The following is a 144,179-nucleotide window of genomic DNA, read 5'->3' as shown; positions in this document are numbered from 1 at the left end:
ACATTGCTGCCATGAGGCAAGTTGAAAGTCTCAGATGGCAGCAAACCGCAAGTCACCTGGGGAGGCAATAGCGCTTTCTGCAGTCGAAAGGGGTCTGCTTCCTCTATAGCTAACAAGAACCCCCCCCCTTCGCCAGCCGCTCTCTTACCTTTGGTGGGGAAGCAGAACACGTTGGCGCGGTACGGACAGTGGGTGGCGTCTGGGTGGGAAGTGGGCTGAGGCAGGAAGTAGGTGGGAGGATGGGGAATCGGAGTGTGCTGTGCCACTCTGAAGATTTTTTTGCAAGAGGGCCTGTCACAGTTACGCCACAGTTACAAATAATTTGTATTTTCATGCATATAATAAATAGAATATGTTTTTATGTATATTATGAAAGATATGGTTTCTTTTCATTCTTTATGTATTTACAAGCCTTTACATATTTAAAGGGATACTGTGATGGGAAAAAAAAAATTTTCAAAATGAATCCGTTAATAGTGCTGCTCCAGCAGAATTGTGCATTGAAATCCATTTCTCAAAAGAGCAAACAGATTTTTTTATATTCAATTTTGAAATCTGACATGGGGCTAGACATATTGTCAATTTCTCAGCTGCCCCAAGTCAGGTGACTTGTGCTCTGATAAACTTCAATCACTCTTTACTGCTGTACTGCAAGTCGGAGTGATATCACCCCCTCCCTTTCCCCCCCCAGCAGCCAAACAAAAGAACAATTGGAAGGTAACCAGATAGCAGCTCCCTAACACAAGATAACAGCTGCCTGGTAGATCTAAGAACAACACTCAATAGTAAAAACCCATGTCTCACTGAGACACATTCAGTTACATTGAAAAGGAAAAACAGAAGCCTGCCAGAAAGCATTTCTCTCCTAAAGTGCAGGCACAAGTCACATGACCAGGGGCAGCTGGGAAATTGACAAAATGTTTAGCCCCATGTCAGATTTCAAAATTGAATATAAAAAAATCTGTTTGCTCATTTGAGAAATGGATTTCAGTGCAGAATTCTGCTGCGTTTTGAAAAAAACATGTTTTCCCATGACAGTTTCCCTTTAAGGTTTATTTGTTCACATTCCATTCGGGTGTGTACAGATAACTGCAGGCCTTTGCTCTCTGTTTTGTAGAGAGTCATGAGGAATGCTCCCTAAATGGAGCTGCCTGCATTAGGCAGTGCTCAAATCAAGAGGCGCAGAAGGGGGTGGCATGTAGGTGTGTAGGCGACCCCCCCCCCCTCCACTAAACATGTGCATCATTTGCCATGCAGATAGGAAGGATAGAGCTGAGCTTGTCTATTGATTTGGCATTCTGTGCAGAGAGCAACAACCATGGGGGTCACAAGTGATAATAAATGAACAATAAGGGACATGTTCTTGCTTCCATTAGTGACCTTGCACTTGCATCCCCTAGGGTTCTATATGACTCCTTATATCTTGTTACAGAATTGGAATTCAAAAATTGTCTGGCAACACAAGTAAATACAAAAGGGGTGTTGTGGGCGCACCCGCATTGCTAAGTAAAAATATATATAAGTATAAGGGAAGTGCTACTGACATAACCAAATGAGTCAGTGCACATTCCCTGGGCCCCTAAGTAATTCAGTAGATATGCAAATGCATGTGTTAACAAAGACAGGGGTATTTAGTTGCAAAGTTATGATCATAAAGTTGAAAAGCCACCATACCACGTCAAGGTAAACCCCATATGGCGGTCCCTAACTTGTTTACCTCCGGTCATAGTATTGAGGATCCTGTGTCTCTCTGCATAATAGCATTAGTAAAAGTAGAAGTCTGCTGAACCTTGGTTTCTGACTGAGGGCTAAATCCTCCCCCGCTGCTAACTTGCAGCTTTTGAGCTTCCCTCCCCACATCATACTGCAGCACATCTGCGGTGTCTGAAATGCCAACCTCTGTGTAAATCATTATGATGCCACCCCTATGCTATTGCCTCCATTTGTCCAGGTACTGACTCTGTATGCTGTAGTCAATATGCTGTTTCATGTGTTTTATTTACTATGCTACTCTTGGGTATTGTATCAAGTTTTACCACAATGAATGTTCTGTGTATTTTATTGTGTCTGGCATCCAGGAGATATATACAGTATAGCCATGCACAAATGCCAGCTGAGTGTGTTATATTGTATAGCTAGTGTTGCCTGCGGTATCATACAGGTTCTACTACCATTACGTGTGTCTATCTGATATTTCTGTGTCCTACCATGTTTCCATCAATGTGTAGCAAGATGCATAAAGCTTCAACTTTTATCCACCATTATATGAAAATATAACTAAATTGAAAGTCACATGTTCTATATAATAGTGACCATTGTACCATAGCCAAAAATCACTATACGGGGACTTTGCTCATTTGGGTAAACAATAAATAGTTAAATAAATAAATAAAAAGACCCAAATTATGAACTAGGGAATAATTATAAATGTGTTTATACACCCTGTGGTCACTTAGGTCAGGCTCCATATACAGATTATAAAAACACGATTTAATAAAGGGGTGGTTCACCTTTACATTAACTTTTAGTATGTGCTAGAATTGCCAATTCTAAGCAACTTTTCAATTGGTCTTCATTAGTTTTTGGGGTAAACTCACGAACCTGCGGAGTTGCACTAGCGCGGACTTCGCCTCCCTTCGCCAGGGCGCCGCTAATTCACTAAAATCCAAAGCTGCGCTCAGGGAGGCGAAAGGTAGCGAAGTTGCGCTAGCATTAATATGTACAAATACATTACACTGCACAAGCTGGGAAAGCTCTATTGCACTTTCCCTGGTCTGAGGTGGCAAAGGCAAGTCTGGCGCAAGAGGTAACGTTCAGTAAAATCCACAAGTTAGTGAATTAGCGTAGTTACGTCCCTTCGCCATAGCACAACTTCGCCTGGCGTAAGGGTGCGAAGTAACGCTAGAGTAGGTCCACTTCGCTAGCGAATTTGCGCTAGCGTTAGCCGATTCGCACTTTAGTAAATTTGCCCAAATGAATTATCTGCCTTCGTCTTCTGACTCTCCCCAGCTTTGAAATGGAGGTCACTGACCCGATCTAAAAAACAAATGCTCTATAAGGCTACAAATGTATTTCTATTGCTACTTTTTATTTCTGATTTTTCTATTCAGGTCCTCTCCTGTTCATATTCCAGTTTCGAATTCAAATCAATGCATGGTTGCTAAGAAAATCTGGACCCTAGCAACCAGATTGAAATTGAAAACTGGAGAACTGCTGAATAAAAAGCTAAATAACGAAAAAAACACAAATGATGAAAAATTTAAACCAATTGCAAATTCTCGCAGAATATCACTCTCTACATCATGCCAAAAGTTAATTCAAAGGTGAACAACCCCTTTAAAATAACATATAGAACCAGGGACCTGAAGTGTACAGCATGCTGCTTCTCCAGGTTTAGCCACAGCAGGCAGTGTGGTTAGGGCCTGGAGGATGATATCAACTACCTTCCCCATGTCTGTGTTCCATGGTAACTTCCTACGATCCATTTGCAGGCAGTAACCCAATTAAGGGCCAATTTAAGCCTGCCTCTTCCAGCTACCTGAATTGTTAGCCCTTAGGCTAAGGGCACACTAGGCGATAGCGCCGCGATTTGACTCGCGGCGACTTTTCGCCGCGACTTTTAATCCGCAATCGATGGGGAAACTTTTGCGCTGGCGTCTATGGGGAATCGCGTCAAATCGCCAGCGTAAAAACACACGCGGCGATCTTTTTTCTATTGTCGCTCGAAATCGCCTAGCGAGGCGATTTCGAGCGACAATAGAAAAAAGATCGCCGCGTGTGTTTTTACGCTCGCGATTCCCCATAGACGCCAGCGCAAAAGTTTCCACAGCGATTGCGGATTAAAAGTCGCGGCGAAAAGTCGCCGCGAGTCAAATCGCGGCGCTATCGCCTAGTGTGCCCTTAGCCTTAAACTGTATGAGTTCCTACATTCCTATCCTGAATTCCTGTCCTGTAAGTTGATTGCTCTCCTTTTCTGCTGAGGTCCATGTTGTTCAGTATATTGTTCAGTATATTGAGAGGCCTGTTTATCATACTGTGTAAAACAGTGGAGAAAAACATTTCCAGTGATGTTTCCCATAGCAAAACAGTCAGATTTTTTGTTTTCTAACTTGTAGGTGGCTGTTGAAATCTAAGAAGTGTATTTGTGAAGGTCTTCTTTCTGTATACCTCTGAATGAAAAACCAGGAGGTCCAGAAAGTATATGTTATGCAGATATTAAATGGATTTAAGTAAAGATTATCAACAAATGCAGCCAACGGTTCGGGTGTACCTACACCATCAACATGTCATCAATATAATGCAACCAGAGGACTACATGATTCCCACACCCAGCCGTGAGTAGACTTCCTTTATCTCCCACCTAGCAAAGCACACCACCCCCATAGATGTACATATATGCTTACTCCTGCTTGTTAATAACTTCCTGCACCAAAACTGAATCCAGGATAATATTTTATTTTTCATGGAAGACTACAGGTGTATACCCTGCAAGCCTGATATATTGATTAGTTTGATATTATAGATTAGTTTCCCTCAATTGTCGTTCCACTTCCCAAATGTAATAATCAAGATCCATAAGCTCTACAATACCCCAGCCCCCCGTCTGAGGGTTTTATTGCTATCTGAAGTACCTGTCTCTCACCCGCAATTCATTTATCCATTTTAGACCTCTTAAATAGGGTATCATCCTCACCTAGCTTTAACAAAAGTTGTTCCACCCAAACTATTAATGATGGCTATTTTTAAGACCTATTTCTCAAAGTAGAATGCAATTGGGAATTACCCCAAAGTCTTCCAACTCTGTCAAGGCCTTATCCAATTCCCAATTACGCTCTGCCAGAAATACCTAACATTCAGGAACTCATAAGTATTTAGCTCTGTGGCATCATGAATTGTTAATGTTTGTTGTCCATGTGTATTTTGCATGCATAATCCCCATATTGTGAATAAGATCCTACTTGGAATGAATACAAAAACAAAGGTAAATTTGTCCACAGTGTTGGCGGGGGAAAACTCAACCCTTTGTCCAAGAATTGCATATGTTTTGTAAAAACACACCTGGACAAAGTTGGCAATGAAGCGTCTACCCTTGGTACCTGTGCTTCATTGTGCTAAGATCCCATAGTCAAATACCATGTAATTTGGTCCTTTTGTTGCCTCGTCTAATTTTCCTCTTCATGAAAAAAGTTTCCAGGAGCTCATACCTCGCCTTTACTGATCTACCACTGACACCTGTGTGGCGCCCTCACCATCCAATTTAGATTCCTGGGATCGTTTTTCACCTTCGCTAAGGCTATATTTCCAACCAATCCTATAATCATCACAATTTCTGAAACACGTTTTTTTCCTTGAAGGGGTGGTTCACCTTTCAGTTAACTTTTAGTATGTTATAGAATGGCCAATTCTACACAACGTTTTAATTAGTCTTCATTATTTATTATTTTTGAATAGTTTTTTTAATTATTTACATTTTACATCTGACTCTTTCCAGCTTTAAAATGGTGGTCACTGACCCCATCTAAAAAACAAATGCTCTGTAAGACAACAGTTTTATCATTGTTGCTACTTTTTATTACTCATCTTTCTATACAGGCTCTCTCCTATTCATTATTCCAGTTTCGCTCAAATCAATACATGGTTGCTAGGATAATTTGGACCCTAGCAACCAGATTTATCAATCGTCCCCAATCACTGTCCTGACAGTTTGACCTGATGCAATACTGAAGTGACCACATTGTTCACAACCCAGTTATTTCTCAGACAGTTTGTCAATTCACATAATGAGAGTGCTGGACTCTTAAGACCAAAGTATAGTATAAAAAAGAAAGTATAAGCAAATGAGTAGTTGCACCTCCTATATAATAGTGACCATTGCCCCACACTCAAGATTTGACATACTACACAACTGTCAATTAACCTTATGGTTGATAATAAGTGCACGTATGGAGAACAGTGTAGCTTCAGTGAAAATTCTGCTAAGAAGCTTTCAGTTATGTCATGCAGGCCACATCATCTGTTCAGCATCTGTTTCTCTTCTTTCTCTCTTCATGCAGCAGTAGATGTCATATATTCATGACAGTTAGGTCCGAAATATCTCAAAGGGGGGCACCTTTTGCCTAGAAGATGTAATAGAGCTCACTCTAATAAAATCACCAGACATCATGTCTTGCTACATTCAGAATTTGTGCAAAAGGCAGTTATTTGTGTAGAGTTTGTTCATAGTGGAATCAGTTATATGAATGAGCTCTAACACATCTGCTAGGAAAGGAAGTCCCCCCTATAAGATATATTGGATCTAACTGTCAATGAATATCTGACACCCAACTGCTGCATGAAGACAGAATGAAGAGCAACAGATGATGAGAGAAACTATGCAGAATATTTAATTGACTGTATTTGGAAAGTTTCTTATTTAACAGATTATTCAAGTTAGAGTTATTTCCCTGTAAATAAGAAAATGTTTGAATGTATGTGTTGAGTGCCTCTAAGAGAACTGATAAGACTGCTTGGCTTAGAGTACACATTGGAATATTTTCTTCTTTTGCTGTGACGTATTGTACTGACCAATATGTTCTGTAGGACAGGGGATCCCTGAGACTATTGGTCATCTCTGCGGCTTTGATTTAGGCCTTTGATAAAAGCAGGGCACTACTGGATGCTTAATTTACACATCTGCATACTCCTGCTTATTGATAACTTTCTGAGCCAATGCTTGCAAATGCTGAATAAAGGATAATTTTGGATTTCTCCTCGATGGATTGCAGAGAGGCAACCTGCAAGCCTGATATATTCAGTAGTGGCCCTTATTTATTGTTCCACTTCCCAAATGTACTAATCAAGATCTAAAGACACTACATTACCCCCCTTTGTAGACCCTCTAAGCATGGTTTTATCAATATAATCCGCAACAAACTGTTGTACTGCCTGAATTTCTGATGGGTATTTCGCGAGGTGGAATCAGGGCCGGAACTAGGGGTAGGCAGAAGAGGCACCTGCATAGGGCACAATGATGTCGGGGTGCTGGCATGTGCCTGTTCAAGATTCTTCTGCCTACCCCTAGTTCGGATTCGCTCCCATCTGCAGCTCTTGCCTACCCCTCACTCACCTCCCTCCCCTCTGTCCCTCCCCTTACATTTACCCTTTCTGTTGCCCTTCCTGATTTTATGGGGCAGGGGGCGGGGCTAACCGACCGGGTTGCCTAGGGCACCTGGTCAGATTCGCCTGACCCTGGGTGGAATACATTTGGGCATTACCCCCCAAGATCTTCCAACTCTGTCAAGGCCTTATCCAATGCCCAATGGGGCTCGGTTCGGATTTAGGACAATGAAGTTAGACAGGTGGTTATGGACTGGACGACAGCTAGGAGGGCCCCACCCTGCCAGATAGAAGTGTACATTCACGGCCATCTAACCACAACTGGTTAACTTCTTACAAACAATTCACTAATGGGCACAATGGTTGGGTGCTGGAAATTAGGATCCTTCCTACATTTTATAAGTGATATGAGTGGAGTTGTATGTGCCCTGCTGTGGTTGTGGAGTACACTATGTGACAAATATATTTTGACAATATGCATATACAACACATTGAACACACCATAACTGATAATAATATAGGTGAATTGGTGCTTTATTCTCTATTTACATATAGTGGTGGTGGCCTTGAAAAGGCTAAAAGAAAGTGGAGCAAAATACATGTTGCCCCACATGTACTGGCCAATGTGACCACAGCTGTTCACCTTGGTGAGAACAGTGCTGGTGGTGCTCGATTTTGTGGACAGACTAAGTGGTGATGATACCCATTGATGAGAGCAGTTATATCTATATAATATATGCAGGAGTGTTGAGAGCACAGCTGTGCATCCATACTTGATAACCACAATTAATTTATTGTTGATGAATACAATTTTAAAAATCCCATAGAAATGAATAGAAAGTGAGTGAATTTTAATGTGGTGAGCTCTAATAGGGCCACTCCTTCCATGAGGCAAGGTGAGAACCTTAGTCTATATTGTTTTCTATTTTCCGCACCTCCTAACAGATCATCATTGCCAACAATGAGTCAGAGGAATTGGATGTGCTGCAAACTCCATTATTAACACCTTTAACAGATCCTTGTTGAATGTGATTGTTGAAATCAAAGTCAGGGCACTTTATTCACTGGATGCATTTTATATTTAATCTACCAAGCATGAATCTTTGATTATTATGATTGATATATACATTTGGCACGATGAACTTGTTGTATAAAATGCATTCATGAACTTTTGGAGAGCAGTATTTCTTGTGTCTGTGCCTCAGGCGGCAGTGAGCGGCCAGTTAACAGGGGCAGCAAAAAGCTGCCTCCTGTAACTTTAAGAGCAGAATTTCCATGTTTTAAAACAGAAATTCGGCTCTGCTAGATCACTATAGTGCTCATTGCACTAGCGATGCAGACCCCTTTGACTGGCTCCGACACTGAAGTCTCAAGTGGGGGGCGGCAGCAGCTCCAGGATCGCCCCTGAGCTCTAATCTCACATTCTAATTAGTCTGCACCTTAAGCTGGCCATAGAGGCACAGATCCTATCGTACGAATCGAGGATTCGTACAATTTTCGGATCGTGTGTGGAGAGTGCCGACATCTTTCGTCCGGCGGAGATTGGTTGTGTGGTCGATCGGACAGGTTTGATTTTGACCCGACCGATCCAACCGGAGCCCATTGCGCATCGTAATCGGATCATTCGGCCATAAGGCTAAACGTTCAGATTACCCCCGATATAGCCATGCTCGTTAATGGCATATCGGGGAAAGATCCGCTCGTTTGGCGACGTTGCCAAACGAGCAGATCTTTGCGTCTATGGCCACCTTTAGTGAAGCTTTATTTAAACTCTCAGTGATTAGGGAAGATTACTAAATTAAATTAAACTAAATTAATGATGGAAAGCATGAACAGTTTAGCCAAGGATTAGGTGAATCCACTGTTTTTACAACCTAAAAATACCCTTAGAAGGGATATTGAGAAATTACATCTGAAAACTAACTAAATGAAAAACAACAAGTTATAGAGAATGTTATAGAGAATTGAATGTTAAGAAGGGCCCACAGATGATAATCAGACAAACCAAGGAAGCAGCTTCTGGAAAACGTTTTTATGAAGAGGAAAATTAAACAAGGGGGCAAAAAAATACAAATATACTTTACTGTGGGATCGCAGCACAGTGATGCAAAAGTACAAATGGTAAAGGTTTGACTGTCATCAAGTAATGGCAATGTGGTGAAAGGTGGTAAATTTGTCTAGGTGTGTTTTTATGAAAGATCACATGCCATTGTTGAAAAAGGGTTACGTTTTCTTTCCCAGCCAACACTATGTACAAATTTTGCTTTGTTAAGGATTTGCATTTATTTTAAGTAGGATCATATTTGCAGTCTCGGGATTACACAAGCAAAATACACATGAACAACAAACAGTAACAATGCTTGATGCCACTGTACTGAATACGCTTGAGTCTTGAATACGCCTGGCCACAGAATCCAACAGTGAAAAATACTAAAAAAGGTCTGACCCAGTTTCGTGAGCCTATATATTGGCCAAGAGCAGTGATAGACAATCTATTTTATATCAGAACCGTAATAGTTCAGTGGGAAACAAGCTCAGATTTATTTCCATATATAGTCAAAATTGGGGTGAGCAAGTTGGTGGCCAATTGTGATTCAGGAAGATGATGTTAGACAGGTGTTTATGGAGTGGGTTCAGGTGACACACTGGTAAGCATGGATTCACAGCCATCTAACCATTATTGGATAACTTCTTACAATGAAATGGTCCAGGAAAGTCCTCATGGGGCTACTTTGAGTTGTATATGCAGTACAATGTAGTTGTGGAGCACGCTATGTGGGCTAAACCTTGCATAGGACGGGGGTAGGAAATTTAGAATATCAGAGCAATATCAATGAACTAAAAGGTCCAGTAGCACAACACTTCAATAACTGCAATAATGGTGCCAAACGACAAATACAATAATCACTTCACCCCAAGTGCACCAGAAATTAATGTGGGCTGATTTTGAGCATTTTGTCACACATCCACTAACCTATAAATGTATTGTTTTACATAACCCTCTGAATCACCTCCTGTGCCATTGCCCCTTGTCACCAAGAGATATAAAGCTGTATAGGTACGGGATCTGTTATCTGGAAACCTGCTATGCAGAAAGCTTTGAATTATGGCCATCGCTCATAGATTCCATTTTAATCAAATAATTCTAATTTTTTTTTCTCTGTAGTAATAAACAGTACCTTTTGCTTGATCCCAACTAAGACATAATTAATCCTTATTGGATACAGAATAATCCTATTGGGTTTCCTTTCTGTTTTAATGATTGCTTATAGACTTGAAAGTATGGAGATCCAAATTACAGAAAGATCCCAGGCCCCTAGCATTCTGGATAACAGCTCCAATACCTGTATAATAAAAGTAATTTTCAAATTATCATGAGCATCCCAGACTGTAGCAGCAGCAGCAGCGAGGAGGAATCACGCGGAAAAGACCTTGCCGACTAGAGTATGCTTTATTGCGGTTATAACCTACCTAATGTAACCACTGCGTATGAAATACAGGGACTAAATCCAAATTGATTTGGTTACGGAGACACTTGCCCATAAAAACAAATGACTTGGCTAAACTTTTTGACGCTAAGCGCATTAAAAGTAATTCACAATTTGGCAATAGTGCTGTGTTAAGACCTCGTCAGGGAATAAATGAGGCTGCATTGAGGACAAAATTTAAACAATCCCCACAACAGATGAAGTATCTGCAAATTGCAACATTCTAACTTTCCCTTTTTACGCGGATCATATCCATCTAGCTGGGGAATCCTCACTTACTCAAATCACGGGACAATTTGGCTCATATCTCTTCCTCCAGAAACTTTTTTAACAGAAAATTACTGGTCCAAATTCAATTCCATCACAATTGATTTTAATTGGGTATCATATGAAGGAATTTATTTATCTACATAATTAGTTGACAATGAATTTGTAGTTAATTGTCTGAAATAATTTATTATATACGAATTGTTATAATCTTGAAATTTGTAATTGTTGTTACATATACATGAAATTGACTAATTTTTGAATAAAATTGAATGAGTTGAGTGCGAGTTGAGATTCTGTTTAAAATCCTTTTTGTAAATTAAACATGAAACCCAAATTAAAACATCCATACCTGTTATAAAGATATTTCAAGATATCAGCTGTCAGTCACATATTGTCTGCCCCACCTCTATGACTCAGGCATTCTACACTTACTAAATGTCACTACATTCCCCTCCATCCTCCCTGCCTATAATTGTGTAGCCTGTGCATGGGTATCAGTTCCCCCATTCTGACTCATAAACAAGATTTTGGGATGAATGCTTTAATAATAGTGTCCACAAAATATCTCCAGTCTGCTTGCTATAATTGTGAATTCCAATTATGAACTTCAATAGTTCCATTAATTATAACAAATTAGTAAATCATCATCATCATTTATTGATATTGTGCCGACAAGATATGCAGTGCTTACCTTAGTTATAACAAACAGGAAATAAATGGAGGATAACAAACAAGGGTTACAGAGTACAATAGGATTAGAGGGCCTTACAAATTAGAGTTTACAGTAAATGTCAGTAAAGTTTTGCTCAACTAATGTGATAAATACAAAATTAAGACTGTATGTGAAATATCAGTAATTGTACTAAATGGTAATGTTATGGTGTTTATTTATCAAATAAATTGAAAAAAAACTTCAAAATTCAAATTCAAAAAGACCAACCGAAATGAATTCGAAGTTTTTTTTTTGGTCGAATAGGTCAGTTTTTGATCGAATAGGTCCGTATTCGGCCAAATTTGAATTGCAGGAATAGGAGGAATAGCGCATAAGATCGAATTCCATTCAAAGTTTTTCAAAGTTTTCCATCAATTGACTCCAAATAGGTTTTAGGAGGTCCACCATAGGCTAAAACAGCAATTCAGCAGGTTTTAGATGGCAAATGGTCGACGTCAAATTTTTAAAGAGACAGTGCATAATAAATTTCCATATTTGAATTCTCGAATTTTTTTCAAATTTGTATCGAATTTCGACTATTCCCTAGTCGAAGTACACAAAAAATAGCTCGAAATTCAAATTATTTATTATTATTTATTTAAGTGCATCTCGACCTTTGATAAATATGCCCCAAGTGTTAGAGTTTTTTAACATGAAAATCTGAGTTTTGACCAAAAAAGAAACAAGACAAAAAAACAAATCGAACCTTAATAAATCTGCCCCTTAATGACACATATAGCATAATTTAACCCCCCCTCCCGTCTTGTAGGCAATAATGAATACTATATGGTAGTGATGTGCGGGCCCACCCAATACCCGTGCGACCTATGGGTCAGGAGGTTTGGGCTGACCTCAGCACTCCATTTGTGGGTCGCCTACGACCTTACATGGCCAGCTAATGTTGCACTCGCCCCACCCCTTTTGTGACATCATTGGCGGGCAACGCAGGCCTATAAATAGAGGGGAGGAGGCAGGTTTGGGCAAGGTGAAGGTGAGGTTGGGTACAGGGTAAAAAACCCACGACCCGCACATCACTACTATTTGGTACCAGTTTCAATCTTGCCTAAAAATGATCTGGTCTCTACCAGAAGCTAGGAGGGGGTAGTCGCTAACAGCCCTCAAGTCACAAAAGCAAATATAGGCTTCAGTTCCTGTCAGGTGAGCCAATCTATTGATTAGTTACTATCCTACAGTGCTGTGTCACTTGTTTAGCTTGGGAAAGGAGGAAGCAAGAAGTGGACAAAATGGGTGGGACTCGTAGGGTTTTTGGAGAAATTTTCAATATATCAGCCTGAAACACACTTCTTATAGCACATTCCTTCTTTAGTGAAAGAGTGTAATGCACTGCCACATTCTTGTTTTTTACACAATATGTCCCCTTTAAGGTAAATTACTACTTTTTTTTGGATATAATAGTCCCATCAACAAGAGTTATTATTATAATTAATTATGAATGGAATTTTGTTTTTAATGCACCTTAGCACCGTGTGTTTACCAGCTATATGACACGCATCTTAACAGGCTAGATGGGGGACAGTGTGTTCACTGACAGCAATGGTATTCACATTATGATCTTGGTTCTGGGTCTAACAGTATTTAAATTGATACTGACACTAAAAAATTAATTTTAGCATATGAATGTACATTAAATGTTACCTATAGGTCATAGTGATCATTTTTTGCTGAGAGGTTTGTTTTTGTATATAATTGTTAGAGATGTCGCGAACTGTTCGCCGGCGAACTTGTTCGCGCGAACATCGGGTGTTCGCGCTCGCCGGAAGTTCGCGAACGTCGCGCGACGTTCGCCATTTTGGGTTCGCCATTGTTGGCGCTTTTTTTTGCCCTCTCACCCCAGACCAGCAGGTACATGGCAGCCAATCAGGAAGCTCTCCCCTGGACCACTCCCCTTCCCTATAAAAACCGAAGCCCTGCAGCGTTTTTTCACTCTGCCTGTGTGTGCTGAAGAGATAGTGTAGGGAGAGAGCTGCTGCCTGTTAGTGATTTCAGGGACAGTTGAAAGTTTGCTGGCTAGTAATCGTTTTGATACTGCTCTGTTATTGGAGGGACAGAAGTCTGCAGGGGTTTGAGGGACATTTTAGCTTAGGTAGCTTTGCTGGCTAGTAATCTACCTTCTACTGCAGTGCTCTGTATGTAGCTGCAGTGGGCAGCTGTCCTGCTTCTGATCTCATCTGCTGACTGCTGCAATAACAGTAGTCCTTGTAAGGACTGCTTTTATTTATTTTTTTGTTGTTTTACTACTACTACTACTACTACTACTATAAGAGCCCAGTGCTATTAGTCTAGCAGTGTTGGGGAGTGGGACTGGTGTGCTAATCTGCTGCTCCTAGTAGTTCAGCAGCACCAACTTTAATTTTTTTTTTTTAATATTCATTTTTTTTTATTTTACTTTTTTTTATTTTACTACCGCTGTAGTAGTGTATAAGTTGACCTTTTAGGCATTATTTGCCCTGTAGGCATTATTTGCACACTGTTTTCTTCAACCCGCCATCGAGCTGTGTGACCTTGTTCCCATTCTGTCTAAATATCCATAATATTACCGTCTCCAGAAAAAACACCGGAGTCACTTTTTTCAAGCAGCATTCATATATTTTACGTAATCCGTATCCACCGCTGTAGTAGTGTATACGTTGGCCTTGTAGGCATTATTTGCACACTGTTTTCTTCAACCCGCCATCGAGCTGTGTGACCTTGTTCCCATTCTGTCTAAATATCCATAATATTACCGTCTCCAGAAAAAACACCGGAGTCACTTTTTTCAAGCAGCATTCATATATTTTACGTAATCCGTATCCACCGCTGTAGTAGTGTATACGTTGGCCTTGTAGGCATTATTTGCACACTGTTTTCTTCAACCCGCCATCGAGCTGTGTGACCTTGTTCCCATTCTGTCTAAATATCCATAATATTACCGTCTCCAGAAAAAACACCGGAGTCACTTTTTTCAAGCAGCCATAATATATTTTACGTAATCCGTATCCACCGCTGTAGTAGTGTATACGTTGACCTTGTAGGCATTGTTTGCCCAGTTTTTTTGGCCACAGCCACTGAAGCACAGAGGCCAGAAAAAATATGCCATATAAATGCTGAAAATAGTCATTTTTTGCCATACGTTGACTCAACGTATATGGCAAAAAATGACTATTTTCAGCATTTATGTGGCATATTTTTTCTGGCAACTGTGCTTCAGTGGCTGCAACCAAAAAAACTGGGCAAACAATGTCTACAAGGTCAACGTATGGCGAAAAATTACTATTTTCAGCATTTATATGGCATATTTTTTCTGGCAACTGTGCTTCAGTGGCTGCGTCCAAAAAAACTGGGCAAACAATGTCTACAAGGTCAACGTATGGCGAAAAATGACTATTTTCAGCATTTATATGGCATATTTTTTCTGGCAACTGTGCTTCAGTGGCTGCGTCCAAAAAAACTGGGCAAACAATGCCTACAAGGTCAACGTATGGCAGTTGTTTAAAGAGAACAGTAGATTACTAGCCAGCAAAGCTACCTAAGATAAAATGTCCCTCAAATCCCTGCAGACTTCTGTCCCTCCAATACAGAGCAGTATCAAGCAGATTACTAGCCAGCAAACTTACTATCATCTGTCCCTGAAATCACTAACAGCTCTCCCCCTACACTATCTCTTCCAAGCACACACAGGCAGATTTTTCAGATACATTTTTGCCCTTGATCCCCCTCTGGCATGCCACTGTCCAGGTCGTTGCACCCTTTAAACAACTTTAAAATCATTTTTCTGGCCAGAAATGTCTTTTCTAGATGTTAAAGTTCGCCTTCCCATTGAAGTCTATGGGGTTCGCGAACCGTTCGCGAACCGCACGCATTTTTGCGCAAGTTCGCGAATATGTTCGCGAACTTTTTTTCCGACGTTCGCTACATCCCTAATAATTGTTAGTTGAAGTTCCTAAGCCTGACTCTCTGACTCTCTGACTCTCTGACACTCTGACTTTGCCAACCTGACTGTCCCATCTCAGCCTGTTAGTTACAGTTTCTAATGCTAACGGACTCCTGCTGCACAAATATGGCAGCCCCCTCATACAGGAACATGGGGGATCAGACAGGTAATGGAAAAGCATCATGCAAATACTTTATGGCAAAGTTAGAAGTAGCTTGCAAAGCCAATATTATAATAGATGTAAAAAGGTGTTAGTATCTCTTTAAGGTGGCATGTGTCAGGTTATGGTGATTTGCAGCAATTCAGATGGTAAGAATTTGTGTACTGAGCAAACATTATAGAAATTAGCCAGATATAATAACGTGAATTTATGTCATCAAGACAAGAACAAACATCAGCTGAAGCTTAAAGCCACAACTGGCAGATGCTTTCCTTCTCATAATCCAACTGCCCTCCAACAACACAGGTGAGTACCATTTCTTGACCTATGCTCCTGTTAATATATATACTAACATGCGCTATGTGTGTGTGTGTGTATTTGTACTAGATATATTTATATTTGTATATTCAGAGATGTGTGTGTGTGTGTATATATATATATATATGTGTTTATTTATTTATGTGTGTGTGTGTGTATGTATATGTATATATATATACATATATATATATATACGGTATATATATATAATTAGTGATGGGCGAATTTATTTGCCAGGCGCGAATTCGCTCCGAATTTGCGCGATTCGCAGCCAGAGAATAAATTCGTGAAACGCGCGTGAATAAATTTGCGAAAAGCCCGCGAAAATTCTTCCGAAAAAAAACTTTAAAAACATGCGCCGGCGTCAAAAAAACAGACGCCAGCGCCGTTTGCAAATTTTTCGCCTTTTCCACAAATTTCGCCCGAAATTCACGAATTTTCTGGCGAAACGGCGCAAATTTGCCCATCACTATATATAATACACAAAAGCCATGAATATCTTGTAAATGCTATCCTTATAAACTGTGAGTTCTGATGTCATCAGTTATAAACGGTGAGTTCTGATGTCATTTCTGTCACATGACTCACTGAAACGTGTGTATTATAATAAATAAAGTACCCCCAGTTGCAAAATATGAGAAGATACCTCGGAGTTCCATGACCTGTCATGAAACTCCTCAGTAACTTATAATATACTTATATTTTACAAGAGCGAGTACTTTATTCACTATATATATATATATATATATATATATATATATATATATATATATATATATATATATATATATATATATATATATATATATATACACCTGTATTCTGTTTGTCATTTGTTTGGAATGTAGGAATTGTAAGGATTCGTTCAATGGAGATGAAAAGACATAGGGGCAGATTTACATAGGGTCGAATATCGAGGGTTAATTAACCCTCGATATTCGACTGCCGAATGTAAATCCTTCGACTTCGAATATCGAAGGAAAATCCTTCGATAGATGGATTAAAATCCATCCATAAAAAAGACAGTACTTCGACTATCGAATGGTCGAATAGTCGAACGATTTTTAGTTTGAATCGTTCGATTCGAAGTCCTAGTCAAAGGTCGAAGTAGCCATATTCGACCATTCAAAATTCGAAGTATTTTTTCTTCTATTCCTTCACTCGAGCTAAGTAAATGGGCCCCATAGGGTTAGACATAGGGAAATATTTACAAAAATGTGAGATCCACAGAAAAACTCACACACTTTCTATTCAATCGTATGGGACTTGCAGATGTGTATTTATCAATGGGTGAGAGTTTACCTTTTCCAGTTTAGAGCAATTATATTGGGTGTTGACTGTCCAAAAAATGTCATTAAAGGGGAACTAAACCCTAAAAATGAATATGGCTAAAAATGCCATATTTTATATAATAACCTGATTGAATCAGCTGAAAGTTTCAGCTTCTCAATAGCAGCAATAATCCAGGATTTCAAACCTGTCACAGGGGGTCGCCATCTTGGGTGACACTCACATGCTCAGTGGCCTCTGAGCAGCTGTTAAGAAGCTAAGCTTAGGGGTCGTAGCAAATTATAAAGCAGAATATTAGGTTTGCCTGTAATATAAGATGTTGCTTCAGGGCACATTATTCTAAATTCTGATGCAAGTTGCAATGCTTTCTATGCTGCCATGTAGTAATTATCTGTATTCATTACTAATCAACCTTATAATTTGACAATTGTATTCTATGTGTACTGTATATTGTGAGTGGGTCCCTAAGCTCAGTAAGTGACAGCAGAAAAAAAGATGGGGGGCTACTGGGGAATCTTTGGAGACACATATCTTCCCTGCTAAAGGGTTGTGGTTGCCTTTGGCTGGTACAGAAGCCTAAAACATAATGTACAACATTTCTAGCCTATTTCTTTAGTTAAGATGTAGTTCTCATTTAAATGGCCTCACAGAAATAACTGCCTGAATGCAAAACAAACCTATAAAAGAAAACATTGTCACATGAAAGCATCTTCTTTATGATGACTTATGTAGCTGGAAACTGTATTACATGGATAATAGACCACTGAGTGTAACATATCATCTTTTATAGTTCAAATGCTAATCTTATCAGTAAACTGAGGGCAGATTACAGTTTATGTCACATGTGGTGCTTCTTCTGCTGGTGTGTTTTTTGCAAAGAAAAAAGTTATATCTGCCATTAACCTGTGGTTTATGTATTTATACATTTTTATATTATTCACTGAAAGGTATTAAAAGGTAAATGGGAACCTTTCTTAATTATTGCAATTAATTTGGAAGTCTAGATAAAGTATGCAATCATTCTGTGGTTCAGATGTTACATAAAGAAGGCTGCACTATGAAATAAGCCATGAAAAAGTATTCTGTCAAGGTGGGTTAAGACCATAAAACAGAATAAAAAGATATAGCCAAAAAAATCACATTACAGTGTGTCTGCACATGGTATTACAAGGGTTAATTCACAAGGTTAATGGTTGATATGGATAACCACTCACTAAACATGGGTACAGGCTGCAAGGCACACAAATGTATAAAACACATAAAAGTTCAAATGCTATGGACACCAATCCGCGTTGGGCTCCCTCCACCTCAGTGTATCTCTCATAACACAGTTCATTTGTATCTCTAATAACACAGTACATATGCTCCAGAGTGCAGACCTAGTGCAGACATAAGTCAATTTAGAAATACACATAAGCCAACCTGGAAACACACATAAGTCAACCTGTAAATACACATAAGTCTGTTGGGAAATAGACATAAGTCAGTATGGAAATACACATAAGCCATCTTGGAAATACTTGTGTTTGATAACACAGAAGTTTAAATTGATCCTAATCCTTCAATTCTCCTACAACACCAACAGCAGTATTAACAAGTAAGTAAGTCATTCCTTCTGACAATATGGAAGTCTCTGCATATCCAGCTAGTCACTGAGGAAATGGAAACTTGAACACAAACATGCACATACCCACTCATCAGGGCCACCATAAACTGTTTTATTAGGAGACAGAGAAGGCCAACATTTTTCTTTCACTTAATTCATACACTGCTTATAATGCTTATGTTGTTCTTTAACACTGGATTCCTAATTGCCCCTGCCCCATCTCAGTATAATACAATAAACAAGAACCTCATGCAGTACAGCAGTATTGTATTTATTGAACTCCAATTAGAATCCATATGAGAAAAAAAACCCTGCAAACCACATTTAAAATTTCTGTAGAATGTAGATATATAGGGGCAGATTCACTAAAAAGTGTTGCTGGCTCAAACCAACCAAAAATTTCAAATTTGGAATATAAAACCATCAAAAAGCACAAATTGGAATTCATTTTAATGTTTTCAATATATTGCACAATACAGTATGACTATGAAGATTTTCATTCATCCAGGTCATGGTATATCTAGTATAGGTCAATCTAAAAACAACTGGACTTGCTGAGTAATCAATGAAGACGTTTCACTACTCATCTGAGCAGCTTCTTCAGTTCAACTGACTGGTGTGGGAAATTCTTGGCATATAAACTCTTCCACTAATCCAATCACAATGGCACATTGTAACTCTTCAAAGAGGTGACATCTGCAGAAATTCACAGAGGTGTTGATTCTGTGTAGTTACTGTGATAGGATTATCCAATGTGTCATGCAACTCCTAGATACAGGTGTTACTTGTGAGAGTTGCATGAATAGATGTGTGAAGTGTTCTGAAACCGCCGGGGTACAGATGTTAGAACAGCATTGTATGTAGCAGACAGGTGGTGTCGAAGGCCCCCACCTCTGTTCAGAGACGGTCTCTCCACCTTGACATGAATCGCCTCTTTCACGCCTCGTTCAAACCAGCGGTCTTCTTTATCCAAGATTTGGACCTTGCTGTCTTCAAAGGAGTGTCCCTTGTCTTTTAAGTGTAGAAAGACAGCTGAGTTTTGCCCTGTAGAGTTCGCCCTCCTATGCTAAGCCATTCGCTTGGTGAGCAGTTGTTTTGTCTCCCCAATGTATAGATCTGTGCACACCTCGCTACACTGGACTACATATACCACATTGCTTTGTTTTTCTTTAGGGGTTGGATCCTTTGGGTGTACCAGTTTTTGTCTCAGTGTGTTGCTAGGTTTGAAAAACACAGGAACGTGGTGTTTGTTAAAAATCCTCCTTAGTTTCTCAGACACTCCAGCTACATATGGGATGACTATGTGTTGCCTACTATGTGTCTCCGGGCGGTTATTTCTATTGGTGTTCCTGTTGGGCTTGGTTGCTGCTGTTTTGACAAAGGCCCATTCTGGGTAGCCACACGCTTTCAAAGCTCCTCTAAGATGTTTTTGCTCTTTCTCTTTGGACTCTGTATCAGTTGCCACAACTTCCGCCCTGTGGTGCAGAGTTCTAATGACACCCAGTTTGTGTTCCAGTGGATGGTGGGAATCAAACAACAGATATTGATCCGTATGAGTGGGTTTCCTGTATACTTCCGTCTTCAAGTTACCCCCCTCTTGGATGCATATCAAACAGTCCAAAAAGGCAAGTTTGTTCCTGTGGACATCTTCCCTTGTGAACTTGATGTTATTGTCCACTGAGTTAACGTGTTCTGTAAAGGCCGCCACTTCGTTGGATCTGATTTTAACCCAAGTGTCATCCACATACCTAAACCAGTGACTTGGTGTAGTTCCCTGGAATGTAAGTAAGGCCCTCCTTTCCACTTCCTCCATGTACAAGTTTGCTACAATGGGAGAGACTGGAGAACCCATTGCACAGCCACGTTTCTGTCTATAAAAAAGGTTCTTGTACATGAAGTATGTGGTGTTAAGACACAAATCTAGCAACAAACATCAGGGCCGCCATTAGAAATCACGGGGCCCCGTAGAACAAAATTTTTGGGGCCCCCTTGGGGTGGCACCCAGCCCACCCCAAGCCACACCCTAGATCCCGCCCACTCCACACCACAGTTAAAACACCACACAGACATCAGCGCTAAAAAAGGTAACACACACAAGTTATAAAAAGCTATTGATGGTCAGGGCCCTCATATAAGTTAAAAAAACTGTGGCACCAGGGCCCCCCATACAAGTTAAAAAAAATTGGGGCCCTAAGAGAATATTTTTTTTTAAAAATTGATGCCAGGGGCCTATAGAGTATTAAAATAATACATTTGTGGCCAGGGAATTAAAAAAAAAAAAAAAAAAATTGGTTTTCAGTAGAATTGAACTCGTGGCTTCAGAACTTCGCCTACCTTTCGTGACTTTGGGTCTTTTCGCTGCTTCAGGACTTCAGTTTTGGCTGTTTTGGTTACTTTGTTTTTTTTCGCCGCTTCAGGACTTTGGGTCTTTTCGCGGTTTTTAGGAGTTAGGGTCTTTTTGCCACTTTTGGGACTTTGGGTCTTTTCGCTGCTTTCGGGACTTCAGCACCTCAGCTGTTCGGCTTTTATAGTAACATAGTAAGTTAGGTTGAAAAAAGACACATCAAGTTCAACCTATTAACTTTTTTAACATGCCTAACTGCCAGTTGCTATAAATCACTGTTTCAAATGCTGTACTCAATAGGCCTGCCCTAAATAAGCTTATTCCAGGGAGATAACATTGTATACCCATACAAAGCAGGAATATCCCACCCTCAGCTACATCAGTGAGATTCTGGGGGCTGCACTTAAGCAGCAGTGAGAATGCAGACATCCCTGATATATACAGTGACATAATGTAGAGGAGGGTGCGCTCTGACAGTTGAGTAGGGAGGAAAGGGAAATGTTAAAAATCCCACTCTCACCATCATAACAGGGACAACTAGTGGCAAGTGGAGGTAAACAGACTCGATCCACAGTCACGCACCTGGTCCAGCTACAACTGGTTACACAACCTCACATATGACAATCACCTGCGCCTCCTCACCGGGCAACCTGCTATTCCGTTCCCCAGATGATTACAGAGTTTCTCCCTATCTCCCAGGCCTAGCTGGTTTCCAGTTTATCTCAATCTCATTCCCCACTGTGCACCCCAAGACTACAAGCAGCCGCCATCACCGTGCACCTCCTCGTTCTGCGCCGAGCAGCGCACTGTTTCCTAATTGGTCCATGGCCACACCAATGCAAGGTAAAACCCCTTCACGTAGCCTGAAAGCCATTCAGTCATTGCGCAGTTTGGGAGAGAGAATTCAGTGCTGACAGAACTTACGTCAATCAGTAAGGGATAGAAGAGGCAGCGGCTTCCGGGCGGTCAAGGGGGGCCCGGCTATTTCAAAAAGTGCAGCACAGCCGGGCCCCCCTACAGGCCCGGGCCCGGTACATGAGTACCCCCTGTGCCCCCCTGATGGCGGCCCTGACAAACATACTTGGTTGGGACTGAGCTTTGTTCTGCTGCTGAGGGTGTTATCTTGTTGCAGTTGATTTCTTACAGTCTCAATTGCCTCCCACACCAGTCAGTTGAACTGAAGAAGCTGCTCGGATGAGTAGTGAAACGTCTTCATTGACTACTCAGCAAGTCCAGTTGTTTTTAGATTGACCTATACTAGATATTATTTGGTTTTCCTTCAAATAAGGATTAATTATATCTTAGTTTAGATCAAGTACAAGTTACTGTTTTATTATTACAGAGAAATAGAAAATCATTTTTTAAAAAAAATTGATTATTTGGATAAAATGGAGTCTATGGGAGATGTCCTTTCCATAATTCAGAGCTTTCTGGATAAAGGGTTTCTGGATAATGGATCCTATACAGTGCTACGCAATATGTTGGCGCTATATAAATACATGTTAATAATAATAATACCTGTACTTCATAAACACACTTGATATAATGTGATGGTTCCAGAATTCTGGTAGGTTTGCTCACGAGAGATCAAGATCAACAACCTCTCTAATTACCACAATGTTAGTTGATATACTTGCGGCATATAGAAAAACTAAGTGTTGTTTGTTAAAAAAAAGTCTACCTATCACTGTGATTGGAGATAAATGTATAATTATTATGCAATATAGGTAAGGGAAAAGGATTGCTGAAAGAATAATTACACAGTATATAAAACTATGGAAATGTATGTTAGCATGTTTAATTGTTATTTGTGTAGCACTACTTTTTGCACTGTACAACAGAACGGTATATTAATAGTGGACCCTTATAATAATAAAATAAATACAAAATATAGTTATTGTGGTGTTTATACAAATGGCATACAGGTGTCACTGTGTACATGACTACATATTACTATCAATACTGCTTAAGAGTGATAGAGTTGGAAGTTACTGTTGTGTAATGGCTGCATGAGTCTGCTGATAAAGCACTGTTATACTCTACTCATCCTCGGCTACCAAAACATAACAGTTATATTAAAGATTAAGAGCGAAGTGTGAAAGAGACAAGCAGGAGGTGGCTTCTGCCCCTACTTTCAATCTAAGTGAGTGGGTAACTTCCAGACACAAATAGGAGGATATTATGTGCTGCAGTATAAAGTGGTTGAAACGGTACTATATGTTAAAACTGGGTCAGGAGTTATAGGAGTGTTCCAAGAGTTAGTCTTTGAGTTTATTTCTAAATAATAGGATTTACTCCAGAGAAAGGTTTAAAGGGATTGATCACCTTTAATTAATCTTTTTAGTAAGATGTAGATCGATATTCTGAGACAATTTGCAATTGGTTTTAATGTTTTATTATTTGTGCATTTTGAGTTATTTAGCTTTTAATTCAGCAGCTCTCCAGTTTGCAATATCAGCAATCTGGTTGCTAGTGTTGACCAAGGATATATTTATGTAAATATGTATATTTATTCTTATATACACATGTACATAAGTATTCCTGGTTATAAGGGTTCTTTAACGAAAGAGATAGTTCAATCAAAATATATATATTTATTTACAAACACTATTGACATATATCTACAGAAATAATACACATAAAACAAGTTACACTACATAGAATGTGTTACAAAGACAATTAGAAATATGTATATGCTGGATCTAAATCCACTGCCTCTCGGATACTCATCCTTCCATTAGGTCTGTCATCTATATCCTCACTCCAGGAACTCCCTGCACTCTCTGCCTAACTTAGCCTATTGTATCTATAGACTGACCATAAGTACATGTCAGGTTCTGATTGGTCAGTGACCAATACATTAATCTTGGGGGGTAGGGCATGGATACCTGAGGCAGTTCATTCCAGAATCAGGACAATGGAATGGGGAAAGGCAGTGTGTAGACAGGCAGGTTTGCTTTTCCAGCTGCCCCTGGTCAAAGGGGAGGGGATTTAACAACTGTATGCTACATAGCGTGTCTTTGAAGCTTGTCTTTATGTCATGTCCTGATACTATCTAATATGTAAATTACACAACATTCTTAGATACAAATCACAATGTATATATATATATATATATATATATATATATATATATATATATATATATATATATATATATATATATATATATATATATACACAATATACACATATTGCATATAATAAAGATATAACACAAGCAAGTCTCCCTGAGGTAACAGCTAGGGTCCTAATTACCTTAGCAACTATGTATTGATTTGAAGAAGAGACTGGATTATGAACAGGAAGAGAGGGCCTGTGTAGGAAGATGAGTAATAAAAAGTAGCAATAATAATACATTTGTAGCCTTACAGAGCATTTGTTTTTAGATGGGGTCAGTGACCCCCTATTTGAAAGCTGGAAACCGTCAGAAGAATAAGGCAAATAATTAAAGGGATACTGTCATGGGGAAAAAAAGATTTTCAAAATGAATCAGTTAATAGTGCTGCTCCAGCAGAATTCTGCACTGAAATCCATTTCTCAAAAGAGCAAATAGATTTTTTTATATTCAGTTTTGAAATCTGACATGGGGCTAGACATATTGTCAATTTCCCAGCTGCCCCAAGTCATGTGACTTGTGCTCTGATAAACTTCAATCACTCTTTACTGCTGTACTGCAAGTTGGAGCGATATCAACCCCCTCCCTTTCCCCCCCAGCAGCCAAACAAAAGAACAATGGGAAGGTAACCAGATAACAGCTCCCTAACACAAGATAACAGCTGCCTGGTAGATATAAGAACAGCACTCAATAGTAGAAACCCATGTCCCACTGAGACACATTCAGTTACATTGAAAAGGAAAAACAGCAGCCTGCCAGAAAGCATTTCTCTCCTAAAGTGCAGGCATAAGTCACATAACCAGGGGCAGCTGGGAAATTGACAAAATGTCTACCCCCATGTCAGATTTCAAAATTGAATATAAAAAAATCTGTTTGCTCTTTTGAGAAATGGATTTCAGTGCAGAATTCTGCTGGAGCAGCACTATTAACGGATTCATTTTGAATTTTTTTTTTCCCCATGACAGTATCCCTTTAAAAAATATATATTTTTAAAAAATGCTTAGAATTAGCCATTCTATAACATAGTAAAAGTTGACTTAAACCATCTACCCTTTTAAGGCTGGAAACAACAGTAGTAATGGAGGGAGGGACCAAGTGATTGCTCTGAGAGGAGGTAAGGAGACAGGGAGGAATGTGTGGAGACACAAGAGAAGAGAGGCAGTGAGGTGCAGAGAAAAGAAGAAAATCAGCCAATACAAGGTATGAGACTCCTCAGTTTAACCCTTTTACTGCCAGCATATATGACACTTCTAAAACTTTTATTGTCATACAGTTTTTGTACATTTTGTGCTTTCTCTTCATGGTCATTTACTAGGGGGAACTTAGCCTATTGTATTAACCTATAGACTGAACATTAGTACATGTCAAGTTCTGATTGGTGAGTGACCAATACATTAATCTTAGGGCATAGATACCTGAGGCAGTTCGTTCCAGAATCAGGACAATGGAATGGGGAAAGGCAGGTTTGTCATGTCCTGATACTATCTAATATGTAAACTACACAACATTCTTAGATACAAATCACAATGTATATATATATTTATATATATATATATATATATATATATATATATATATATATATATATATATATATATATATATATATATATATATATATATATATATATACAATATACACATATTGCATATAATAAAGATATAACACAAGCAAGTCTCCCTGAGGTAACTATCCCCCCTTGTGGCCATGAGAACTTGTATGATTGTCCACACACTTTATAGCTTGCTTGTGTTTTGGTTGCATTTACATTTCTAAGGCTAATGCCACATGTTACACAGTAAGACTAACAAATAGCTTTGTATATATAATTGATTGCACTGTGTTTGTGTGAGGTGAATCTTATTAATTGTAGAATTATGACATATAACCCCATAGGCCTATGCACACTAATAACCTTATCCACAAAGTTCTTTTATTTGCACAATTGTTTGACTAGCTGGTCTCTGGACTTTTAGTATAGACATAATATCCAAGGGTCTGAATTCCTTCACTGGATACAAAGTCTGCTTGATCTGTGTCAGAAATTGTGTCGAGAGTCCATGTAGGCAGCATGGGTAGATTGCATCCATCCTGGATTTCACTTCAAAGATATAGGAAAGTCTCTGATTTTCTCAAGGCCTTTCATCCAAAGGAAAAAGAAAATGTCCCTGTTAAACCACCATGCATTACAAGGCTTACTTGGCACACCTCCTTTACTATTGCTTTTGTCATTGGATGCAGACATGGTTCTCCTGTAGTTGGGTTGCAGAACACGGGATCCTTCATGCATTTTGAGGTAGCTGTTCAGCTGTCATTCTGATTCAGAACAGAAGTCTTTGAAACCAAACATCTCAATTTTTGTGCAAATTAGTTGTAGGTGTTATGTTCATTCGCGTGTATTTTATCATAATTTATGGAGTTATTTTATAAAGCAGTGCAGTGACACCTATTTGGTTAATTTGTCAAAATGCTAATTAGGATGGAAATGCCACCACTCTTTACATTCACCTCACTCCCATAGTGGGATTAAACACTGTACAATATGACCCATTATAATTACTTTGTTGATACTTTGTTTAACTACAGATAACTACAAACATTAACTTTGTTGCCGCACCTAGTGTCAAAGCTATGCTAATGAGGTATAAACAATAGAAATACACAAAGCAAAATGTAACCAATTCAGCACTTCGCAAAATCTGAAAGAGATGGTTTTTAACAGAAAGGACCGAAAGGATTTAATACAATCCACATGAAGGCACTTATTTGCATATGTGCATGTGTCTCCATATAACATTTTAAGTTAAAATATTTCTGGTACCATTAATATTAAGAGAAAGTTGATACAAACCAAAATTGATTTCTCATATATGTGCATGTATCTATGTATATTTTTATGTATATAGTGCTACTTATCTATGCAGTACTGTACAGCAGATATAAAGTATAATTAGACATTCAATACAAAATATTGGTGACTTTCAATATTGAAAGTGTTTAAAATAGCAAATTAAAATAAAATTTGCAGACATATGCAAACATTACAATATTTTCAAATGTGCACACTAATGGTGCAAATTGTTAATTATCACAAATTGTCTCAGCTACATTAGCTCTTAAGAACACTTCCACTCCTAACTCATCAAACTTGTTTTACTAAAAATCAGACTTAAATGTCCATATCCATTATCCCCAAGTATGTAGGTGTGTCCACTCAGGAAATCAATAGCTACAAGAGTGAAAAGGTTGTCCAAATCAAATCAAAATATACTATTTTCCTCCCTTTGCTTACAACAGGCCACCTTTGATTGGTTGTGGGATTCATAATTCTCATAACAGAATTGACTGTTGTCTGATTGGTTAGTTCTAACAACTCAAACAATGCATTGGTATTCATGTATCTGGTGGGAACTGTCAGAGTCGGACCCCCAGGGTTGTGTTTATATATAAACAACAGGTGACCGCCCCACATTTGGTATGCGTGGCAACTGGTTGGGATGTTTATGTATAAACACTAGGAGCCATTATTATATTAGAACGCATAGTCCCTATGTTTATCTGTTTATCAGGAGACAACTGGTGGAGCTTGATCCTGTCTTTACAACAAAAGGTTCAATAAGTGATTAGAGACAAATCTTGTTTGGAAATCTTTTCTTAGAAACCACTCTTTGTACTTTGTTTGGCTTCATGGCTAATCCAAACTAGATTTGTCTCCAACTTTTGTAAAATGTTACTTCCCTCCAGTAACCTCTATCTGATTATTCCCACAGATGGTCATCCCCATACCTCATATATGATAGCTAGGTATACATTATACAAACATTATACATATACATATATTCACATATATCTATTACACTAATATCTATATATGCAGATACTAATGGAGGTTTTACATAAGCAGTCTTGTTAGTTAACAGTCTTCCCCTTGTGGCCAGTGAGGCTAGGCCACACCTATGACAATAACTGCTTAAGTCTCATCTCCATAAATACTTTAAGTTTTTCCCTTTGCTGTCTGAAAAATTGATTCAGGCAAACTATAATTTCCATCATGCAGCATCTCATTCAACTCATTCTCGGTTTTCACCATGCCTTTGCTAATTTGTATCACATGTGTGTCCTTCCTGTCCAATAGATTATGTAAATTATGGGACAGGGGATCTATGTTCACATCAAACACATAAAATGGAATAAAATACATAACACTAAGCCATACATTGACAATTGTCATTTGTGCACAAATACCCTTTTTAGATATAAAAGTGTTTGCAAACCAATTTTTTTTTATAGTCAGCTCACGAATACCATATGGATTTTTTTAAAAACATTATCATACGAAAACACAGACATAACAAAACATGTTATTGATGGCCATCAAATGTTAGTGCATGTACGTTTTACAAGAAGAGTGTTAGAAAACTAACAAAATAAAGTTGCATTTCATGTTACCTAACATAAGTTTAAAAGGCATGTTAGTAAGGTAATAAAACAACAGGATTGGTAAGGTTTTCATCCACAGCAGAGGCTGTTGACATTTCTAACTCAGACAGACAGATGGCACTTCTGGAATGTGGTTTATTAGGGTTGCTGCTGTTAGACACCTCAGGTGTCTAACAGCAGCAACCCTAATAAACCACATTCCAGGTAGGTTATATACGCCTACAGTGGTGACACTTTCGACTGCGCACCTGGAGGAAGGGAGGTCTTTGGAGTTGAAGCGGTCTTGATTTTTATTTTTGTCTTATCTGTAGACATTTCATCATGACAAAATATGAATGGGCATCTGATTTTCCTAAATAAAAAGAAATAAGAGAACCTAGCAAGGAAACAAACAAATAAAGTTAATATCCACAGTATGGAAATGGGTTACATGTTTGTTGTGTTGCCTTTGGTATGTAAACTAATTTATGCTCATTACATAACATTCTCTGCTAGTGAACTATTTATTCACAGAGAACAAAATGAATTCCATTTTTATTACTTACCTACAAGAGTGCCCATCTTATCAAGGTGTTATACTATCCCCCCCCTTGGGCACCTTGTATAATAAAAAAAATATATATATCAACTGAAAATAACTCAATAAACAAAATATTAAAGTGTAGTGCCATCATTTGGGGTGTGGCAAGAAAGTTTGAGTTTTGTTTTTACAAAGGAATGGCTCTCTCATATTGTGCAGCAAATCAACAAACTTTTGTTGTCACAAAGGTGGAAATTATCCAAGGGCCCTTACAAATTAGCATTATGCTGTAAATTAAACAACCTTACAGCATAATGCTAATTTGTAAGGGCCCTTGGATAATTTCCACTTTTGTGACAACAAAAGTTTGTTGATTTGCTCCACAATATGAGAGACAAAAGATCAGGATGAATGGAAGACACATCCTGTTCTGAATTTTGGACAAAAGGGAACTCTTTAGAGATTTTTAATGGAAAACACAGTTCTTCCCCCAAAGGGTTAACAGTACTTGTTTTAAAATTACTCTGAATTTTACAGTTGGTAATTGTGGGAGAGGTTCTATAGTGGGTTTTACTTACCATGTTTTCGAAAGCACCTATATCACAATTGTAATCTTTGATATCTATTAGGTTTGCATTTTGGTCTAGGGAAAACAAGCCACTTAAATCATACACATCAGACTCATCTATTGCATCAGAAGTATAGTTTTCTGTATCATGATTTTGAGTCTTATTTTTACTTGGTGCATGTTTTTCAAATTTATCAGCCAAAGAAGAGACTGTGGCTACTTTATAGTTGTTTCCCATGTGCTCTGTTTGAGTAGATTTTACTGCATTTAATGGGACATTTTTAGTATATTTTTCCTGTAAGTCATTTAAATCTTTTTTACATTTTACCATTTCTGTGTGGCACAAATCATACTTAACAACTGCATCCTTATGGGACAATTGCAGAATGTGTGTGGCCTGTTGGAAATCATTATTTTGGGTCTGTAAAGAGGTTACTTTATATTTGAGAGAATCAATTTTGGTGTGTAATTCTAATTCTCTCAAAGTATTTCTCCTATGTTCTGTCTCAAGGCCGTTTTCTAAGGCATTTATCTTTACGACCATTGTTTGGAATGCATTACAATTAGGTGCCGTTTGCATACTTCTGTTAGAGGTCTGTCTTTGAGCACTGTGTACATTTGTTACCTTGCTTTGGAAGGTATTGTTTTTGTAATGACCATTTGCTTTGTTTATAGAAGAGATACAGGGTTTTTCATGGCATACAGTCACATCTAGATTATTTGCATTGCTATTTCTTGGTCTGAATGGCTTATGTTTCTGTAAGACATTAAAGCATTGTTGCATTAATTCAATTATTTCATTATAGGCTTGTGTACGGGGGTCTATTAAAAATCCACATTTTTCCCTAATTTTTGGGTGAGCATTGCAAATTAACAAATTCTTGTATTCAGAGTCATCTCTGTTTCCTGTTCTGCCTTTGCCAATGTGGTAAGCTGCCCATAATTTGTTAGCAAAAATCAATGGATTCTCATTTTGTTTTTGCTTTGTTTTGTATGCAGCCATAAGGCCAATATCAAATGGATGTAAGACTTTTATTAATTCATCCACAGTATCATCATAACTTCCTTTGCCTTCTTTAATACAGTACTGTCTGCTAAACATTGCCAAGTAGACATTTCAATTGTCAAAAGTAAAACTTTAACTTGGTCAGTTGGGTCTGTAACTCCAAGCAATTTGCATCTTTGCAAGAGAGTAGTTGCATGGAAAGTTGTATGTACTTCTGGCTTTAATTTACCAATATCATTTGCTACTAATAACAGAGTCTTTAAAGACTGTCTGTCCTCGTTGCAATGCAAATAATTCATGTCTATAGACATTATTTCCTATAGACCCATAAATAAAAGCTTATTAGCAGATATAGCAGTATTTGAGATTCTGGTAAACTAAGGCTATCAATACATTACAGCAGCTCATATTCATTACACATTGTAATTATGCAAAGTAAGCAATGCCTGAATCAGCCTACATTTACTATTACTGATTTCCAACTCTAACGCGGACATAAAATAGTAATGTCACAATTTTCTAAATACTGTGTCCATATTCATAGATACAAATATTTTAAAAGAGACTATCTGTTTCATCACCTATTCGTGGTCGCCATTCTGTTGACCAAGGATATATTTATGTAAATATGTATATTTATTCTTATACACATTCAAAGTCCTAACGCACACCATCCATGAGAGACTCCAATGATTAGTCACATACCTGGGTGCTACGCTGAAAATAGCTGCATTATCCAATTTCCACTGACAAAAGGTGCACACCAGGATTTTTCAGTTTAAAACTCCATATTTATTAAATAGATTTAAAACAGGAACCGGCCAACGGTTCGGTCTTTTTCTAAGACCTTTATCAAGACCATTTTTATGGTTCTTATATTTATATATATATTTATATATTTATTCTTATATACACATTTACATAAGTATTCCTGGTTATAAGGGTTCTTTAACGAAAGAGATAGTACTATTGACATATATCTACAGAAATAATACACATGAAACAAGTTACACTACATAGAATGTATAACAAATAGTTACAAAAAGACAACTAGAAATATGTATATGCTGGATATAAATCCACTGCCTCTCGGATACTCATCCTTCCATTAGGTCTGTCATCTATATCCTCACTCCAGGAACTCCCTGCACTCTCTGCCTAACTTAAGGTGGCCATACACGGGCCGATAAAAGCTGCCGACAGACCGTGTCGGCAGCTTATTGGCCCGTGTATGGGGGCCCCCGACGGGCTTCCCCGATCGAGATCTGGCCGAAAGTCGGCCAGATCTCGATCGGATGGGATTAAAAATCCCGTCGGATCGCGGCCGCATCTGTTCGTTGATGCGGTCCCGCGATCCGACCGCCCGTTTGGCGAACGCTAGGATCCGATCGTTGGGCCCTAGGGCCCACGATCGGATCAGCCCGATATTGCCCACCTCAAGGTGGGCATATCGGAGGGAGATCCGCTCGTTTGGCGACATCGCCAAACGAGCGGATCTCTCCATGTATGGCCACCTTTAGCCTATTGTAACCTATAGACTGACCATAAGTACGTCAGGTTCTGATTGGTCAGTGACCAATACATTAATCTTGGGGGGTAGGGCATGGATACCTGAGGCAGTTCATTCCAGAATCAGGACAATGGAATGGGGAAAGGCAGGTTTGTCATGTCCTGATACTATCTAATATGTAAATTACACAGCATTCTTAGATACAAATCACAATGTATATATATATATATATATATATATACAATATACACATATTGCATATAATAAAGATATAACACAAGCAAGTCTCCCTGATGTAACAGCTAGGGTCCTAATTACCCTAGCAACTATGTATTGATTTGAAGAAGAGACTGGATTATGAACAGGAAGAGAGGGCCTGTGTAGGAAGATGAGTAATAAAAAGTAGCAATAATAATACATTTGTAGCCTTACAGAGCATTTGTTTTTAGATGGGGCCAGTGACCCCCTATTTGAAAGCTGGAAACAGTCAGAAGAATAAGGCAAATAATTAAAAAAAAAAATATTTTTAAAAAATGCTTAGAATTAGCCATTCTATAACATAGTAAAAGTTGACTTAAACCATCTACCCCTTTAAGGCTGGAAACAACAGTAGTAATGGAGGGAGGGACCAAGTGATTGCTCTGAGAGGAGGGAAGGAGACAGGGAGGAATGTGTGGAGACACAAGAGAAGAGAGGCAGTGAGGTACAGAGAAAAGAAGAAAAACAGCCAATACAAGGTATGAGACTCCTCAGTTTAACCCTTTTACTGCCAGCATATATGACACATCTAAAACTTTTATTGTCATACAGTTTTTGTGCATTTTGTGCTTTCTCTTCATGGTCATTTACTAGGGGGACTTTTAATTTACCTAGGAAAACTATATATCTATATTTCCAATTATACTAGACATTTTGTGTAATTTCACTTCTGTAACAAGATATATGCTTCCAAATGTCTAAAAAAAAGTTTAAATCATATTTTCCTTGATATAAACACATATACAGGTATGAGACCTGTTATCCAGAATTCCTGGGACCTGGGGTTTTCCGAATAATGGATCTTTCTATAATTTAGATCTTCATATATTTAGTCTACTAGAAAATCATTTAAACATTAAAGAAACCCATTGACCTGGTTTTGCTTCCAATAAGGATTAATTATATCTTAGTTTGGATCAAGTACAGATATGGAACCTGTTATCCAGAATGTTCGGGACCAGGGGTTTTCCAGATAAAGGGTCTTTCTGTAATTTTGAACTTCATACCTTATGTCTGCTAAAAGTCATTTAAAAGTTAAATAAACTCAATAGGATTGATCTACTTCCAATAAGGATTAATTATATCTTACATCAAGCACAAGTTACCATTTTATTATTACAGAAAAGAAGGAAATATGTTGTGAAATTTTGAATTATTTTATTATAACGGAGTGTATGGGAGACAACCTTTCCATAATTCTGAGATTTCTGGATAATGGGTTTCTGGATAACGGATCCCATACCTGTACCAGAAACAGAAACATAATTTATTTTATACACAGAAATACAACTGATCTCCAAAGTCCCATGTCTCCTGAACTAGCCAATACAAATATATATAGTTTTACATAGATTTCCGACTTGTACAAGTCAAAAAGTCCCAGCAGTACACTTATAAATTTTAACTACTGAAATTAGCACTACTCCAAAAACCTGCATACGTCAGATTTCATGGCCAAAAAGTCCACTAACAGTAGGTTTACCCTAGCAAACCATACAGTTTGGAAAAGAACAGATTCTGATGAATCCAAAATAAGTAAATATTTATTTCTACTCCAAACTAACTAGCCACAACACTTTCCTAAATTAATTTGTTTTCTGATTTTTTTTATTTTAAAATGACCTCAAAGTTTCCAGTTTACATTATCTTATCTCACACCTATGATTATGTACCAAAATAAGTCACCCTAAATATTAAGACCAGGGGTCCAATGAACAGTTTGGTGCCCAGTGCCCAATTGAGACCAATTTCTTTAGCAGAGGCTTCTGAGACAACACACTAAATATCAGAGCAGACTATAAGGTAAGTGTATTCAGGGAGCTGATTAATTACTGCCTTCAGTTACATAGAGCATGCTTGGCAACAATTCTGGCAGCCCTTTTAAATAAAATTTTAACCTCAATAATTCATAAAGATCAGATAGGATTTATGCCTACGCGACCTGATAATATTAGAAAAGTATTGAACCTGAAAGCGAGGGCAGACAAGCTGAAAAAACCTGTATGCCTTTTAACATTAGATATTGAGAAGGCTTTTGATACACTGGACTGGCAATACCTGTTTGGGCTCTTGGAAAGGTTGGATTGTGGCCCTAAAATTATAAATACATTAAAAGCATACTATAATGCGCCGACAGCTAGGTTGAATTTACCCTCTACGACTAGTTTAGACCCTATTGTTATCCAACGAGGGACTAGACAGGGCTGTCCACTTTCACCAGCTTTGTTTGCCCTCGCTATGGAACCTTTGGCGAGAGCCATTAGAAGTAATGTAGATATTAAAGGCATTACGATAAAGGGGAATGAATATAAACTGTCTTTGTTTGCCGACGACTTGTTAGTACATTTAACAAACCCCTTAACATCATTGCCCAATTTACTAAACATGACTACAAGATTTGAAAAGATATCAGGGCTAAAGATCAATCAGGATAAATCTGAAATGCTTCCATGTAATATTCCTAGCCATACAATAAAACTAATAGAACTGAATTTTGGATTTAAAACACAAAGTACATACTTACGTTATTTGGGAGTTAATCTTACAACTAAGCTCTCTCTACTATATAAAGCCAACTTTATATATGGTGTTTAAATCATTAATACAAAATCTGTTGCAATGGGGTAAACATCATATATCTTGGATAGGGAGGATACATTGTGTAAAAATGGTGATAATACCTAAAATTGTTTATCTATTCCGCACTCTGCCGATTAAGATTCTTATAGCAGACATAAAAAAATGGAGGCCTTTCGGTTCCAAACGTTATAAGATATTACCAAGTGGCCAGACTGGCACAATGGACTTCAGTACATGCAGGATCATTGGCCCCTATATGGGTCCAAATAGAAAATAATCTATTGTACCCATATAGCTTACAGCAAGTATTATGGTTAGCAAAAATACCATTTCAGAACTTCAATGAGGCATCCCCTATTACAGTTGATATGTTAGATCTTTGGCGAATGCTTGCAAAAAAGAATGATCTTATTTCATCCCCTTCACTGCTCAGTTCTTTTTTAAATAATAGAGAATTCATTCCAGGACTTTCACAGCAACAGTTTGGGTGGTGGATCAATAAGGGAATTACTACGCTAGATTCTCTAATTAGAAGAGGAAAATGTCTCTCTATAACACAATTTGTAGATACATATCAACTTCCTCCGCAAGAACTACAGTATTTAGAGCTTCACAAGTATTACATTATGTAAAAAAGCAGACTGCATTAACTGAAAGGGGGACACTTACTCTGTCTAGTTTTGAAGCAGTGTGTAAACAAACACCATTGGCTTCCGGGATACTTAGCCTTGTATATAAAAAACTAAATCGACTGGTCCCGAACAATAAGAAGCTTCCCTATATGCTTGAGTGGGAAAAAGATTTTAGTGACCAACTTTCAACCCAACAGTGGTCAAATTGCAACTTAATGGCGAATAAGGGAAGTAACTGTATAACTGTCATGGAGACATCGGTAAAATTGCTACATAGAGCGTACTTGGTTCCAGCTAGATTGCATAGAATTTATCCCTCATGTGACCCGAGATGTTTCCGGGGGTGTACTGAAAGGGGAACCATGGCCCACATATGGTGGGAATGTAAGGTTGTATCTAAATACTGGGATAAGGTAGTCCACCTGTTATCAAAAGTGATAGGTTCTAGATTTATTAAGGATCCTTTTGTTATGCTGTTAGGAATGAGACCAAAAAAGATGCCTAAAATAACATATAGATTGTGTCAACATATTCTTATGGCAGCTAGGATAAATGTTTCCAGTAACTGGAAAAAGACAGATATACCTATAGCATCTCTCAAAACGAGAATAATTCAGATAGCAGCCAACAAAAAACTGGGTCATATATTACTAAATGATATGGAAACATATGAAAAAACTTGGCTTCCATGGTTAATATATGAAAAAGATACAACACTCAACTTAGCATTACGTATTTAAAGAAGTATACTGGAACTATGAGAACTGAATAATTAGGACCACTGCTAAAAAGATAAAGGTTGTAAAACATAATACAAAAACCCTGGTTGCCAAAGGGATTTTTTTCTTTTTTCTTTCTTTATTTCTTTATTTCTTTATTTTTTGTTTTTGTTTTGTTTTTTTCTTTTTTTTCTGTTTATTATCATTTAGATTTGGGTTGTTATGTATAGGAAATATTGTGAATGCCACTCTTTTCCTGTAATTTATTTTTCTTTTTCTGTTTTTTGTTTGAAAAAATGTAATAATAAAATATTTATAAATTTTAACTACTGAAATTAGCACTACTCCAAAAACCTGCATACGTCAGATTTCATGGCCAAAAGGTCCACTAACAGTAGGTTTACCCTAGCAAACCATACAGTTTGGAAAAGAACAGATTCTGATGAATCCAAAATAAGTAAATATTTATTTCTACTCCAAACTAACCAGCCACAACACTTTCCTAAATTTATTCGTTTTCTGATTTTTTTTTATTTTAAAATGACCTCAAAGCTTCCAGTTTACATTATCTTATCTCACACCTATGATTATGTACCAAAATAAGTCACCCTAAATATTAAGACCAGGGGTCCAATGAACAGTTTGGTGCCCAGTGCCCAATTGAGACCAATTTCTTTAGCAGAGGCTTCTGAGACAACACACTAAATATCAGAGCAGACTATAAGGTAAGTGTATTCAGGGAGCTGATTAATTACTGCCTTCAGTTACAGCTTGCAAAGCCAAGTTGATTTTCTTGATTTAAAGAAAACCCTGATCATGAATACAGGCCCACCAGCTAGAATACTTAAAAAGTAGTGCATTGCCTTACGAAGCATTTCAAGTGTGCACTTTCGCCAGCACCTGTAAATTGAAGCCAATTCTGTCAAACACATAAAGCACATCACCTCCAGCAGAGTTTGGCTAACCAGTGCATCTGCATACATTTGTAGTACAATTTATTTTAGTAAAATAAATCTTTCTTCATCACTGAAGATTTTTTTTACATATCTCACCTACAAAAAATTGCTAGTGTATGTATCCACTTACATTGTAAGTTATCCATTCTCACTTGAGACCAAGACTGGAAATAGAGGTAGGCAGAAGAGGCATGTGTCTAGGGTGCAATTGTGGGGAGCGCTATGTACAAACATCTTCTGACTCCCCTAAGGTCTGATCATTCAGCAATGTCAAGTATCAGTGCAACACACTGTGTGCATTGATAAGGAGCAGCCAGACATCTATTGTGCAGGTTTGACCACATAGGCACATTGATAAGGTCCTCTCATTAAAGGCATGGTTCACCTTTATGATAACTTTTAGAATGGTTAATTTTAAGCAGCTTTTTGGCTGGTCTTATTTATTTTTTATAGATTCTTAATTATTTGCCTTTTTCTTCTGACTCTTTCCACCTTTCAAATGGGGGTTACTGACCCCATCTAAAAAACAAATGATCTATAAGGCTACAAATTTATTGTTATTGATACTTTTTATTACTCGTCGTTATATTTTCTCCCTCTCCTATTCATATTCCAGTCTCTTATTCAAATCAATGCCTGGTTGCTGGGGTAAGTTGGACCATAGCAACCAGATTGCTGAAATTGCAAACCGGAGAGCTGCTGAATATAAGCTAAACAACTAAAAAAACACAAATAATAAAAAATTAAAGTCTTGCTATGTAGATGTTTCTCAAGAATTGCTGGAAATGAGGCAGTGAGGGTAAGGTTTATAAATGTTTTAAAATTGATGATTTAAAATATTGGAAGCCAGTTGCCAAAAGTATCCACCCATGCAAATGTTAACAAGCAAGCTAGCTCTATTTTTGCAAATTTTATAGTGTCTGGGAAACCCCAATAATGATGTGAAGCTGGTACATACATATATGCTAACATCTAAAGAATACATTATACTTCCCACAGAGTTAACAGGACAGCTGAAACATTTATTAGGTGCAAATGGGTAAAAATCAATCAGACAGGATAAAATAGAGAATGAAAATAGCAATGCAGCAAGGAGTAAACTAAATTCAAAATGATTTTTTTATATATGTAAATAATAAATATGAATAAAAAAAGGGACCCTTAGTATTGATGGGAGGTAAATCTGTGGATGAGAATAGGGAAAAAGCAGAGATTCTGAACTGTTTATTTTCATCTGTTTAACCATTTATGACTGGTCAGGAGGAAGTTCAAAAGAGACTAGAACGTGTAAACAAAGGTCCATGAATGGTATCCCAGACTACTATAGAAGCTCAACTCTATAAAGGGTTATTTACTAAAATCCAAATTTATCTCATAATTTAAAAAACCACAACCAAACTCCCATACCTGATTTTATATTATTTATTCTTAAAAAGCTCAATTTAATTAGTTCGGGTAAAAACCCAAGTCATACAATTTTTCTGAGTTTTTTCCCTGAATCACTCATTTTTTTTGTGTCTTTTTCAGAAATGGTCGGATTTTTGGGATAATTCCAGCTCAGACCACAGAAACTTCAAAATAGAATAGGAACCTTTGCCATTGATTTAAACACTTCTTAGGCAGGTCTGAGATGGTGTATTTTTGCATTCGGCTATTTGCTGCATCTGGCTTTAATAAATCTTGAAAAAATGGAGTTGTAAAAAAAATTAACGTTTTGACCCAAAAAGCCGACCGGATTTTAGTAAATAACCTCCTGTGATTTCCAAACCACTTTACTTAATTATCCACCAGGATCCTTTGATATCTGGCATTGTCATGAGAGCAAGTTGGGATTGTGGTGCCATTATTCAAAGAGGGATCCTGCTCTCGACTTGAAAACTATAGGATTCTTAGTTGACTTCAGTGATAGGAAAGCTTTTGGAGGGTGCAATTAGAGATATTATACTCACAAGTATGTGCTGTGAGTTTGTGACAGCATATTTTAGTGTGCAAACGATGCCTTCTAGGGTTATTGAGCAGAAATGTACACACTGGGGTGGCAGTGGATGTGATCTACTTAGATTTTACTGAAAAATTTTGATACAGTACAGGGTACTGATTAAATTAAGAAATATTGGTCTGGAACATAATGTTTGAGCTTGAATAGAAAACAGGAATCTGTGCTTGGTCCTTTGCTTTCTAATGTGTCTATTAATGACGTTGAGGTTGGCATTATAAGTACGTCTCTATTTTTGCTGATGATATTAAATTGTGCAGGGATCCCTGCAGGATGGTGCTGCTTTTTAGAGACTTGTAGATGACTGTTGAAATCTAGTTGCTGATTGGTTGCTATGGGCAACATCACTGGTGATGTTTTCCTCCGACAAATGATAGAGGATTGGGAGCTTACTTGAGAAGAATTGGTGGATGTTTGTGGATAACAAACTCTGTAACCATAGGCATTGTCACTTAGTGTGATACCAAATAATATAAAGTACTGTACTGCATGAAAAGAGTATTAACTCAAGATATAAAAATCTAATTTTCCCTCTTTATAGGTCCCTGGTAAGGCCTCACCTTGTGAATGCAGTGCAGTTTTTGGGCCCCAGTCCTTAAGAAGGATATTAATGATCTGGATAGAGTGCATAGACTAAGTGCAACTAAACTGGTAAGAGGGATGGAAGATTTAAAATATGAGGAAAGACTATCAAGGTTGGTGTTGTTGTCTCTGGAAAAAGGTGTTTGCAAAGAGACAAGTTTATGCTTTACTAGTACATTATAGACAGATAGTGGGTGAGAACTATTTTCTCATATAGATGAGACCCAGACAAACCCCGGAGTTTGGGTTTGGATGTCCCTGAAAAAAGTACATTTTGTAATAATGTAGTTCCTATCAATATTTACTCAACTGATCCTTCCAGTTGCTACAATATTTACTAAAATGTGTACAAATTATCCCTATGCAGTGAAAGAAGAGTCTGCCACCCTCTTCCGATCTCCATAGAAAGGAGAGCATGTTTCCTTTTAGGCAGAGAGTGGTGTTCGTTTATCATGGAGATGCAGCATGACACTTGTTATTGTTTTACAGAATGTATTATTGGTAATGTTGAGGCTGCTGTTAAAAGTCATGTTGTGTTCTACCAAGCAGATTGTTATGGCCAAGGGCAAATACACTGGTAGTTAGAACAATGTAAAGATTTAGGACGAGGTCACATGGGATGGTTTTATGTTGATTTTTGTAATTACGCCAATAAAAACCACAAACACATGGTAATATGCGTTTTTCAGCCTGTAGTTTTCTTTTCCCAACATCCATTTCTAGTTTTTCTCTTTCTTGGAAGAATTTTAGTAACTTTTTATGAAAAAAGCCAAGTGGAAAAGCAATTTACATGCAAATGTAGCCAGGCTGATCTTAAATATGCAATGTAATTACGTCACCAGCATACGTCGCAAATACATATATGCACAATCCATTGCACAAGTGTAGCCGGCATATTGAAAATACATGGCATATTTCAGCGAAGTGCATTTCCAAACCTGCGGATCCCATAGAGTTCAACAATTTGGCATTTCCTTAACGTATTGGCTTCTATGCTCATAAACGCAAATACTGGCATCACTTGGCAGATGTTGGCTCGCAAGCGCCCTTTGGGAATTGATATAGTGTGTATTCCATTATTTTCAGAAGGGCTTAATTTTGTGCGCATTTACACTCAAATACACAGTTTTAAAAACGCCCCCTGTGACCTCGCCCTTAAAGACAGATATAGGATCATCTATTATCAGTAATGCTTGGGACCTGAGATTTTCCAGATAAGGGATCTTTCTGTAATTTGGATCTCCATACCTTAAATCAGCTGTAAATCATTTAAACATTAAATAAACCTAATAGTATTGCACTGAAAAGCATCAATGAAATGTCATCATTGCCATTACTTATGTGAACCAAGGAGCCACTCAATTTGGTTTCCGGATAACTGATCCTAACGTGTATAAATTGGTATAAAATATGCTTTTTTTCTTTCAGTCTCAGTTTGTTTTGCAGTTTTATATAAGTGCTAATGACAGCTTTTAAACCTAGTGTTACTCTTTAATTAGACAGAAAATTTGACTTGTATACTGACAATAGGCTGCTAATCCCAATTGATATATTAATGATCTAGATATACTGTACAGGTATTGAAAAAGAAAGTGTTGCAATTTGCCCAGCTCCATCTCAGTTGCATCATGTTACATATTTAAATAAAGTGAGCGTTGTGACCACAGCCTGTTAGTATAACAGTAATATGTCAGCAGGACACAATTTCTAGTATAAGAATGGAGATTTTTTTGGCTCCACCATTATGGGTTGTCCAAGGCATTTGCTCTTGCTCACTCTCCATTAGAAATGACCTTGCTGGATTTAACCCGGATCTAGAAGCAAATCAGGGCCTAACTCAATGAATGGAAATGAGCATTAGAAGAGAATAGTCAACTCATGTGTTTATGCAGTTTTTTCTTACTGTTGAGAATAAAATGGGGCCACTATCAGCCATGTTACACCCTTAGCGAATAGACAAGATAAGTTCTACCTCCAGTCTCCATACTGTCTTGGCAGTTTAAAGCTGCTACAAAGAATGGCTTATATCCAGAACTTCAGAAGGAAATACTGCCAATATTTCTTTTTAGACAAACCGTGGTATTTATGGTGCCTATAACCACTAATCTATTACCTCTTTTTACTTTGTGTCTCCTAGATCCATAACACCAGTGGAAGGATTTAGTTCAAACCCTTTACCTACATTTTCCATTTATTCAGTTTAATGACTAACATTACTTGAAATATAAAAATGTAAGTATTACTTCTAATAGAAATTATTATAATTTGTTAAATGAACAAACCAATGGGTAGTCTGTACTACTGGGATACTATGATTATGACGTGCCATTCAACTGAAAACATTAATACTGTATTCATCCCCTGCAACTGAAAAGTAGAGTGTAGTGGCCCAGTCTATCATCTAAACAAAGAGGTGGTACAACTGGTGTACTAAGTTAAATAGTATATAAAGTATAACATGTCAGAACCTGGTCACATGAATTTTGGATTTTTAACTAAAAGGCCACTGTGACAAAGCTTATTACCAGTTTTGACCTCACAGGGCTGTTAAACAGTAGTTTATGTTATTGCAATACATGCACAATGTTGTGCTACAACAAACCACAAATATGTTGCTGTACCTGCTCTATAAATTATTATGTCAATTTACATGGACAAGCATTGACTGCAGACCATGGTTTCCTTGACAAAGTTGACATCTTATAATCTTGTGTTTGGCTTCAAAACATTGACCTTCCTTATCAGTGTCAGATTGTGGAGCAGTCATGTATCAGTCAGGCCTGGCAGAATATCCCATCAGCAGCGTCGGACTGGGGGGCCCGGGGCCCACCGGGCCTGCAGCAAAGGGGCCCCCCACAGCATTCCCCGGGCCCCCCAGCCGCAACCCCCTATGGAACCCCCAATCAGCCCGCAAATCCCCCTTCGCGCCACATCGTGTTGCGGCGATCAGCAGCAAGACAAGGAATTTTGATGCAAAAACCATGTGTGAGTTTAGGAAACCATGATTTTACTACTCCGTGGCTCAAACAGTAAATCAGCCCCTGGCACCTGATGTCATTTTTCTCATAGTGGACTCTTTTCACATTAGTAGGAAATGCAAAGGAACATTTTAAGAAATCACATGAAATTATAAAATTTACTTTTATATAGATTATAATAAAAGAAGTTCTCATTAACTTATGTTACCACTATTTCTATTTTTTATCCTAAACTTTTTTCTTTCCAGGGGAATTATGAAAAAACATTTCTGTAAATGTCTACTTGGAACAGTAGCAGTTGTCATCCTACTTCGTTATACTTTGTACTTAAATAGCTTCTATGAATCTAATATAGGTTTTGATAAAAAAGAAGAGTTGTTTTTTGCTGATGCTTCTCTGTCAAGCCAATCTATCATTGAGTTGCCCCATGCTGAATGCAAGGAAAACAGTTCTGTCCATAACTTCACAAATTTTGATAAAGAACCTCAGACCATGAAGGATTTTTTGACCTACCAGCATTGCAGGGACTTCCCACAGCTCCTAGACTCTCCCATGAAATGTGGTGGAGCAGCTAAATCAAAGGAAGTCTTCCTCTTGCTCGCCATCAAATCCTCCCCTGCTAACTATGAGCGTCGGGAAGCTGTGCGAAATATATGGGGAGTGGAGAAAACCTACAATGGAGTTCATGTAAAGAGAATTTTCCTCATTGGAATCCCAACACAAAAAAAGCAGGCAAAGCGTATGATGCCTTTGGTGACAGCTGAGAGTCAGCTGTATAATGATGTATTGCAGTGGGATTTTTATGACACCTTTTATAATTTAACTCTGAAACAGGTTTTGTTCCTGACCTGGTTGGAGGCCAGGTGCCCTGGAGCCCAATATATTTTTAATGGTGATGATGATGTTTTTGTAAACACCATTAATGTGATAAGTTATTTAAAGAGCCTAGGCAAAGATGGAAATAAGCATCACCTATTTGTAGGGGCTTTGAATGAAGGTATGCCTCCAGTCAGGGAGTCATACAGCAAGTACTATGTTCCAGAGACATTGTTTAATCGAACTGAATTTGATCCGTACTGCGGAGGTGGAGGTATTCTTATATCAGGTTTCACAACCCATTGTATTTTTAGGGAGTCTCAGCATATCCCTTTCATTCCCATTGATGATGCCTATCTAGGAATGTGCTTGAAAAGGGCTGGTCTCAAACCCACTAACCATGAAGGAATCAGAACATTAGGCATCAATTTGTCACCTGTGGATTCCTTTGACCCCTGCTATTACAGGGACATGCTAATTGTGCACCGCTTTGTGCCTTACGAGATGCTGGTCATGTGGAAGGCCCTGCAGATTACTGAGATGAAATGCTCATGGAAGAGTAGGGCTTCTGTTAAAAAAGACAAACTCATTAAGCAAGAAACGTTTGAGTGAACACGACCAAAGGACTTGATACTCCAAATTTCCACATTAGGGTGAGACAGCAGAACATTATTGCAATGACTATTCTTTTTTGGTAGCAGGACCAATCCTGAAGAGTGAACCTATAGTTACTATATGCATTCATGTAATGCAATGTAATATAATGATTAAAGAATAACTATAGAAAGGAGACACACTATGTGATTATACAATAGAGGATTTTAAAAAGATGCATTGAACATGAATGCAAGTGAATGCAGAGAGCAGATACTGTATCAATTCATCAATAAGCTATGTTGATGATGGACACAAATACAAAGCCCCGGGCATTATTTCCACTCCCAGGGTAAACAACATCACATCAATAAAATCCTTTCCATACTGCACATAAACACAGAAACTGTGTTTGTCAGTCTTGAAATGTATAAAAATCACAACAACAGAGCAATATATAGCCGATGAATTTTAAAGACATGGCTTGGAAAAAGTATATCTGGATGTGATTGAAAGGAAAAATAATTTCAAGTCAAGACGACTTGTGAAATATGATGGTATGATTATCAACAGACTGCAAAATCATTAGTATATAGACCACATGTGTAATCTATGATAACCGAAGAGCAGGATTCAAAGTTAGAATAAATGAAATTCTGTTTTTGAAGTTACCAGGGGACTTCCTGCTGACCATGTAAAATGTAAAGAGATGACATCTTGGGCAAAAGTCAATCCGGGGAGAATGACAGCACACTGGTACATTTTTATGTGGTTTTTGATGTCACTATGCATACACACAGGATTTTCTGAAACCACTGAATGCTCATTGTGCTTATTGAGGGAAAAAACATTTACAGTCTTATCAGACATCACACTTTTTTAGCCACCATGGTTCAACTTTCTTAAAAGTATGCAAAGGAAAAACTAATACACTGGACCTGACACTAACCCAATAATTGTTGCTATATCAAACATTCTGTACCCACCTTACCTTCATTTTTATACAGCTTGATATAGTTTTATAGTTGAAGTAATACAATTATTCTCTTCACTTATGAATTAGCCTATAAAATAGGATAGCACTTCAAGAGAAGGGGAAAAAATCACCAATGTAGCATCTAAAAAGGATGGGGCCATAAAATATGATAACTGAGTTATGCTCTGGAGCGAATTAAATTTCCAGTATAAGAGTGTGAGAAATGTTTGCATAATTCAAGCATTTTTCTCTCCACAATCTTATTATACTAACACTTTAATTAGCTACAAGTCATGAATTAATTATCCAATTTTCAAGAGTTCATTCTTCTCAGGTGCTACCTAGGTTATTTTTATCTCCAGGGCCAACTATCTTACCCTATATTCTCCCACATTTGTTTTCATTGATCCCAAGGGTGAAAAGATATCTTCATATGACAGTGGACTGTTGTGCTCCCTCTGCCTTGCAGAACCAATGCTCCTGTTTAAAGGGGTACATTTAAGCCCAAACAACAGAGCTTGGGTTGTAGAGTGATGTAGGATAGGCTAAAGGAACATTGTGTAAAGTGGCAAAGCAGGAAGCAGGCTACATGACATGAGTTACAGCCAACAAAGCAGTGTTACATAGAGATTTAAGTGTGCAAGGCTATCTGGGATAGGAGTTTCACTCCTTATTTAAAAGTCTCATTCAAACATTCTTTCAGAGAGTAATTCAAAAAGTAAAAATATATTTGTTAGGACATGAAAAAACAAGCCTACCGTATTTTGTGCCTAGTGGGGAACTTATTTCATACATTAATTGGCACAGCCCCTTACACTTCCATAAGTGTAAAGGGGCCATAGCCAATCACACATGTTATAGAACACCAATCAAAAAAGTTTAAATAGGTAAAACATATTACCAAGGCAATATATGCTGTATTTAAAAAGATTGAACCATGCTACGTTAAAAACACCATATTTTGAGTATCTTTTCATTTAGGATTTATAAAATGGCAAAATGTTTAAAGTAAACAAAATGGGAAAACAATAAAATGTTGATATCCAATCAGAAAATCAACATGTTCAGCGATACATAACAAAATAATAAGCAATAATGAGAAATTTAAATGACAATAAAATTTTATAATAAATAAATAAAATTAGATGTTATTAAATCAAACAAATGCCTAAACATGGTAATCCATATTGGAACAATACCTATAATGGTATATAGCTTAAGCAAAAGCAAGGGGGGGAAGGGCAATATGAAATATAACAAGCGGCATCATGGTCCTGAGTCCCAGAAGTTTAATATGTAAAATAAAAATCAATTCGGTTTGCAACCGAAGCAATTTAGGGATTTAACTCATCTCTCTTATCCCTTACTACAATATCTACGCCCAGCACAGATAACTTGCTTTCGTTCTCTCAATTGCAATCAAAAAAGTGCTTGGCAATATATGAATCAGGCCCGGTTATTTTTGTTAATATTCATTAATATTGTTTGGGAGAGGAACTTGAGTGGAAGTCTGGTCATACGTCCCTTCTTTTTCAGACCAAACTTAATAAATGGTTTTTTTCATACATGTAATCCTCTATAGAACACTTGGTCAAATAAACCGTGGTGCAATTTCATTGGCAGTGATTGCCAAAAGAAAACTGGGTAACTGATTTCTTGATTTTATGTGTGTTTTAATCTTATGGTGCTACAGAGGATTCAGTTTCTCTGTAGCTGATGAATAGCTCATGGAAATTGATGAATAGCTCTTGGAAATTCTACAATGTAGTTCAAGAACACAGTGAGACTGTGCTCTACTACAGAGGTTCTGATGGTAAGCAATGTAGAACCTGTAAATAAGGTCCCCACTTTTCCATCACCTGGATTCAAAGAAGAGAAACTGAATGGCATCAGTTTGGAAGTTTGGCATGATTCACGTTAGATATTTATACACTTAATGATCAATAAATTAAAAATAGGCTTAGGTAGCACATAATTGCTTTGAAAAAATGACCTGTATTTACCTTCAGACTGAGAACCTATTTCACATAAAACACAAAGAGAACTCAGCCATATAGAAACTACAAGTTCTTCAAGTCTTCATTATAATTAGGGTTCACTTTTTATACAAAAGGTGAGTAAAATCTGGTGAGTAGATAGGTGCATTAGACAGGCAGAGGGGAAAGAAGCTGAGTTGGAAGTGGAGAAGGGGGTTGGAACAGGTAAGGACAAAATACATTGCCAGTAAATGTATAATACTGGCCCTGCCTTGGTGGAATTGACCATTTTTTTCTTTTGGATAAATCTTTTTTCTAAAAAAAATATTGCAATATGAGAATGAAAATTAATGTTTGGATACTGATTGGTATTTGGCCAAACCCTTTGTGAAGATTTAGTTTTCGGCTGAATGTAAAACTTGTGTATTCTGTGCATCTCTATTACATTTTACCCTAATGATGGCAGACATGCTGCCTACTGTAATAGGAGAATGGTGATTTTTTATTACCTGTCTGCAATTAACGTCCACACAATAGACTTAACAGTAATATATTTTTTTTTGTCCCACACATGTAGATAACTCTTTAGTACTGCAGCAAAAAAAAAAAAAATGCTGTTTATAGCAATGTATGGTAAAAGAAAAAACATTTTTTAAAAAAAGACTTTGATCCTTTAAAGGGGTTGTTAGCCTTTAAATTAACTTTTAGCATGATATAGAGCATGTTATCATTTGTGGTTTTTCAGTTATTTAGCTTTTTATTCAGCAGCTCTGCAGATTGCAATTTTAGCAATCTGGTTGCTAATGTCCAAATAACCTAGCAACCATTAATTGCTTTAAATAAGAAACTGAATATGAACAGGAGAGGCTGGAATAGAAAGATAAGTAATAAAAAGTAGTAATACCATAAAAATTGTATCCTTACAGAGCATTTATTTTTAGATGGGGGTCAGTGACCCTCTGCCCCCATCTGAAAGCTGGAAAGAGTCAGAAGATGGCAAATCATTCAGACTGTAATAAGAAAAAATGAAGGCCAAAAAGGTGCATAGAATTTACATAGTTACATAGTTAAATTGGGTTGAAAAAAGACAAAATCCATCAAGTTCAACCCCTCCAAATGAAAACTCAGAATACATACACACACCCTCCCTACTTTCACATAAATTCTATATACCCATACCTATACTAACTATAGAGTTTAGTATTACAATAGCCTTTGTTATTATGTCTGTCCAAAAAATCATCCAAGCAACTCTTAAAGGCATTAACTGAATCAGCCATCACAACATCACCCGGCAGTGCATTCCACAACCTCACTGTCCTGACTGTGAAGAACCCCCTACGTTGCTTCAAATGAAAGTTCTTTTCTTCTAGTCTAAAGGGGTGGCCTCTGGTACAGTGATCCACTTTATGGGTAAAAAGGTCCCCTGCTATTTGTCTATAATGTCCTCTAATGTACTTGTAAAGTGTAATCATGTCCCCTCGCAAGCGCCTTTTTTCCAGAGAAAACAACCCCAACCTTGACAGTCTCCCATCCTCTAACCAATTTAGTTGCACTTAGTCTCTGCACTCTCTCCAGCTCATTTATATCCCTCTTAAGGACTGGAGTCCAAAACTGCACTGCAAACTCCAGATGAGGCCTCACCAGGGACCTATAAAGAGGCATAATTATGTTTTCATCCCTTAATTTAATGCCCTTTTTATGCAAGACAGAACTTTATTTGCTTTAATAGCCACAGAATGACACTGCCCAGAATTAGACAACGTGTTATCTACAAAGACCCCTAGATCCTTCTCATTTAAGGAAACTCCCAACACACTGCCATTTAGTGTATAACTTGCATTTATATTATTTTTGCCAAAGTGCATAACCTTGCATTTATCAACATTGAACCTCATTTTCCAGTTTGCTACCATTCTATAACATACTAAAAGTTAACTAAATAATGAACCACCCCTTTAAATGAATTATTTCAACTCCATTCAGTCGTATAGCTCTCTCTATAAGTGCCTAATGTTAGATGAATTCCATACCAACAGCTACCTTACACTCAACTCCCAATATGTCATTTTCCTATCCCCACTCTTCTTTTGCTTTTTCTATCAGATCCCAGCAAGCCTGGCCCTTGTCAGCTTCAGCCCCAAGCAATGATCCCTGCAGCATGGCAGTATTCCTAACACCCCAGCAGAATCTCTTGCACACCAAACTCAACCTATCATGCCCTAGCAATATCAACCCATACAGCCCCACAGACTATCCTCTCTGTATCTCCCTGGCTCTGCTTGTTTATACGCTCAGTATCAATATATACGTACATGAATGTTTGTGTGCGTATTATAAGTTATGCTACACCTTCTCACCTCTGTACAGGAGTTTCCCGGTCAGTGATTTATTTGTGTAGCCCTCCCCCAGCAGTCTTACTAAACTTACACTGAGAAGCAGGACAGGCAAGAACAGCAGAGTCTGAGTTTGAAGATTTAACTCCTCTGCCAGCAAGGTGGAGTATAATGTAGATGGATTATGACAGTCCAGGGCCGGAACTAGGGGTAGGCAGAATAGGGCGCAAAGATGTGGGGGCGCTGGGCAGGTACCTACTCGAACGTTTTCTGCTTACCCGCTAGTCCAGGCGGCTTGCACCTCTGCTGCTCTTGCCCCCTCCTCTCTCCTGTCCACCCCTCTAGCATTTCCCCCTCCCTCCGTCACCATACCTCCCAATATTGTGGAAATAAAAAGAGGGACAAAAAAGTTGGCGCTCGTAGTGCGCGACAGTTGGGAGGTATGCCTCACTTCCTCCCGTGCCCTTTCCCTTCGTTAGTCTGCCCTGTCTTGCTGCGCGTGCATGTGCACAGTTGCAAACATGCACTTACAAGCGCGTGCCTGCCCGCACAGTTCCGAAACTACATTGCCGGTATATTTGTAATACCAGCCCCGGCCTTGGCAGGTGTTTTACCGGCTAGGCCGGTAAAATACTGGCCAGGTGGCAACCATACCTGCTGACTCCGTAACGTTTATCAAATACTTGTGTATTATAATGCTAAATTCACAGAGGACTTAGGTTTGGGGAGGCCTCCCCAAGCCTTTATTACAGTGATCCCCAACCAGTAGCTCGTGAGCAATACATTGCTCTCCAACCACTTGGATGTTGCTCCCAGTGTCCTCAAAGCAGGTGCTTATTTTTGAATTCCAGGCTTGAAGGCAAGTTTTAATTGCAAAAAAACTAAGTATAGTGCCAAGCAGAGTCTCCTGTAGGCTGCCAGTTCACATAGGGGTTACCGAACGGCCAATCACAGCCCTTATTTGGCCTCCCAATGGACTTTTTCATGCTTGTCTTGCTCCCCAACTCTTTTTTAAATTTGAATGTGTCTCACGGGTAAAAAAAGGTTGCGGAACCCTGCTTTATTAGAATCCGCCTATGGCTATGTGGTGGCCAACACAGTCAGGCCCGGATTTTTTTCTCTTTTCTTTTTCTTTATCCCATCTAAGATGTATTTCATTCTTTTTGAGGCAAAACAATCCTATTGGATTTATTTAATTTTTAAATGATTATGTAGTAGACTTAAAGTCGTGCAAATTTTCTAGGGATAGGCTTATACAGTTTAGGATTATACATCAAACGTACCTCACCCCCCAGAAACTATTTACAATGGGAAGAGTAGCCTCGCCTAGCTGCCCAAGATGTGGTGCTCCTGTTGCTACTTTTATACATCTACTGTGGGATTGCCCGGTGATACTTAGATACTTAGACATGGCTACCGAACTGGAACTTCCCCAGATACTTAACCCGGCTACCTGTCTTTTGGGTCTTCTTGACTCCGTGGTTCCTAGAGTAAGCACTAGATGTCTGATGCGGTTGCTTTTCTTTTACGCAAAAAAAGTTGTTGCCCTCCACTGGATGTGCCCATCGCCACCGACTCTGAATAGATGGATTGGATTGATTAATTTGCAATTGGAACTCTACAAGCTCACATACTTAGCACGTGGATGTCCTAAGAAATTCGAGAATATTTGGAACCCATGGCTTGAGTCACCAGCCACCTCGACCGACCACTGATTTCAGCCACATCTCTTTTCCCCTCTCCTTTCTTCTTTCCTTCTTTTCTACCTAGCTTTCTTTCCTTCTAATTTTTTTGTTCTGTTGTAAAATGCAATAAAAATCAACCAAAAAAGTCGTGCAAATTTTCTGGTTACATGGATTTTCTGTAATTTGGATCTCCATACTTTAAAGGAGAAGGAAAGTCTTCTTGCACTTAGGGGTGCCAAATGTTAGTGAGTGATTGTATTTATTTACCTGAAACCCCGGGCCGGTGCTCCTTTCAGCAGAAAACTGCACCGGCCCACGGTTATACCAGCGAGCACCATGGAGTGAACCTCCTCTGGCTTCTTCTTTCTTCGCGCGGCTGCGCATGCATAGTAGAACAAAAAGCAGAACTTTAACAAAAAGTCGGCTATTTTGTTCAATTGCGCTTGCATTTGCCCCGGAAAATGTAAAAAAATAAGAATCTCATTCCCATTAATGATGCCTATCTAGGAATGTGCTTGAAAAGGGCTGGTCTCAAACCCACCAACCATGAGGGAATCAAAACATTTGGAATCAGTTTGCTACCTGTGGATTCCTTTGACCCCTGCTATTACAGGGACATACTAATGGTGCACCGCTTTGTGCTTTACAAGATGCTGGTCATGTGGAAGGCCCTGCAGATTGCTGAGATGAAATGCTCATGGGCTTCTGTTAAAAAAAGACAAGCTACTGATAGCAGTACCGACTGTCTCTAATTTCTGTTTTTCCTATGTTGATCTATGCTTGTTCCAGTCACTTGCTCGCCTCACTCTAATTTTTTGGTACATATGATGTTTGCTCCATTGTACTGTACTGCTTTTTTTCTGATTGCACATGGCTACCTGTGTCTTTGTTTTGTAAAATGCTAATAAAAATTATTGAAAGAAAAAAAGACAAGCTAGTTAACTTAAGTTAATTAAGCTTTCTCTTAAATACAACCAAAAGACTAATTGTCCAAAACTTCAAAATTAGGCAGCAGAGCATTATTGCAATAACTATTATTTTTTGTAGCACAAACAATCCTGAAATTGAAAATTGAAAAAGAAGACTGAATCTATGGTTTCTATGTGCCTTTCTATGTAACTGAAAAGTTTAAAACTTCTTACATTTTAGAAATTGCTAAAAATAGAAACTGTATGTAAATTGCAAAAGTGCTTATAGGACTTTTCAAAGTATCCTTCCATAAATATTTTTTTCAGTATTGATCCCTTTTAATGATGTAATGATTATACAAGTGTATAAAGGAAACATGCACTCATCAACCCTTTGAAAAGCTTTCAACTGTAGCCTATTGACTCGAATGGGAAATATGAAGGGATGAGCAATTTACTGCCTAAAAGCCAGGGGAGGGCACTATTCAGCCGGCTGACAAGCACTGCACATGACATTGGCTTAAAGGAGAAGTAAACCACCTGGGCACAAAAACCCTCTCCTGTGTTGCTTCCCCTCCATCCTCCCCCCTGGCCTAACTGTCCCGCTGGGTAAATGACCCTAACTTGTTACTTACCCCTCTGCGCAGCTCCAGTTCACAGACGCCATCTTCTCCCACGCTATCTTCTTCCTGCTTTGACCGGCGTCTTCTGGCGCATGCGCAGTAGGAACATTTACCGGTACGGATCTACTGCGCATGCGCCAAAAGTCACGAAGTGAAATCTGAAAATTTTGTGACTTTTGGCGCACGCGCAGTAGATCTGTACCGGCGAAATGCTACTACTGAGCATGTGCCAAAACACCGTTCAAAGCAGGAAGAAGACGCACGTGGGAGAAGATGGCGACTGTGAACTCCGTGGACAGGACCTGCGCAGAGCGGTGAGTAACAAGTTAGGGGCATTTACCCAGCGGGACAGGTAGGCCAGGGGGGAGGAGGGAGGGGAAGCAACACAGGGGAGGGGTTTTGCGCCCAGGGGGTTTCCTTCTCCTTTAAATGTTTGTAGACAAGAATCTATTACAAATTGTTGCATAGGTTATTTTAGTAAATTCTGGACCTGACACTAACCCTAATGAGTTAAAATTTGCAGCTAGAGCAGAAATTCTGTCCCTACCTTATCGTATACATTTTATATAACTTCAGTTATTTTAACAGGGGGAGAGATAAAGACTGTATTTTCTTCTCTTGTGGATAGTGATGGGTGAATTTGCGAAATTCGCGAAACGGCGCCGGCGTTCGTTTTTCTGATGCCGGCAAAAAAGTTTTTTTGACACCTGCGAATTTTCGCGGGCGTTTCGCAAATTTATTGAATTTGCCGCAAATTTATTGCATTTGCCGCAAATTTGCACCTGGTGAAAAAAATTCACCCATCACTACTTATGGACTATTTTATCAAATACACTAGTTCACAAGAAGGGGTTATATAAGAATGGGGCCATAGAATATAATAATTGATTGATGTTTTGTAGCATGTTGAGTATATGGGTGAGTAAAATGCCTGCATAATGGCAGGGTACAACTCAACCAAATCCGATGGCACACAGGACTAAAGGAATTCTTCCAAATTTTATTTCAAAATGGAATCTGCTTTTTTTTCCGCTTTGAAATAAAATTTGGAAGAATTCTTTTAGTCCTGTGTGCCATCGGATTTGGTTGAGTTGTACCCTGTCGTGAGGTGGCCGAGCCTCTACCCTTGTGCACCAGGCGTCTTTGTTGTTCTACAGGGTGTGCGAGGTCCTGCACTGCTTTGAACCTGCATGATGGCAGGCCAGTCATACATCCCTTCATTTTTGAGTGCATTCTGACCAAAACACAAAAGATGGTTGTGTAGACATGTAATCCCCCTTTAGAGCACAAGGTCAAATTAACTTTTATTTAACAGAAAACTAGGCAACGGATTTTCTTGATTTAATGCAATGTTTTTAAAAACACTGATGGATATTGCACAGTGTATTTAATGGAACTAATATGGGTGGCACTTACCTGGTTCAGTGCAAGGAAGAAAATTTGAATGCCATCAATCTGGAAGGCAGCCACCAGTCACCTCAGATGTTTTCACATTAATCATAAATACATTAAACATAGGCATAGTCATACATAATTGCTTTGAAAAGGATATCTGTATTTACATACACACAGCAGTAGTAGCAGTATATGAGAACATGCCCATGACTATTCACTTCTAGCTGAGCTGGAAGCAGGGAACTGGGCTGGAACAGGTAAGTACAAAATACAATGCCAATAAAATTGTAATAATGGCCTTGCTGGTATCTTACCATTTAGGTTTTAGTGAAAGGAAAATGACCAATTTTATTCTTTGGGATGCTCTATATAATATGTATAAATATATATACATAACACACATATACATACAGTTTGTATCAGTATAACATTTTACAAAATTAGTCTTCTAACTTAATTATAGATCGCAGCCGCATCTGTTCATTGACCCGACACCCGTATCGACTCCATTCTGATCAGCCCAATATCGCCCACCTCAATGGGCATTTCGGGGAGAGATCCGCTGGTTTAGCGTCATCGCCAAACAGGCAGATCTTCCTGTGCATGGACACCTTTAGTTCCCTGTTGCAGCCCCCATGCACAGACCACATCCACTATTCACTGGATTCCTAGAAATCCTTCTGCTGTGCACAAATGTACTTAAAGGAACAGTAACATCAAAAAATAAAAGTGTTTTAAAGTAATGAAAATATAATGCAATGTTGCCCTGCACTGGTAAAACTGGTGTGTTTGCTTCAAAAACACTACTATTGTTTATATAAATAAGCTGCTGTGTAGCAATGGGGGCAGCCATTCAAAGGAGAAAATGCTCAGGTTACACAGCAGATAGCAAATAAGCTCTGTCTGATGGTGTTATCTGTTATCCATTAGTTAACCTGTGCCATATAGCTGTTTTGCAATTTCTGCCATTGCTCCACAGCAGCTTGTTTATATGAACTATAGTAGTGTTTCTGAAGCAAAATCTGTTTTACCAGTGCAGGGCAACAGTACATGATATTTTCATTACTTTAAAACACTTAAATTTTTTGGTGTTACTGTTCCTTTAAGTATGCTAACTCTACATTTGTGCTATATGCTGCCACCTACTGCTGCTTTAGTATATAATTGCAACATGTTTCTTTTTTGCTACCAATTAAAGGAACAGTAACACCAAAAAATGTAAGTGTTTTAAAGTAATGAAAATATCACGTAGTGTTGCCCTGCATGGGTAAAACTGATCTGTTTGCTTCAGAAACACTACTATAGTTCATATAAAAAAGCTGCTGTGGAGCAATGGCGGAAATTGAAAAACGGCTATATGGCACAGGTTAACGAATGGATAACAGATAACACCATTAGACAGACAGAGCTTATCTTCTATCTGCTATGTAACTTGAGCTTTTTCTCCTTTGAATGGCTGCCTCCATTGCTACACAGCAGCTTATTTATATAAACAATAGTAGTGTTTTTGAAGCAAACACAGCAGTTTTCCCAGTGCAGGGCAACACTGCATTATATTTTCAGTACTTTAAAACACTTTTATTTTTGACGTTACTGTTCCTTTAATGCAAAAGAAAGGAATGCTTGACAGACATATATTTTATTATGAGACTGCAGTTGCATGGTCTGTTACTGCCCTATGCATTAGTCCCAAATGAATAAAAAAACCTTGCTTCATATTTATTAAGAATAACAAGCCAGGGAAGAGGTTACAACTTTCTGGACATAGATTGCCGTAAAACCAATCCAAACACAAATAACATGCGCGCTATTTAGTGATACCACTCCCTATAAACACCTAACAAAATCTGAAAAACAACTGGCAATAAGAATGGCAGCAGCGGCCAGGAAACAAACTTACATCAATGGAATTCAACTGACACCCCAGCTATTACACTAGCAAAATATAGACTATACTACATATTTCAGAACAGAACAGAACGCCCAAAAATTCTTTGAAACCTGGTAAACATAATTACGCTCACTCCCTACACTTCTCAGGTACCTCACAGTACAGTACTTTTCAATACACACCCTGGTACGACACTGAAATTCTACGTAACAATGCACTATTCTTAGAATCACAGAACTACTTTCAAAATATAAATCAGGAAAGTAACTTACCGACAAATACACCCTCCAGGAGTCTCCACAAACGTCTTACTGGCGTTGTATCACCAATGTAGACAAAGGACTGTCTACCTAAACTGTGTAATACCTGTAAATACCAGTAAAACACAATGTAGCTACATATTGTCCTGCTACTGAGATGCTGAAGAGACTGCTCTGAGCTCACACCATTCCAGGCTTGCGATTTCTGATCTTACATGTACAGGTATGGGATCCATTATCCGGAAACCCATTATCCAGAAAGCCCCAAATTATGGAAAGGCTGTCTCCTATAGACTCCATTTTATCCAAGTAATCCAGATTTTCAGAGCCGTAACTAGAGGGGGGCGGGCCCTGGCGCGGGACGTGCAGCCGGGCCCCGCCCCCCTCCGTGCAGCCAGAAACGGCCGCATTAGAACAGTGGCGCGAGCTGCCGGGGGGGCCCTGAGGGGGTGCGGGCCCTGGCCCAATCGCACCCCCTGCTACCCCGGTACTTACGCCACTGCAGATTTTTGAAAATTATTTCCTTTTTCTTTGTAATATAAAACTGTAACTTGTACTTGATCGAAACTAAGATATAATGAATCCTCATTGGAAGCAAATCAGCCTATTGGGTTTATTTAATGTTTACAGTGAAGTACTTGGGTCAGCACACACTCCTTCAAGTTGTCCGGTGCACGCTCCAATAGTGGCCACAATCCACCAAATTCGATCAGATTTCAGAAATGGACAGCACCGTATCATGGGTAAAAAGCCTTTATTGTAACTTGGCTACGACCAGAGACACAGTTTATTTAATGTTTACATCATTTTCTAGCAGACTTAAGCTATAAAGATTCAAATTACAGAAAGATCTATTTTCCGAAAAACCCCAGGTCCCAAGCATTTTGGATAACCAGTCCCATACCTGTACTACGAAATGTAGCTACTGTTACTTGTACTGAGATGCCGAAGAGACTGCTCTTAGCAAAGAGGGAGACTCTGAATATTTTTCCCTTGTTTCGAACTCAGGATATGAATTTGAACAATTTTAAGGCTACAATTAAATAAAAAGCTTTTCTTGCTTCTGCTAGATTTTCTGATGAAGACACTGCCTAGTTAAGCCTCAGTGGAAGTGTCTACATTGTCGGTTTACTATTGTAAATGGAACAGATACTGCTGACTATACAGTATTTTTTTTAGATTTTCCCACTTGACATGATTCTAATGTTTGCCCAGATGCCATGATCTTACTTCAACATTCCGTGGCTCTGGTCAAGTGTTTAAAAATGGAAATCTACAGCAGCCGTAAAAGAATATTGGTATTCTGCAGAATCTGATTCAGCATTAATAAGATATAGTACAGATATGAGATCAGTTATCCGGAAACCCGATATCCATAAAGATTTGAATTATGGAAAGGCCGTTTCCCATAGACTCCATTTTATTCAAGTAATCCAAACTTTTAAAAATGATTTCCTTTTTCTCTGTAATATTAAAAATAATAGATTGTGCTCTTTCTCATATTACTTTAATCCCCAAACAGGGGAAGGATCCCCTTGAATGCCCCAACTATAGGCCGATATCTTTAATTAATGTAGATTTAAAAATCTTTAGCAAAATACTGGCCAATAGATTGGCCCCCCTTATGCCCCGACTTATAGATGAAGATCAGGTGGGCTTCATACTGGCACGACAGGCAGGAGACAATACCAGGAGGACTATTGATCTAGTAGACATTGTCAACAATGAACCCCAACCAACTCTACTTCTAAGTCTTGATGCTGAAAAGGCCTTCGACCGTCTTGATTGGAACTACATGATTTCTCTATTGGAACTTATGGGCATTTGTGGGAGTTTCCTCAGGGCGGTCGAAGCCTTATATAATGTACCCACAGCTGCAGTAAAATTGAATGGCTCCTTATCTAAGGAATTTCAGATTACCAACGGGACCCGACAGGGTTGCCCCCTTTCGCCCCTTCTATATGCCTTGTGCATAGAGCCCTTGGCTTTGGCTATAAGGACTAACCCTGATATTAAGGGAATTCAATTTCACCAAAAAACATACAAATTGTCCCTCTTTGCGGACGATGTCCTCTTAACGTTGACACAGCCATATACTTCACTCCCAAATCTCCATAAAACACTTCAGGAATATGGTATTCTTTCCGGTTATCAGATAAATTCACATAAAACAGAAGCTCTGCCGCTCCATTTCCCTCCACTTATGTTAAAAACACTCCAATTAAATTTTAATTATGCTTGGAAACTAGACTCTATTAAGTACTTGGGTATTAATATTACAAAAACATATGAGGGTTTATATGTAAGCAACTTTCCCCCCTTACTGCAACAACTCAGGAGAGATCTTGACAAATGGAACCAGGGAACATTGTCTTGGTTTGGGAGGCTGGCCACGATAAAGATGAATGTGATGCCGCGATTGTTATATTTATTCGAGACGCTTCCCATACCAATACCAATGCTGTATTGAACCGTATCCAATCTATGTTCACCAAATTTATTTGGGCCTCTGGGTAAGCCTAGGATAGCCAAGGGGTATTATTAAAACATACAGCACAAGGGGTCTCTCAGTCCCGGATGTTAGGAATTACTACAGGGCCTGCCAGCTTCGGCAGATAGTTCATTGGACGGCACTGAAACCTCCAAATAAATGGACAGAATTAGAAGGTTTAGCTGTGCATCCCCTTCATTTAACTAACCAAATATGGGGTTCTGACCAGAAAATACAAAGAGTGTCGCGCTCGTTACACACAATAGATTTCACGAGAAAAATATGGAAAGTGGCCCAATCACAACATGCTCTGCCATCTGTAACCTCCCCACTGCGTGGTATACTTGGGAACCCGGGATTCTTGCCCGGCCAGAACTCAGACTTTAAAGGTATTTGGGACCATCCGAAAGTTTTTCATTTATATAGTATCTGGGATGTTGCTAAGCGCAAACCTCTTGACCTAGTGACTTTACAAACTAAAGCAGATGGCACGACTATCCCACTTTACCAATACTTACAAGTTTCCCATTACTTGAGGTCCCAATTGAAACTGTCCTCTGCAGTAGGTTTGACACCATTTGAGCAAATCTGTCGGAACGGTCCAGGACAAAAGAAAGTTATTTCTAATATTTATGGGATGTTGATAAGTCTCCCTACGACAGATTTCCCCAAACATGATTACATGACATACTGGGAAAACATATTCCCTGCCGATGTGAGTCTCACCACTTGGGAAGCTATTTGGGACAATGCGAAAAAATCTTCTATTTGTGTCCAATACAAGGAGAACATATATAAAATTCTGTTCAAATGGTATTATACCCCAGAGAAGCTCCATAAAATTTATCCCACAACGTCAGATAGATGCTGGCGGAATTGTGGGCAATTAGGTTCTCTGCCACACATACTCTGGGATTGCCCCGTAATTACCCCCTATTGGGAGGAGGTGTGGGAGCTTCTCCGGAAGGTCCTTCAGGTGACTGTAAGGAAGGACCCTTGGACATTTCTCTTAGGGAAACCCGATACTACATTTATTAAGCCAGTCAGGAGGTTGATGAATCACATTCTGTCTGCAGCTAGGAGATTGCTCTGCCAGAAATGGAAACAACCCAACAAACCCACGATGGGGGAATTACAGAATAAGATTGTGGAAACTAGAGAGGTACATTTCCTGAAGAAAATGTGAGTGGTGCTTGCCGTGGCAAAACTCAGGCCCAAATCTGATTGGCTGTTGTTGCCCCGCCCCTTTTTTTCCTAATTGTGAACCACAGTCACTCAGTGACTAACATACCAAAGTTTGGGAATGCTGTCATTTAATGTGTAAAAATGGCAGCATTTCTATTTTTTTCTATTGAAAATCAATGAATGAAATTTGATTGGTTGTTGGTGGCTCCGCCCACTTTTTCTAAACTTGAAGTGGAAACCCCCAGCGACCACATTTGTGATATTCAAGGTCCCTGACATCAATACTGAGAGAATGGCAGCCTTCTTAATTTTTCCCATTAAAACCAATCAAAGAAATCTGATTGGTTGGTTTTGGCTCCACCCACTTTTTTTAATTTTAATCCCAGTCCCCCAGTGACCAACTGTGCCAACTTTGAGGAGGCTGCCATTAACCGTCTAAGAGCGGCAGCAGTTTAAAATTTTCCTATTTAATTGAATGGCTGAAATTTGATTGGCTGTTATAGACTCCGCCCACTTTTTGTAAATTTTGGCCGCAGTCACCCAGTGACCCACGGTGCCAAGTTTGGGAGCTCTGGCTTTATTACTGTGAGAATTACAGCTGTTTACATTTTCTCATTGAAGTCAATAGGGAAAATCTGATTGGTTGTTTGCGGCTCCGCTCACTTTTTTGGGTCCCCATAATAGGACAGAAAAGTCACAACACCCCATTCCCGAATAAGCTGAACGGTTTGACACCTCATTCATGGGTCTGCGACAAACTAATTATTCGATAAATTCCCCCTTATAAGTCAATGGGACAAATTTGGGGACCTCTCCTGCCCCGGGGGTAAAAACTTATACCCTCGTGTGGGGTATCATCTGACACAGGTCGCAAACCTCTTCAAATGTGGTAAATTTAACGTTTCTACAAGATTCCCTCTCTGCGCTAGAATCCGTCAAAAGTTGGCCTCAATGTTAATCTATGGGACTTTTCGGGGTGGTTAATTGCCCCCGCAAGGGGCAATTAACCACCCACCCCTTAGAAAAGTCATACCACCCCATTCCCGATTAAGCTGCACGATTTGACACCTCATTCATGGGTCTAGGACAAACGGTGCGGGACTAGTTACGCGCCAAACTTTCATATGGAAGAAGAATAAAAACTAGAGAGGTACATTTCCTGAAGAAAATGTGAGTGGTGCTTGCTGTGGCAAAACTCAGGCCCAAATCTGATTGGCTGTTGTTGCCCCGCCCCTTTTTTTCCTAATTGTGAACCACAGTCACTCAGTGACTAACATACCAAAGTTTGGGAATGCTGTCATTTAATGTGTAAAATGGCAGCATTTCTATTTTTTTCTATTGAAAATCAATGAATGAAATTTGATTGGTTGTTGGTGGCTCCGCCCACTTTTTCTAAACTTGAAGTGGAAACCCCAGCGACCACATTTGTGATATTCAAGGTCCCTGACATCAATACTGAGAGAATGGCAGCCTTCTTAATTTTTCCCATTAAAACCAATCAAAGAAATCTGATTGGTTGGTTTTGGCTCCACCCACTTTTCTTAATTTTAATCCCAGTCCCCAGTGACCAACTGTGCCAACTTTGAGGAGGCTGCCATTAACCGTCTAAGAGCGGCAGCAGTTTAAAATTTTCCTATTTAATTGAATGGCTGAAATTTGATTGGCTGTTGTAGACTCCGCCCACTTTTTGTAAATTTTGGCCGCAGTCACCCAGTGACCCACGGTGCCAAGTTGGGAGCTCTGGCTTTATTACTGTGAGAATTACAGCTGTTTACATTTTCTCATTGAAGTCAATAGGGAAAATCTGATTGGTTGTTTGCGGCTCCGCTCACTTTTTTGGGTCCCCAAAATAGGACAGAAAAGTCACAACACCCCATTCCCGAATAAGCTGAACGGTTTGACACCTCATTCATGGGTCTGCGACAAACTAATTATTCGATAAATTCCCCATTATAAGTCAATGGGGCAAATTTGGGGACCTCTCCTGCCCCGGGGGTAAAACTTATACCCTCATGTGGGGTATCATCTGACACAGGTCGCAAACCTCTTCAAATGTGGTAAATTTAACGTTTCTACAAGATTCCCTCTCTGCGCTAGAATCCGTCAAAAGTTGGCCTCAATGTTAATCTATGGGACTTTTCGGGGTGGTTAATTGCCCCCGCAAGGGGCAATTAACCACCCACCCCTTAGAAAAGTCATACCACCCCATTCCCGATTAAGCCGCACGATTTGACACCTCATTCATGGGTCTAGGACAAACGGTGCGGGACTAGTTACGCGCCAAACTTTCATACGGAAGAAGAATAAAAAAAAAATAAGTTTGCAAGATAACAGTAGTGATGCTTTGCTTCGCAAGCACCACTAATAAGTTTGCAAGATAACAGTAGTGATGCTTTGCTTCGCAAGCACCACTAATAAAGCTTATGGAGTACCTTTCGGCACTCAGTAATACTTCGATGCCCACATATACCGAGACATGGAGTTCCTGGGTCTCCTGCTTCCCTGTAAATTGACCCACACTGTATCTGACACATCAGTTAACACCTGCACCTCCTCTTAGATATGATATTGGAATACCGTCCTAAGCCTGCATATTTGATTTTCTTTGTCTTTTTTTTTTTTCTTTTTCTTTCTTCTATTTCTCTTTATGTTATATCAGTTTGTATACAGCACTCGACAAGGTTATAACTGTATTGTGCGCAGTATTCTCATGATTGTACCTTGTGATTTTTATTACCTGCTAGGGATGTAGCGAACGTCGGAAAAAATGTTCGCGAACATGTTCGCGAACGTCCGGACAAAAATGCGAACGGTTCGCGAACGTTGCGAACCCCATAGACTTCAATGGGAAGGCGAATTTTAAAAGCTAGAAAAGACATTTCTGGCCAGAAAAATGATTTTAAAGTTGTTTAAAGGGTGCAACGACCTGGACAGTGGCATGCCAGAGGGGGATCAAGGGCAAATATGTTTCTAAAAAATCCATTGTTGACACAGCGCTGCGTTTTGTGCTGTAAAGGGCAGAAATCACACTACGTCACTCAGGTGGTGTTTCTGGAGACGGTATTATTATTGATATTTAGACAGAATGTGAAAAAGCTCACACAGCTAGGTGGCAGTGGTTTGAAGAACAGATGCAGATGAGAGATCAGCAGCAGGACAGACAGCTGCCCACAGCAGCTACATACAGAGTACTGCAGTAGAAGGTAGATTACTAGCCAGCAAAGCTACCTAACCTAAAATGTCCCTCAAATCCCTGCAGAGTTCTGTCCCTACAATACAGAGCAGTATCAAGTAGATTACTAGCCAGCAAAGTTACTATCAACTGTCCCTCAAATCACTAACAGCTCTCTCCCTACACTAGCTCTTCCAAGCACACACAGGCAGAATGAAAAAACGCTGCAGGGCTTCAGTTTATATATGATACTGCCATGTATCTGCTGGTCTGGGGGAGAAATGGCAAAAAAAAGCGCCAGCTAAGGCGAACCCAAATTGGCGAACGTTGCGTTACGTTCGCGAACATTCGGCGGACGCGAACGGTCGATGTTCGCGCGAACAAGTTCGCCGGCGAACAGTCCGCGACATCCCTATTACCTGCCATTTTATCACTGAGAAATATTGTCACGGATACTTGCTGATATCTGTTGTTCAAAACATTGAAAATAAAGTGTTTCAAAAAAAATAATAGATTGTATTTGATCCCAACTAAGATATAATTAATTGTTATTGAAGGAAAACCAGCCTGTTTGGGTTTATTTAATGTTTACATGTATACCCCTAATCAATGCAGGTGGATGCAACTTTTGGCATGAGGAAGTGGAGATCTCATTTTTTATACTTCTGAATATAATATTTCTCTTAATCTAGAAGTCCAAAAGTTGACCCCCCATGCCAAGCAGTGTAATATTTTGGTCCAGTGCTGCTATTTTATTCTTTTAGAACATTTTTACTTATCATTTAGGCCCCTGATGGTCACCTCCCTAAAGCTGCCGCCCTAGACACAGGCCCTTGAGTGTCCATATGTTAAATATGGGCCTGATGCCAAGTATAATTAAGGCAGATATTATATGGATTTAAACAAATATGCTGCCCCACACCAAACAATTTGGTTACTAAAGAGTCAAAATGGATTACAATAATACTCACATTTACAGGAAAAAGCAACTCTGTAGTAATTCATACAGTCACACACATTTTGAATTCAAGAGTTTGAATTAAAAATTTGATTATTATCATAATCCTCTAACTGCAAAGACATTGGTTGTGACTAGTGATGACTAGCTCCAGGGAAGGTGCTTAGCAAGGGATTACATTAGGTGCTCACTCATAATGGAACAATTCACCTTTAAATTAACTTTTAGTATGATATAGACAGTGAAATTCTAAGATCATTTGTCACTGGTGTTCATTTTCTGGTGGTTTTTCAATAAGGTGGTTTTTCTATCAAAATGTGAGTTTAGCGTTTAATAAATAAAAACTCACCCACTTTCTATTTATGCCTATGGGATTTTTAGGGTTTTCATGGTTTTTACACTCCATTGCATCTTTAGAGCTTTTTAAAGAAAAAATTAAAAACCACTAGCTTTTAGAGATTTGGTGGAAAAAATCAAAAATTGAGTGTTAGCAAATAATCCCCTAAAAGTACAGGTTTCAGAAAAGGCCCACAATCCCGCGTACACCATGTGTCCTGATCTCTCACCCCCCACCGGTTTGTGCTTTTGGCAGTTCCAGACACTTCCCACTAAATCATGCTGAACATTGAATAATTACTGAATGTGGAAAGAATCTGCTAAAGATGCAGGGTGAGAAAAGGCTCTGAAATGGAGCATTAAAGCATTTAAGAACTACTTGTGTGGTGAAAAGTGTTGACTTCAAGGATTGATCCTCGAAGTAGAAGAAAAGTTTTCCATATATTTTAATAATATTTCCAAGGCAGATAACAGGGTGTTAAAATTAATTTATTTCCTAGACAGCTTTAAAAAGATGGAAAGTACCAAGCTTTAAATATGAAAGATACAAACAAGATCAGATGAAACTGGCAGGAAAAAAGGGGAGTTGTGGAGGCACTTGTGGGGGCTTATTTATCAACATGTTCACGTGTGGGTATTTATGGAGCATTTTGAAGTTTGGAAGGAAGGGGAGTGTTTTAGTTCAATGGAGAGCGTTTCAGAGACAGTCAGAAGCCTGAGAGAAGTCACACAGCTGAGGTTCCTATATTTATTGTACTAATATGCTTGTGTGGGCATTTCGATTAAGGGCATTAATGCTGTTTTGCCATTGTCTTATGATTCACTCCTGTTCCTGTTTCCCTCTTCCTGTCTAAGCTGAGAGCAATAATGGGACAGGCCACACCTACCTGCCATGTTGTAATAAATGTACCCGAAGCAGAGGTGTAACTATAGAGGAAGTAGCCATATCGCCTTTCTCTACAATCATTATAGGTGCAGCATTATATTTCTCAGCCCTTTGTAAGAACTTCCAATTATGAACTTGTAGTGTTTAACATCAGAACTTTTAAGAAATGTTTGTTCATGTTTATTACTATGCAGACAGTGTTGGACTGGGACACCAGGGGCCTACCCAAGAATCTTAGACCGGGGGCCCACTCTCAGTACTATTATTCTTCACTCAACCTCTATTCTTCTAATCTCTATTCTTTACATACTATAAACTATTATTCCATCTATTTAGCTTCATAGAAATAGGGAATGGCCATGAAATAGGGCAAATGTTTTAACAGCATGAGGGCCCACTGAAACCTGGGCCCACCGGGAGTTTTCCTGGTACCCTGGGGGTCAGTCGGACACTGTATGCAGCAGAGGGGACATTAGAGGGCGCCCTCTATAACAGGCCAGATACTATGCCTTAGGGATGATGCAGCCATGTGGAGCAGAGCTGGCAACTTTTAATCTTGTTTGTTATATGGCAATAAGCTTTGTTCTTATTGGTTCCGGAATGTGACTGACAGTATTGCTTCACAGAGTGGATATTTTATCTGTTTTGTGAAACTGAGCTTTCATTTTGTGGAAAGAATGAATCCTGTACTATAAAATCTGGCTTTCTGTCACAAATATCTATTTTGTCATTCAAATCTAGCTTGACATGCACTAGTTAGTTACACTATTATATACTGTGTCCAAGTTTTTTTTTTTTACATAATACATTCTGTAAGTAACTTTGCACATAAGTGCGTCTGTTACATGGAGGTTATACATTTGTGCAACAGATTGCTTGTTAAAATGTACAGAATGGAGTTTGTAATATAATGACCTTGCCAAAAAAGCGCATCTTATAGTGTATGGCCACCTTCAGTTGTAAAAATCAAAACACTCGATTGTTTAAACCAAATTCTTGCTTTAATTGATCAAACTGTTTGGACATCATCTTTAAGGGCACTAATTTGTTTCCCACCCTGCTTCTGACAATAATGTGCATACATTGTTTGGGTGCCAGTAAAATACTGTATAATCAATAGACTCAATGAGCACAACATTCAACAGTTACGCGTTTCGTGCCAATAGGCAACCATAGGCCTATATGTACAGCCTATGATTAAGTGCTTATTGGCATGAAACTCATAAGGCTATGCGTTGATCTACTTAGTGGCCTAAATAAAGTTCTCAGTTCTTTTACAAGCCTGTTTGTGGGATCTGTGAGTGCCTGCCATTTTCTTTTTTTGGTTGGATACCTCCACTTCAAGCTGTAGGTCTGGGGCATAAGCACCTGGACCCCACGTATTACTGGTGAGACAATAACCTTTTTAGGTTTTTACATTGGGACTTTTTTTGCTTGAAGCACTATCCCACGGACCAGATGTACTTTCCACAATGTATGTGTCCAAAAATATATGTTTTTCTGATGTCTTTGCACTGTTAGGGAGTCTTCTGGCACAAAATACACAGTCTGTGTCTTTGGCAGTTGAGAAGAAAATTCACTTTTTTCATACAGGGTCCATACATACCACATACTTAGGTATCTCTATGCATCTTGGCCATCAAACTGTTCGGTAAACCTCTGGCGTTCATATTTAGGGTGGTTTCCCTTTGTACAAAAAACATTATGTGAGATTAATGCGGCAAATTGCAACATTCTTAGGTAGTTTGGTGTAGAAAGACAACTTTACCTTTTCTGGATTGTCCAAAAATATATGTTTTTCAGGGGTCACTGTACTTGTTTGCAGCTTTTACCACACATAAAACTGGTGATGTGTATTTCAATTAGTGTAAATGTATTATGCATTAGAACGCACAAGGTAAATTTTGGGACTGTACATGCCACATACTTAGGTAAACCTATACACATTGGACATCAAACTGTTCAATGGACCCCTGGCATTCACATTGATCTTGGTACCTAATGATTTGTGGGAAACAGATATGCAAAGTGGAAGCTTTTTGAAATTTCATCAAAATCGTCAACTCTGCAATTTGGTACTTTGGAGTACAAAGACGTATTTACTCATTTTGGATTCAAGGGACTGTGTACTTTCCAAAAATATGACTTTCTGGGGCGGGGCTACCCCACATAAAATGCAGTAAATATGTTGATTTTACAGTATCTGAAATGACAGAGGATGATAGATCATATGGGGTGTCTGCATTTGGGGCCCCTAGTGGTCACATACTTAGGTAAACCTATACACCAAATTGTTCAGTGGACCCCTGGCATTCATATTTAGGGTGATTTATCTTGGTACAGGTATGGGATCACTTATCCGGAAAACCGGTATCCAGAAGACTGGATAGACTCCATTTTATCCAAATAATTCAAAGTTTTAAAAATAATTTACTTTTTCTCTGAAAATTAAAACAGTAGCTTGTATTTGATCCCAACTAAGATATAATGAATCCTTATTGTAAGCAAAACCAGCCTATTGGGTTTATTTATTGTTTAAAGGATTTTCTAGTAGACCTAAGGTATGAAGATCCAAATTACAGAAAGATTCATTATCCGGAAGACCCCAGGTCCTGATAATTCTGGATAACATGTTCCATACCCAGGGGCGCTTTGCCAATGAGGTGAGTTGAGGCTGTCGCCTCAGGCGGCAACACCCCACTAGGTACCAGGGGCGGCAAAAATGCCACTCCTGTTACTTTAAGAGCCGAATTTCTGGTTTTCGGCTCATCTAGCGCAGAAAGCGCAGTTAGGATCTCTGTGCTAGCGTACTGGCCCTCTCTGCAGATGGGGGCGGCAGCAACTGCTGCAGCCTCAGGTGGTGGATGGGCCAGGATCGCCCCTGTCCATACCTGTACACAATGTTATGTTGGAGATAAGATAATGTAAACTAGCAGCTTTAAGATCAGAAAATTTAACAAAACCTGGTAAATTTAGCAAAGCATTGTGGTTGGGTAGTTTGGAATAGAAAGACATATCTACTTATTTTGGATACATCAGAATCTATTATTTCCAAAAATGTATAGTTTTTTAGAGTTAACATTTTGCAATTTTTGGCCTTAAAATTAGAAGTATGCAGGTTTCCGGAGCAGCGAAATATGGTAGTGTAATTTTAAGGTAGTGTAAGTTTTTGACAAATCAGAAATCTCCATAAAACTATACATATTTGGTATTGGCACATTCTAGAGACATGGGCCTTTGCAAATGAGTGTATTTTGATGCATAAAATAAATGATGCTTCTAATTTTTATTTTAAGCAAATGTGATTTTTTTTTTTACAATTAGAAGCCTATAATTCAGTACAGAAGTGGAATTACACCAAAATTCTAGCATACAGTATTTTGAAATCTTAGGTTGTCCTGAAAAAACAACATTTAGTTTTCCTTGGTAAACCTTAAAGGGGACCTGTCACCCAGATATAAAAAGCTGTATGATGAAAGTCATTTGCAAATTAATTATGGAACTCAACTACTTTTTTTCATTAAAACAACCATACCGGTTATAAATGTGTTTAAATATCTGAGCTGTCAATCATATATTGCCTGTCCAGTAAATTACTTTTGCTTTCCATTCAGCACATTCCCCCTTTATACTCTTTAATTGTGTAGGGTACCACGCATCGTCTCTCATTTTGGCACATAAACAAGATTTTTTGGTGATACACAACTGGCCTTAATATCAGTGTCCACAAAACTACCTGCTTGCTGTGATTATTTAATTCCAAGACTGAAGGAAAAATGTAAAGTGTAACTAAAGTTTATTTTGCTAAACTACCACAATAGAAAAGGATTTTGAATTATTTCTTAGGGTGACAGGTTCCCTTTATGTCCCCTCAAGGAAAGGTCCCAAAAATGAAAGCACAAAATGACCCAAAGCTGTCTGGCACTAAAAGTTTTCAAGTGACCAGATCAGCTAGCAGTGGAAGGGTTAAAATGTTATTCTTGAACCAATAAATGTATTGTATAAGTTATGTTGTGTGTGTGTGTAGGCAGCCATCTCAGGTCATTGTTCCTGATCCTGTGCATTCAGAAAGTGCAGACAATTCTCAATGGACAGATACTTTCAGATTCGGTTCGGGATTCCGGAAATGTTAAGACAATACCCAGATTAATGGTGGCAGCACACCCAAAAAACCAAATGGTTGGCGCTAACTTCAGGGATGTCAGTCATACAGTATGTGAAAAAAGTTTCTCATATTAAGACATACCCTTAAATCCTCCTTCTCTGTGGATAGCACAGCAAGCCCCACCACATAATTAAACACCTTGGGGACCCCCTAAAATGTATTTCTAAATGCTAACAAAACCCCACAAGGTTCACCCACAGGCAGAATATGGCACACAAAGGCAGAGTATGGCATGCACAAGCAAAGTATGGCATACACAGGGAGCATGGGCAGGCAGTAGATTGCACACAAGGAGCATAGGACAAGCAGAGTAAGGCACACACTAGCAGAGTAGGGCAGGTAGAATAAAGCACACACAGGGAGCATAGGGCAGGCGGAGTAAGGCTCACACTGGCAGAGTAGGAAAGGCAGAGAATGGCAAAGACAGATAGGGTAGAAGACAGGGAAATCAGAACAGTTCTGAACAGTACATAACGTACTATGTACAGTGACACAATGCCAGTTCTACTTATACAGTCTGTGAACTATGTGGGGACTGGGGACTGACAGAGATGTAATCAATGTAGGTCCATACAGGTGTGAATAATACAGGGTCTTAAAGGTGTGAATAATACATTGCATTACAAGTGTGAACAATGCAGGGCTTTTACAGCCTGAATCTGATTTATGAACAATGCAGGGGCCAGTTGATATCAGTTCTGATACCTTTTGAAGATTATACAATGGTAAGCAATTAAAGCAGCCAGACTTTAATGGAGGGCAACACAAGGGGGGACAGCAGGCTGCCAGTTGGAACACTGGAGCACTGAACTGATGAACTTCGTAGAAAAAAAAACACCCTTGTTCTGGTGAGAGAATGCCTTTAAAGGAGAATTCAACGCTAAAGTTAAAAATCCCCTACCCTACATCTTCAGCTGCTCAGTGATCTTCGGAATGAGACCGAGCAATTTTTCAGGAATTTAGACGCATGTGTAGTTGGGGTAACAATTAGGCTGGGGGAGGAGGGAGGGAGGTCTATGTAGTGTATGGGGGTAGGGTTTTTTTAACTTTAGGGTTGAATTCTCCGTTAAGAGTTAGAACCAGGGAACAGAAAGGGATAAAAACAAACTCTGCATTCAATAGTAATTACATTTATAAAGTACATTTTTTTTTTTTTTGCTAATGAGGACTTACATCTATTGTTATTAGGGATGCATTGAATCCAGGATTCGGTTTAGGATTCAGCAGGATTCAGATTCTACCAAATCCTTGTTCCTGGCTGATCTGAATCCTAATTTGCATATGCAAATAAGGGGAGGGAAGGGACATCACATGACTTTTTGTAACAAAACAAGGAAGTAAAAAATGCTTATTCACTTTTTGCGTTCCTGACCCTGATTCAGATTCGGTTCGGTATTTGGCTGAATCTTTCACTAAGGATTCGGCCAAATCCAAAATAGTGGATTCGGTGCATCCCTAATTGTTATTCTAATGGTAGACATAAAATTGGGTTTGTATGCTGAAAATAGGCTGCTAATTCCCTTTGCTTTATTAATGAACCGGATATACTGGAAGAGGCATGAAATGATAATTGGGTCAATCAATGCAAAGAGAAAGATCTGAGAATTGAGTTGACATGGAAATAGTTACCAAGATGAGGCCTCATCTGGAGTATACAGTGCAGTTTTGGACTCCAGTCCTTAAGAGGGATGTAAATGAGCTGGAGAGAGTGCAGAGACTAAGTGCAACTAAACTGGTTAGAGGGATGGAAGACTTAAATTATGAGGGGAGACTGTCAAGGTTGGGGTTGTTTTCTCTGGAAAAAAGGCGCTTGCGAGGGGACATGATTACACTTTACAAGTACATAAGAGGACATTATAGACAAATAGCAGGGGACCTTTTTACCCATAAAGTGGATCACTGTACCAGAGGCCACCCCTTTAGACTAGAAGAAAAGAACTTTCATTTGAAGCAACGTAGGGGGTTCTTTACAGTCAGGACAGTGAGGTTGTGGAATGCACTGCCGGGTGATGTTGTGATGGCTGATTCAGTTAATGCCTTTAAGAATGGCTTGGATGATTTTTTGGACAGACATAATATCAAAGGCTATTGTGATACTAAATTCTATAGTTAGTATAGATATGGTTATATATAATTTATGTGAAAGTAGGGAGGGTGTGTGTATGGATGCTGGGTTTTCATTTTGAGGGGTTGAACTTGACGGACTTTGGCTTTTTTCAACCCGATTTAACTGTGTAACTATGTAAGATTTATAACATTTTTCACGTCACCCAGAAAATGTTGTAATTATCCATCTTTCTCAAACAATCAGTTGGTTGGTGGTGTGGCCACAGCCTCTTAGTAAAACCAATTATACGTCTACAGGTCACTGATGGAAAACATAGTTAAAACTAGTATAGGCAGAACAAACTGATATGAGAAAAACTAATCTAATCTACTTGTATACAAAAATGGATATTTAGTTTGGCTCCACCACCCTGTGTTGTCCAAGGCATTGTCTCACTCTTCATTATAAATGACCCTGGAGCTAAAAGCAAATCAGAGCCTAGCTCAATGAGCGGAAGTGAGCATTTGAAGAGAATATTTGAAGAGAATAATGAAATCATGTGTTTATGCTCCTACCCTGGTTTTTTTTTACTGTTGAGAATAAATTTGGACCACTATCAACTCATTACACCCATAGGAAAAAGACAAGTTAGATGCCGAATCTCCATATTGTCTTGGCATTATAAAGCCGAGTATCACTCAGATCAAGCACCTCAGATTGAACAACAGACAATCTTTCTACTTTGAGAAACAATGTATTTATGGTGCCTATAATCACTTATCTATTACCTCTTTTTTACTTTGTGCCTGCTAGGTCCATAGCACAAGTGGAATGGTTATCACACTAGAGGAAGGATCACAATATTTTTAGTTAATACCCTTTACCTACATCTTTTGCTTATTCACTTTGTTAGATTAAGCTGCCTGAGAGAAAAAATAAAAATATAAGTAGTATTCCCCATAAGAATGATAATTCATTGAATGAACTGCTGTGTACACATATATCTTCTGGGGTCCAATATGTAGTCTGGACTCCTGGGATACTTTGATTATGATGGAACATTCAGCTGAAAACATTAATACTGTATTCATCCCCTACATCTATAAACAAGGGTGTAAAGGCCACTTCTATTGTATTGAATGACTGGTTCCTGCACACTGAACACATTGAATAGATGCAGGTGGTGCAGATACCCCTTAGACAACTGGTGGGGTATCAAGTCATCAGTGAAAAGAAATAGGTACAACACACATTTAGATGGTGAAGTTTTGTATTAGTGTATTAGTGCTTTTTACACTTATTAAATTACAAATGTTTGTGGTTTAGATTTGCTTTACATGATCCATGCTGATTTGTTACTTTCATTTTTAGTGCAAGAAACCACAAAAAACCTAGGCTAGGCCTTGCGAAAAAGTATTTCCAGCACAAGCTGTAGCCTTTGAACTAATGTTGAAAAAAAGTAGGTGGGTAAACAGTCTCTTTATTGTTTGGGCATCCCTGTGGATGACATATAGGGGTGGTTCACCTTTAAAGGGGTTGTTCACCTTCCAAACACTTTTTTCAATTTAGTTGTTTTTAGATTGTTCCCTAGAAATAATGACTTTTTCCAATTACTTTCCATTATTTATTTTTTACGTTTTTTCCAAAATCTAAGTTTAAAGTTGAATGTTCCTGTCTCTGGTGTTTGAGTCTGACAGCTCAGTAATCCAGGTGCAGATTCTGAACTGTTACAATTTTGCAACATTTAGTTGATACATTTCTCAGCAGCAGCTCTGGAGTATTAGCAACAATTGTATCAATTCTAACAGCTGCCTGTAATGAAACCCAGAGATTCTGCTCAGCAGGGACAAAGATAAGAAATGTATCAACTAAATGTATCAATTTAGAACAGTTTACAGGATCGGCGACCCCCCCTCCCAGAGCTGCTTCAGAAGGAGAGAAATGACACTTTATACTTCAATATTAGAAAAACCGTGACACTTAGAAAATAGAAAGTCATTGGAAAAAGTCGTTATTTCTGGTGATCTATCTGATAACAACTAGTTGTTTGAAGGTGAACAACCCCTTTAAGGTAATTTTTATTATGTTATAGAATGGCCAATTCTAAGCAACTTTTCAATTGGTTTTCATTTATTTTTTATAGTTTTATAGTTATTTGCCTTTTTCTTCTGACTCTTTGCAGCATTCAAATGGGCGTCACTGACTCCCTTCTAAAAAACAAATGCTCTGTAAGGCAACAAAGGTATTGTTAGTGTTATTTTTTATTACTGGTCCTTCTATACAGGCCCTCTCCTATTCATATTCTTATTCAAATCAATGCATGGTTGCTAGGTCAATTTGAAGAGCTGCTAAATAAAAACTAATTGCAAATTGTCTCAGAATATCACAGTATTATTTGGGGAAAGAAACATGATTCTATATACTATTATATAGATTACAAAATAAGTTCTCATTAACATTTGAAATGTTATATCCTAAATTTGTTTTATTTCCAGGGGATTTATGAACAAACATTTCTGGAAATGTCTACTTGGATCAATAGCAGCAGTCATCACACTTTCCTTTCCTTTGCACTTAAACAGCTTCTATGATCCCAATATAGAAATAGCTAAAAAGAAGAGTTGTTTAACTCAGACACTTCTCTGTCAAGCCAATCTATCATTGAGTAACCCCCCTCTGAATGCAAAGAAAACAGTTCTGTCCATAACTTCACCAATTTTGATAAAGAACCTCAGAACATGAAGGATTTTTTGACCTACCAACATTGCAGGAGCTTTCCTCAGCTCCTTGACTCTCCCATGAAATGTGATGGAGCAGCTAAATCAAAGGAAGTCTTCCTCTTGCTCGCCATCAAATCCTCCCCTGCTAACTATGAGCGTCGGGAAGCTGTGCAAAAACATGGGGAGTGGAGAAAACCTACAATGGAGTTCATGTAAAGAGAATTTTTCTCATTGGAATCCCAAAACCACAAAAGGAGGAGAAGCGGATGATGCATTTGGTGACGACTGAGAGTCAGCTCTATAATTATTTATTGCAGTGGGATTTTTATGACACCTTTTATAATTTAACTCAAACAGATTTTGTTCCTGACCTGGTTGGAAGCCAGGTGCCCTGAAGCCCAATATATTTTTAATGGTGATAATGATGTTTTTGTAAACACCATTAATGTTGTAACTTACATACAGAGCCTAGACGGAGTAGGAAATAAGCATCACCTATTTGTAGGGACTTTAAATCAAGGTATGCCTCCAGTCAGAGAGTCATACAGCAAGTAATATGTTCCAGAGGCATTGTTTAATCAAATTGAATTTGATCCATACTGCGGAGGAGGAGGTATCCTTTTATCAGTTTTCACAGCCCGTTGTATTTTTAGAGTATCTCAGGATATCCCTCTCATTCCTATTGACGATGCCTGTCTAGGAATGTGCGTGAAAAGGGCTGGTCTCAAACCCACCAACCATGAGGGAATCAAAACATTTGGAATCAGTTTGCTACCTGTGGATTCCTTTGACTCCTGCTATTACAGGGACATACTAATGGTGCACCGCTTTGTGCCTTACGAGATGCTGATCATGTGGAAGGCCCTGCAGATTACTGAGATGACATGTTTATGGAAGAGTAGGGATTCTGTTATAAAAGACAACCTAGTTATGTAAACTTTCTCTTAAATACAACCAAAGGACTCAATGTCCAAAATTTACTAACTGGAGTGAAGCCATGGAGTAGTATTGTAATATCTATTGTTTTTTGTTTTTGGTAGAACAACCAATCCTGAATTTGCTCAAGAGGACTAGACCTATGGTTACTATGCGAGTTAATGATCATTATTTACACTACCAGGAGAGAGATATATATATATATATATATATATCTATATATATCAGTGTGTGGCTGGTGCACACGGTGAAGAAATCACATGCCTGTGTGCTGGTTCAAAACAATAATAATATTAGTTAGAAGAAAAACCGCACCAACCAGGGCTTAATATAAAGACAAAGTGTCAAAGAAAATAAATTTTGACACTTTGTCTTTATATTAAGCCCTGGTTGGTGCGGTTTTTCTTCTAACTAATATATATATGTATATAGTGACCTCTAATGGCCAAAAGAGGGTATTATAGGAAACAAAATGAATGTACTCCTGCATTGAAATGAAAAAACTGAATTTATTGGGACATATTAAAATCCATTAGACCCCACAAAAAGCCTAACGTGTTTCATGCTTATCCAGCACTTAATCATCGGCATCTCAGGAGCAAGGGAAGCAGTTCACATATTTATACACATTAATATACCCTCCCACAGTAAAAACCAATCAAGATAACACAACTCATCTGTTATATGAGTGGCTAATACACATAGCACTCACTCAATTCAATGGTGGTGTTATACCTTAATCACATTCTGGGGTATAATGAATAAATCCATCTAAATATCACGTATAATCACTCATATTAATCCTAAACAGTTATCAAATCCATATAAAGCCATCATATAAAACATGTTACATTTAAGGTATCTGAGTGTGACTGAAAGGCAAAATGGTTTCAGATCAAGACTAAGCGGGAAATTCACAAAACTGGAGAAAGCACTTTAAGTAAAGGTGGTGTTAAAACTGGTGTAAAGAAAATCTCCATAATTACAAATAGATATGTATGCAAAATTTTCTAATCAATTGAAACTTCAGTGTAACTCTTTCCACTGGCTCTGCATTGCTTCCTCCATTCAGCCCCCTCTTTCAGTAGAAATAAAACATATTCATGGGGTTTGGCAGCCTCTTCAGTCTTTTATATGCAAGTGGTGTATTTCTAGATGTACAATGGGCCACAGTTGAATAGGGGAAAGTGCAACTGATGTGGTTGGGGAGAGTGTATGATGGATCTGTGCACTGGCACTAAGGCTAAAATAAATTTTTAAAAAAATCGATAATCCGGTTTTACTTCTCACTGAGAATCCACTCCTCCTCTGCTGCCCTTCTGCCCCTGCATCCAACAACATTACATGTACTCTGATGCAGCAGATTTTGGAGACGAAACGCATCCATATACCACCAAGTCTGACTACCACGACGGGAGGTAATTTTTCTGAGCGCAGGAGCATCAGGCAGAAGGGCAGCAGTGGAGAAATATGTCTGAACCTTAAGAATGACAGAGAACCACTTCTCTGAAAGGCACAATCATTATTACAATTCACAGGTACAGCTGAAAATTTTGCAATGATGGTAGACTGATCAGATATTGTTTTTAGCTCTGCCTAAACCTGTCAATGTAAAACTAACTTCTTAAAAGACAAATGCACAAAAGTAGCATTAGCAGTTTGTGAGTATGTTGGTAAATCCAACAAATCTACACCCATTTTTGTGAATTTCCCCCTACAAATTGTGAAATATGATATTAATGGTGTAACTGGACTGGCTCCTATTGACAAGCACTGCATGCAACATTGGCCTAAATGTCTATAGACAGGAACCTATTTATATTAGTGAATTCTGGATCGGACGCTAACCCTAAATAAGTCTACTGTATAGCAACAGTAAGCAACCTCAGGTATCATTGGATCATCTATTTGGCTAACTTGCACAATCTATCTGATTGAAAACGGGGTCCGTTGGTTATCTAATGTTTGGCTGTGGCCAGCTGTAGCAGGAATGAAAACCCATGCAGTCAGCAGCCTGGTCAGACAAGAAGCTAAATCCTCATCTGCTCAGTGAAAAATTGCAGTTGGACCTGTTGCTGTGCAGTGATGAGGACTAACTGGCCAATATATTTAAAATATAGTTGTTATATTTAGAGTTCACTTTTTATACAAATGGTTAGTAACAAAAAAAAAAAAAAATAGGGCGAGTAGATCACTGGTGCCTGGCCCAGCTGGTAGAACTCATCTTATATCTGGGGCAGATCTAGAACTTTTGTGGCCATGTGGTGGCCCACACAGTGCAGGCTCAAGTTAATCATACATCTTGTTTGAAGGTTTTGGCACATCTGACCAATCAGCTTGACAGCTAAGGGCTAGTCCACACGGGGGAGATAGCCCTGCGTTTGCGGTCGCGGCGACAAAGCGCCGCGCCAGCCGCCACGACCGGCGCAGGCGACAGTTTTGTATGGGCGCCTATGTAAAAACGCCTGTGCTAACCACACGAGGCGATGCGCTTTTCAACAGTCGCCTGAAAAAGCCTGGCGAGGCATTTTCAGGCGACTGTTGAAAAGCGCATCGCCTCGTGTGGTTAGCACAGGCGTTTTTACATAGGCGCCCATACAAAACTGTCGCCTGCGCCGGTCGCGGCGACTGGCGCGGCGCTTTGTCGCCGCGACCGCAAACGCAAGGCTATCTCCCCGTGTGGAATAGCCCTTAATCTCCCAAGGACAATATAATCAGATCAGTTTCTGTTATGACTTAAGCTGGCCATAGACGCAAAGATCCGATCGTACGATCGGACTCTCCCATCTCCCAACTAACCATTCAGATCAAAGCCTTACCATTGCGATCAAAAAAAGTAGTAAAAGAACAGATCAGCCAATGTACTACCTGACAGCAATCGTACGATAGTTATGTCTGACAAAGCTAGTGACAGTCTCCCACTGAAAATCGTAGGATCGGGTATACACGCAGAGATATTATCGGCAGCCGACAAATGTTCTAACCTGTCCGATCAAACAACCAATCTCCGCCAGATGAAAAATGTCGGGACTCTCCACACACGGTCCGATAATAGTATAAATCCACGATTTGTACAATCGTTCCCTATTGCAGCCCCCACACACAGACCACATCCACTGTTCACTGGATTCCTAGAAATCCTTTTGCAGTACACAAATTTACTTAAATGTTTGCTATATGCTGCCACCTACTGGTGCTTCAGTAGATAATTGCAACTTATTTCTTTTTTGCTAAAGGAAGGAATGCTTGCTAGACATATATATTATTGTGAGACTGCAGTTGTATGGTCTCTTACCGCCCTATGTATTAGTCCCATCTGAATTTTAAAAAAAATCATTGCTTCATATTTAAATATTAAATATCTCCAAATGTAAACACGCAGGTCTGCAAGATTTGTAGTTATGAAACACAAGCACACACAGGGCACTTGATTGGGCAAGATATTTTTTTAATTTGTTGTAAAAAATCCACATGAATTCACAGTTCAGATTCCATTTAACATATCTGCAAAAACAGGTCTGTTCTATATGAAGAAAACATTTTACCACGCAGAGGGCAACCCTGGCAGGTGGCTCAGTTTTATGTAACATGACACAGAACAAACAGCTATACAATATTATGGGCACTGTTTTAAAATGCATTGGGAAGCCTGTTACACATAACCTGCCAATCTTTACACATTTCTACCAATGAACAGGAAGTAGAAAGTTCTTCACTTTACATTACCTCCAAAGCAGTTTAGTGTTTAGACATGATAGATACATTACTGATCATAATATTTGTCTACTAGCAGACACTGTAAAGTCTAAACCTATTGACAATAAACCACATTTCATTTCGAGATTACTAAAACCTGGATATTATCATGGATATTTTAACACATGTGGAAAGAGCAAGTGAATGAAATACAATTTGCACAAAGCTGGTCATCTAAGGGATAGAGAAAGGGGATAATTTTACAAAAAAAACATTCTGTATTTGGACCTTAGTTTTATTGATTTTAAAACAATAAACAGGATAAAATAGTTAACTGATTACAGCAATCGGCTATAAATCCTGTTACAACAAAAAAAGAGAGACACACAATACACAGTTAATCTGATAGAGATTTAATGCCAGATTACCAAAATACGTAAACATTGGTCCCAACTTTCTTTATAATAATGGTCAAGGCACACATTCATGAACAAGTGCTTTTAAAGTGTGAGATGGAGTGTAATTCGTTTGCTCTCACATGTTGGACCTATTTACAAAGATTTGGCCTGGCTGGCTATATTTTGGCAAAATATTGGGCTTCGATACAACCAGAGAAAATCCATTAGCAATGAATACGATCACCTTAATGGAAACAAATGAAACACTTAAATAAGAGGGAATTCTGGAAATAAAATGTTATTTTTCACATAACATACATTTCTTAATATGTATATTTTATTGTGCATTGTGAAAAGAATATATATTAAATACAGGGGTAGTACTGGACAGATATTTGAGGTTTCAACAATAGACATAAAAATAAATAACGGAACAATAAACAAAAACCAGGGCTATGGAAATAATGGACAGTTTTCCTTCAAGTGAGTTGTGTAGCACAGTAGATAATAAATGAGAAATATCGGCTTTATTATCAGCTTAGGATAATAAAATATTAATAAACCGTAAAAATACTTGGGGTCTATGGGTAGTTAATCTCAATACCATCAAACATAAAGGAGAGCTTTCATTTAAACTTTTAATCTGAGCCAATATGGTTCATGACCATTATGAATTGGATGCCAGCTATAAACTAAAGAACATGCAGTGCTGGAAAAGCAAAAGCAGACAAGAAAAAGATTTCATGCCGTATTCACATTGTATAAGTGTTTCCAAATCTCATAGTAAATTGATACAGTTGTGTCTATTTTAACTTTTGTAAAAAAAAAAAAAAAAAAATGGCTGGATACAGCAAAAGAAAAAAAAAGTTCATCCTTCAATATCACCACTTTTCTTCCAAACTACAGTATTTTGTTTTTGGAAATGAATGTCCTATCATAATATACACACTTCCTCAAGAAACCGAGGGCAGCTTTGAGTGGTGAATGAAAGAAAAAAAAAATCTTACAACCCTGTGATGCACATTTTTTGCACTTGGAATACTTGTATAGTTTCCAAACATTAAATCTTAAGTCCGCTGGTTTATTCAGAGCAGAGTTCTCAATTAGTGCCAAGAAGAAGAAAAAAAAAATGATGTATTTGACGATTGTTATCTTTGTCCTTATGTTTTTTCAACACCTCTCATAAATGTGGAACCAGGACAAGGAGACACCACTGTGTTTGCGGCTAGAATAAACTCCAGCTCTTAACAATGAATTCCATCACAGCAAAAACCTGTAAACATCGTCAGTGAAATGGAAGGAGCTGCTTGCTATGATGTGGATGTTAACAGAAAAGTGAACAACATTCAGCTGGCACTGATTGGTGATGATAATGACATTTAAAGGGGTTGATAAGGAGGGAATTGTCCTCAAAAACAATTATGATCATCATCACAGTGGCAGCCCAGACAGGAGGAAAAAAAATAACAGTCTTATGTGGGGTTGTACAGTAGCAGAGTGAAGGCTTCCACAACAAGTGATTGATGCAGTGTGCCAGCTACGGTTTATAAAGCATGTGCAACAACAGTCAATGAAGTGTGTGCCACTCAACACACAGCCCCAAATAACTTGAAATGGCCTATAACAATCACAAGGTACAGTGTCCAGATATGGGCTGGGAATGCTGGGAGAATTCAACTTAGAATTCCACTTTGCAGGCAGGAAAGGTTTCACCCTGCATAGACACACTGCTGGTACTGCCTAAAACAGTTACTCCCAATGACTGCTGGAGAGCATGAGTATCATTGTACCATTCATGGACTACTGCCGACTCATAGGTTGGTATCAAGGTCACCTGGGAATAAAACACAAACAGTACAGTCAGGAAAATAAAAGGAAAATATACATAAACAAAGTAAAAACAAACAAACTAAAAACAAACTGCTCAGGTGTTTATAATGAATAATATACGACTATTGTAAAATATAAAAGTATTATAAGGCACTGAGGAGTTCCATGACCATATTTATAACGGCCATGGCAGGGGTAGTGAGAGTGTGGGTATCTTTGTCCCCAACCCCCCAATCCCGTACTATACTTGTTCACCGACAAGTAAATGAAATGCAAGATGAGATCTCTTATAGATTTGAATGATTTAATAACCATTTTATTGCAGGTGTCCCCACTTTTTTTTTTTTTTTTTTTTTTTTAAATTTTTACTGCTGGAGCCACATTTAAATTTAAAGAGTTGGGGAGCAACACAAGCGTGAATAAAGTCCCTGTTAATGTTAATTTTTCTCACACACACCTTTATTTGCATGAATCTTTGTGTCCAACGTTTCGGCCCCCCTTGGGGCCTTTTTCATCCATGAAAACGAAACGTTGGACATAAAGATTCATGCAAATAAAGGTGACTTGATTCACTAAAATTTGGAGTGCTGTTTTTTGTTTCTTTAAAGGATTTGAACCTGCACCCATAAGAATACAGAAAATCAGGATTAGAGTGCGGCTGCCTTTGAACACACATATATATGTATACATGAGGTGCATGAACACCCACTCGCTTATTGGAGAAAATGCCATGGGTGCTCACTGCAATATAAAATGTCAAATAAAGCAAATCACTCACAGGGCTTGAAAAACAGTTTCAGGAGTCTGCACCCTCTTTAGGTAGGTGTATTACATTCATTACAGTATTACATTCATTAAGCCCTAATGGATTATAACAGGGATATTGAATTACAAGTTGACTGGGCGCGTTAGGCAACCCGGCTGACTACGTCGCCTCCCCACCAAGGATGTGCAAGTGTGCAGAAGACCCGAGGCACCATAAGTGTGCATGCGTGAAAGAGCCGAGGACCCGTAAGTGCGTATACGTCGAAGAACGGGAGCGCGTATGCTCACACTCACTATTCAGAACTGCTGCAGGTTAAGGGAACAAGGGTCCGAGCAGGGGATGGGGTTAATGCCTGGCGCCCTTCTGCCTTTGCGCCCTAGGCATGTGCCTCTTCTGTTTACCCCCAGTTCTGGCCCAGGGAACCCCGCTCAGCCTGCATAATTATTTACTCCAAAGTGGTATGTCTTTCGTTTTGCAGGAACATAGGAGTACTGGGATGTTTTCTGACAAAGATTTTTAGTGAAGCAGTATTCAGTGGTATGAAATTAAATCCCAATATGAAAAACTGGCTGTGCAAAAATTTGGGTACCTGTGTAATTTTGCTAATTTGAATGCATGTAACTGCTCAATATTGATTACTGGCAACACCAAATTGGTTGGATTAGCTCGTTAAGGGTAGAACTACATAGACGACTTCAGTGCGTTTCCGGCAGAACCAACACGCTGCCCCAAAACGCAGGCGTCAAATCAGATGCAACGGAAAATAAGGTAAGATCCAAAGGTCGGATCTTGTCGTCACGTTGATCCGACACGACTGTCGGATGCAGACGCAGCATCTGCATCAGACAGTCGTGTCAGAAGAACGCTGCGACACCATCAAACATTGCTATTGCTTACCTTATTTTCCGTCGCATCCGATTTGAGTTGCTTGTTCTATGCAAAAGCTAATTTAGACAAGCCACAGTCATTTTGGAACAAACTGCTTTGGACTGATGAGACAAATTTTTATTTTTATTTTATTATTTTGTCATAACAAAAAGAGCTTTGCATGGTGGAAGAACAACACTGCATTCCAAGAAAAACACCTGCTACCTACTGTCAAATTTGATGGAGTTTCCATCATGCTGGGGCCCTTGTAAAAGTCAAGGGTCGGATAAATTCAACCCAATATCAACAAATTCTTCAGGATAATGTTCAAGCATCAGTCACAAAGTTGAAGTTAGCAGGGGTTGGATATTCCAACAAGACAATGACCCTAAACACACTTCGAAATCGACAAAAGCATTTATGCAGTGTTGGACTGGCCCACCAGGATACCAGGAAAAGTCCCGGTGGGCCCTTATGCTGCTAGACATTTGGCCAATTTCATGGCCATTTCCAAATTCTACAAGAACAAAAGAGGCTAAATATATGGAATAATAGATAATAGTATGTAAAAGAAAGAGACTAGGAGAACAGAGGTTGAGTGAGGAGAGGAAGAATAATAGTTCTAAGAGTGGGCCCCTGGTCTAAGATTAATTGGTGGGCCCCTAGTCAAAGGTTTTTGGGGGCGCCCCTTGTGTCCCAGTCCGACACTGCATTTATGCAGAGGGAGAAGTACAATATTCTGGAATGGCAGTCACAGTCCCCCGACGAATATCATCGAAAATCTATGGGATGATTTGAAGCAGGCTGTACATGCTCGGCAGCCATAAAATTTAACTGAACTGGAGAGATATTGTATGGACGAATCATTAAAAATACCGCCATCCGGAATCCAGACACTCATCAAAGGCTATAGGAGCCGTCTAGAGGCTGTTACATTTGCATAAGGAGGCTCAACTAAGTATTGATGTAATATCTCTGTTTGGTGCCCAGATTTGCGCAACTGTCTAATTTTGTTATGATGCATATTTCATATTTTCTGTGAATCCATTAAACTTGTCACTATTGAAATACTACTGTTTCCATAAGACATGTAATATATTAAAAGGAAGTTGCTACTTTGAAAGCTCAGCCAAAAATAAACAAAACTCCAAAGAATTAAGACGGGTTCCCAAACTTTTTCATATGACTAAGTCTTTTATAATACGACTGCAGATCTGCCACTGGCATTTGAACTTTAAGCTGTTTTATAATATTGAAAGCGGCACTCCTTAAATCTGGGTGCCTAGAAACAAAAAGGTATTACACACATATAATTATGCCCTGACTTCAGGGCCGATATTCAACAGTATACAGAATTATGCCCTGACTTCAGGGCCGATATTCAACAGTATACAGACCTGCATTTCTTGCGACCACAGACTTTTACTGGTAAGCAGTGAATCGAGGATCCTACGGGTAACCTCTTCCTTACCGGGATAATCCCCACCGATAATATAGCAAGAGGAGCGAACCTGCTTAAAAAAGTCCTCCTGTACGGTGAGGGCCCCAGGACCTCCAGGCAGATAAGCAAGGTCAACATACACTGGAGGAGATGGTGGAGAGGAGCTAGAGTGATGTGGTAAGCCATGAGCTAAAACAAGAAAACAAAATGAAAAAAGAAAAAAAAAAAGTCTTCGGTTCTATACTAAAATGTTACTTAAATAAAAAAAATATAGGAAGAGGAAGAGCGGCACATTCAAAATGCAGGCTATTTTAGTATACTTTCACTTTCCTGAAATAAATTTAAATAAAAAACACTAGAAACTAAAGTCAGAGAGCAAAATGGAATCAAGAAAAAATAATGTGGACCAGTAAGTAACAAAAATTAAAAGAGGGAAAGTGCAAGTTAGCAGTACATTTAAAGGGGATATTAACCTTTAAAACACATTTATAAAATAAATGTATTTTTACATTTAAATAATTTTTGAAATTTGTTTTTATTTGCAAAAATAAACTTTTGTTTACATTTAGATCCCCCTTCTCTCTGCCAGATAGCACCTTCCCGCCCCCCTGATGAAAATCCACACACACGTTTTTTCTGCATGGAGTAAAGTGGGGAAAAAAAAAAAAAAACGCCAGCGTGTAAGAGCCCTAACTGGTGTGATTTAGCCAATTGTATTAAGGGTATGCAAATGAAGGCGACATGTGCTGGAACAATTGATACTGTGCTGGCGGGCTGACCTGGAACATCATTCTTCTATAGGTAGGATACTTGACAGCCAGTGTGTTGGCAATCCCCTAGTTTTGGCAGAGAACAGATTGCTAATGATCTAATTAGTGCATCCTTTCCAAGCAAATATATCGGAAACAGTGCATTTTTGTTAACTAAACTAAATCGCCAATATTATTATATTATAAGTGGGAAAAATAATGTTATTTCATGAAAGTGTTTTAAAAGGTGACCATCCCCTTTAACTACATGGTTAACTTAAACTACCTACCTGCTGAAGATGTGCGGCTTGCTACAGTTGTAGGTTTTATGGCATTACTAGTACTTCTCCTGCCCAGAGAGGATTTTGATCCAGTCCCAGAGTGTGGCACCCTTTCTGTTGTTTCAGTCTTGCCCATAGCTCCCTTGCTTGTTCCAGTAGTTTGAGGCTTGGCAAGTGTCCCTGTCACTTTACTACTGTCATTTTTGTTATTAGCGGAGGAGAGCCGTGTTTGAGGCTTTTTTTCCCTGGGGTTTACAGGCATAGTTTCTGGGTCAACCATGCATGTGCCTGGGTGAGGTGGAACAGGGTAGGGGTCATGCAGCGGTGTTGGGATGGGGTCCAGTGGTTTTGGAGTGTTCTCTGCATCCGACTCTCCATCCAAAGCTATAGAAGGGCATTCGTCTGGTCCAGAGTCAGAGATGGTTGGCAAAGACTCACTAACTGAAGTTGGTGGTGTCTCTGGCCCATTTTGGGTGTCTTTAGACAAGCATGTGGGTTTGGCAAGCTCCTGGGAAGGATCACTGTCACTGTCCCTTGGGCTGAGTGCAGCATCTGATTTAGGGTGTTCGAACTCACATGGGGATACCAAGCATAAGTCAACATCATGGGGGGATGCAGACCTTTCAGACTGCCCATCAAATTCAGCAGAGTGTGTAGGATGTACAGGAAGTGTCAAGCCTCCTCTATTTGGAGCATGAGTTACAGGTGAGACATTTCTAGGAGATTCACTAACTGGGGGTAGTGTCTGTTCAAAGGATGAGATAGACAAAGATTCATCTACTTCAGTCGAGTGTGGTGATCCCACCTCAGCAGGTAACGAGGGAGTAGTTATAGTTGGAGATACATCAGGAACATCTTCCCGAAAGGGGCTCAAGGACAGGCAGCTGGCATGTCTTCCCTGAGAGGAATTTGAATTCTCTTGTGAAGATTTTGGGGGTGCCTTCCAAGATGACATGTTTAAACTTCTGCTTTCTCCAGATGGCAGTGACTGATCTCCATTGTAATCAACAATTGCGGGGGAGTGATTGCCTGAGCTTGCTGGAGATGCCATTTCCAGTGTTCTCTCTTCAGAGCTACCATAGGCATCCTCCAACCCATCTGCTCCCTGCTGTGCAACGTTGCTCTTTTCTTGTATTTCCAAGCCTGAGGGTATCAGGTCAAAGTAGACACTCAGTTCATTTTTAGGAGTTGTTGCAAGAGGGGATATTGGGGCTAAACTTTTAAGAGGACTTGTCTCCATATAGCGAAATCCATTAGGGCTCTCTGGCTCTACAGTACACAGCCCATTCACAGCACATGCAGCCCCATTGTTTTTGAGATTTCCATTTAATTTGGGGTCACAAACATCGTTCTCGCAAGTTTTTTCTCTCTCTTGATTCCTATCTAAGGTACTACAAGGGTTGAGGTCTTCAGCATGAACCAATGGTGGTTTTGCAGATTCTGCTTCTGCCTCCTTCTTCTGATGTTTAACTTTGCCCTTTTCTGTAATCTTAGCATTGGTGCTATATTCCTTCTTGGCAACTATAGTTTCTTTTTTCAAAGAACCCACTTTGGACACAGGTCTCTTGGAGTCTGCAGGTGTGATTGCAAGTTTCTTAAGATCTTTGCTAATTGTTCGGACAGTTTTTCCATCCTCGCTTCTGCTTTCTTTCTTGGCATCATCCTTTAACTCCCTCTTTGCAGTTTCAGACTTTCCCACTTTCAATGAGCGTCGTACATCTTTCCTGGCTTCCAGTTTTGTGGCCTCCTTTTTACTGTCTGTTAGGGTCTCCTCTTTCTTAACCGGAGGCTTCTTCTCCTCTTTAGGTTGTTCTTTCTTTACAGTTAACTCTTTTCTCACTTTAAATTTTGAATCCGCATTTGATTTTTCAGTTATACCTTCTGCTTTAGTCTTGGCTTCCTTTGTTTTATCTCCTGTATCTTTGGTGGAGCCTGTGAGCATTTTACTTTTTTCCTTTACTTCTCGTTTAGCCTCTTTCCTCTCAGGTTTCACCTTAAGTTCAACACTATGCCTACTGGATCCAGATCTCAAGCTCTCCTTACTTTCTGTTCGTTTGGGTTTGGTGCTAATTCGCTCTGAAAGGTTATGTCCACGGACTATCTCCAAATCTTTACGAGTTATCACTGGAGTTTTTAAGAACTCCAAGTGTTTCAATTTCTCAAGCCCCTCCAGAATCTTGCCCTGTGGAGTGCATCCTGGGAACAGAACACGTACAATCTTCTCAGATAAAGAGGCTGGATGCCAAACTAGAAGGACACAGGCAGATGTTAGACAAGTGAGGGGTAAATCTGTGCCAGTCACTGACTCAGATCCAGTCCACTGCTTGGTCAGCATTTCCAGCTCTTTGCTGCCTTTGACAGGGTTAAGTATATACATTTCTAGCCGTCCCACGCCCATTTTTTGGAATAGGATTGTGGGTTCCGCCAATGGCACATTGCCTCTATGTAGCGGCTCTGGCTGAATTCCCAGCTTTTCCAAACAACACAGAGTGAGTATGGCTTCTTCTTTACGCCTTACTACACTGGGATCATCCTCCTGGTTGATCAACTTCTCTGCAGTGTTGAAAAACACCACACCTAGCTCTGGAGAAACCAAGTTCTTCAACCATTCCTCATTTGCTTGTGGACCTTGAGAAGGATCCTCTTCAACCTCAGCTATCTTTCTTAGTAACAAACTGTTGATCCCAAGCAGACTGTCTGTGCCCATGTGAGTTAGAAGTATAGAGTCTATTCTGTCCAAATGGCGTACCAGTTTCCAAAAAGGAGATCTAGTGTCTGAACCTCCATTCACAAGCATATTGAACCCATTTACAGCAAAAAAGGCAGAGTCTCCTCTGCCTCCAGGGAATACATAGCAGCATGGTTTGAAAAGTTTAAGAAAGCCCACAGTAGAGGGAGGCTCAAGCAGCTCAAATGGAGAAGGTGGCTCCAAGGACTCTGAAAGGTATTCTGCCAACTCTTGCAAACCTTCTGTCTCCGGCAACAGCTGTGCTGGGTTAAACCTCATCTCTATGAAATCCTGAAGGTTCCCTTTATCGAGCTGAGACACATCCCAGTTTTGGGGGCATGTTACAGTAAGGTTGAGATGTGCCGAGGGGTCAGACAGGCTCAGAGTCTCTCCAATCTAAAAAGAGATAGCAGGAGTTGAAATTTCTGGGTATCACTGACTGAAAGATTGTAATGGTGACAAGACAAGGAGACTTACCTCTTTGTCAGCAAATATCTGGATAAAGTCTTTCACTGAGAAGTTTCCACCACCTTGGAGGAGTAACTCCCAGGTTCCTTCCAGGAATGGGCCAATGAAAATCAGTAACTTATGTTGAGATTCACAGCAAATCAATTTCTGGATCTAAAAAATTTATAGATAGATTAAAGTTGTGTATATTCAGAAACATTCTAAATAAAGGTCTATGAACGAGTTACTGTAGTGTTAAAAGACAACTCCACTGCCAATATTCATCTGGAAACCAGCATAAAAGGTTCCCTTGTGCATTTTATTTAGAACAGATGTGTGCATTGGAGTGTGTTTGAGATCACAATAAAAGCACTTTAATTGAAGCACGTTTGCAAATGTGTGTGCCATCCTATTTTTCTAACGTGTGCATTGGAGTAGTTGGATCTACCAAATAGTGGGTTATGCATTACACTAATTTGTAAATACAGTACCCACTGCTTCGATCTAATGAACCCATGGTTCAGAAGTAAAGTGTATCCTTCCTCTCAAAACTATGCGTCAAATGCACCCTTTACTAGCCGGATTGGCTAGTAAATGCTGCCATGACATATTATAAAAATAATCAAAATAGCCAGCCCTTTACACAGGAGGAGAACAAATGCAATGTAAACAATGACCTGCTAGTTGTAGTAGCAAATAACTATTCTATTAAGATGGAGGACAAGACTTTCTTGCTGCATGATACAGGTGGCAACAAATTCCACTAAACGGCTGGAAAGAACCCCTACAGCTGTCATGAAGGAGCAGCAACACAAAAGTCACCATATACAAGCTAGCAGACACTCCATGCAGAATATCACTTGCTTGTAACCGGTCAAATATTAAATAAGCATGTTGCAGTCTTCCTAGCAAGGCAACTTTTGGCAATTTTGGAAAAACAAAGTACTGCATAAGTTTTCCTCAATGTCTACAGTCTCTTAGGAGTAATTTTTTACATAGATCGCAGAAGAGAAGGGCAGCACTCCAGGATAGAAAATTGGATACCCTAGCACCGAATGGGCTCAATCTGGAATATGACTTATCTCCTGTTTTTAGATAATTATTTATAATGTTTTAATATGGTTTTAATGTTCTCCTTTTTTACAGTTTATCTGCGGATACATTTTGCTACTTTCTTGAAATGGGACTACTAATTGACATATTGTCAGATAAGTGCAACAATGTTTTATATTTTGTTACTTTGGTGCAGCCCCACTAGAGGGTGCTATGATATGAGTGTATAAAAAGGAGGTGCTGTATAATGATATGCTAGCTTGACAAAGAGCCATGCGAGGCTCGAAACGTTGCTATGCTGCCCTGCTGTATGTAAAATAAAGGCAATTTTTACTTTATCCTGGAGTGCTGCCCTTCTCTTCTTTGATCCCTGTGGCTCAGTGTGGAAGGACACTGCGGGAGGTGCACCCAAGCAATTGAGGAAATTAGCCAAGTGTGTGCCCCTCAAACCCCTTTGGAACTAGTAATTTTTTACATATAAAATGTGTTTGACAGAAGGCCAAGGAATGGGGAAAAAAAAAAAAAAAAAAGATACCTCTTCACACACAGACTTCTTAGAAGGGTTAATCAGAACATTTGTCTCTAAAACATCCCCTGCATGATGAAGACTTCTCTGCCCTAAAAAGATAAAGTTGTATAAGTATCAAATACATAAAAAAAAATAAACACACTCTTTGTCTAGTATCCATACACCTGCCTTCATACCTTAAGGGTCAGTTCACACAAGCAGATTTGGGGAGATTTAGTCGCCTGGTGTCTAATCGCCTCTTCTTCTGGGCGACAATCTCCCCAAACTGCCTTTGCGTGTTTTCCCATCCGCTATAATGAAAAGTCGCCTTCGCTAAAGTACATGCGGTGCTTCGTTTTTCGGCGTCACCCGAAAGTTTCCTCGTGAGGCAACTAAATCTCCCTGAATCTGCTCGTGTGGACTGACCCTAAGTCCAATAAGAATTCATTATATCTTAGTTGGGATCAAGTACAATCTAATGTTTTATGGATTACAGAGAAAAAGCTAATCCTTTTTAAAAATTTGGAAAATTTGGATAAAACGGAGTCTATGGGAGAAGGCCTTTCCGTAATTCGCAACTTTGTACAATGAAGTACATTTTGTTTTCAATGGAATCAGGGACCCTATTTACAGCTGGCATTACTCATACAGTCAGGCTTTCGTCTGGCACCCAAACACGTCCATCAGAAAAGCATTTCCACTGCTTCCCAATCTATAATCTGTGACACCACACCAGCCAATGCTTGTCATTGCTTATGGAGCAGATTTCCAGTTGCTCGTCCATAGAATCCTATCTTGTCTTGCTGGGGTGTTTCTAAGGCAGAAGCGAATCACTAGTGCAGAGAGTGTGAAGCCATGCGTCTGTATTTCAAAAATATTTTACCCAACCAAAGATGAGGGCTAATAAAGCCTGTACTCCGGTTGGGAGTAACAGTATTTCTTTTAATTGCCCCTGCCAGTGTGAGGACACTCACACCAAGAGACAGTTTCAAGTTCAAACGGCTATGTTGGAGCACATGCATGCGCATATTGAGTAAATCATTATGCACCCGCTCGCACTGGCAGCTTTCAGTGTCACTGGTGGGTCAGTTATAATTTTTTTTTTTTAAACTACTGTTACCCCCCCAGCTGGAGTACGGGCTCTATTAACCTGCACCTTTAGGTTGGGTAAAATATTTTCGGCCAATAAGTTCCCTTTAAAAGTATCAGGAGAGGCTTTTTTGCCACCCCTGGCAGCCTAGTTGGTGCTGTGGACTGAGGCGAGTTTTTGTTGTTGCTTTCACAGAAAGTTCAAAATGTAGTGCCGAGTTCCAAACAAAGGACACTATCCATGTGCGGTCAACCCTTGTGATTGTTCTGTTCTAAAATATTTCCTCTTCGCAATCACTTCACTTACAGTTGACAAAGGCAGTACTAATAGAGAAAACAAAAAAACTTGTTGGAGAGGTGTAACATGTAGATACCTCGCTGAAAGCCACTGATCCAATAACCAAGTCTACTGCCAACATTGTAGCTGGATATTAACTAGGAGTGTGCTTAATTAAAAATTGTTTCCTACAATGGGTGTGGCTTACATGGCACCTTGCACTGATTAAAATGTGACTGGATACTTTTGCCCATATAATACATTTGCATCAAAACCTCAGTTAAAGGAACAGTAACACCAAAAAATGTAAGTGTTTTAAAGTAATGAAAATAACATGTAGTGTTGCCCTGCACTGGTAAAACTGATCTGTTTGCTTCAGAAACACTAATATAGTTAATATAACAAGCTGCTGTGTAGCAATGGTGAAAATTGAAAAAAGGCTACATGGCACAGGTTAAATAGTGGATAACAGATGCCATTATGTTCTACTGCTATCTACCGTGTAACCTGAGCCTTTTCTCCTTTGAATGGCACAGCAGTTTATTTATATAAACAATAGTAATGTTTCTGAAGCAGACACAGACGTTTTACCAGTGCAGGGCAACACTGCATTATATTTGTATTACTTTAAAACATTTGCATTTTTTGATGTTACTGTTCCTTTAAGCAACATATTTACAATAAAATGAGGGAGATCAGCTTGAAGAAAGTGATTTCTGAGATATCTCCGCTTAAAGTGAAAATCACACCAACATAAACAGATGTAAGGCAGCAAAAACTATGTGGCTATTGCAAGATAAAAATACTTTTTCACCTTTCTGTTTTGCGTCTACCAAGACACTTCCTGTCTACAGAAATGCAACAGTGTGTGATATGCAGCTTGACTAATATTAGCCATGTAGCATGAATGCATGCATTCTAAAAGGATGTTTTGATCTTGCTGTATATACTTAATACTCCCCTAGGGACACATATAATAGCACCAGACGCTTTACTGTAAAAAAAAAAACCACTCAGACCAAAGTTGCAGCATTGTACAAATGTGATCAGAATAGGGGGTGTCTCACGGTTACAATCAAGAGAACTGCAAACATCTGTAAAAAAAAAATGCTAAGTGCACAAGGCCTTGATGGCGCGAGACTTCATTTTTGGATTAGGCCAAAAGCAAAGAAAGAGTAAAAAAAGTAAACCAGAATATAAAATTCTATTCACAAACCAGTTTAAATACATTTTGTGGGTATTACACTTTGTTTACTTTGCAAATGTGGCAATTTGTCACTGGCACTGTTGCATATGGTATTGCCATTAAAATTTTAATTAATTTATACTTTTCCCGAATCTCACCTGTAAGGTTACATTTCTGATCACAATTTTTATTAGGAATTACTGTAAGAGAAAAGCCATGTGTTTATATTTTTTTCAGATACTGGAGACACAGCTGCAGGGACAAATGCAATGCTGTGTTATTTTAAATACCCATAAATAACAAATACTCATACCTTTCACATCTGACGAGAAACTAGCAGAGTGACGAGATACAAATAACTTCAGTTGCTCATCCAGATTACAGAAGGATGGATCGATATCCCATGAACAGAAGCCTTGTGGGTGATACAAATAAAACATTTTTATTAAAATAGAACTTCAGAAATCCCATTTGTCCACCCCTCAACCTCCCAAAAACAACTTGCTGACATCTGAGGGAAAAAATTCCATTAACCATGACCTTTACGATAAACCATCCACATCCATAGTTACCAATGTATTTATCGCCAGCTTTTTACTAACCATATTATCAGGGCTGTGGAGTTGGTACATAAAGCCATCGACTCCTCAGTTTATGGTACCTCCGACCCCTCTGTTTTTAAAGTAACACCAAAAACTAAAAGTGTATCAAAGTATTTCAAATATAATGTACTTTTGCCCTGCACTGGAAAAACTGTGTGTTTGCTTCAGAAAGACTACTATAGTTTATTAAAAAACAAGCTGCTGTGTAGCCATGGGGGCAGCCCTTCAAGCTGAAAAAGGAGAAAAGGCAAAGAGCACACCATTGTATTAGAAAGTGCTTATCAGTTATCTGCTGTGTGACCTGTGCCTTTTCTCCTTTTTCAGCTTGAACAGCTGCCCCCATGGCTACACAGCACCTTGTTTATTTAAAATATAATACACAAAAGCCATGAATATCCTTACAAACGGTGAGTTCTGATGTCATCAGTTATAAACGGTGAGTTCTGATGTCATTTCTGTCACATGACTGAAATTTGTATATTATAATAAATAAAGTAATCCCAGTTGCAAAATATGAGGATATTAGAAGTTACCTTGGAGTTCCATGACCTGTCATGAAACTCCTCGGTAACTTATAATATCCTTATATTTTACAAGACGGGGTACTTTATTCACTATATAGCAGTCGTTCTGAAGAAAACAGACAGCTTTTACCAGTGCATGCTAACAATATGTTAAATACTTTAAAACACTTTCATTTTACTGTTCCTTTAATATACAAATGTATTTTCCATTTTGATCAAAAGAAGTATACAACATACAAGGCATTTTATCACTGCCAAATCTCAAAAATATAAACCACATCCTTTCGTAATTATAAACCATAATCAAATTTAAACTACATCAACCAAATCTAAAACAACTTATTTATTCAATGAACCTGACATACAGCTGTAGAATAGCTGCTAAATACAATCTAAAATACTCAAGTATTGTTCTTAATATACCCCATATTCTCCTTCATAGAAGCTCTTAAATCTGATTTGATTGTTTTCAGGGCTCGTATTAAGTTATAATAAGTTTACATTTTTCATACCCAAAATTGCTCACGACTCGGACTACACAGTTATGCATATTATGGCAACGTTATAAACCACATATCTAGAGCTATATTTTACTGCAGAATTGCTCCTTGATTAGGAGAACAAATGTGGCGATACTTTTATGGTATCCCTCTGTATATAGGCAAGCTCAATAGACTGTTCCTGTTGCTACTATCTCTGAACTATATGCTGTTTCTGACTGGACACACCAGTAGCTTCATGTCAAGCAGCTGGTCAATGACCACTTATACAAGAAACACATCATTGTGTAATCTGTATATCAAACCAGACACACACTCAATGAAAAGTTCAGCCAGACAGAGAGTAATTGGGGAAGCAAGGCCAGGCAGAGTTAGGACTTATACAATGAGCAGGCCAGGTATGCACTGTAGAGGTGAATTGGCATGGATAATGTCAGGCAGAGATGCAGTCGCAAAAAGGAAGGAAAAAAAGATGCTACCTATGTATGTGAAAAGAAACAGATAATGCTAGACAAAGGTGACTTAGGTCACAGCAGAGAACTGGTAGACAGATAATATTAATGGATCTCCATTTTTTAAAGCATTGGTGTTAATAAGGAACAAAAGAATAAAATATGCAGACAAAAAAATGGCAAAGTACTTTAAATGAGGAAATAGTGTACATTATTAATATAATAATAATAATACTAGGCATCAAAAGGGAGTGGATGGCTGGAGCAGAATCACATAAAAGATAGTCTGGGCAACGGGAAAAAGTAAACAAACCGGGTTTATATATTCTCATTTTGGCTTAATATACCCCATAAAAGATCAAGGGAATACTTGATATATGGTTATGTACACTGCAATGGGTGTATCTAAATGTTCTGTCCATGCAAGAGCCAAACCCACTGAGCATCTTGACTTCCAGCTACCCACCAGCTATGTTCTGAGCCATTAGCGAGATCAGTGGCTCATGAGCAACATGTTGCTCACCAACCCCTTGGATTTTGCTCCCAGTGGCCTCAATGCAAGCGCTTATTTTTAAATTCCTGGCTTGGTGGCAAGTTTTGGTTACATAAAAATCAAGTGTACTGCCAAACAGAGCCTCCTTTAGACTACCAGTCCACATAAGAGTTACCTATAGGCAATCAAATCTCTTATATGGTACATAGTAGAATTAAATCAAAACGCAACTGAAAACTCCCAGAAACTTTTTGCATGCTTGTGTTGCTCTCCAATTTCTTTTACAATTGAATTTGGCTTGCGGGTAAAAAAACAAGGTTGGGGATCCCTGAGCTAGATTCAAAGGAATTGCAAGCAAGTTCCTTCCAAGTACACAAACTGCATATCAGAAACTATACAACAATCATAATCATAGAACCCTAGTGGTCAATAGTGATGTTTGGGTCGAGTTTTCCTTGACCTTTACCCGCCCCCTCCCAACCTGAACGCAGCCCACTCCATCCCCTCTATTTAAAGACCTGCGACCACCCCGCAGTGACATCACGAAAGGGACTAGGCAGGTGAGAGTCTATAAATTCAGGGAACAGAAGCCAGCAGTGTGAGGTCGTGGGCAGGGATAGCACTTTACCCGAACCTGCCCGCAACCCAAAGATTTTTGCTGTAGAATGCCCGAACCCGCCCACACATCACTAGTGGTCAAGGGCTCCATCGGTATTAAAATTAAATAACTACACTACATTTCAAAGGAGTTGATCTAGTAAATTAGCTCTTCCTCGTTCTCATACTTGCATTTTATTACATCACCCAACGCTTGTTAAAGTATTGGATTATCTGGGAAGCATTAATCCAGTAACAGCTGGGAATACATATTAGGAATCATTGGAATAAAAGGGCAGTTGCACTCCACGGTGATCCCCTGTAGTTTCTGTCAAAGAAAGATTATACACAGTTTGTGAGTGTCTTCATACCAAATCCAGTTTTGCTTTTAACAGCTGTTGCAGATTAAACACAACTTTTGACGGCAAATGTTAAGGCCAGTATGACACGGGAAGGTCTATTTATCAAAATTTCAACTTGTGAATTTTACAAATATTTTTCCAATCTCAATAAACTCAAATTTTTACCAAGCTTTTGCTTATTTTTACCAAGTTTTTGCTTATTAAAAATTTGAATGAAAAAATAAAACAATTGAATGATTGAATAAAACCGTGAAAAATAGACACAATCCAGAAGCACACCAGAATTATTGCTGTTTTTCTGGTAGGCCTTATAGGGCATTTATAAGGAAATAGCACATGGAGAGAACTGGTTTGAAATGAGTATTTGTTTATCGGAGTCAGGGTTAGAGTGGGCCGGCTGGGCACTGGGAAAAAGCCCGGTGGGCCCTGCCTACTCAGACCTGATCCCTACCTGTAGGTATTGCCACTCCCCCTATATGGAATATTATTATTATTTAAGTAAATATTGCCAGTTTTCATGTCTTGCCTTATACCACCATTTCATGATGGTCTGTGTGCTGCCTCAGAGATCACCTGACCAGAAATATTACAACTCTAACTGTAACAGAAAGATGTGTGAAAGCAAAAGAGAACGCAGCCAGTTAATTGGCTCATGTATGGTTTGTTGGTATGTTTGTGTGGACTGTGAATCCTATAATCCCAGTAGGGGGCCCTTATTTTTTAAAATGGCAATTTTTTATTTGGATTACCTAATGGCACATACTACTAAAAAAAAGTATATTATTATGAAAATGGTTTATTTACATGAAGCAGGGTTTTACATATGAGCTGTTTTATGCAATATCTTAGACCTACATTGGTTATAGTTTTCCTTTAAGTCTAGGTGAACGCAGAGGAGAGCAAGCGGTAAGGGGCTGGCGGGGGAGCGAGAAGTAAAGCGCTGGCCTGGGGAGCGAGCAGATGGTGGGGGCCCCTGAGGGGGTGTGGAGGCCCCCAGGGCAGCAGCACCGGTGGGCCTTGGACACCCAGTCAGACACTAATCAGAGCCAATCTCCAAATTCATTTTGGTGACCTGAGCATAAGATGAAGAAATACTGAGGAGCCTATTTATTATGCAGAGCAACCAATCAGCAATTAGATTTCAACAGTTCGGAAACAGAAGCAAAGATCTGATTTGTTGCTATGAGCAACATCACTGGCAATGTTTCACTCCACTTTATACACAACATAATAAATAGACCCCTTAAGTTAGACGCTTCCAGTAAACTAGCGGGTATGGCGATTTTTCTGCCTAGGAGTGGGATTGAATCATTGCACTCACCTCTTCAGCCATTGGTTAGAGTTGTAGAGATGTGCAGTTTAACTTGTGCATTAGTTGGCAAAGGGACAGAGGAAATATATAATAAATGAGGATGTGATACTACAACTATGAGGTCGTTCAGTCCAGGCTGTACAATATTGGAACTGAAAAATTAAATTACCCAATTAAATTCTCCTTTAAAGTCTTTAAAAAATACAACCTAATCTGGACCTGTCCAGGTATCTTGACCAGCTCTGTCAAAACAGTGGTCATAATGCCCATGTGCCATAGGCCTAGTTTTTTCCTTTTTTGTAAAAGAAAGACTCCCATCAATTTTCAGCAATACGCCCATGTTTCTTCATAGTAATAAACTGCATTGACCGTCAGATTTTATCAAGGAAAATAAATATACTCAAGCATACATACACAAACATATCCATTGGGGTCCAATGCTACTCATTTTTAAATTAAGGCTAAGGCCACACTAGGCGATAGCGCCGCGATTTGACTCGCGGCGACTTTTCGCGGCGACTTTTAAGCCGCAATCGCTGGGGAAACTTTTGCGCTGGCGTCTATGGGGAATCGCCAGCGTAAAAACACACGCGGCGATCTTTTTTCTATTGTCGCTCGAAATCGCCTAGCGAGGCAATTTCGAGCGACAGTAGAGAAAAGATCGCCGCGTGTGTTTTTACGCTGGCGATTTTTCGCGAATCCCCATAGACGCCAGCGCAAAAGTTTCCCCAGCGATTGCGGCTTAAAAGTCGCGGCGAAAAGTCGCCGCGAGTCAAATCGCGGCGCTATCGCCTAGTGTGGCCTTAGCCTAATGCTCTTATCTAATCCACAGTATATACAACATTCAAGAAAACATGATCGTACTCAATAAGCATAATAAACCACCCACAGACAACCCCTGGGGATATTGCCCCAATTCCCAGATAATTAATTTGAGCCAGATATGATATACAGAGCCATTCCAAATGATAGAGAGAAAAAAAAAAAAACGACTTGGATAACTGAATTATTGCAGATATTTACTAAACACCACCACTGTTCACCTGTTTGGATGAAGATTTTTCTCTTGCATAAGAAAAGTGCCAACAGTTCTATGGGTGTATAATCTCTTTTTAGCATGAATATAGAGCTTGTGCTGAACATACTTTTTGCCTATTGTTTTAATCAACAAAATAGCTTTAGTTATTTCTTGAGCTAAACAGGGAAACTGAACACATACACACTGAATTGTCAACCCCAACGCCTAAGTTTCCAGTGACGGATACGGAGAGTGCAGAATTCTGGCAAAATTTTTTGCTGCAACCAATAAGTGACATCATGTGCCAATGCTCTTCTTAAGCCGCTGACTGCTACCTACGCATGTGCATATGCTCCATACGAAATCATTAAATACTTACTGTGCCCGGAATCTACAGCAAACCTTTTAAAATAGAAATAAAACACAAGAAAGCGATCCTAGGATGGGAGACCAAGGGGGAAGGGACCAAATTAGGCAACTCACCCCCCCCCAAAAAGAAATAGGGGTGTTGACAGCTCTGTACACACAAACTCTGCTTCACTGTATAGGCACAGCATTTGGCTGATCTGCTTATATTTATCAGAGTGATGAGCTTGGCATAATACACCAACAGCTTATCTAGCACTTTGCGGTCAAGACCTCTCCATACACATTGTTAATGAACAATGCAGCAGCAGCAATTCCAAGATGGGGCATTAATCTTTATTTGGACTTTCAATTGAAAGCGGAGGAGATTTCTTTGTCATTGAATGGGAGAACACTTGATTTAGGACAATTTATTTTTGTTTGCTAATGAACCATGGTCACATTAATTTTGATAACTGTAATTAGTCCCAAGATGAAACCAGAATTCAAAATGAAAAAATTAAGCCTTACTAGAAGCTAGGAGTGTGTGTGGACTTGCCTACAGACTTGGTTCAAAGACATAGGAGGCATTGCCAAAGAAAGTTGACATGATGACTGCTGAAATGGCTAATTTGGGTTTGACATGCATTTTAGGCAGTCTCCATCAGCCATTTACAGCACAGAGAGGAAAATTCTGCTTTACTTCCTTATGTAATTTTTTCTCTACTAATGTATTATAAATACAGTTTGTTAAAATATGTTATAAGAAAAGAAACTAACGTCATTATAACAGTAAAGATGGGTTAGAATATCCAGCAATCTTGTCTGAATACATAGCATTTTGCTGCATTTGCACTTAAATGCTTTGTTACAAAATTCCTGATGACACTGGGACATTGATGACTGCTGATTTGGCATTACCTCTCATTGCATTTCTCACATTCTGGTAAGAAGATACATTTATGCTTGACGAATTAACCTAGAAAGTTTATTCTGGTCTTCTGAGCAATAAAAAAAAATTAAGAAATATCTTGAAGGGGTTGTTCGACTTTGAGATAACTTTCAGTATGATGTAGAGATTGATATTGAGAAAATTTACAGTTTTTCATTTTTATTATTTGTGTTTTTTTTAGTTATTTAAGCCTTTTATTCGGCAGCTCTTCAATTTGCATTTTAAACAATATGGTAACTAGGGTCCAAATTACCCTAGCAACCTTGCATTGATTTCAATAGTCTGGAATATGAATAGAAGAGGCCTTGTGGTTTAATGTATTATATTTACAATTAATAATGAATGGAGGGCACACCAAAACTTTCAAAAGTTAGCGAGAGGTGCAGAAACAAATGTTACCCCTTACGAAGGTAACCAATATCAATAATTAATCTGCATGTTTGCACACTCAAAATCAAAACAGAAACAATTTAACAAAAGGGTGGTTTGAAAAAATAATTTTTACTTTTGTTCAAAGAAAAACATTTTACATGGACAACGCCTTACAACACATGGCATAATTTATACAATGTTAAAAAAGTAGCATAGAATATCAACCACCCATTAGTTATATGTAGCAAGCAAGAAATCAGCAAGGGAGCGGATACACCTACCAGAAAAATGAGAATGGCCCCAACGTTTCGGCACCAAGGCCTTTGTCAAGGGGATTCTGATGCTTACCGAGTTTAGTAGAGGTATAAATACCCTATTCAATCACTATTCAATCACTAACTGGACGCTTTGTTCGCACGCTTCCTATACTTCCGGGTATGTGACGTCATTTCCGCCTACGTCACTTCCGCCGATGAGTCATCTGGCTTGGTGACGTGGCGCTATACTGCGCATATTCTATGCGCAGTATAGCGCCACGTCACCAAGCCAGATGACTCATCGGCGGAAGTGACGTAGGCGGAAATGACGTCACATACCCGGAAGTATAGGAAGCGTGCGAACAAAGCGTCCAGTTAGTGATTGAATAGTGATTGAATAGGGTATTTATATAAGGCCTTGGTGCCGAAACGTTGGGGCCATTCTCATTTTTCTGGTAGGTGTATCCGCTCCCTTGCTGATTTCTTGCTTGCTACATATAACTAATGGGTGGTTGATATTCTATGCTACTTTTTTAACATTGTATAAATTATGCCATGTGTTGTAAGGCGTTGTCCATGTAAAATGTTTTTCTTTGAACAAAAGTAAAAATTATTTTTTCAAACCACCCTTTTGTTAAATTGTTTCTGTTTTGATTTTGAGTGTGCAAACATGCAGATTAATTATTAATGTATTATATTCCCTGTTTATTTTATGTAACAGGAATGTTTTTGTTGAAGGCAATATTTTGTATGTCCTTTCCTGTTAGAGGAAAGTGAGCCCAGGGTGTCTATGCTTCACAAATACATAATAGTAATAATAAACATAGTCTGCAGGGTTGTACAATAATTGGGTATATACACTAAACATACAAGATTTACATACAAAGTAGCCAAAAACCTATTTAAAAGGTAAAGATGGCCCTGCCCAAAAAGAGCTTACAATGTAACAGATTAAAATACCAAAAATGTACTGTGTTATAAAAAAAACAGTTCCCAAAAGCCATTTTAAACAAAATCAAGCATTTTTCACACAATGACTTAATCTGTATAGTGATATTTAGGGGTTATTACAGGGATAAAGATACTTAATACAAAAAAAATATCATTGTGAAAAATTGTCTCTTTGGGCTGTCCAACCCATCATAAAGTAGGCTGCAAAACAAAATATAGGTTTCGGTGGCCAAAACATCTCCATAGATTAGGAATACAAATAATTTTTAGGCGTGGAACCACATATGTGGGTAGTAGACATATGTCATATCAAAAGAGCCTAAGAATGGATATGAGAAGTAAGAGCCGTGAATGCACAAGATAAGAATGAAGTAATGCGGAAACATATGTCAAGCATTTGTATATTTCCTGCTTGTGGCTTTTATCTTTCCAAGCTCCCAACACAAGCCAACACTTTCCCAAAGTGTGAATTACAAACCCATACACTGTATTTATAGATCAGAGCTTGTTGCTTTGACAAGAGCAACAAGCTCTCAGGAATATAAACACATAACAACTAACACAACGTAATAAGGAAGAACAGCATGCACATTTAAAGGTGATTTTTTTAATCAAAGGTCATATTGCAATTGCTCCAGGGCAGATACTACCAATCATTTCTTAATATAACCTAATTGTTTTCACTTGGCATTACCTTGCATGCATATAATATTTACCATGTGTACATTACGTTGCATGATTTACCTATTCTCTGAAGGGTTCCGTGTACTGATGTATATATATATATATATATATATATATATATATATATATATATATATATATATATATATATATATATATATATATATATATATATATATAGAGAGAGAGAGAGAAAGGTGGGTACAAGCTGCGCACCTTCAAATACATCAAAAAACATGGGTGCTCTGGTTAAATAATAGATAGAAATTGCACGTGGTACCGGCACTCACAGGGTTGGCATGAAAAATCAATCGTTCAATATGGTTAAATAGGAAAAAAAGGTTTATTGAATCCGACGTTTTGGTTCCCCACAGGAACCTTTCTCAAGGGCAAAAAAAAACAAAAAACATATATATATATATATATATATATATATATATATATCATATATAAAGAGTATGTATACCTCCAAAAGCTTATTCTGATGTAAACATACATGTTTACAGATAACTTGCAACACTTGCCTATTTTCACTTTTAAGTGAAAGGGAACGTTAACCTAAAAAAAACCAAAAAACTTGTTTTCCTAATGAAAGAAAATACCTAAACAACTTTCCAATCTACACTGCAGATAATGTGCGAATCACTTAAATGTTAAATGTGTAAATACTGTTTATTTTCTGTTCTCAGGGTCTGACGATGTAGTAGAAGTTTCCCTCCTCTATTAATCAACTGGCTTGTGCTACATTGTTTCAAGAGTCGGAAACAGCAGTGCAAAGACTATAAACAGACAGTCAGATGCAACTCTCAATAGCAACTCGATTTGCAAAGAACTTTAAAGCCACATATTGAATTAACATGCAATGGACATCCCCCCGTACGCCTCCACTCACGAGACCAGTGCCCATGAGACAGTCATCCACATGCACCAATAGAAAAGCTTCTTTGCCAAACACAGTAAGCTACATGGTAGCCCTCACAGCTGGCACAGCAAATAGCACGTGTAGCCACCAAACATATGATTGTCATGAATAGGCATCCGCAGCCGGTATGAGACAAGCCAATGGCCAGCACATCCCCAGCAGAAAGTGAAGCAGGGAGGGGGCCCAGTCTTCATACGCTTTATCCCCATTGCGGCCTCTGCACGTACCTCTCTTTAGCTCGCTCACTGCCCTGCCCACAAGGCCAGGCCCCCGACGGATCTCTCCGTACAGTATGAGCACGGAGCATCGCAGATGGCCAGGACCCGCCCGACTCGCCGCCATATTGCAAATGTCATCACCCCGCAAAGCGGCAAGGGAATGAAGTCAGCGCCGGCCAGTCAGGAACCGGTAGGGGGCGGACGAGACACGCCCACTTAGAGTGAAGGGAAACTAGGAGGGTTGAGCGGTGTTGCCACATATCGTGTTGTACTCGCAATAAAAGTGTTCAGTTATATCAAGCAGCATTCTATGACAGCTTAGCTGTAATTCTTCTTTCTGCCCTTCACCAATTTACATTCCCCTTGTGAGGTATTATATATGGCCATTTACAGGACCCTTGTCATACTGTGCCCTGGTTCATTGATTCTCCTAACATTTTGAGTCTCCTTTTGTACAGTGTGACATGTATTATTATTCTTTGACTGGGTTTTATCGAGTTGGTATGGCAGATTCACTACAGGCAAGGGAGGGAAAGTTGTGCTCACCACTAATTTTTAAAAACATTCACCACAGATCAATATTTTTGGCCAAAGGGGGTGCGTTTAGTAATCCTTAAAGGGCAAACAAAGGCTTCCCAGAAAGTTTAGGGATTCCAACACAAAACAGTGTTTGAAACAGTGAAGGATGCAAGCGGATCTTGAGCCAAAAAACAATTTAACAAATATTATTATTTATACTATTATTATTAACTTGCAATTATAAAGCACACATATATTCCAAAGCACTGTACAGGAAATGGGTTTATATATGGAACATACATAATTACATAGAAAGCAACCAATAACCAGTACATGAGGTAAAGAGGGAGATTATAGTCTAAATAGCAGATACGTATACATGTATTTAAAGGAAAACTATACCCCCAAAATGAATACTTAAGCAACAGTTAGTTTATATCAAATTGAATGACATATTAAAGAATCTTACCAAACTGGAATATATATTTACATAAATATTGCCCTTTTACATCTCTTGCCTTGAACCACCATTTCGTGACTCTATTTGTGCTGCCTCAGAGATCACCTGACCAGAAATACTACAACACTAACTGTAACAGGAAGAAGTGAGGAAGCAAAAGGCAGAACTCTGTCTGTTAATTGGCTCATGTGACCTTACATGTGGTTTGCATGTGTGCACAGTGAATCGTACGATCTCAGGGGGCGGCCCTTATTTTTTAATGCTCCAGTCTGACCCTGGGTTTACTCACACACCACAGTTATTGTCTTCCATTGTGTGACACTGACTCAAGGATTCCTTACACTTGGCCAGTGCAACTGAAGAACCACACTAAATCTCATTGGTGGAGCACAGGCTGCTAGCTACCCAGTCTAGCTAACACTCCTGATGTTCAATTACAGGATTTGCTATCCATTATATATACCTTGTTTACAGGGTCTTTTTCCCTTCCCTGACACCACTAAGGGTCCTTGTTCCCTTAGGTCACTAATTTCTTACGGTTTTACTTCAGCCTTATGCTCCAGGTTCCCTAGCACATCCATTTACCAACTGGTTTGTGCGCCACCTCTTAAATAAACTATGATAAGGAACAACTCTAACTACCATCAGTCTATGGGAACCCCCCCCCCCCACATATTAAAGCTATCTGAACTTCTTCAACTAGTGGAGGAATTAACACCACAGGACCCTAAATATATATAGGAGATTATAGTGTAAATAGCAGATATTTATCCGTGTATTTAATTTATAAAATGGCATATGTACATCACATTCTCTTGGGGTTTACTCAGGGTTGGACTGGGCTGGTGGGACACCGGCCCTCAAACCCGGGCCCTCATGTGCCCCTGCCAGCCCAGCATGCCCCCCCCCAGCACCAGGTGGTCCAAGAGGACCATGTGCCCCCACCTCTTAAATAAACTATGATAAAGAACAACTCTAACTACCATCAGTCTATGGGAACACCCCCCACATATTAAAGCTATCTGAACTTCTTCAACTAGTGGAGGAATTAACACCACAGGACCCTAAATATATATACCTTTTAAATATTTTAGAAAAAAATCCTCCAGTGCTTCCAGCTGCTCTATCAGTGATCAGTGATCCTTTTAAAAACCAAATGGTCAGTGGCTGTGCTGCCTGTTTCTGCATCTGGAGCCAATCACATATATAAGTAAGAGTGACATCAGTGCCAGGCTCCATTGTGCTCATTAGTAATGAGTGAAATTTTTTGCAAGTTTCGCCTCGAAAATGAGACCCATAGGTGAAAAAATTGTTGCCCATTAACAATTTGTTGCACAATGTTTTGCACATTTTTGGAAAAGTGAAACAGGTCAGATTGGCCAATCACTACTCATTAGTTAATTCAATAATATTTGAGTGTGTAATCATGCCTTCATGTCTTAGTACATTGCAAATCAATACCTGCTGTGACCTTTATGTTTTTGGTTTAGTTTACAAAGCAGAGTGTTCATACAGTATCGCATTGGTGGCAATAAAATCAATTCCTTCTGTAATTTCATACCTCCTAGCATCTAAAAATTGTAAAGAGGACAAAAAGATCTGCTGTACATAGCACAATTTTTTTTTTTACTGTTATACTCTACTCATCCTCGGCTACCCAAAACATAACAGATTGGCGACAGGATGTCTCTTCTACTTCTGCAGCAGCCTGCAGCTTTGCTTCCAAACCCTTGTGAGCCTACCATACCTTTTACTGCTTTGATCCCTACATTTCAAAATTACATTATTGCTGCTGACCAAGGGGAGATTTTTGCTGCTAGAAAGCGTGCTTTACTTATTCACTGCCTGGGAGCAGAGGGACAGCATATATTCTATAAATTACCATTACCTGATGATACTTATGAAACTGCTCTTACTGCTATAAAGAACTTTTTTGTGCCCAGAGTAAATGTGGTTGCTGAAAGGTATAAATTCCGCCAACGTGGACAGCGTAATGGCAAATCCACAGAACAGTTGGTAGCAGCTTTGAGAGAGCTGGTTGTTACCTGTGACTTTGGGAATCTAACAGATGAAATTCTAAGAGACCAAATAGTGGAAAAAACAAACTCACCTCGCATTAGAGAGAGACTGCTCCTAGAGCAGGATATAACCCTTGCAAAGGCTATTACAGTTGCAAGCCAAATTGAAAAAGCAGTGGCAGAGGCTAAAACTCTCAGGGAACTGCTGGGAATGTACAGACTGTGAATTCAACACTGTGGCCTAATAATGCACAGTCACAGGCAAAATACAGTGCTAAGGAAAGGGATTCACCTACACTGAAAAACCGTGCAGCAAATACAAATAAAAAAAATACTGCTTTCCCCGTAGTTCAACACAACACACTACTACAAATGTTACAGTATTAAAAAGCTGGTACATTTATTCCAGACAAGTTTATATGCACTGTCAGTGTTAGTTCTGACAAGGGGCACTCCATTAATCTGATGCTTGATACAGGTTTAGCTGTTTCTATACTACCAAAGGATATTTTCTTGAAATACTTTGCAAAAGATGCACCTGTTGCACCTGCCCTGAAACTGGGGGCCCCAATTTTTACTTGCTTTTTAAAAAAAACTTTTATGGGCGGCCCTAGCGCCAAAGTTTTTTTTTTTAAACTTATAAGGGAGCCATGACCATCAATAGCTTTTTATAACTTGTGTGCCTACAAAATCATCTACTGCTGACATTGTAAAACGTCAACAAGCCAAATGCAAGGTTTATACTGACAGAAAACGTGGTGCCAGAGAAGTGCACTTTCAGCTTGGATCTTTAGTCAGTATTAAGAAACCAGGAATACTAAAACAAGGACAATCTAAATTTACTACACCACTTGAAGTGAAATGCGAGGACCATACACATATGAACTGTCTGATGGATGCTTATGGAATGCAAGTCGTCTTGCTCCTGTTAGATATGACTTTGGAGAAGCTCCATTTGATGAAGGACATTTTCCTACTCCTGATGTCAACTGCAATAGGCCTGAAGAAAGTGAACTTATAAGGCGTACTGAGAGAATCAGAAAACTATCTGCATGGACCAAGGACTTTGTTATGTGAAGAATGTATAATATTGTTTTAAAATGCATACTGTTTAATTGCTGCTGTTATTATAGTTGTCCAACTGCTTTCCTACTATAGGAGGAATATGTGTTGTTTATACAAATGGCCTGTAGATGTCACTGTGCTCAGACATACTGTGCATACTTCCTGGACATCTTAAAAGTGAAAGTTCCTGTTATGTAATGGCTGTCTGACACTGCTAATAAAGCACTGTTATACTCTACTCATCCTCGGCTACCCAAAACATAACAGCAGATTATGGAAACACATTTCTGGTGGGTTTGTTCCAGGTATCCTGATTTCCACCCACACTCAAAACATACAAGCGGTTAAAGTAGAAATGGTTTCTAATAAAATTTACCATAGTATGTGTGATTGCAAGCTCCACTGGGACAAGGACGGATGTGAATGATGTATGAATAAGTTGTTTTTTTTTCATGAAAATTTCCTTATGCAAACAGTGAAACAGTTAAATGCCATTAGTAAACCATTTGAAAACTGGTGAACCATTAAATTGCATGCTACTACACGTTTCCTTTGATAAACACACCTTTGCAATGCTCTATCTTCTTTTTCTTGGTTCTTCCAGAAGCAAGTGCGTAGCAAGCTTCGAATGGTTTCCATGGTTTCCCCTTAAACTAGACTTAGTTGAAATGGGTAGCCACACATATGATTATATATAGCATCGAACGATCAGACTTCCCCATCTCCCGACCTGACACTTCCCATTCAGATCAAATAAAGTATTAAAAGAACAGATCAGCCGATGTTCTTGCCCCTGAAAGCAATTGTACGAAAGTTATGTCCAACAAAGCTGTTGACAGTCTCCCACTGAAAATTGTACGATCGGCAATACTGTACATGCAGAGAAATTATTGGCAGCCGCCAGAAATCTTTTATCCTGGCCGATCAACCAAACGACCGATCTCCGTGGGACGAAAAATGTCGGAACTCTCCACACACGGTCTGAAAATCCTACGAATCCTTGATTCGTAGAATCGGACCTTCGCGTGTATGACCAGCTTAAGATAGGCAGTTTTCTCTACAATTGACATATTTTTATTTTTAATTTATTGTTTAGTACAAACACCTCACAAAATAATACAAACATTTGTATGGATGTGGAATAAAATTCATTCAAGAGTTATTTTCCATTCCAGAATAATGATATTAATTCATTTCCACGTCAGTGTCATGTTTCATTAGGCAGAGATTCAATCATATTAAGTGAATAGTTAAGACCTGTCACTTTGACTTTCTTTGGTCTTCTGCAGCAACAGGAATTAAAGGGATTAGTAGTCCTTACATGGGTATCAGTGAGATGATGAGCGCAATATGTTCCTGACAGGGAGCTACAGAAAACATTTCCCTAGGTAATGGCAGAGCTGAAAATTGCTACCCTCATCCTACTGTGTTACTGGGAAATGGCTATTAGGACACATGCCCTGCTCATTTGTAACACAGACCATAGAAGAGCTATGTGGAGCTCAAAAAAGTTTTAATTTTAAGGTTGCCATTTATTATTTTTCATGTACTATATGATGACTTTTGCTTTTAAACAAAAAGTGTGCAATTTTCTCTTAAGTTGCCAACAATTGTTTGGGGGCACATTTACTAAGCTCGAGTGAAGGATTCGAATGAAAAAAACTTAGAATTTCCAAGTATTTTTTTGGGTACTTCGACCATGGACCTTCGACTTCGATTCGAACTAAAAATCGTTCGACTATTCGACCATTCGATAGTCGAAGTACTGTCTCTTTAAAAAAACTTTGACTACATGCTTTGGCAGTTTAAACCTACCGAAGTACAATGTAAGCCTATGGGGACCTTCCCCATCACTTTTCTAACCTTCTTTTGATCGAAGAAAAATCCTTTTCTATTCAAAGGATTTATGTAACCTTAAAGTAATAAATATCTGAATGAAAAGCATGAGACAGGAGGGTGATTTAGACAAGCCGTTTGTTGGCAGTGTCTTGAGATCTACTGATCACCATCTTAAGGTCTACTGGTAGATCCCAATCTACCTTTTGGGCACCCCTGTCTTACAGGTAAAGAAGACATCAATTTGGGCACACAGTCTTAATATCATGTTCCTCATATGTTTGTAAAATACTAAAATACAAATGTCCAGGGAGCACAATATACTTCATTATTCACCTTGGACCGTCAAGAGTATTCAAATATCACAAATTTTTTACTAACACACCCCAACCCTCCCAACAAATGCACAGGACTAGATTTGACAATATACAGGTATACAGGATATGGTATTTACTGCAGGTCCACCAAGTTGCAGGTTTATGTTTTTAGGGATATCCTTACAGCCGCACAGCTAAATATTTTTTTTGCAATTACTAAATAAAATACTGACCCACCTAGGCTGCTGTGTGGCTTTTCAAATGATTTTGAAAATGATTATGCTAACTTTCCATTTCTCCCCTTTGGGAGACACATCAATTGTGGCACTTGATACTGAATGGATGTAAATGTAACGAATATTTCAATACATGAATAAAATCACAAAAGACACCAAAGATGGAATAAATGGCATCATGTTAAGAAACAGATCTCTGGACTGGAATGCTGCACTTGAGCAATCTTTGTCTCTGTTTCTGCACTCTTGTTGCTGTCTTCTGTCTCATAAGCATTTCAAAATGTAAAAATTGCAGGCAGTTCCTCTTGGGCAGTTACAGAGCTTGCCAATCCGTGCCCCTTTCCTTACAGCACATTGCTCACCAGCATCACACTGAGGAAAACAAAAGCAAATAGGCAGATTAGTATAGATACATTGTGCTGCAAGGAAGCCAAGGCTATAGGATTCATTCAAGAGTAAAAGTAGCATATTTGTTGCTACAATTCAGAGTTTTTTTCCCCATAATGCCAGAATAATTTCAGCCGCAAGGAGGAAAACACTGTTGGACGAGGAGTGCATTGGCATGTTAATGTGGTCCTCCTCAAACAGGTATCTGTAAGCCCCAATGGACAATTCAAGCATTGGCCCTAAGGACAATGTTCAGTCTGATTTGCCCCAACATAAGAGTGACTTAATCAGGCACAGACCCCCTTGTGTGGTGACCTTTCCAAAGGAGTGGATCTTGCAATGTATGATCACCTTAAGTTGTACATTTTCACCTTTATAATTCAGCTTCCTGGCTTAGGGTTGCAAAAGCCTGCTGGTTTACAGTATCATATTGAATCTATACTATTACAATAGGAAAAATACTCTTAACAAATGTGTTTAGGAGTATCAGCTTAAATATTTTTCTCATTAAAATAACCCAATACAGAGCATGTCAGCACTGGGGTACACAGCAAGAAATATTTGACAGAGCCATTCAGACAACATCAAATAGACAATTGCTCTGCCAGTCTAACTCATTTAGAGGTAAACTAAACACAGGTATGCAACCTTTAAGCTGGCCATAAGCGCGCAGATATTAGATTTTTCAGACCATTTGGGCTCCAAATAATCAACCTAACAATTTGATCAATTGCACGGGTTAGAAAATTTCTCTCGGATAAAGATATCTAAAACATAATTTTTGCATAATTATCGTCTTTCATTTAAATGGCCAGAACATCATCTGATTTTGTTTTTTTCTACTTCAATCCTACAATTTAAATTTGAATGGTTTTAGATCGTGGCATTAAAAGGAACAATTAATATCGAAACATTCGTCAGTTTTGGTCATCTATAGTCCAGAATACTTGGGCCCTGGGGTCTTCTAGAATAAGGGATCTTCCTGGAATGTGGAGCACCAGTAAAAAACTTTAAAATGTTAAAAAAAACCCCAGTAGGATTGTTTTGCCAATGAATTTATGCTAATTTAGTTGTAGTTGTAGGTCCCCATAGGCTTTCTAAGTATTTTTTGGTCGAAGAAAAATCGTAACGGTTCGAAGGATTTAATCATTCGATCGAACTGCGGTAAATCCTTTGACTTCGATATTCGAAGTATTTCAATTCAGCAGTCGAATATCGAGGGTTAATTAACCCTCGATATTCGACCTTAAGTAAATTTGCCCCTAAATTTGCCTTGGTGCAGATTATGGAGTTATTCAAATTCGATTCGTTTTGCAAAACGATTCAATTTCGATTTTCTAGATTTATTACACTCTGGTCCTTTAAGAACTCCAATTTGATTATTTGCCACATAAAACCTGCCGAATTGCTGTTTAAGTCAATAGGAGATGCTGAGGGATCAATTTGGACTTGTTTGTAGCCTTCTTGAGTTTTTTAAATTAGATTAGATTCAAGTTTTCGGGTCGATCCTATTCACCCAATTTAAAAAAATTAGATTTTTAAATAAATTTCAATTAGTCAAATTTCAAGTTCATGGGAATTTATGGAAGTTTTAAAAAAATTCAAATGGATTCAAAATTCGACCCTTAATAAATGTGCCTCTAAGTTTGCCCTGGTGCAGTATCCTACAGAAAACTAGAAGCAGGAAGCACTGTGTTACTGAATATAGTTAATTGTAACATCTTTTATTACATATGGAGGATAGAAATCCATTTTAGAGCAAGGACCTACGTTGTTTAATCGTGTAAACAGTTGCAGAAAACCAAAGGGTTAGCAGTTTATAACACTGTCCAGCTTAAATGCATTGTAATGTCTGCCCCCAGTTCCGATACCTGTGTGTGATGTGAATCTACGGAAACCTGATTGTTATCTTACCGATGGCACCCATCCTAGTTTCTTGTCAAGAGGAAGGATCCGTTTACTCTTTAGCTTCTCCAGTACCTCCTGTAAAGCATCTATCTGCACAAAAACAAAAAAGTAAGAGGTACAGTCAGATTGTCCATAGATAGCTGCCTGGACATAAGATTTTGACTTTCGCAGCATATTCTATAATTCATATCCAGTCCACACTTAAATTAAATACTAAAATTCCATAAAATGTTACTTACTCATATCTCACCCACTGGGCAAATCAAACACCTCCAACACACTTAGAATAAATGTAAGCTCTGGAGGGGGGGGGGTGTCAGGGACCAAAATATATTATTTTTTCCAAGGAAAACAATGCAACTTTTTATCACCAGAATTGCAGTTCTTCTAAAAAAATTAAAAAAATGATCACAAACAACAGTTGCATTGTTCCATTGCTTTACAGTGAAGCTGTACAATACCAACTGTTTCAATAAACTCAATTTAAAAAAATAAAGTTGCTTGAATGTTCAGATGCACTTCCTTACTGACTTAGAAAAAAACTAGGCAACTTTTAGTTGCCAAAGCTTTATTCAAATGTTAGAGATTTTATATATGATACAGTAAATATTGTGGCTTTTTGCCACAAATTTATCATATCACAAAAAACAGAATCTCAAATTGAAATACATTTGTCATTTTTTAAGCCACTGAATACACAGTAGAGTTTTTTTTTTTAAAGATATGCATATAATGATACATACATACACACAAGAAAACATTTGAGAATAATGTAAGGACTATAGATTCCTTGCCCTTACCAGCTCTTTCTCCTCTTGACTGCTGTCTGCTGGTTCTGCTGACCTGACCCCAACTGTCTCCTCACTGTAGACCAGAAACAGGAGTAAAGACAGGGAAAGACAAACCAGGGGTAGTCGGTGGCTCACCATTGTGCTGATAAAAGATAGTCTCTGTATTGTGCTGGCCGTGGTTCTGATAATTCCTACTATCTCCCTGTTGACTAATGTACCCCTAAAATGATACCATCCCTCCTCCCACTTAAATATATAATATGTTTCTTGTTTGCTTACATATTGCATCCCTTCCTGACAATCAGTTTTTCCTATTAACCTATTGACGTTTACGTCCAGCATCTAAAATGTATCTTATTTTCTATTTAATATACACCATCACTGCAAATCCACTGGGGACAAAACAGATTAAAAGGTGGGAGGTTTTGTAAGCAAAGTATAATTAAAATCCAATACCTGTTACTTGGGAGGTTTAACCTCACTTTTCTAAATATTTATGAGATAATAGTGCTAATCATTTCCGTATTTGTAAACTATTGGTGGTTATATTGATGTACAATACAACATGGTTTTCAGTTTCTCTTAAAGAGTTTACAAACACCATTTATTGGAGACCATACAATGCAAACTATGCCATTAGTAGAGTAGTATCAGATATATAAAGGAAAAAAAAGAAATGTTATTACTCCTTGTTAGCAGCACATGACTAGAGGCACAGTTTAGGTTGCAACCTATAGAAAGGGTGGGACAAGACACTGTAAAAAAAGCTATAAATACATATGTTCATCTTATAATACCTCTAACTGTAATCAAACAATTAAAATGATGCCGTACAAAAAAGGTTGTGGAACACGTAGGTTTGCTGGAGGCTATAAAACCCTTTCTGTGCTCTCTATGTTTACAGCCACCCTATAGACTATTTCTTTTAGACTTTTTCTACAGTCTGATAAATATTTTTAAGTAACTAGAATAGTCTGGATCACAAGCCATTGTCCATCTTTAATTTATGTTAAGACAGATTGAGTGAAAAAACTGGTACCATGCTAAAATCTCCACAAAATTATATAGGCAGCTGATGTCTAAACTTAACATGTGGAAGATCCCTTACTCATGGACAACTTCAGGCTTTCTCTGTGACAGCAAATACCTTTCACTCATGTAGCATAAGTCAGAGTCTAGGAGGCACATTTATCAAAATGTGAGATGAGATGACCAAAAAAAAACCTCACAGAATTTTTTGAATTTATCAATGGGTAAAAGTAAGAGTTCACCATTTGATAATGTGCTTCTAAATATCCCATAGGAATAAATAGAAAATGTTTTTTTTGTGGTGAGCTCCAATCTCAAACTTTGATAAATCTGGTCCTTAGTTCTTAGCCAGACATGCTGTAACACATGAATCTTTATTAACATTTTAGGTGCAGGCCAGAACCATCTGCTGACTCAAAGCAAAGTTCAGTTCAAATAATAACTATATTTTGAATGGTGTCACAAGATTCCCAGGGAAAGTGTTGGTCACTTTTTCATACAGGGATACAGACCCTTAAAGTAACAGAAACATAAATGAACTTTGGTGTATATTTTTAAAGCCAAAAAAGAAATGGTTTAAAGTCATTCTGCTGCATATTATATATAGACTGCTTCTGGGTTATAAATTTTCAGAAAAATTTTATATTAAAATTTTATATTCTTAGTGCAAGGTTGCACTAGCCCACAGTCTTGTGAACTTCCATGGAAGTCTCCATGCTGTTTCTCAGATATCCTAACTAGATCTAAGCTACCAAAGAACATACATCAAAGGGGAAAATGGTGATGCAGACAAATACAGAAAAGCAGCAATTTGGAACATGCGGAAAAGGTACTGGTAAGTGTGGGTAGTGCTATATTTATTTCTTGTGTTTTCACAACTGGAAGAACTAAAGGTGGCCATAGACGCACTGATAATATTGTACCAAACAAATTTTCGTCGACCAATATCGTCAGATGACTTGAATATTGGTCGGCTCGACGATCGGGCTGGACGGAAAATTTGGATCGGGTGCCTTTGAAGGGACCCAAACATCGGCTATTGTTAGTGCTGAATCGTCCGATACAGATAGAATTCTATTGTTTCTACCTGAATATCTACCTGTATATCCAACGATTCAGCTCTTCACGTGTGTACCGAAACGAACAATCTTTCTTGGAAAGATTGCAATTGTTACGTCTATGGCCACCTTAAGAAGGAATGTACCTTTTCAGCCCCATAACTTATATACATAATGCTGTCAGTAATGGTTTTATATTTACTTAAGATAAGTTTAAGTGCAGATAAAGATTTCAGTTGTTCTTTCGTTCTCTCTCCCTCCCTTGATATATACACACATTGTAGACTCAAGGACATCACTTGTAATGAAGGCATACACAAAATGGCATTTGACTTTACACCACGACCACTGCACCAAAATGTAACAGGTTTCTTTGGGTTTCTAGTGCCTCCAGTATGTGGATTACTCAAGTGGGTTTTGAGACCATGTGAAACAGTTACCCTGTACTATCTGTCTGCTTACAAAATCATGATGAAAACACAAGGTTAGAGAAAACAAGTATAGCAAATCTAAATATCTTTATCATAGTGGCTTATTTCTGAATACCCCTTTGTATGTTACTCATAGTTTATCCATTATCAAATTACTACAACCTTCAATATAAGCATGTTTCAGATTTGTGGACAGCGATTGCCTCAGACTAAACATTTTATGTAGGACAGACACATTTTATTCCGAAAGGAAACCTTGCCTTTGCCTATTAACAGGGCGTGTTACAGCAGAAAGCTGAAAAAGCAAATTCAGGTGCTGAATGTTTGTAGAACACAACCTCTCCTGTGAGATCAGCCACGGTGTCACTACAGTTGCGTCAGCACTTGCCCCATCTGATTGATATGCCAAAGGTTTTCTACTAGTACACATATGCTTGTCTTCATTTCAAAACTCAATTAACCCCAACAAAAAGGATTTTGCTTTGAATCTTATGCTTTTGTTAAAATATTCCTTCCCTCATTCATACAATGGATACTTTAAGGAATTGCTTTTTTCAGCCAAAACAGTGCCTGTTAGGAAACGTTGACAGAGATACGTATTTCATATCCCTATAAAAAGTAAATGCTGAAAAGCATATCAGATGCTACACAAAATCGATGTACATATAAAACAGAGTTTCTAACACAGTGAGGCTAATTTGAACACTAAGGCCTATGGCACACATGGTGGTTTCTCCACTACTTGAAAAATGTTTGTGGAGAAAATACCAATCTGCTCTGATGTATTTGTGGAGAAAACATCACATAGCATATATTCTGGATATTTATTTTTCAGTGTAAAAATTGTATTGCTGGTACTGATGCTTCATATGGGTAATGTCTGGGTGATGACTATAATAATGTGATTCAAAAAAAAAAAAACCCAAAAGCACTGGTATGAAAATGTATTTCTTGGAGGGTTCCATGCTCCTTATTGTTTTTGCATTTTAGCTGCACAATTCACCAGTAGCACATTAACAAACACTCAGTGGGGTATCCATTTTCCACAACATATTGATGAGTTCTGTCATGCTTATAAACATAAAAATATATGTTTTGAGCAACATATTCTACAGGTATGGGACCTATCCAGAATGCGCAGACCTAGGGTTTTCAGGATAAGAGATCTTTCCTTAATTTGAATCTCCATAAATTAAGTCTACTGAAAAATAATTTAAACATTAAATAAACCCATAAGGATTCTTCTGCCCTCAAGAAGGATTAACTCTATCTTATTTGGGGTCAAGTACAAGGTACTGTTTTATTATAACAGAGAAAAAAAGAAATACAATTTCAAAATCTGAATAATTTGATTCAAACGGAGTCTGTGGGAGATGGCCTTCCTGTAATTCGGAGCTTTCTGGAATAAAACAGTACCTTGTACTTGATCCAAACTAAAATATACTGTAGTTAATTCTTACTGAAAACAAAAACAGCATATTGGGTTTAATTAATATTTACATGATTTTCTAGCAGACTTAAGGTATGAAGATCCAAATTTATGAAAAGATCTGTTATGCAGAAAACCCCAGGTCCCGAGCATTCTGGATAACGGGTCCCATACCTGTATAGAACTTTATTTAGGAGTGAACTGTCACTACTAATAAGGAGAAATATACACATAAAGGGATGAAAACAAGCTGAATTTTATTTTCACGCTTTGCAGATCTCTTTGTTTGGGTACGATAGCATCCACAAGCATGAAGTTGGGAGGGAAAGGCTGTCAGTGTGTAGGGAGGAGCCTGGAGAAGTCTGTCTGTCTGGCATTCTCCATGGGAGAGATAAATCTGCAGTCCTAAAGAAGGATTAACATGATAGATTACTGTGTTGTTTTTACATCATTGTGTGCATAGATATTTCAAAGCGAATTAATTACTTGCCTCATCTTTCTGGTCTATTTTCTCCTTGATACTTTTTTTAGGTTGGGTCTCAAGGCCTCTGCCCTTCCTTGTTTGAGACCCTGAAAAACAAGAAATTGCAAAACAGGCAATTATAAAATGGCAATCTGAACAACAAGTGTTGAAAGAAATAATTATTAAATTAACATCATATATTTTTGCTGGTAAAAATATGTCATACTATGTAGATACAAAAAAAATATGTTTCTGTTTTATAAATATTTTTTGGACAGCTTTTTATATATTTATGGGCTCATCTTTATTTAGTAATTCTAAATTAATTGTAAAACTTAAGTGTTCTAAGACCAAAAGCTCTAAGAACTGTCTCTAGCCTTAAGAATGACTGTAATCACTATGTGCCATATACAAAGCTACTATTCTGAACTTTTGGTGGTTTCTATTTAAATTTTTTTCTGGGAAGATAAGTACAAAATAGTTCTATGTAATGTCTTTGGGGTTAACTAGGTAGACTTACTGAAAAGGGTAGATGAATAAGCATGAACTGAGAGACAAATATGTTTTTAAAAGGGTACCCTACTTATTCTATAAAATGACAAACGTTTGCTTTATTGATAAAGGTCCTAATTAGGGCTGTTTTGAATAGAGTTCTGCAGACTGCAGCCCCAAGCTGCTGTCAAATGGAGGTATAGATTTTCCTTTTCAATAGTGCAGTTGCCAATAACAACAAATCAACTTCTAGTTTTAAACAATATATTTAAAGTTGAAAGCAAAGGCAAGACTGACTTCTAGTGGCAACTGCATTTGATACCTCAGTAAATGATACCTCATTTGTGCACATTATAGGGTGAACATGCATATGCTTCCTGGTGGGTATTCTCTAGCTATATGGAACAGGAAGGAAGGAAAGTTATAGAGATAGTGTGAATGTCTGAGTTACCTTGTAGAAGCCGGTGTGATACCCAGTCATATACCAAGCCATTAGCATACAGGCTAAAACATCTTCATCTTCTTGTTCATCCTCATCATAATCCTCCCAGTCTGTGCTAAAGAAAGGAGGTGGCGGAGGAGGAGGGGGTAATGGTGCAGACTGGAGGCAAAGGATGGGAAAAGGAAAAATAGTAACTAGGAGCTTAGAATGTATTCACAGGCGATGGCAGGGAATGATGGTGGTTACGGACGGCAGGTGGTCACATGAAAGATGTCACATACCGGAGGCCAGTTGTGCCATGCTGGTAGATGGGCCCTCACAGGAGGAGGAGGTGGGGGCCAAAAACAACCCTGAAGAAAATAAACAACAACAATAACAGGTACCCAGCAAAACTGATACCGTATATTCATCATCTAATAGTTTCTTCTTTTTTAATGATTTAAAGGAGAACTAAACCCTAAAAATTAATATGGTTAAAATTGCCATATTTCACATACTGAAAATTGCCATATTTCACATACGGAAAGTATTGCATCAGCCTAATGGTTCAGCTTCAGTATTATATAGTTTATATAAACAAGCTGCTGTGTAGCCATGGGGGCAGCCATTCAAGCACAGGATACACAGCAGATAACAGATAAGTACTACTATAGTTTTTATAAACAAGCTGATGTGTAGCCATGGGGCAGCCATTCAAGCACAGGATACATAGTAGATAACAGATAAGTACTACTATAGTTTATATAAACAAGATTTTTAGTTGTCCTATAAATAATATCACTCCAAATGATTTCCTTATCTGGATCAGTTGCCTTTGAAACCAGCCTTTTAGTCTCCTTTATTAATAACTAGTACAAGAGAAGAGGTATGCTGACTATATTATACTGTACTTATTGGTCATATCCCTTGCTGGAGTGGAAAACCATAGGCACTGATCTTTCACTGCAATAGAAGTAATCTAAAATCACTTGTAACTGGCTAATCTCACACCTTGTGTATTATTCCCTTCCCTTTAGAATGTATGCTCTTTTGCATAGGGCCTTCCTCACCTTTCGTACCGGTATTGATTGTGATGTATGTAACTCCATATGTTCTATGTATATAATTCATGTGATTTAGTTGTATAATCACATTTACTTTACAGTGCTACACAATATGTTGGTGCTATATAAATACATGATAATAATAATCATTGATATCTCACAGTGAAAGACAGGGAGTGTAGACAACTTGTTAATTAGACTTGGTAGACTTGATTAGGCTTGGATATGGGTTAAGTAAAGCATACACAACATGTTTCAATATATTTGTTTTAAAAAAGTATTGATTTAGAACAAAAATAAAAACACTTCCAAAAATGCTTGTTAGAAATGACAAAACTATTGGTTGGAGTCAAAAATGAGGATAATAAATGATATACCTCTCAAAAACAACAGTTGCAAGAGCTTACTTTACTTTGATATATGCAATCACTGGCATAATGCTAAGAGTTGGATATAGTGGTATGTTTAAAACTGCATACAAAGGGAAACTCCGCTCTTTGTGAAATATTGTTTAATTATATAGCCAAAAAAAAAATAGCACTTTGAAATAAACATAAACCTCTTAAAGGGGTTGTTCACGATTGAATTAATGTTTAGTAACAGGTAGAGATTGCTATTCTGAGACAATTTGCAATTGACTTTAATTTATTATTATTTGTGTTTTTTTTTCATCAGCTCTCCAGTTTGCAATTTCAACAATCTGGTTGCTAGGGTTTTGAATTATCCGCTACCTTCTTCTCTTAACCACTTTTAAATGGGGGTCACTGATCTAAGCAACAGATGCTCTGTAAGTCTAAAATGTTATTGTTATTGCTACTTTTTATTAATATTTTTATCATCTTTCAGGTCAGGCCCTCTCCTTTTTACATTCCGGTCTCTTATTCAAATCCATGCATGGTTCTATGTTCATTTGGACCCTAGCAACCAGATTGTTGAACAGGCTTACCTTTGGGGGTGGAGGAGGAGGTAGTGAAGGAGGTGGTGGGGGCGGAGGAGGTGGCGGTGGTGGGGGAGGAGGGAAGGTATATAGCCAGTCAGATTTTTTTCCTTGTTTCCTCCAATTTCGTGCAATATCAGGGGATGAGGTGGAACTTCTGCATGTATACTGCCAATCAGTGTCCTCCTCATCCTGCCAAATAAAACATTACATTTATCAGCTATCCAGTGCTCCATGTGTCACAAAGTCTACGGTTAAGAGTAATGCCAGACGCTTTGTGTTCTGCAAATGTCAGCACAACACCCTACCATGTGTCACCATGTGACATTTTGTCTGTATGTGACAATGTTACATATAACAGTCTGAAAACCAAATCATCTTTAGAAGTTACTGTAGTTTTTGCAGTCTTCTACTCAAGCACTAAACCTCTGTATCCTTTTTACACCAGTAAAAAACAGTCTTCCCCCACGGTCAGTCACAGAGGTACCTTTCCCTTTTATTATGCCTCCTCATGCTTACTGTTTCAGATTTTCTCCATCAAAAAAAAAAATCGCTTTTACATCAGTATCTTTCTGTCCACATCAACCCAAGAAGTATCCCATTCTGTCTCCTTCCCCTTTAACAGTGCTAGAAGAAACTGGTATTATTACCACTTCTAGTCTCATTCCTCCCCAGTATCGAAGTACAAACATTTGATTCGCTCCTTTTGTCAGCCTGACACATTACAGGCACAACAACCCAATTCAGCTTAAAACATGTCAGGCTGTGTACCCCTGAGCTGTCCAGTCCTAGACGTGCAGGACTCGCCTGCTTCTTGCTGCGACTGCGAGGGAGGGCACTGGTTGGGGGCATCAGCTCAGCCAAATTCTGCACCTCCTCATTCTTATACCCCTCATACACCACCACACAGGTGCCCAGCACCTCATCCACTGAGCGAATGATAGCAGAATAGATCTGTCCATCCTCAGACCACTGCACTGAACAACGATCACCAACTTTCCACTGTATAAAAGAAAAACACAGGTGACTGTGCCTGTCGAAAAGAAGATATTCATAGATTCGATGAAAGAAAAAGGATAAACAATCTGAACAATTCAGTAGATTTATGTAACCTGAAAAATCTATTGTGGTGCTCCATAATATAATTACATAGGTGTCTGGCATGTAAAAACAATAAAGAAGCTTGATAAAAGGCCAATGGCGGCCTGAAACATTGCTCTTGTCCAAGGTCTTACTCTAAACCATGTGTTTGAAATAAAGGACGTGCACTTGAACTGTTTGGTTCATTGTGACTGGCTTATTTCTACACTATGTATACGGCAATTAGTTTTTTCTGTCAATATGGCTTGTGTGATAAATTGTGCGATAAAAAAAACCCAGTCGCACGTCACATTGTGTGGACTGAATTTTATAGACAACACAACTGCTCCCATATTCTTGCCTTTAAAAAAAAATCAACCAAAATAAGACCAACTGTATACATGGAAATATTTTGCCTGTCGCCTTGCTGCACATCTCCTCTCTTCCTCTTATTTCTTCCTTTACACACTGACTATTTTCTTTAATACGTTTTGCATTGCTATAAGGAAAGCCACGGTCTGAATCACAATTCTTCCTGGTTTCTCTGCCTGGATTTCTCTCTTCTGATTATTTTAGTAACTGTAATCTGCCTGCTGACTTTAGACTCCTCCTGTTTGGCTTATTTGAGTAATGTATTCTAAGAAGCTTGGAAGCACATTTACAAGCAAAGTAATAACTTGTACTGTACTGGACCTGCTTTGCACCATTAATACATAAGTCCCCTGATGTTATGGATTTGCTTCCCCTCTTTTGACTCCTGTCTGGTAACATTCAAGCACAGGTAGAACTACACCAGGTAGAATTACACGACAACCAAAATTGATTATTAATTAGGTTACCAACCTTGGCTCCCAACTATATTCATAGCTCTAACCCAACTTTTCATCTCATCTTTGCCAATATGACAGTTCCCTTACCACTAAACAAGAAGACCACCACCCCTATACTAATCAAATACTTGTTTAAACCCTCCTGTTGGTGACCACTGGTCCATCTAATTATTAACCTCCAAGATACTATACTACACATAAGGGACCTGTTATCCAGGATGCTCAGGATCTGGGGTTTTCAGATAATAGTTCTTTCGGTTACTTGGATCTTCATACCTTAAGTCTACTAGAATATCATGTAAACATTAAACAGACCAAACAAACAGCTACACTGAATGCTGGAGAGTGACACACCCCTCCAGATCAGCTGCAGTCAGCCAACCAGTTCAAGCAAAGGTTGCTACAAAGTATTAAAACGTAACATTTAATTTAAACCGTTTAAAAAGTCTTATTAGTTTGACCACACCAGCACACACACTCACAACGTGGAAAACAACACTACGCCGTGCGGGACCTTGTCCCTAAAAAACACACATTTAAAATCTCATCACGTAGGTAGGAAAGGTGGTGGGTATACAGAAAGTATTTAGTCACCGGTTTAAATACCCATTATCAAATAGCTGCTCCAAGGTGCAATCATCAGTATGTCACCAAGAAAGTAGTATTGGTTCCCACCCTTCCCCCAGCCGAGTTCTACCTAGCTACGTTGGGAAGAGTGGGAGCTATTCACACCACCTTCCACCTACGCCACCCTACGCGTTTCGCTGACAAGCAGCTTCGTCAGGGGCATAAGTGCTGGTCGCGCTCCTTTCTCCCCTTTAAATAGGCTACAGGCGCAAGTTACTGCGTTCCGCATGTCCGTGACGTCACTTCCGGTTTCGCGTACTTATGTGACGTCACTTCCGGTCATTCGGCCGTGTCATTCATGTGTGCTGGCGGAAGTGCGCGTCTTGCTGCTTCATCCCTTAGTGAAACAGGAGTCAGTTGCCAATACATTTTGCCAGTACATTCATTTTAAGGGGCCAGCAAAGGAACCTGTCAAAAAAACACTATGGTTCTAGTACTCTTAAAGTTGTGGGATCGGTTCAAAGGCATATTCAATAGTAGTTACTTTGATGGACTTAGCCTGCAGTTGATTACCAATACATGAAAGGAGGCAAATTGTGTTAGTATATTAAATCTATAAGTATTGGTGTAATTCTAAATATAATGGAAGGAGAACTAGAAATGCATAATAATTTTTTATTTATTTAAATTAAATTAAGTTAAATTATATTAAATCCACATAGTTCCCAGATCAGAAACAGAGGCCAGACTATTAGAACAAGCTAACACCCAAGTAGAAAATACCCTTAAACTGATTAAAGAATTCAAGGTCGATGATACATATCGCAAATATGAAAGTGATATTCAATCCAACATTGACAAATTGGCAGCCGAACTTAAAAATAGAAAATGGAAAAAGTTGAGCCGTGACAGGGCTGATCAGGCCTCTGGTCGAATGTATTCCAACAAATCCATCTATAGTAGTAACAAACCCAACAATTTCCAAAGATCATCCTCAGAGAGTAACTATTCACCGGAAAGTGAATGGAGTGATGGGGCAGTAGCTGTTAATAAAGGGAATAGAAGTCTACCCTTTTCATTAACAAAAACAATGGCCAGTCACAAAGTACCCAGAACTCTGATTCCACTGCACCTTTTTTAGGACCACCCAGGCTGGAGGGCCAAATACGGGGGCGGCTGAGGGACAGACAGAGGTGGGGCCACCGACAATATCGGGTCTAGATAACGATACATTTCAGGTTTTTAACCTCTCGTGCACCATCATTGATAAATACCAGATGAAAGCACTACAAAAGGGATTATCCTTTGCCCCCACCAGTTCTCTTAATCTTTTCAATTGGATCAAAGATCGGCAGGAAATTGTTACCACACAAACATTTTAGTAAAGACACCAGACATGGTCTATCGGTTGAGGAACAACAAGCGTTAAAAGATCTCTGCTATTTGCTAGACGACAATGAACAGAGGAGGGAAACCATTAAGGGCCCTTTCACCTCACTGCGACCAAAAAGTAGCTTTACACCCCCCAACACATTATGCCCAAAAGTTGAGGTGTTCATTGAAAGCTGCACTGCAGACCTGAAACAGCTTCACCAGAAAGTTAAGGGGAAACTAAGTAAATCCTGTAATCTAACCTGGAAAGAAAGGAAAGGTCTGAGAGAGTTAGAAAGCAATAGGGAGATAATCATCAAACCTAGTGACAAGGGGGGCAATGTAGTTATTCAAGACAGAGCTGCATATGTACAGGAATGTCTACGGCAGTTAACAGACAAGACCTGTTATGTAAAATTAAGTGGTGATCCTACTTCGATGTTTCAACAGGAACTATTCAGTATCCTAAAGGGAGGTCTGGATAATGAACTAATCAATAAAGATGAATATGCCTTCTTAAAGGTCAATTTTCCTGTTATTCCCACATTCTACACAATACCCAAAATCCATAAAGACTCGTCAGCTCCCCCAGGCCACCCAATTGTTTCAGGGATGGGCAGCCTGACGGAACCAGTGAGCATATATGTAGATACAATACTCAAACCATTTGTAGAAAATCTACCATCATTTGTACAGGATACAATGGATGCCCTGAGGCACCTACAGGGTATAACATTAAATAACCAGGATTTTCTTGCGTGCCTAGATGTAGAGTCACTATATACTAGTATCATCCATGAAGTAGGCTTAACTGCAGCCAAGGACACCCTAAGACAAAGAGGTCCAGCATATGAGAAACACAGTGCCTTTGTGATCGATCTCTTAGAATTTATCTTGAGGCACAACTACTTTACCTTTAACTCACACTATTACCATCAAATGAGGGGGACCGCAATGGGCAGTACATGCGCCCCCAGTTATGCAAACATTTATTTAGGGTGGTGGGAGAGCAATTTTGTTTTTGGGGATGACCTCATCGAATACACGCAACATATTCCTATGTGGGTACGCTACATAGACGATATTATACTGATATGGTCCGGCACTAAGGATAAATTTTATGAATTCATTGATAAACTCAACACCAATGTAATCAATTTGAAAGTAACCGCCGATATTAACAGCGATGAGATAAATTTTCTAGATATCAGGATTTTTCGAGGGGCCGGCAACAATATACAGACCACTTTGTTTAGAAAACAGACAGCCACAAATAGCTTGCTACATGCCAGTAGCCAGCACCCCCAAAACACCATCAAGGGCATTCCAACTGGGCAGTATTTAAGAATACGGAGACTATGTAGCACAATAGATGACTTCAAGGTAGAAGCTCGCAAGTTATACTCCAGATTTAAACAACGTGGATATAGCCATAACTCCCTTAAAAGGGCATACAAAAGAGCACTGGGAACAGAAAGAAACACATTATTAATTCCAAGAAAACACACTTTGGGTAATAAACGAAATGAAAATCCAAAGGTTATCAGAATAATAGGAGATTTTAGTGCTGAGCATAGTGAGATAAAACAGATCCTCACCAAACATTGGCATATCCTAGAACAGGACCACGATCTCAAAACAGCAATTGGGGTCAAACCAACTATAACCTTTAGACGCAGTAAGAACTTTAGAGATAGGCTCATCCGGAGCCACTATTGTAATATACCCAATTCCACATGGCTGGCTAACAAAACAAAGGGTTGTTATAAGTGTGGGACCTGTAAAGCATGCCCATGGATAAGAAAAGCAACCAAATTTGAAGGGAGATCTGATATTAAGGAGTATCTTATCAATGAATTCATTAATTGTAAGACGAAAGGGGTCATTTACGTCATGAGTTGTCAATGTGGCAAAAATTACATTGGGAAAACCAAACGTGAACTGAGAAGAAGAATCCTAGAACACGTAGGCGACGTGATACACAAAAGGAATACATCAGTCGCCAACCACATTAACGAATACCATGATGGCAACACCTCAGCCATGAAATTTATAGGTGTTGAACACATCCAATCCACCACAAGAGTAGGAGATATTAATAAAAAACTTTTACAATGCGAGGCACGCTGGATATACTGGTGACAAAGCAAATCACCAAAGGGCTTAAATGAGGGATTCACATTTGCACCATTTCTTTAATGCAGTCAAAACAACTGGATCTGATCTGGGAACTATGTGGATTTAATATAATTTAACTTAATTTAATTTAAATAAATAAAAAATTATTATGCATTTCTAGTTCTCCTTCCATTATATTTAGAATTACACCAATACTTATAGATTTAATATACTAACACAATTTGCCTCCTTTCATGTATTGGTAATCAACTGCAGGCTAAGTCCATCAAAGTAACTACTATTGAATATGCCTTTGAACCGATCCCACAACTTTAAGAGTACTAGAGCTTTAGTGTTTTTTTGACAGGTTCCTTTGCTGGCCCCTTAAAATGAATGTACTGGCAAAATGTATTGGCAACTGACTCCTGTTTCACTAAGGGATGAAGCAGCAAGACGCGCACTTCCGCCAGCACACATGAATGACACGGACGAATGACCGGAAGTGACATCACATAAGTACGCGAAACCGGAAGTGACGTCACGGACATGCGGAACGCAGTAACTTGCGCCTGTAGCCTATTTAAAGGGGAGAAAGGAGCGCGACCAGCACTTATGCCCCTGACGAAGCTGCTTGTCAGCGAAACGCGTAGGGTGGCGTAGGTGGAAGGTGGTGTGAATAGCTCCCACTCTTCCCAACGTAGCTAGGTAGAACTCGGCTGGGGGAAGGGTGGGAACCAATACTACTTTCTTGGTGACATACTGATGATTGCACCTTGGAGCAGCTATTTGATAATGGGTATTTAAACCGGTGACTAAATACTTTCTGTATACCCACCACCTTTCCTACCTACGTGATGAGATTTTAAATGTGTGTTTTTTAGGGACAAGGTCCCGCACGGCGTAGTGTTGTTTTCCACGTTGTGAGTGTGTGTGCTGGTGTGGTCCAACTAATAAGACTTTTTAAACGGTTTAAATTAAATGTTACGTTTTAATACTTTGTAGCAACCTTTGCTTGAACTGGTTGGCTGGCTGCAGCTGATCTGGAGGGGTGTGTCACTCTCCAGCATTCAGTGTAGCTGTTTGTTTGGTCTGTTTAGGCTCATTTAGAGCATTACCAACCTGCGAGCTAAAGGCTACAACTCAATCTTACAGGCTCCGACTATTCTTTTTTTAAACATTAAACATACCCAACATGCGGGTTTTGCTTCCAATAATATCTTATCTATAATAATCTAATATCTTAGTTGGGATCAAGTACAAGGTACTGTTTTATTTTTGCAGTGAAAAAGCAAATCGTTTTTAAAAATTTGGATAGAATGGAGATGGCCTTTTCGCAATTCAGAGCTTTCTGGATAACAGGTTTCTGGATAACGGATCCCATAGCTGCATTTAAGAAATGAGAAACTGACCTGCTTATCTGTTTAATCCTCTAAATTTTGGCTTCATTCTATAACACAAGATTAGCCATTAGACTGTCTGACAACTTACGAAATCGAGGATCACATTTAAAGAATGCTTTCCATATGAAACCAAATAACTGCCCCCTAGGCTCCAGCAATAATGGCTTACTTGATTGTCTTTCACTCTAACACATTTTATTGATAAAAACATGCTATTTGGGAGTTTCATTCTTGTAAATCTAATATAAAAGTTCTTTACAAAAATATCAGCACAGGTTAGCATTACGTATCTGCATTTTTATGTATAAGCCCTTCTCTTGTACAACTTTTCAAAGCATGTTGTCAGCAGATGTAATCTGTCTACCATAGTTGCTGATGCAGTGGCTCATGTGAGGAATTAGCACTCACTTGTCTAACAGGGGGGGTACTATCCTCACTACTCCCCACTGATACTATTTCATCCAGCTGGTGTCTTTCTGTATTTCCATATCCATTATATTGTACCACACATGTCCCAGTCTCTCGCTCAATGGATAAAACTGTTGCTGGATATACACATCCATCCTCTGACCATACAGCACTGCAGGCATCCCCTACTTTCCACTGCAAAGCAAGAAATAAGAGTTAATAGCTTCTGAGTCCGAGCTGTGGTGCAGATTTACATTCGAAAGAAAAACATGACAATCTAATAACAAGATAATGACACAGTAGGAACCTTAAACAATGAAAAACATTTCCCCCCAAAAAGATTAGTGCATAAAGCCGCAATACATCTGAATGTAAAGCTATACTTAGCTTTCTTTAAGAATGTGTAAAGATGCAGAAGCCCAGCTGCAAACTGGCATTTCTGCTTCTAAAATTAGATAGGCATTCTTTTCTATCGTTCTGACTGACTAATAGATTTGTGCTCAGTGTAGAGAACCGATTATTGCTCTTTAGGAATGGCCAGGCAATACAAAGAGAACAGAACATTTACTTTTGAATGAAGGGGCTGAGAGGAGGAGAGAGACGAAGGATGGATGAAAGGAGGGGGTGGTTGTGCCTTCTGTTTCTTGTTCCACTTTTCAGCCTCCTCTTTTTGCATGTCCTTGTGGCCCTCTCTTCCCCATTCTGTTTCCCGATTTGTTTCCCGCTTGTCCCCTGCAGCAGAGGCCCCCTCTTGTCTCCTATTCTTGTCGCTGCATCTTAACATGTCCTGTTAATTAGCAGGGAAATTAGTGCTCAGCCGCTTTGATATCAATGAAGTAATTGTAACCCGAGAGAGTCTTACCTGGAAGGATTGTACTGCCTTTTCATAGGATTTAATGAGGGCAGCATCATCCCACTCATCAATATCTTCGCTCTGCAGGGAAGAAAGCAGAGAAGAGGTGCAATTTAATGTACCCTGAGCAACTCTATAAAACAGCTTTCACCTGCTGCTCATAAAAGAAAGATGACAGAAATAGAACTCTGACTGCCTCTTACTACACAGCCACTGTACTATGGCAGGGATCAGTAATGTGTGGATCTCTAGGTGTGCAGAAATGTATCCCTGCTTTTAATTGGAGGGGGAATTACAGATCAGCATCAGCCGACATGCAGCAAATGTTACAGCACTAACGGAATGGATGTGAAGGGAATTTTGGTGGTTCTGCTATGGAGGACACACACTGCACTCAGTGATTGGTGCTCACAGTTTTCATTTCTTCCCTTCCCTTCTTCCCTCTTGTCTCTAACATTTAGCAGTTAAACTTGAATGTAACTGTATTTATTTTTATTATATTGACTCCTGTTTGTTCAGTTAATGTACTGTGTTACTAGACAGTGCGGTTTGTGCAAGAAATGATATATAAATATAATAAAAAATATACATATATTATAGTCAAGAATTATTCCTGCATGTTAGGGTATGCCTGGTAGCAACCACTACAAGTTTAAGGCGGGGGGGACTGGTTCTGAGGAAAAAAGCAGCAGAGGGTGCAACAAATATCCTCTAGGAATTTGCCAATGGATCTGGAGGAAGTGTGCGTCTGTCCATAGTGAACACCATCCCTGGCAATGAGATGAAACGTTTTTACCTGTAAAAGCTGCAATGATAAAAGTTCTTTGTGGTGGAGAAAATGGCATGCACACCATTATACAATAAACTGGATAATTATGCAGATTTGAAACTGTTACTTTTGTGAAAATAAAAAAATAATAGCTTTGTATCTTTTAATGATCGCCCACATTATAGGGTTAGACACAATGGACGCCTTCCGTTTCATCGACAACATACTTATCTCTACGCTAGTTTCCACTTATGTAAACAGATGTACGGATTTTTCCCAATAAAAACACTGTGTTGAAAAGGTTTCATTCTGGATTGACATCACACTGTATGCACGGTCAGTAATCTTATAATCAAGGCTGCAGCAGCAGATGACTTTGCGTGGGTTGGCTGGATCTTGTTCCCATAATTGGTAAAGATACAAAAAGGAAGCCAATGACGTAGGCTCATTGCTTAGTAAGGAAATACAACTAGAGAACAGAATAGGAGAAACTGTATCTGGCACCCCTGCATCATTAGTGTATATGCAATATCATTCTAATCCAAATGACAGTCATCATTATGATATAAAGCAGATTTACTGTTAGTTTATTAGTGAAACCCATTTTCTGTGCTGGGCGGAGTGGAAAGATGGATTGACCTACCTTTGAGACCATGTAAAGGCTGATGGTGCCAGTTGCTACTAAAAACCCGTTGTCCATTGAATATCTTTTAGCTTCTAATTGGACTGAATTATTTTTGGAGTATGGATATTGTAAATGAATGCATTTAATCGCCCCTTGGGAGAAGACTGTCTTCACTACTCTACCTGATATTATTTTTGCTGTACAGATCTATATTAAAGGAGTTATTCACCTTCAGGGGTTATTTATCAAAGGTCGAGTTGTTTTTTCCCAAAAAAAAATTGTGTTTTCGAGGGTAGTTTTCAGTAAAAACTCAAATTTTCTTGAAAAAAAAAAAAATTTAAGTAGAAGTCATTGGCAGAGATCTCTTGAACCATTTTAAGATGTTTGTAGCATTCATGATGGTCTGTTCAGTGGCGTAACTAGACCTCTAAGGGCCCTGGTACGTAAATTTACAACTGGGCCCCCCTACGCGACACCGACCCAGTCTCCCATAGACTCCATTATAATCAAATAATTCAATTTTTTAAAAACTATTTCCTTTTTCTGTGTAGTAATAAAACAGTACTTTGTACTTGATCCAAACTGAGATATAATTAATCCTTACTGAAAGCAAAACCAGCCTATTGGGTTTATTTAATGTTTACATGATTTTCTTCTTGTCTATTGCTAACACCTTCAGCACACAAACAGCAGTATAGACCGAGTGGCAAATCTATTCACCAATGTGCCCAAATATTACTGCTACAGCTATGCAATTCCTGATCGCACTGTGCTAGCGGGCCACATTATTATTAATTTCATGATGGAGGCTGAGGGCCGGTGTAAATTTGAAAACGGGCCGCATTTGCCCCCGGGCCTGACTTTGGATATGCCTGACCTAGAGCAATAGGTGAATTGGTGCATGACTTTAGCCACAGACTAATTGGAATGAAATATTTACAGACATAACCATGGCAAATATCTTAGACCTCTTAAATTCACCAACAACATTTACAGAGAACTGACAGCCATTTTGCGGAACACCATAACAATAATAAATAAATGTTGGTGTAAAATTAGGGAAAACAGGGATATAAAAGCAAGGAAAAGCAATGCATTTTTTCAGACTGAGGGGACTGTTCCTGCTGAATTGTGCTTAGTACAGTGGAATACCTATGCTGCCATAGATTTATGGGATCTCTCTGTACAGACTATGAACAAACTTAGGGGACTGTTCCTGCTGAATTGACTGACTAATGACAGCAAGGAAAGAGTTAATGTTGTGACTATGGGAAACAGAGTCGAACTAGCCAAATCCCTACAACATAAGTCTTTCTAAATAGTTCAAGCTAGTAAAAAACAAAACAAAATGCTTACCAGGCAATAAGCTCCCTGTGCTGAGACAGTTTGGGGAAGGGGTAGGTCTGAAAAGTAGCCTCTAGCCAGCCACTGAGCCACTAACTTGCCTTTAGCAAGTCCAGAGCCCATTGTCAAAAATAATTATTTCCCTCCCGCATGAAAAGGAGTCTGTGAGGGCAGGAAATTCAGATCATTCAGGGGCAGCAAGTCTGTCATTTGATGGCTACGGTACTCGGCTCTTCTGCTTTTCTTCATCAATTGCTGTGTGCGCTCAAAAAAAGGTTGTGAGCGTGAGGTAACATTGGCTTGGGGAAAACTATTACAAGCTAGAAAAAGCTTGTCCTGTCCTTTACTTGTAACTTCTCTGCTGGGTTTGCGGGCCCCATCGGGGTGCAGCTGCACCTCCTGCACCCCTGGTAGTTCCGCCACTGGGTCTTTTCTTTTTTTCTGTGGTTTTGCTCGAAAAACTCGATCAGTTCAAGCAAATTTTGTTTTTTTCCCACTAAAAACCTGATCAATTAAAGTATTCAAGTTTTTCACCCCGATTACACTGATTTAAGTTTTTTACATTGAAGTTTATTCATTAAATTAGAAAACATTTGATTTGTGAGTTTATTCAATTTATAAAAAACTCACATACTACCCCCTTAGTATGCCAAGAAAATTTGCAATTGGTTTTCATTTTTTATTATTTATTTTATATTTTTATTTATTTAACTTTCAACAATCTGGTTACTAGGGTCAAGATACTCCTTTTACAAACGTAACAAATTGTAGAGCAGATTCAGCCTGGCCAATGCTCTTGCAGTGAACAAAGGCTGATTTGGCAGTAGTTGTTGTACACCAAATTTAAATATTTAAACCCCCAATCAGCTCTTCTCCTCCAAAAGACTAATTGCAAAATGTTTTTGAATACTTCTGTTTACAACATACTTAAAGGAACAGTAACACCAAAAAATAAAAGCGTGTTAAAGTAATTAAAAATATAATGTACTGTTGTCCTGTATTTACCTGCATGGTAAAAGTTATATATTTGCTTTAGAAAGCCTACTATAGTTTATTTATAAACAAGCTGCTGTGTATTCATGCGGCAGCCATTAAAGCTGAAAAGGGAGAAAAGGCACAGGTTACTCAGCAGATAACAGATAAGCTCTGTAATAGAATGCAATACTATTCTACACAATGCATCTGGTATCTGCTATGTAACCTGATCCTTGAATGGCTGCCCCCATCGCTACACAGCACCTTGTTTATATTAACTACGGTATATTACAGTTTCTGAAGCAAACTGACCAGATGTACCAGTGCAGGGCAACAGTACATTATATTTTAATTACTTTGAAACACTTAGATTTTTTGGTGCTATTGTTCCTTTAAAGGGCACCTGCCAGGTGAACATTCTTTCCCCCACCAAAGGTGCAGTCTAATACTCCGGTTAGGGGAAACAATAATATTTTTTCCAAAAAATGCTGGTAGAGAGTAAAATGCTGCCCACGCAGGCAGCTATGTTGGGACACAAACCTGCAAATGCGGCTGTGTCCCAACTTGCTCCTTATGCACATGCATGAACGCAAGCTGAGAGTTTCTTTCATTATAAGAATGAGTGCTACCAGATACTGCGTGCTGCACCAGGACCTCCCTCCGCTATGGATGGCATATCCCCGATAGGTGCCCTTTAAAAGTAACATCAACACATACGTCACCTTTAATGATAATCACCCCATTTGAGCCAAAAGCGATTTTTACACTACAATGAAGAACCAATTTCTTTCCTTAGTACTGAAGGTAAAATATTGCATTCTGGGTAAAAAAAATGTGTGCAGGCAGTTCGAATTTCAGGTGCACTGCTGTTCTATACATTGTAGATTTCAAATAACAATTTTGGTAAGGCAGAGGTGTTACTAGCTTCTAAAAAGACTGCCTACAAGGAAAGAGTTTAATAAAAAAAAATTGACAGCACGCAAGAGAAGCATGCAATTTTAGCTAATGATCTGCGAAATATCAGGAAATCAACAAAATATCTGCAGTAAAGCTACAAAGTGCTTCAATATCTCTTTTGTTGCCACTTTTACAGGTGTTTTCCTGGCACTAGTTATTCACCAACCCATATACCTTTATTGCTGTGAAAGTTGGCAGGTGGCTGATATAGCAGCATTCCTTCCACAGTAATGTTCAAAGTCATTAAAGCAGCACTCTTCAGTCTGATACAGTACAGACACTTGGGCTCATTTATAAACACTGGGCAAATTTGGTCGTGGGCAGTAAACCATAGCAACCAATCAGTGCTTGGCTTTTTTCAGACAGCTGCAGGTAGAACAATAATTGCAACGATTTTTCCCATGGGTAACTGCCCATGGGCAATTCTGCCCAGTGTTGATAAATGATCCCCCCTATGTCTGTCTGTATCTGCACCCATATTGTCCCAGATCCTAAAAAAAGTTATAGCAGTTGGCTGGTACTGGGTAAAACACCTCTGTAGCCATGCATTTGCCCACTGGCTATTGATTTTGATTCTCACAATGTCATCTTGTTGGCTGCTTTTGTATAATTTGCATGCACTTTATAAATAAATAATGATGAAGCATGTTTATTTATATCATGCTAATGATAAGGAGCACCATTTTACAGAAATACAATAGAGTGAATAAAAATATCTTCAATACAGGGAAAAAAAACTCAAGTGCATAAACAAAAATATCTTAGAAAGAAAACCTTATAACAAACAGCTTATCATTAACTGGATGTGAAATTTTTTTTAAAAAAACTGATTACTTTAGATGTGATAGTCACCAGTGTCGGAAATTAACCATTTGCAGATTTTCCAAGCAGTGTAAGGGTACTGAGGCAACTTTGGGCGAATATTGAAAAAGCATCGCCGCGTGTGCATTAGCGCAGGCGATTATGCGCTGTAGCCTATGGGGAAAAAATGCTGAGGCAGTTCGGGGAGATAGTCGCGCAAAAGACGTGGCGATTAGTCACCAGGCTCCCAAAACCTCCCCGAATCTCCTCGTCTGGCCTTAATCTAAAATAGAATACACCAAAACAGTGTAAAAGTTGCTGTAAAATGAATGTGCCTTTTCAAGGCTTCAATCCTATCCTTTGAATTGAAGGATGGGAAAAGTAGCATCATGCCTGAAAATGGTGTTAAACTATACCAATTATTTTATGACATTATTTATTTTTTCTCTTTAATAATAAAACTGTACCTTGTACCTGATCCCAACTAAAATATAATTAATCCTTATTGAAAGCAGAAACAGCCTATTAGGGTTTAAATCATTTTCTAGTAGACGTAAGGAATGAAGATCCAAATTATAGAAAGATCTGTTATCCAGAAAACCCCTGAGCATTCTGGATAAAAGGTCCTAAACCTGTACTGTATATACCCCTTTATAAGAAAGATTAGTAGCTGTTTGCAGTGGATTATTTCTGTAATTGTGAAAGTATGGAGCCCTGGTCAAGGGTCTGGACTAAATTACTAAAATCCCTTTGGGGGTATCTAACAACTTATTACCCCACCCCCAGTAATTCTTCTTTTGGTTTGTCCTTTAACACCACACATAGCAATCACAGAAATAATGCATTATAAAGCATTAATTAACTTATTTATGTCATTATTTATTGCCTGGCTAAAAACTCACCGAAGTCAATATAAGACATTTAACTTGAAAAAATGGCTTCAAATGTAAAAGTGGCAGAGAGTTATACACCATTTTTCAAGTTCCTTTATGTATCAGTATGCTTTTTAGTGCTTGGAATCAATATGTACTGTAATGCACACATCATTTTACATTTATTAAAACTTCACAAAATGGAATAGAGTAACTGTACAAGCTGGAACATTTCAGAAGAATACAGCACAAGTATGGCTACAACACTCTTTTATTCAAAATATTTGAATTCCATCCCCCTTTAATGCATTAATTATAATCTGAATATGGCAGTACATACATATATGTGCATGCCTCATTGAGCATGATAAATGTACAGCATATCTACCATTACATTATAGGGCATTATAGACAGATAGTGGGAGGTCCTTTTTTCCAATAAAAATGACCACCACACAAACAGAACATTCATTTGAAGCAACATAGGCGATGCTTCACAGTGAGGACAGTGAGGATGGGGAATGCCCTGCTGGGTGATTTTATGATGGCTGATTCTACTAGTGATTTTTAGGGCGAGTACACACGGGCATTTTTACGTTTCTTTTTAAAAATGTGCAGCCGAGCATAAATACACACAAAATGAAGCCCTATTGTGCCCATTTGGCACTAACATCTGCCAAGCAATGCCAGAACCACCAATACGCCAAGCAAACGCCATATTATTGAACTCTAGGGAATCTGCAGGTTTGGAAATGCACATAGCTGAATTACGTCACATATTTTCAATATGGTGGCCAAACTCTTGCGAGATGGATTGTACATATACGTATTTGCAGCGTTGTATGCTGGTGCCCTAATTACGTTGTGTATTGACTATCAGTACGGCTACATTTTGCATTTAAATTGCTTTTCCGCTTGGCTTTTTCCCACAAAAGTTTACTTCAATTCTTCAGAACGGAATTGTTGGGAACGAGAAAAAATAGAAATGCTGGGAAAAGAAAACTAAGGGCTGAAAAACTCATGTCATCATGTTATCGACCACACGTTTTTAAAAACGCAACGTAAAAACTCCATATGTGACCTGGCCCTAAGAGTGCCATGGATGATTTCTTGAACAAGCATAATATCATAGACTATCGTGATACAAAAATCTACATTGGTATATATTGGTATATATAGTTAACATATGTGCATTTAAAGATAGGTTGGTATGAGGATATGTGTATGTGTTTGTGTGTGATCGACCATCAATCTTTTTTTAATAAATAATCTTACTTTAAAATGACACATCATCCTAATGAAAATACACCATCACACCTAACCAATATGGCCTTCCATATTCAAAAAAACTTATCTGCTGTGCCTCTTTTTAAACTGCTCAACTGCAAAGTTTTAGGAGACTGCTGCTTCGACATAGCAGAGTTAAGCTCTGAATTAAGTCACTGGACATACAATGAGATGTAACTTTAATTCCTCTATGATGGAAATTAATCACAAAACTGCAGTGGGTTCACATTTTTTTTATGATTTTGGTTTCTTTTTCTTACAAAATTGGCCTGTAAAAACACACGTTTTTGATTTCATCCAACTTATTGCATTAAATGAGTCAGGCCCAGAAGGTGTTTACTACTAACAAGGCCTCAGAAGCAGGAGATAGACTTATTGTATTATATAGTGAATAAAGTACCCCCTCTTGTAAAATATAAGGATATTATAAGTTACCGAGGAGTTTCATGACCATATAAAAACGAGGCCGAAGTCATGGAACTCCGAGGTAACTTCTAATATCCTCATATTTTGCAACTGGGGGTACTTTATTTATTATAATACACAAGTTTCAGTGAGTCATGTGACAGAAATGACATCAGAACTCTCTGTTTATAACTGATGACATCAGAACTCACCATTAATAAGGATATAATACACACGTTTTAGTGAGTCGTGTGACAGAAATTACATCACTACTCACCGTTTATAACTGACGACATCACTACTCACCGTTTATAAGGATATCATTTACAAGATATTCATGGCTTTTGTGTATAATATCCTTATAATACACAAAAGCCATGAATATCTTGTAAATTATATCCTTATAAACGGTGAGTTCTGATGTCATTTCTGTCACATGACTCACTGAAACATCCCTGATTTAGAAAGATCTAAATCAGGGATGTTAACCCAACTGACCTCCTCGCTGATATGGATGCTGGTGGCTGCACTTTCACTATACCCAGCATTGTAGCACTTTACACTTCTTGATGTACCTCAGACACAGAGTGCAAGCTTTGCAGGGTAAAAACCAGGCCCGGAGTGGCAAGCTGAATATTCTGCTAAATGCCAAGGGGGCTGCTGAACCTGCTACAGAATTGCACTCCCTGCCAGAACCTCAGTGTCAGGCCCAGACTGGCAATGTGGTGTGGAGTCTGGCAAATACCAGAGGGGCTACTGTAAGATAGTGGCTAGTGGGGGCCTGTTTGAGGCTATGGGGTATAAGAGAAATTCTGAGTTCTCCACAGTCAGCTGGAGTGAAATTCTGCCACTCTCCATTAATTTCTTTGGGATTTTCAAAAGAGTATTTATGAATGTGTGATTCAATTTAAAAATGCCATAGAAATGAATGAAGAGAGGCGATATTTCACTCTAGACTGTGGCGGTCTCTAACTTCACTCTGATAAATATGCCCTCATGTGTTATTTGAATGTCAGGGAATATTTTGAATCCCAGTCCAGAACTGCTCAGTGTACACAGCCTGTTGTGCCAGTACAGTGGTATTTATCGTTAGTCATACAATAGAGAATTATACTCCTTAAATGTGTGATTAAAGATCTTAAATGTGTATGGCACAGCATAATAAAAACTACATACCGCAGACACTTTCCCTTTGTGTGCAAATAAATGATCTGACCAATAACGTGGTGTGCATTTGTAGGCATCAGGGCCTTGGGCAAATAGTGGAAACAATAATTAGTTCTACAGCTTCAAAATGCTGCTATAACCTTTCCTTCAAGTACAGTAGGACTTGTTGCTAGGCAGATCCAACTGCATTGCTGTTTACCCTGCTCTTTTCTGATGGCAGACACATCAGGGGCTGAGTGTAAGCTCTTGGGATCAGCAGCTGCATTGGCTAACCCCACTCAGTGCTGTAAGCTCCACCACGACTGTGACACAAGTGATTACACTTCAGCTGTCATTTAAAAATGGTCTGACCCTCAAGATGACATGTAGATATATATGCAGAGGGAAACAGATGCACCGCAATACTATACACAACTAATCCCACATCAGTATATTTAAACGTGAAAATGACCATCCAGTCTCCCCCCACCTCCAAAATCCACCTTAAATTGAGGTTATAAAAGCAAACATATGTACAAATAGGAATATCAAGGAATGCATCAGCACGCTAGTATCCATTCTATTTGTCACCTGTGAGCTGTCCTTGTTGTGATACAAAATCTCCCTGTCACACGCTGCCATCCTCCGGTCAAATCCTTAATCCCATTCCAGCCACCGGTGCACCATCCTCATACAGCAACCAGTGTGCAGCCCCCGTATGCCAGGCACTCTGGGAATTGTAGTCATTTTCACTCAATGGAGCTGTACATAGAGGATAGCCGGGAACTGCATCTCCCATACTGCTCTGCGTTACAGTAGTCAGTGAGCAGCTAACAGGATAGATATTATTTAGCGAGCCACAGCGCCACCTATAGAAAAGCTAGCAATAATGCGCCAGAGGAATTTACAGATTTTCATGGCCATTCAATGTCTGAAGTATTTGTTTTTTTAACAATAATATAGTCATTGAGAATGCACTCAAAATTCCGCTATAAACAAGGCATAATGAACAGTTCTGTGTCAGTAATTAATTTATTTATATTTAAATATCTGTGAAAATCGGTGGCTATTTAAAAAAAATCTAACTTTTCAACACAGGGGACGGAGGCCACGGGTCTAATGCGTGTCAATCAGTTCTCCCTATACCTTTCTGCTGATTAAAGTTTCACCACCCACCACAAATAAACAGTGAGCAGCAGGGAGGAAGAAGAGAACTGTGTATGCTGGGCACTCCTCATGGGTGGCATCGGATAGTAATTATGCCACTAGGAGCAAGGTGTTAATTCCCCTTGCTCAGAAAATTGCAGTTGTTACCTATGCCTCAGGGCCAGAATAAGGGGTAGACAGCAGAGGCACATGCCAATGGTGCAATGGTGGGGGAGCTTATGGTCGCCACCTGGCCGGAATTTTACCCTCCTGGTCGGTAAAAATGATAGTTGATCCCAATGTTATTAATAAGGAAAAAATATAAATATATAGGAAGGACGGTATTTTTTCCAGTAAAACTGGCAACCCTAGGGGAGCTAGGAACTAGTGATGTGCAAGCCGGCCAAAGCCTGTGGGACCTGCAGGTTGGCTGGGTTCAGGCTGAATCCTGAGCTCTTCCTGCTACCCGTTCTCATCCACAACCTAACAGTGCTCCACTTCTGCATCCAGTTGCATCTTTTTATAGGTGCTTGCCATCCCACCCCTCCCCCCGTCAGGATAGGGATGCTTGCCATCCCACCCCTCCCCACATCAGAGATGGGGCGGCCACAGTTATATAAGTTAATGTGGAACCGTGAGCCGGATCGGGTGTAGGGCCTGAAGAGTCAGGTTAGGTTCAGGTGCGGGCTGCGAATTTGTCGACTCACACATCACTACTAGGCACATACATACTTCTTCTGTCAACCCTTAGTTCCAGCCCTTCTAATCCTACTGAGTCAAGAAGCTGAGCCACCCAGATTGTCACCATGGGGCAATGTTCTCTCTTAGCTTTGTGCTCTTGCACACGCACTAAGGTTGCCACCCAGCCGGTAAATCACCAGCTAGGATCAGAATTACAAATGTACCGGCAATATACTAGCTACAAAATTTAGAATACCCTACAAATGCCTCCTTTCCCTGACCCTCTTCTTGCTCGATCACTTCTTATAAGGTGTGGCTCGTATATGAGCTACCGCTTTCTTCTCCCACCCCCAAGTGACTTCACCAATGGCCCCTGGCTGATGTCCTGATTTGGAGGCCATATACATTCTGACCTGAGCCTTTTTAGAAGTACGCATGTGTGAGATCCATTGTTCATAGTATTGTGGTGCATATGTGTACCTTTGCATATATAACTACATGTCTACTTGAGTGTCAGACCTGCTGCATTTTTAAATAACAGCTATAAAATCATGACTGTACTTGTGTCACAGTCATTAAGGACTGGGTGTACTTTCAGCACTGAGTGGGGTTAGCCGATGCAGTCACTAATCCCAAGATCTTACAGTCAGCCACTGATGTATCTGGCATCAGAAAAGAACAGGGTAGAAGCAATGCAGTTGAATCTGCCTAGCAACATGTCCTACTGTGCTTGGAGAAAGGGTTACAGCTAATCATTATTAGTTCCCAATTAGAGGAAACATTGCCTGGGGGTAGGGTGGATGAGCAGATGGCTTGCATTCTCATTAGACCCAGCACTGCCTTTCCCTGGTAGAGGGAGGTTTCCCCAATTGGACCAGGGATCTTGTGATTGTAGTTGCTGCCCATAGGTTTTTTAAAAGGAGGCACCTTGTGGTTCTTCCTTTTTTAAGACTCTCTCTTTTTGGGGGTGTGGATATCAAGATAAATATAATGAATTCCAGTTTCTGTCATTGCACATTTACAGGAATAGTGATTTTAGCAATAGCAGTATTGTGCTCCACTGAGGAGAGTAGTATATAATATTGATGCCTAAGTTGACAAAAAGTCCACTCACGTTCAATTGTAGCCTGCCCACTTCTAACCTAAAACCCATCTGTCCCAGCTTGCCAGGCTTTTTTCATACATGGCAAGGCACAAGAATATAAATTAGCAATGACCACCAGATAGAGGAGGGACTTGGAGAAAGCTGAAGTCATGGGTGGGGTAAAGCAACGGAATAAGTTTGGCTTGCAAGCCACTGGTAAAGCTCTGTGCCGGCCTGAACCCACTGACCGGTGGATACATCGGTTTCAGCAATGGACTGGGGGGGGTGTGAGCCCACCAGGGCTGCCACATTAGGGGCCTGTAGCCCCCTGGGGCCCCCTTCTGCTATCCCAATGCCCCCCTTCCCAGGAGCAAATCCCCCTCTGTCCCCCCTTCCCCTCCCCAGAGTGCCTTCTTTGTGTGCTGATGCTTAGGAATTTAGGATAGTGTAACTCTCTGAAAGGCTTCCACTGGAGGGGATCCATTACATAAAAGTGAGGCTGAGTGGTGAAACAAATTTTTTACATGTTCTAATTCCTAAATTTGCTTGTGTTTGAGCCATACTGTGTAATCTTTGCTATGCCATGTATCCTCTATGTTGCTGTCAAGGATTAGGTAGGGGGCGCTGTGGAGACTGATGAGGGAAGGGCGAGTCCTTGAGGCAGGAACTGTATGTGCCTAGGTAACACGTAAAGGGAAGGCAGGAACAGGTTGAAGAGGTCGTTGAGTCAGACTGGAACAGGCGCAGATCGGAACAGGATGGAGAGGGACAGTGAAGATCAGGACTGGACCGGATGAAGAGGGCGAAGATCAGGACTGGACTAGACAGGATGACGAGGGACAGGAACAGGACGGTCTGGGCATAGATCAGATCAGGAGAAAACTAGTGTCACGTTCGGCACCCTATATCCAGAACCCAAGCTCGGCTCCCTGGTCTCGGCTCTCACTTCTGCCTTTAACCGCCGCCTTTCTCCTCGGGAGGAGCCCTCGGCTAATCGAATGCCGCCAGGTCCTATTTGAGAGCAAAGCTAACGGTTCTGGACGAGCAAAGGGGCACGATCGTCTCACCAGGATACTGGAAGGAAGAACACCACCAGGAACAGGACTGGATAGCAGGAGAGGACCGGATAGCAGGAGAGGGCCTGGAAAAGGCAGAGCAAGACGAGGGACGATATAGACAAGTCAGGTAGCAGTATGGGGAAATTTGGGCAGGTGCCTCTTCTGCCTGTAGGTTCGGGTCTTTTCTATGTCCAGTGCTCTGAATCTCCCCTGCATTGCTGTCACAGTCTAACCGACACTCAATCCCCCAACCTGCAATGGTTGACCAAATTGCAAGCCCCAACCCAACCAACCCCATTGGTCAACCCCCAAATCACTAGTGGATGTAGAGAGTAGAAATGTGCTGACTGGCCCAAACCTGTGGGCTTGAACCAAAATTTTTTCCTGCAGTTCGGGTCCAGGTCGGTGTGGGTTAAACTTCCCAGCCACAGCACACATGACTTTTCTTGTACACTGTGCCTGAGCTCATTCCATGTTGGTGGGTGGTGGTGAAACTGTTAGGGCCTTCCCTTGTGATATCATCTCTGATGTCAGCTAAAGGAATGGGTTCAGGGCTGGTTCACGTAGCAAATTCCCTTCTCATCCTCAGGCCAAGTTGAGCTTGGGTTGAGAAGTGGCATATTTAAGTAGTGAAATTTCCAACCCATACATCACTAACACGAAGGACACATGGAGCAGATTTCAGCATAATGGTGGCCATACACGGAGAGATCCGCTCGTTTGGCGACATCGCCAAACGAGCGGATCTCTCCCCAATATGCCCACCTTGAGGTGGACAATATCGGGCTGATCCGATTGTGGGTCCTAGGGCCCAACGATCGGATCCTAACGAATAGTAATGGGCAGTCGGATCGCAGGACCGAATCAACGAATCGATGCGGCCGCGATCTGACAGGATTTTTCGTCCCATCCGATCGAGATCTGGCCGACTTTCGGCCAGATCCCAATCGTTGAAGCCCGTCGGGGGGCCCCATACACGGGCCAATAAGCTGTCGACACGGTCTGTCGGCAGCTTTTATCGGCCTGTGTATGGCCACCTTAAGAAAGCAAGTGCATTACTGCACTGAAATCTCCATTGTGTGCCACACACAGGCTGATGGTGAGTAGATACACAAAGGAGTGGATGAGGGCAGATTAGCTTTTGTACAGAGGCAGATAAAAGCAGATCCGCCTGGGCACATTGAATTCAATAGTCAGTGAAGGGCTTTGAAAGTTAATAGATTGATTTTGTTTGTAGTTCTTAATGAGAAACCATGTTAAAAATGTTAAAGGAAAACTATACCCCCAAAATGAATACTTCAGCAACAGATAGTTTATATCAAATTGAATGACATATTAAAGAATCTTACCAAACTGGAATATATATTTACATAAATATTGCCCTTTTACATCTCTTGCCTTGAACCACCATTTCGTGACTCTATCTGTGCTGCCTCAGAGATCACCTGACCAGAAATACTACAACACTAACTGTAACAGGAAGAAGTGAGGAAGCAAAAGGCAGAACTCTGTCTGTTAATTGGCTCATGTTACCTTACATGTGGTTTGTTTGCGTGCACAGTGAATCGTACGATCTCAGGGGGCGGCCCTTATTTTTTAAAATGCCAATTTTCTATTTATGATTACCCAATGGCACATACTACTAAAAAAGTATATTATTATGATAATGGTTCATTTACATGAAGCAGGGTTTTACACATGAGCTGTTTTACTCAGTATCTTTTAATAGAGACCTACATTGTTTGGGGGTTATAGTTTTCCTTTAATAGCGGAGGAGTGGAGCTCTGTTGTAGGTGAGAGAAGAAAGAATCTGTGCCACTTCTATGTTTTATGTAAGGAGGACCTTTAGTTATAGCCTTTGGCCAAATATATAAACGAGAACAGGAACAGGCTGGGAATGGATGGCTTTGAAGGTTTTCAGCTACATCATGATATTTCTAGTGCATGTGTGGGATCTATTTTACAGTATGTTGCTTGGGACCTGAGGGTATCCAGACAAGGAATATGTCCATACTTTCGATCACCGTACATTGTCTACTAAAAAATATTTAATAGGATTACTTTGCCACCAATATGGATTTATGGGACTTAGTTACCAGTAGTGTTTTTTAGGTAGTGTTTTTTACTGTTAAAAATCATTAAAAAAATAGAATTTCTTGCTTAAAGGAGAACAAAAAATGAAACCACTGGGAGGGGGTTACAAAATGTTAGGCTCCAATGAAATGTCATTC

The 144,179-nt window shown here is 39.0% G+C and overlaps 3 protein-coding genes and 2 pseudogenes across 6 annotated transcripts; 2 read left to right on the top strand and 3 right to left on the bottom strand.

The window, feature by feature from the left end:
- Positions 1–40,076: 40,076 nt before the first annotated feature.
- Positions 40,077–47,103, top strand: LOC108713403 (annotated as a pseudogene).
- Positions 47,104–74,109: 27,006 nt separating this feature from the next.
- LOC108713402 lies at positions 74,110–75,653 on the top strand (annotated as a pseudogene).
- A 3,211-nt stretch (positions 75,654–78,864) lies between these two features.
- Positions 78,865–103,490, bottom strand: LOC108713401 (microtubule-associated protein 1S). Its single transcript, XM_018256680.2, has 7 exons — positions 103,320–103,490; positions 93,063–93,164; positions 90,225–90,307; positions 88,667–88,810; positions 85,471–88,585; positions 84,388–84,620; positions 78,865–81,361 (listed from the first exon to the last, which is right to left on the bottom strand). Exons 1-7 carry the CDS (start codon positions 103,432–103,434, stop codon positions 81,206–81,208), a joined length of 3,948 nt encoding a protein of 1,315 aa, XP_018112169.1. The 5' UTR covers positions 103,435–103,490; the 3' UTR covers positions 78,865–81,205.
- Positions 103,491–108,423: 4,933 nt separating this feature from the next.
- cartpt.L (CART prepropeptide L homeolog) lies at positions 108,424–117,106 on the bottom strand. 2 transcript variants are annotated; one of them, XM_041581349.1, is made up of 4 exons: positions 117,024–117,106; positions 112,857–112,920; positions 112,063–112,146; positions 109,359–110,133 (listed from the first exon to the last, which is right to left on the bottom strand). In XM_041581349.1, the coding sequence occupies exons 1-4, from the start codon at positions 117,104–117,106 to the stop codon at positions 110,026–110,028; spliced, it is 339 nt and encodes a 112-aa protein (XP_041437283.1). In that variant the 3' UTR covers positions 109,359–110,025.
- Positions 117,035–138,723, bottom strand: LOC108713400 (survival motor neuron protein). Of its 3 annotated transcripts, none has more exons than XM_018256669.2 (10): positions 138,571–138,723; positions 128,808–128,879; positions 128,514–128,732; positions 127,946–128,140; positions 120,943–121,173; positions 120,181–120,363; positions 118,473–118,541; positions 118,201–118,350; positions 117,285–117,364; positions 117,035–117,199 (listed from the first exon to the last, which is right to left on the bottom strand). In XM_018256669.2, the coding sequence occupies exons 1-9, from the start codon at positions 138,619–138,621 to the stop codon at positions 117,299–117,301; spliced, it is 1,236 nt and encodes a 411-aa protein (XP_018112158.1). In that variant the 5' UTR covers positions 138,622–138,723; the 3' UTR covers positions 117,035–117,199; positions 117,285–117,298. The 3 variants fall into 3 exon arrangements, with proteins under 3 accessions (XP_018112158.1, XP_041418766.1, XP_018112164.1); XM_041562832.1 differs by having other exon boundaries at positions 120,979–121,173; XM_018256675.2 differs by lacking the exon at positions 120,943–121,173.
- Between the last annotated feature and the right edge of the window lie 5,456 nt (positions 138,724–144,179).

This window comes from Xenopus laevis, chromosome 1L (assembly GCF_017654675.1).
Source record: "Xenopus laevis strain J_2021 chromosome 1L, Xenopus_laevis_v10.1, whole genome shotgun sequence".
In the NCBI taxonomy this organism is placed as follows: domain Eukaryota; kingdom Metazoa; phylum Chordata; class Amphibia; order Anura; family Pipidae; genus Xenopus; species Xenopus laevis.
Note: the sequence above shows the minus strand (reverse complement) of the source record. Positions and strands in the feature narration are given on the sequence as shown.

Coding starts and splice junctions, on each gene's coding strand:
- cartpt.L (XM_041581349.1), bottom strand. CDS start 117,106: ATGCTTGTGGATGCTATCGTACCCAAACAAAGAGATCTGCAAAGCGTG. Junction 112,921..117,023: donor TTGTTTTCATCCCTTTATGT/GTATATTTCTCC, acceptor TCTGGTCTACAG/TGAGGAGACAGTTGGGGTCA. Junction 112,147..112,856: donor GTCAAGAGGAGAAAGAGCTG/GTAAGGGCAAGG, acceptor GTTTTTGTGCAG/ATAGATGCTTTACAGGAGGT.
- LOC108713401 (XM_018256680.2), bottom strand. CDS start 103,434: ATGGCGGCGAGTCGGGCGGGTCCTGGCCATCTGCGATGCTCCGTGCTC. Junction 90,308..93,062: donor TTTCTCGTCAGATGTGAAAG/GTATGAGTATTT, acceptor TTATCTTTTTAG/GGCAGAGAAGTCTTCATCAT. Junction 88,811..90,224: donor AGAAGTCTGTGTGTGAAGAG/GTATCTTTTTTT, acceptor TAAATTTTTTAG/ATCCAGAAATTGATTTGCTG.
- LOC108713400 (XM_018256669.2), bottom strand. CDS start 138,621: ATGGCAGCGTGTGACAGGGAGATTTTGTATCACAACAAGGACAGCTCA. Junction 128,733..128,807: donor AGGCAGTACAATCCTTCCAG/GTAAGACTCTCT, acceptor GCTAATTAACAG/GACATGTTAAGATGCAGCGA. Junction 128,141..128,513: donor CTCAGCCCCTTCATTCAAAA/GTAAATGTTCTG, acceptor CTTGCTTTGCAG/TGGAAAGTAGGGGATGCCTG.